General features: G+C 43.5%; 2 protein-coding genes and 1 pseudogene across 2 annotated transcripts; 1 reads left to right on the forward strand and 2 right to left on the reverse strand.

Annotated features, from left to right (window-relative positions):
* The first annotated feature begins 4,385 nt into the window (after nucleotides 1-4,385).
* Nucleotides 4,386-5,081, forward strand: LOC115318230 (annotated as a pseudogene).
* A 16,219-nt stretch (nucleotides 5,082-21,300) lies between these two features.
* Nucleotides 21,301-67,336, reverse strand: LOC8024054 (plasminogen). Its single transcript, XM_042290141.1, has 9 exons — nucleotides 67,281-67,336; nucleotides 38,186-38,700; nucleotides 32,495-32,793; nucleotides 32,143-32,269; nucleotides 27,079-27,188; nucleotides 26,143-26,258; nucleotides 24,476-24,726; nucleotides 23,932-24,095; nucleotides 21,301-21,788 (listed from the first exon to the last, which is right to left on the reverse strand). Exons 1-9 carry the CDS (start codon nucleotides 67,334-67,336, stop codon nucleotides 21,621-21,623), a joined length of 1,806 nt encoding a protein of 601 aa, XP_042146075.1. The 3' UTR covers nucleotides 21,301-21,620.
* A 1,047-nt stretch (nucleotides 67,337-68,383) lies between these two features.
* Nucleotides 68,384-88,447, reverse strand: LOC121045821 (carboxypeptidase M). The gene is made up of 9 exons (XM_040499146.2): nucleotides 88,246-88,447; nucleotides 85,711-85,808; nucleotides 84,620-84,792; nucleotides 81,751-81,938; nucleotides 75,051-75,203; nucleotides 74,135-74,287; nucleotides 71,789-71,931; nucleotides 68,761-69,326; nucleotides 68,384-68,540 (listed from the first exon to the last, which is right to left on the reverse strand). The coding sequence occupies exons 1-9, from the start codon at nucleotides 88,445-88,447 to the stop codon at nucleotides 68,384-68,386; spliced, it is 1,833 nt and encodes a 610-aa protein (XP_040355080.1).
* Between the last annotated feature and the right edge of the window lie 55,732 nt (nucleotides 88,448-144,179).

Genomic DNA, 144,179 nt, shown 5'->3' on the forward strand with positions numbered 1-144,179 from the left:
AGCGCGGAACATCGATGCAAGATGATATGCGCCACGAGATCCTTCAGGGCGGGATCGTCCGACTCTTCCAGCACACTCAAGGTTTCCGAGAACGTGCTTCGAGCGAATCGTTTTCTGATCCTGCTTACGCTTCACCTGGGCCCCTTTGCAGGTGAGCACCTGTTTGCGTTTTGGCCGCTTGAAGGTCAAGTGAGACATGGAGTTCTTGAACTGTCAATATGCGGTGCTTTCAGGGCGTTTCTTTTTAAGAAGTCTATAATGTTTCGATATGGGATGTTTCGGGACCATAGATTTGGTGCAGACGTTTTGTTATACGATCGTTTTAACAGCCGGTTGTTTCAGTTCGCGGTTAGTTTGATGGATATATGGGATTCCCTCGCATTTAAAATCAAAGAAAATTTTCTTGTTCGACTAAAATGTTTTGTAATAATAAAATTTGATTAAATATCGTAGATTTCTTTTTCTTTTGACTAGGCTCCTTGTGCATTTTGCCCCGTAAGGAGATCCAAGTTGTGACCCTCCTGTTGCTTTCTCCATTGCTTTGGTTGCAAGAGGTTGCACTATTCTTGATTTTCGCTTAGTATGGGAGTGCTATGATTTGACGTGTCGAGACAGTCTTAGCACCCAAAAGAAATCTGCATTGACATGGAATACAAAAAAAAAAAATGGAAACGCCAAATTATTGTTCCCCCCCCCTCTCCCCCCCCCCCCCCCCCCCCCCCAAAAAAAAAAGCGTACCGAACTATTTGTTTGTACCAAAACGCATGCGTATTAAAGCGCTTTGTGTCTGAAGGCTCGCGTATCGGAACGTCCGATTTTCCTTTTTAAGCGGTTTGAGCCTCGACGAGTTTTGGAATACAGAAGAACAATAGTACAATGTAGACGTGATGGAGCATGCATGTGCAACTAGCCCTTCGGAAGAATGTGGCGCGGTAGATAGATATTTAAAGAGAGAGCAAAGACTCATAAGAAAAGGTTGTCGCAGCCACTTACCTGAGATGCAAAAGAAAAACAGAAATACCTGCACAGGAAGAGAGAAACGTTGTTCACGTTCCTGTTTCTACGCAAGCCTATTGGAAATATGTTAATTCAGGTTCTTCCTGAATTGGCAAAAAAATTAGCTACCTAAACCTTGAAGTGTTTCATCTCTCACGAAGAATCGGATATCTCACTTTCCTTCCCCTGGCGTAAATGCTAATTGTAAACGTGTACCCTATAGGCCTGTAGGTCTCAAGATTGAAGAGCGCTAATAGTAAGAAAAATCGAATATTTTAGGTCTCGTTCCGGTCGTGCGTCATCCCGCTCGCTTGCGTTGCTGGTGGACACTAAACTGGCACAACCACATTGATCAATGAAAACTTGTAAATGAACACAACAAGAGCACACAAATATGAAAACACGACATGTTTCTTGTATGACGATATTAATCCCCGGAAAAAAACAAAACAAAACAAAAAAACAAGTGGGACAAAAAACAAAAACAAAAAGACACACGCACAAATCTCGAAACATAGCTATGGGTGACTGGTGCGCGACTGTCAAAATCCGCCTGGTCGTGGTACGAACTATAGGACCGCTCCATTTCAAGTGAAGCGTTTCACCAACTGAGCTAACCAGGAGTTAGACGTCAGTATAGTAAACGGGTCTTATTAGCTGCCACCAGCCTAACACTAACAAGAGTGAACGGCAGGCACGTAGCCAGGGCGGGGGGGGGGGGGGGGGGGGGATAAGCCGGCCCTTCCCCCCACCCCCCTGAGATCTTACAATTAGCTGCGACCTTCTCTCCACCCTCCCCCTCATACAGCATTTTGTCATGGCCGGGCACCCCCGAAACAAAATCCTGTCTACGTGCCTGGTGAACGGCCTAATTTTTAAGGTTATGATGATAATGCAGTTAATGCAAAAATGACAGCGAGCTGGACAAGGATAACGATAATAATTCCTGGAAAAGGAGAACAAAGGGGACAAAGGACAAGCGCAAATCTACAAATACAGCTAGGTGAGGTGCGCGACTGAAAAAATCTGCCTGGTTTTGGTATCAAACCAGGAACCTCGCCATTTCGCTACGTCTGTCCTTTGTCCCCTTCGTTACTTTCTCCATAGATTATTACCGTTATTCTTGTCCAGCTTGTTTGCACCTTTGCATTAATTGCATTATTATTGTGTTTCTTGTGTCAGTTTCAATTTTTGTATCGCTTTTTAGAGCACGGGATCAGACGCTGACGATAGCCCGCACAGGCTCATGGCTCGTGCGTAGTTGCGTCTTGCCCTGTTATGATCGGGTTCGATGAAATAATTTTTTTTTTTGTAAACGCCTCTAGGCGGTGCACCCTTTGACGTTGACATCCCAGCGAACTTCAGGTTTATAGAAAGAGCAAACATAATTCCCTCGTAGCACCACTGCTTCAAGCGCCAATAAAAAGTTTAACCACCAATTCTGGTGAACGCCCAAAGAACAAGGAAGCGCGAGATCTATTCAAAATTTTAGAGTATTCTTGTAAACCAACTTGCCCGAGGCCCTAGCTCGCTAAATCTTCAACTTTGCTTTTCATGTAGCCTTTACGCTTTCTAGCACTGGTCACATAGGCAAGCTTGGCAGGCTTTCAAAGACGGAGCGAATGGAAATCTCTTGGGACGTAAGCAGCTGTTCATGTTTGTAAACAGTAAAATGATCTATAGACGCTTTACAGACGGCAAGGGCAGATTACAGACGCCGTTACCGACCTTCTCTTGTCTTATCCAGATGCCGAGCAGGTGAAACGAGCGTTGACGAGCGTCCACAAAGGCCGATGCTGGAGAGAAGGACGGAGTATAGAATCTAAAATGGCAATAACCTGCCCTGCTGTGGTCACGATGAAGTGAGGTAAACATAAGAAGAGGAAACAAAAATTGAAGATCGCGGTTATGGCGGCGCCTATGCACAGCTGCTGCAAATCGTCTATAGAGTGACAAATATAAACAACCACCGACAAACCTCAGACACGTAAAGCGTGCACACGATGGTACCTTTGGCCGGCTTGTAGTTGCACGGTGCTCGGGGAGTAAGCATGAGTGATTACAAGTCTGCCAAACATACCTTCGCGTGCATGCATGGACGTGTTTGAGGCCTGTCGGTGTCGGTTGTTTCTGTTTGCAGCTCAATACTCTGTTCACCCTTAAGCTGAGACTGCAGCTGAAGCTACAAGCGCGAGCTAGTCCACGCTCTTGGCTTTGAGACATGAATTTTTAGCGCGAGTGCTTGTTCTGCGGAAGGACACTTCAAAGCAGCTACCTCCAGCTCTCGTGCTTGTGGCATTGATTAAGTTTCAACTTAAGAGTGAACGGAGTTTCGTGAGACTCGGGCATTACCGCGTCTGTTTATGCCAGCATAACATGGCCACGTCTTGCTGACGCGCTTGCGCCCCTTGGCCGAGAGAAACATGCCTATATTATTGACAGACAGTTGATTAGTGTCTTGATTTTCTCGCAGGGAGATTTCCAAGGATCATGCATGTCCACGAGACGAGAACCCAAGCCTGTCTGAAGCACAATGGCGAAGTGGGCTCTGTTACGTGATTGGTTTGATGGCGCCAATAAAATCAGGGGTTTCTTTTTAGAAAGAGACACAAGCACACCTCTGTTTTAGCACAGAAAGTATAGATTTTGAAGAGTGATCTCCTTCTTAAAGAAAGGAGATCACTCTTTCGGAGTTTGATATCTTGAAGGGGTCTTGTGCCTGAACTTAAGAAAGTTGTTTAGCTAGAAAAGTTGATACGTGTGCTTGCAAAGTATTTCTTTCTGAGACGATTTCCTGCAACGGAATGCCTCCTTTATCCATCTTGACTGAGAAACAGACTGACAATTCGTTTCCTTTTGTTTCCTTGATTTTTGTTACGAGACGTCCAAGTGCACACAAGTTGAGAGACGGTTTGACATACAAATATCTAGGCTACTTGAAGCTGGCTATCCGAACACGCTCCTGATATGAATATGCGAAAGAATCTGCTAGAATTTGAAGCGCAGTCCGGGAAACGTACAACAAACAAAAAAGAAGGCCGGAAGCCCCATAGTGGTAGTACCGTACCTTCATGGCATTACCCACAGGCTAAAGTGGGCACGGCAACCGTCCGAGCGACAAGTTATCTAACATGCCCCTTCTTTACGTGATACAACAGATGATGCTGCTGTGCACCGCATGTCCCATTCCTGCGTTGGGGGCGGCAACCATCGTTCCAAGACTTGCAAGGCCAAACCAAGCGCAAACGTTGCTACCGCACGTCAGCATCGGCGTATTGCACGGACATCAAGCAGCAACCATGACTCAAGGCCAGAAGGGTACAAGAGCACGGCCCGAAGCAGCTTTCGTCAGTGGGCACGGCAACCGTCCGAGCGACAAGTTATCTAACATGCCCCTTCTTTTCGTGATACAACAGATGATGCTGCTGTGCACCGCATGTCCCATTCCTGCGTTGGGGGCGGCAACCATCGTTCCAAGACTTGCAAGGCCAAACCAAGCGCAAACGTTGCTACCGCACGTCAGCATCGGCGTATTGCACGGACATCAAGCAGCAACCATGACTCAAGGCCAGAAGGGTACAAGAGCACGGCCCGAAGCAGCTTTCGTCAGTGGGCACGGCAACCGTCCGAGCGACAAGTTATCTAACATGCCCCTTCTTTTCGTGATACAACAGGTTAGTGAAGGCGATTGCATGTGTTTCAAATCTGACAACCGATGTATTATTGTTCTGACGTGCCCACGAGTGTTTTTCGCCTGTGCCTTGCAGTGTCGGGATAATTTATTCTTGCTTCTTTCTGGGGACGTCGAGCTAAATCCGGGCCCGGATACAACACTAGAAAAAATGATTAAACCAAGTTCTTGAAAATCAAAAGCAAATGAGTAGTGAAATTAAAGAAGTGAAGGAAAACCAGGTTACGTCCCAACAAAGACAGGACGAAATGGCTGCAAAGATTACCCGCCTTGAAACGGCTCTAGACGCCCTCCAGAAGAGCAATCGAGATATTGTTCAGCTACGGGGAACAGTTCAAAAGTTAGAAGAACTAGTTCACATACAACAGACTAAAATAACAGATCTTGAAGATAGGGCTAGAAGAAACAACCTAATAGTGTTTGGTATTCCCGAAACTCGCAGCGAAACAGATGATGACTTGAAAACTAAGGTAATTAGTGACGTTTTTGAACAACAGCTAGGCGTGACTGTGAACACGGTCGAGCGAATTCATAGGCTTGGGAAAAAAAATGAAGGTAAATGTCGCCCTGTCATCATGAAACTGTATGATTACAATGAAAAAGTTTAAGTACTCCAGAATTGCAAGAAACTGAAAGGGTTAAAGATATCGGTGTCCAATGATTATTCGCATGCTACTTTACACAAGAGACGGAATCTTTGGCAAAGTGCAAGTGAAGAAAGGTCCCGAAGATTACGTGTGAGGCTTGTACACGATAAGATGCAGATCGGTGACGAGACGTTTATTTGGAATGATGCTGTTGGCTGTCGCGAAAAAGTCACGGATTCCCGGGGTTCACGGTCGGAAAATAAATGACGATCAAAAATTGAGAAGGAAGAATGCCTCCGGCTTATTAATTTGAACGCGAGAAGCCTTGTTAATAAAGTGGACGAATTGGAGCACCTACTTTTAGTACATAACCCTCATATTGTTGTTGTTACTGAAACTTGGCTGCACGACCAGATAAGTGATTCCGAGCTTCTTCCGCCATCCTACAAAATAATCAGGAAAGACAGAGGATCCCGTGGAGGTGGAGTTTCTATTATCTATAAGAATAACATAGCCTGCATCTTGATGGCCGACTGCGCTGATACTGAAAGCTTGTGGTGCAAAATGACGTTTTGTGGACATACCTATGTGATTGGTGGAGTATATAGAGCTCCTGATTCCCCAACTACGTTTCTGGAGGCTATTCATGATTACCTACAACAAAATGTGACCGATCACTCCAAGATGATAATTGCTGGTGATTTTAACCTACCCGGAGTTAAATGGGATGACTTAGAACCAGGACCAACTGAAACCAACAATGGCGAACTTTTATTGGACATCGCTTTTTGTAACGATCTTGTGCAAGTGGTTCAAGAACCCACTAGAATAACTGGGTCATCTAGTTCTATACTTGACTTAATTTTTGTCTCTGAACAATTAACAAATTATGAAGTAAGCGTTGAAGACGGACTGTCAGATCACAAGATGGTATTGCTATCCTGCAAAGTCGCAACAACGTGCAGAACCGCAAAGTACTTAACCACGCAAGTGTATAACTTTAACAGAGCCGATGACGTCAGTATTCTTGACCATTTAGAATTACAGCTTTCTTCTCTAGAGGGTGTGGAAGACTTAAATGAACTATGGAATCAATTTAAAAGCGTAGTTTTCTTCTGTTTGGATAGATTCGTTCCAAAAAGGGTTAAGCGCGTGGCAAGACAAAACCCGTGGGTTACCCGAGAAATAATTCAACTCAAACGTAAGATAGCCCGCAGCCGCAAGAAAAAAACTCGTAATACCACACTTATTCAAGAACTATCGCGTACCCTGAAATGTAAACTAAAGGACGCAAAGGAAAAGTATTTTTCAGAATCCATGCTTCAATTTATGAGGACATCACCACAAAAATTTTGGCGTCATCTCGCGCCGTCACGGGTGGGTGTGGAATATGTCACCGATAATGACCGTATCATTACTGATCCCGCCAGAATGGCAAACGTGTTTAATAATTTTTTTCACTCTGTTTTTGTAGATAGGGAAAACACACATAAAAGCGTTGAAGAGATAAGAAGCGCGCGGTTCTCGGCTATGCCAGATCTGATTATCTCTGAGCAGGGTATTTTTGCCTTACTACTAGAGATCGACACAAAAAAATCACCGGGACCAGACGAAATTCCCAACGCATTCTTAAAGCGTTACGCGGAGTGGGTGTCCAAGTACCTATTCGTTATTTTCAGTAAAAGTTTAGAGCGCCATCAGGTACCTTCGGACTGGCTGACAGCGAGAGTCGTACCAGTGCACAAATCGGGAGATAAGCATTCAGTTAAAAATTATAGGCCAATATCGCTGACGCGTGCTTGTTGTAAGATACTTGAGCATATTGTGTCTAAGCAGCTGTATAGGTTTCTTGAAGATTCAAACATATTTTTTTCTAACCAACATGGGTTTCGAAAGTCACTCTCGACTGTAACACAGCTTGCTGAAACTGTACACGACTTTGCCAAAGCTGTTAATAATAGAGGGCAAATTGATGCGATATGTTTGGATCTATCAAAGGCCTTTGATCGGGTGCCTCATTTTGAACTTATTCATAAATTACAAAACCTGGGGGTAAATGAAAACATTGTTTTGTGGATTAAAGCCTACCTCACAAATCGAATACAGTATGTGCAAGTAAACAAAAAAGAATTCAGCTATTGTAAGTGCACCCTCCGGCGTTCCCCAGGGGTCTGTATTGGGGCCCGTATTATTTTTGTGTTATATAAACGACATTACGGAAAAAGTAGGGCCTAATGTTACTGTTCGGTTGTTCGCAGATGACTGCTTGTTGTATACAAATGTTTCTTGTCACCATGATCAGGTACAGTTAAATTACTCTTTACAGCAAGTACAAGAATGGTGTAAGCAATGGAGAATGAAAATTAATCGTGACAAGACAGTCTTTTCTGTGATAACTAACAAAAAGAAAAACGTTCTTCCATTTGTGTACGAATTTGATAACCAACCTTTGACTAAAGTTTCTCAATTTAAATATCTGGGCGTTACAATATCGTCTGATCTAAGCTGGAACGCACATATTGACAGCATCTGCTCCACAGCCAAAAAAAAGCTCTGGTTCCTTAAGCGCAACCTTAAGTACGCTCCACCTGAAACAAAATTAACTGCATACAAAACGTTAATACGGCCAACTTTAGAATACGCTTGTGTTATCTGGGATCCTTTTAGAAGTTACCAAATAAGCAAATTAGAAAGGGTGCAAAGAATGTCTGCTAGGTTTGTACTGTCGAAGTATCGAAGAACCGAATCAGTAAATGAAATGCTTAAACAGTTAAGTCTTCCCCTCCTTTCTGATCGCCGGAAAATAGCTCGTTTAAAATTCCTATTCCTGTTGAGAAATCAAATGTTTAACCTTAATACAAGTAACTATATAACGCCCCGTGTATCTAGGCATCTAAGAAGTACTCATCCATGTCAAATAAATTTAGAGAAACCAAATAATGATACATATAAGTATTCTTTCTTTCCAAGAACTATATCGGAGTGGAATAACCTCCCCGAAGAAATAGTATTAAGTGATACCCTAGCTTCTTTTGAAACATGCATTTCTAAATTGTATAATCAATACTAACGAACCTTTCCCTCTGGCACTGGATAATTTAGATTATATGTTCTTGATACTTAAATGGATTGGGACTTCCGTGACTCCATTTATTATCTGCTCATGTGTTCTTGTTTTTTTTTTTTATCAGCCTTTGTTCGATGTTGTTTTTGCGCGCTCAGCAGCGTACGCTTTTGTAAGTTTTAGCACTGAGAAGATATTATACGTAAAAATGTTTTTGTTGTGTATTCAGTGTGGTTTACCAAAATAGTGTACTCTTGTCTTTCGTGAGTTGTAGTGTTCAAAAATGTGCCTTCATATGTACTACTTAGTGTTCTATTTTGTATATCGGTTACACTCCTGTAACAGCCCCTACGGGCTAACAGTATAAATAAATAAAAAAATAAAAAATAAAAAAAAGAAGATAGCGAGCCGGCAAGGACTACGTGTTAACACATCCATCGAGCCAGTACATCCATCAAGCCATTACATCCATCGATGAATGTAATGGCACGGTGGATGTACTAGAGCGCAGGATGCGTTGACATTTGTATGGATGTAGTTGCTCGATGGATGTAGTTACCCGTTGGATGTTGCTCGATGGACGTAGTTGTTCGATAAATGTAATTGCCCGTCCTTCCTGTTACGACGCCTAGCGTGCCATTACATCCATCGTGGCAGTACATGCATAGAAGCCAAGATGGCCGCCATTGGGCTTTTTGCGTTATTCACATACTTATGCGGAGGCACGGTGGAGTGCAAGTTTGTCTGCTTCTTTTGCAGGGGTTGTGGTGGTGCGGTGGTTCTGGTTGCGTCAGAACGCCGTGCTCTGACTGGTTCTGGATGACGGATAGTTGGTAGACCTCAAGGCAGCTTGCTTTGAGGTGTACCAATTATCCTTCAATCAGAGCAATCAAAGCTCGGTGTTTTTCTGACGTCACCGCAACGCCCGCAAAATAAGCAGACAACTTGCTCTCCGCATTGGTTTGGGAGCCACAGGAAACAAACCATAACCCCCAGGATGTTACTGTATCGCAATCAATTCTATAAGACATTCAGATATTTTTTTTTTTCTCAAGCGATATAAAAGGTGTGATTCTGTGTACCGTCGTAATTCTATAATACTGTTAATACTTAGTGGATTTTGAGGGTGAAAAAAGCAGTAACAAAAATTTGATCAGTGCGGGAAAAACAAACAACGAGACGACGATGCGTGTTCGACTTTGGAGACGTCGAGGGCCGCAGAAAGTGCATGACGCACAGAGGGTCCTTTTACTCGGTTTAGTACATTCAATTTAGCGCATAACTCTTCAACATGATGTGAACCATCATACAGCATAGTTAAACGAAGAAATAAACTTGCGTGAATGATGGACGTCATGGCACGTTTTTGGACGAAGCTGCACGATGGATGTGATGACACGATGAATGTAACGGTACGATGGATGTAATGACACGCTTTTGGACGAAGTTGCTCGATGGATGTAACAGCATGTTGGATGTAACGACACGTTGGATGAACTGGCCAAAAATGGATGTAATGGCACGATGGATGTGCTGTCACTATGGATGTACGGGCATGATGGATGTAATGACACTAAATTGGACGTACTTTCTCAATAGATGTAATGGCACGATGGATGTGTTGGCCCCAAGCCGCCGGCAAGGGGTACACGTCGTGTGTTCCGCGCCGAACAAGGCTTCTTCCATGTGTGAAAAAATCAACAAGGCACAAAACACACATGAAAAACAATGTGACGTAGCACACAAGACCAAGTACACCCAATGTCAAAAAGAGGTTATATATAAGATTCCCATGACATGTGGGAAATGCTATATAGGCCAAACAGGAAGCTGTATAAACGACAGAGCGTACATCCGAATGTTAAGCAAAACTACACGAAGTTGACCATTGTGGGGGAAAAAAAAAACAACTCGCGCGTGAATTGTTAGAGGCCCTAGCCATCAAGGACAACGGGGAGAACTGTGTCAGTGCCCCTTCAGTTGCACTCCACCACAAGGAGGAAGCGTTCCTACGGGGAGCCATGGTGTCCGGGCAAGGATAAAATAAAGAAGAATGCGCAACCGCCTCATCAACAAAAAAGCAAAAATTAAAAAGCTGCCTAAAGAAAAAGAAAACAAAATTATGATTTACGCGATAAAAATAAAAATAAAATATTAATTACTCGCAAAGAGAAAAAGAAAAAGAGGAGCACTAAACAGTTGCTAGTCCAGCAGTGTGAATGGTGTTTTGTGTGTTTGGTGTAATCCTCGTTCAGCTCGCCCATCGAGAGCAATAAACCAACTAGCTCAGCTCAAGCCCGTGTCAGTGGCTTATTGTTTTATTGCGCTAGGATGTTTGTTATACGAGAAAACGTCGTAAGAGTGCAGGCGAGCTGGTGAATATTAACCATGTTGGATCAACCTGAGACTGGGACAAAAAATAGACAGGGCGACGTGTGAAACTGAGTTTGAGACGTCGTACTGTCTATTTTCTGTCTCTTCTACGTTTTGATGTTTCTTCTCTACCCCAGTCTCAGGTTAATCCAACATGGTTAACATTGGTATACGAAAACACCCTGGCACGTCCATGTCAGGGTGTTTAGGATAATTTGAAATACATTTTACGTTTTCTTAATTTTTTGTTGTACATGCAAAAGCAAAAAAAAAAAAAAAAAAATAGGTCCAGATAAAGAAATCACCATTCTTTTATTTACGACGTCTTCGTTGATGTAAAACTTTTTTTTTCTGCTACCATTTATCTCTTTTATGGTGTCGAAGAGATTGCGGAGGAAAGAAGCCCAGGAAGTCTTGACGTATCCGATGAGTAGTTATTTATTAAAGTACCATCCTTGTCTTTTTCTTCAAACCAACTACTCATGAAGTTAATTGTGAATCTTTATTGAACTTATTGCTGCAAAGTCGACTCTACCACGTCTTGTACGTATTATATTTTTTACCATAGCACTTTATGCGTATTCATGCTCTTCCAAAATTCTAGTAGTGTCGCGATGAATAAAAAGCTACGAATTTCCCACCCCGCATGAGGCGCTTCTAGTTGTGATGCCCTACCCCATTTTTGCCGTCTGCATTCCAACTTCTACATTTCTGGAAGTGCTTTCCATTTTGACCGGGTTTACGTTCCTTCTCAGGCCGATGTCCGGGTCTAACTTCGGTTGTTGGCTCCCCGTCTGCAAAGAAAAATTGGCAATCAAGGCTATTAATCATACAAGCCCCCCCCCCCCCCCCCCCAAACATTCCATCAAGTTGCAGCGCATTACCAACTCGAAAGCTAGCCGTTAGGATTAGTAGGATAATTGCAACCTCACGGAGGCAGTTATAAAAAAAAAACGCTTATTTTTTCTTAAGAATAATATAAAATGAAAAATGCCCAAATGGTTCTTCCTTTAAATTGTTTTCTATGTTTGTGAAAAATAGGTGAATGCATACGATAGCTAGGCGAACGAGTGTCCAGGTAACAACATTGTCATATAAAGGTCCCATGAAAAAGGTATACCCACTCATATATATAATGAAACGATATGAAATATGCATAGATGAAACTGCAGCTGAATGAGGGTGCCCTAAATAAATGGCGTAAATGATCAACTTAGTCATCAGGTAAGCCCACTTAAATTCATACGCTCTTCAATTTGCATCTTATGGGACAAACGATCCATCATGTGCATTTCGGATACTTCTGCATAGGAGCATATTTTTTTCAGTAGTGTACACAATAATTTCTAAAAAACAAATGGTGTGTCTTGAAAACAAAATTTTAAAATTTCCGTATTGTTCCAATTTCTACAGGCTTGAATGCGTATAAGGAAAAATTATAGTAACGTCTAAATTACTTGTTGATATAAAAATAACATCAGTACACACGCACGTGCATCCCATGCAATTTTTTTAACTTCCAGTTTTTGCAATAATAATGTAAAGGTTCCTATCATCCATTATATTTAAACAGAAAGAAAAGCAATCTAGATTAAAAAAAATCTATTTGACGGAGCCTTCTTTGGCCCCAGACTCGCCGGAGACGGAGTCAACTTCATCGATTTTGCCAGCCTCTGTCGACGTCGCAGTCGACTGTTCACCACCAGTGTGCCGAGCCTTCCTGGGACCATCATCCTGTAAGAGATGCGCGTAGAAAAAAATTGCAGTCTCAACGAGAGTGCAGAGGCTGTTCCACTGATCTAGACGCCTGCAAGCAGTATAGAAACCACAGGTTGAACCGATTTCAATGAACCACGCGTGAACGGACAGAGTTCACCCAAATGCTCTATCGCCTGTTCTCTGCATTCGCCCAAGCCAATTAGGATTCTATCTTACATTGCCAGGTCTATTATTCCCCCACGGTTTCTAGGTGACAGAAGCCCCATGAAAACGTACCCCCCCCCCCCCCCCCCCCCTTTTCATAGGACGCCGACGTAAATCCGTAGCCGTGCTATGGACATAGCAGCTTTCGACCATAGCTGATAGTAATCGATGTATCTCGTCTACCTAGCCGCATACATGTGAGAAGGAAGTACAACTATTTGACACTAATGGGATCAAATTAAGCACAACGCTTCATTTGACACCTCGGTGGTTGGTGGTGCGGCTGGACTTCGTGTCAATTTTGGGGGCATTGGGCGAGGGTTGTCTTCGCACCAACTTACAGTCGGAGCTCGCGATATCTACATTCACTGACAGCTTCAGAAACGCAGCGAGGGGCGTGGCGCAACCCGAGTATCTTATTATTTCTTCACAGCCAATGGAACGCGACGTTATCCACCAGGACGCCGAAGAACGAATCACGCAAAAAAAGAAGCGCGAAACGTAGTAACTCCACTCGCGGCGTTTATGAAGTTGTCACCGTTGTGCACTTCGTGCACCTGCACACCCGGAGTCATCACTGGACGTGCCCTAATTCAAAACAGCAGTTGACTCACATTGAAGCTCTTCCCCTCTTGATCACTCTCCTCTTCAGAATCTTCGTCGATAAAGCTAAGCCCTAAAAAAAATTTGCAAAAAAAACGGCTCGTTAAACGACAACCTTGCCATGCTTCGACTGCTGACAGATAACTGTGTGTGTGTGTGTGTGTGTGCGCGCGCGCGCGTGCGTGCTTGTGCGCGTGTGTGTGTGTGTGTTTTGTGTGTTTGTGTGATTGTGTGTGTGTTTGTCCACGCTATAGGGAGACCTAAAATCACTCAGATACCCGATTGCAAAGTGACATGGACGGAGCTCCTTGAGACCTCGCTTTATATAGGTTTCTGATGCGTGCAGTACAATCATGTGTAATTAGGCTTGTGGAATGAATATTTTTAATTAGACTTGTGGAATAAATATTCCACCGAGATGAAACTGCCGTTGGTCGCTAGCTATTGTTTATGTTTACGTCTCCAGGGAAAGAAAATCAAGCTAAGTTGCTGCAGTTTAAAACATTCAAACACATACCACCGAGAATACCGTGTACAGGGAGGCACCGGAGTTGCAGTTTTCTATAGAAAAGCTAGCCAACAACGTACTACAGAATATAGACCTCCAGCTCAGATTGGTACCCGGGTTATGTTGGTCGTATGGCAAAGTAAAGGCTAAACCAGTACTTCCTTTTTATAGTTGCCATTCAAAGCAAGTAAAGGCAGGGTTGGTTCGAAACATGATTCACAACGCGGTTCAAAAGTTTTGTTGGCACTCCATTATGACGTCGATCTAAGTTGTGTTTTCCCGGCTAAATGTTGCAAAGTATCATCAAGAATGTATTTCCAAGCAGCTTTCGTACATTGTTGCAAAAGATAAACACATTAGGAAAATGCCCGAGCACAAAAAGTTTGTAGTCGTACCGTGCTTCCACAAGATTTCACACAATTTAAAATCAGTCGGTGATAAGTTTGGTTTACGCATGGCGTTTAGCACGGATAGCAGTTTGAAACGGTTAACTCCGTTCGCTTCCGCCCAGAAAGGTTGTTTAAAAAAACCCAGGGAAAAGTGTGCTACATGTGTTGCCGGTATGGTCTAAAAGATCCCTTTTGATTGTGGTTCGTGCTATATAGGTCAAACGAAACGTTGTCTTAATGATAGACTAAGCGAACATAAACGATCAATGTGTCAAAAACAAGGATCCTTATTCCGAAGTATCGAAGCACATTCGGGAATGTAAGAATTGCGTGCCATTATGGAACTCGACAACCACAATTGTAGCAGAAAGAAACGACCACAAGGGCCTGCTGAAAGAGTCAATCGCGATAGCGAAGCATGGGAATGCAGTGAACAAGCCCTCTTTGTCTTTAGATGCGGAATGGAAGCGATTTCTAAATCTCTAATGGTATCGTTAACACTACTTCCCCCTTTTTGTGTGTGTGTGTAGTCTTATAGCTGACTCCCTTAGTGAAAGGTCCAATGCAAACTGTAATTTCCATGCGTTTTTTTTGTTGCTTTTTTTGTGAATGATGTGTTGTTTTTGGTGCTGTCAGTTGTTTGTTGGTTTGACCCCATTGTTAGTGGTCTGGTGTCGTTTCTTTTGTGGAGAGAGGTGGTGTCGTGTATTTTGTGGAGAGAGGTGGTGTGAAGGAGGGTTCCCTTTCCTTTTTTTTTCAACCCTATATAAAGGGTCCTGGGCTCAATAAAGGTTTAGCCGTGTTTGAAAAGTTCTCCTTGTCTTTCTTGTCGTCTGTCAATACCTTAGTCTCGGGTTTTTCACTAAAATGTTTGGTATACACCCGCTCACTTGCGCCCTTACGTTCTGCTCATCAACACCTTCGTTTTGCGCATGCGGAGCGCAAGTTCGCCTGCTTCTTGCGCAGGGGTTTCGGTGACGTCAGAACACCGAGCTCTGGTTGGCTCCGATTAAGAAAATAATCAGTAGACCTCAATGCAGCTAGCATTGAGCTCTACCCACTATCCTTCGAACCAGAGCCAACCAAATTTGCTCGGCGTTCCGTCGTCACTGTAACCCCTGCGCAGGAAGCAGACGAGCTTGCGCTCCGCCTACGCCCAGAATTACGCAGAAGGAGGTTTTGCTGTCTATATAATGTGATGATCCGTGCTGGTTTTGGGGAAAATGCGTGCCGCCACCAGCAAACCGGCTCCCACGGGGTCCACCGACCACGTGGGAGCTCGAGGCTGCGGATATCTGTTCCCGGTTATCAAAATCACAACTCTATAGGAAACACTACACATAAACTACGTAACAAAAAATACAACACCACGACAAAGTTACATACATACAAAAACGAAATACGAATAGCTCTAAAGGCCCGTCCGTTCACACTCTTGCGACCGAGTACGACCGGGAGAGACCAGACCGGTTTTTAAGCCTTTTGCGACTTCTTAGGACCGGATGCGTTGCAGCGGAGCTGGTCCCAAGAGATCGCAAGAGGCTTAAAAACAGGTCTGGTCTCTCTCGGTCTTACTCGGTCGCAAGAGTGTGAACGAGCCTTAACTCCGCGGCCGCCCGAGAGTTCCTGGCTTTTGTGCTTATCAGGTGCGCAAGAGTCCAGAAAGAGAAAGAGAGACATATTGGGGAGGGGATTCATCTCGCGCAGACCCAGCAACATTGAGGTACTTTACCGCCATGGGTCCAAAAGCGCCGAAGTGCTAGTGTTTGGATGCTACGGAGGTTAGTAACGACGAGGCGCCACTGGGGAAGGATTTGACCAAATGTTGACCTAGTTGACCAATTGAATCCGCCCATTTAGTGACGCCGATCTCTAGCAACCGACGGGCAACACGGAGCACCCTGCTAGCGTTATGCGCCTGGCCGCCATTGATGATAGCAGACCACACGACTTAATGTACCGCCTTTTTTTTTTAGGTTTATTTTTTGTTAAAATGGGCGGGTGTTTGTGCCGTGGGATGCTCAATTTACGGCCGCCAACGTTTCCATTTGTTTAAAAGTCTGAAAAAAAAATACTCAAAATACAGTGTTGATTAATATCAAGCGCGTCAAATGGACGCCCATATGTATGGCAGGCTTCCGTCGTTGTGAAGTAGAAATGTTTGCATAGATTTTGAACTTTTTTATAAACAAATGAGATTTTGTCACAATTATGGTCGTATGCGTACAAGTTTCTGTATAATCCTCTGTAGCTTCGATCTCGTGACACATGCTTCTGAAATTTTGCTTAGACTAAAGAGTAACATGCTATGGACATGATTGTAATAAGCCCCAGGAATCACAAAGTGACGCACCTATCTTCGTATATATATCATAAAATTGCGGGTTGGTCGAATGAATAGCACCAACAGAGAACAGGTTGAGCACGAAAGTCATGCATGCTCCTGATTTATAACATTGCTTTAGAACCAGAGGCGTTGAAACTATTAAGGAGATTGGGGGGGGGGGTCTTAATGGTGCATCTCCCCCCCCCCCCCCCCCCCTAGGGGGTGGGGGACACTGTTTTGAAGAAGAAACTTGCTAACACTTGGCAAGTTTCGCCCTTTTGTCGGATCCTTCTAATGCATCAGCAATACTTTCATACGTCCATTGTAGGTAGGTGCCTACCGTCTAAAACTCACGCTCTTTTTATTTATGTGAGCCCCTGGGCACGACCCTGTTGTTTAAACTTATAATTGCTACAAATATTGTACATTGCGGTCTGTCTTGAATTTAATGCACCAGACTTGGAAATTATATAGAAGATGGTGCCAAAGTGGTGAAGGTATTTCCAAGAATGACATTAAAAACCTGAGAGACCAAGAAGATATTTGGACATCGCCGTTTAATTCCTAATGATGACCACCACCTGCAGTGAGGTCAGCTCGCCGGACGGTCATGGAATCAAAAGAAAGCTAAAAATACGTTTCTGCAGGGCCGCAGGCTTTGATTTCATGACAGAGAAAACAGCTAATGGGTAGTTAAAAAAATGCAACTGATTACATCGTCCAGTAAACAAATGGCAGCACCACGAAATACTTAACCTTTCGCGAACTGTGGGTGCTATAGGATCACGATCCTTGATGCGATACAAAGCTGCCAGTGGTGAGGATTCCAGGTATACCATGCCAGAGAAACGCCTAACTTGGCCCAATTTTGGCAATCCTAGGGTTCTAACTTGGACCTAGCACGGTTTTGCTCGAAAACGATTATTAGTACCAAAGTGCTCTTCTTCGGCTTTTCGATGGTTCGCCACATAATTTTCAAAGTGCCAGACACTTCGTCCGAAGATGCCACGTATCCACCGAACAACCAGGAGTGAAGCCCAACTCTGGCACACGTACGTTTAACGATTTAGGCGCAAAAAGGCCAGATGACTGCCAAACTACTAGGCAGTGAAGATTAACTTTCGCACGTGTTTGGCGATTTAGCCACAAATATGCCAGATGACAGGCGAACTACCGGGCAGTGAAGCTTAAGCTTTGGCACTTGCTTGGCGATTTAGGCACAAAGGTGCCGGATGACAGCCCGACTACCAGGCAGTGAAGCTTAATTTTAGCACTTGTTTGCTGATTCAGGGCCATGATATACCCAGTCTCAGGTCAAAGAAGGCCAAGTTTGACTGTACCCGGCTTTTTTGGGCTCTTCAAACCCTAAATTCCAATACAAGAAAAAACAAATGTGTGACCAAAAGAAGCCAATTACCTGGAATGGTATTTTACGAAAGCGTACTTACGAGCCAAGAGGACGAGGGCAGCTAAAATGGCTGTTTGATTGCAGCCCGTTGGCGGTGGCTCATTCGCGGCTCGAGCGCCTCTACCCATTGCCCCAAGACGACCCGCGGTTGCAAAGCGCGCTAGTTGTTGAGTCAACGTGCACTTGACGGTAGTGGCGACCGACCTGTCAATCGGACTTCTTCGAGTCTCGTCCCTCTGACGGATCAAGAAAACAATGACGCAGCTCTCGAAATGATCCAACTGCGACTCAGGGGCCAAAGCCAGGAACGTACGTCGGGGAGGGGAAAGGGGTGGGAGTGCAGGTAGATACAGCCGAGTAAAGGTTATCTGATTGGAGGTATAAGTCGAGGCAAACGAATTTCGAACTAAGACGAGTGAAGATAGGCACGCCCAGCGCTTTTTTTAAGTTGTCAGTGTCCGTAGCAGCATTACAAATAAAAGGACTAACCTAAAGGTTTTGAATGTTAGGTGGAGTTTAACTGTTTATATTAAAACTACACTCTAAAAAAAAGTCTGTGCGTCTACTTTCACGCACAACACTCGGAGAACCAATCAGCGCAACTTACGGAGACAGCTCAGCGAATGACAACGCCGAAACATCTGTTTAGACCAAAAAACGCAGACTAAGTTGTGACATTAAGCAATGCAAGCGTGACGTTTTGCATTGCTTAATGTCACAACTCAGACTGCGTTTTTTTGGTCTAAACATATGTTTCGGCATCGTCATTCGCTGAGTTGCCTCCGTAAGTTGCGCCGATTGGCTCTCCGAGGGTTGTGCGTGAAAGTAGACGCACATACTTTTTTTAGGGTGTACTGGCTAGGATGCGCAAGCCACTGTCGGTTCGTCAGCTAAATCCGCTAAATTTAGCAGAGAAATTGACATTACTTCATGTATACATAATTTAGTTCGCCCGCTAAATTTAGCGAAACACTTTACCTCACGTGACCTCACGTCACGCAACGAAAAAAAAAATTAGCTGATTTCAGCGGGAAAATGAGTAAACAATGGGTTCTTCTTCACTCCCCGAAACAACTGTTTGATGTCTTTTAAACGAACTTACCGGACCCTTCATAGAATACTACACTCCGTGCATAAAGGACTTTGGGAAATAAAACTCTGTAAACTTTTGTTTTCTTTACTTTGTCAATTTTTTTTTTTTTTTGCTTACCTGCCAGGCTGCCCTAGTATTTGGGACTGCATTGGAAGCGGCGCCACCCAGCGGAGAAGATGTGAAAAAGAAGGGCGAGGAGGTACTTACTGCCTGTTCAAGTGTGCAGGGAGAACTGTCGTGGCTTGGCGACCAAAATGTGAAGCAGAGAATGGGGATTAAGTGCATGGAGTTGGAGCAGCCAGGTTGTGACCGGACAAATACCCTATACTCAGGTCAAATTTGTTGGTTTGAGGAGTTCGAGGTGTACTGCCCAGGCAGGGGTGGATTTAAAGCGGGGAGTAACATTGGTTATGTTTTTTCTTTTTCTTTAATTATAAATTTTTCTTTAATGGCAAATATTCTTTTAACAAAACAGATTTGGGCAACAGTTCGTCCGTGACGTCATGTATAGGTTTGTGATGTCAGATCTCCGCCCAGCCTGACCCATATAACCGCCCCCGAAAACCAGGTGGAATGCAAGCGGTATTATTGCGGTGGTTGCCATTTCTATTACGCGGAACGCAGGGGTCAACATTTTAAAAATATTTAAAACTCTACGGAGAGTTTTTTTTTTTTTTTTGTGACCCATAACATTTTGATCTGTTGCATATGGATATACGCACAAAGGTGTCCTCTTTTTTCTGTAGATATTTTTCGTGCAAAAAGTTCCCGAATCGAGTTAACAGAAGAAGAAAAAGCGAGATCTGAGATGTTTTTCATGAAGTCAAAATAACACATAACAGCGACTCATAAAAAGAGCTATGTAGACTCGTTTCACATTACTCAGATTGTTCACATTTTATTTCTAACGTTGGGAGTACAACTTTTGGTTAAGACACGGGGTCAATTATGGTGGCACCGAGGTACTTTTCTGGTTTTCAGTGATGTAAATATGAATCAATATTTTTGAAGATTGGTCTCCTAAAATTTTAATGTCATGATATGCTACTTTACTGTTCTCACTTTTGCGACTGCTTTCTCATGCGTTGTGCTCGGCACATGGCATCTATACATTAGAACATGTTTAACGAATTTATCGTAAAGTACGGCTAAAAAAAGGAAAAAATATTTTTTAGAAAAAAATAGGGTTGAAACTTGGTTTTCTGGCTCTTTTTTTATTATTAAAGATTGTAAAAACCGAATTTTACAAAAAAAAAGACACTGCAATTAATGGTTTATGGATTGAGCTAGAGCTTGAGTTCTAGCAGTACCATACTAAGAAGCCACCTGGACTTCTTCTACGTTACATCCTTTAAGCATCTTCTTCGGTATTTTGGAGAATACTTAATAACTCTACTAGTTACATGTTAAATTACGAATGGCCTATTGGTCTGTATATTGTCGTGGTCGAGGTCAACAAAGAGCATACATTTTAATTTGGCCATCTTCTTCAGACAGATACTCGATATTTATAATTTAATTTAGAGTTAGGCGTTTTCGACGCAATGTAATGTATTACGGATGTTGCTTTTCAAAGTAACGATGCTAATAAAGATATACTATTTTCCTGAAATATCGCCGTGACATTTCTGTATGCTACGTAGTGCGTAAAATAATATCCATATACTTGAACAAACCTGAACTGACTTAGGGTATATGATAGAAAAGAAACAGCACAATCTCTAACCCAATTCTTTTATTTAGTTATATTGCTTTGTAAATATTATAAAAACGTATCTGGCATAAAATGCTCTGGAAAGTTGGCATCGCACGCTCTTGAAACATAAAAATATACTTTTGATAAATATATTAGGTTTGTGAGCAAGCATGACGCTGGCTTCTCACAAACCAAACCGTTCACCATTCACCGGCTGCTGCTGAAGTGTAGGGAAAACTTAGGCGAACTCAAGGATATTAGTGGTTTATATTATTCACTTCTATAAAGTTACTCTTATTGTGACAGGTATTTTATGCAAAGCATGAAAATATTCACTCGACATACATGTCTGATATATTGACTTCCTGGGCTTTTGGAGATAGTCCAATACATAGTTATGCCGAACATTATTTTATATCTTGGTTGAATCGCGTTCATTAAAATAATTTTGGAACTAATCCTTGTGCCAGGACAACCTTAAAGGATAGCTTTGAAAAATTACGATATTCAGGTAATATATAGCTTTAAATATTGCACCAGAAATTATTTCTGGATTGACACTGTGACCCTGAAAAAATCGGGCAGAAGTTTTCGGGATGCATACAGATCTTTTAATTTTCTGACGACGTCACTCGCCCTGTTAATTTGATCCTCCCGCTTACTTCAACCCAGATCGAGTATTGTACTTGTGCATAGCATTCCTCCAGATGTGTGTTGCAGCAGTTTTCAACGCATCCAAGCTAGTCTCATCGTCGTCCTGCATCACACATGTCAACTGTCATTCACGAGGTCGAAGCAAGTCGCTTATCGAAACCAGCCCCGAATCAGTTCCTCTGGTAGTGTGCTCTTGTCAAGAGTGTTCGACATCGTGGAACGCTGACTTGATGGAAGATTCCGGCCGAACCCTGTGAGGGGCGAGTCCCTTTTGCGTAAGGCGCACTTCGAGGAAGTGCATCAGTGTGGTCATGCCGTGAAGTTAACGTGGTTCCGTATCCAGTCCATGTACGATGGAGTCCTTGTGTACACTCCCGGGAAGTTGGGGCTGGCACACGAGTGGCCGAACGAGACGATGCCCACTAGCGTCCATCGCTTCTTCTCGTCCAGGTACATGAGTGGTCCGCCAGAATCACCCTGCGCGCGCATCGAAATCGAAGCTGTTACCTCCAGAGGACAAAATCGTTTATTCTGCATGTATTCACCGGCAACCTAACAAACGAAGGCCCTGTATTTATATCTTCATGTTTCCTGATTGGTTCTTTGGCATTTTTATTGGCCGATTCCTCAAACTCGGTGACTGCTGAGTGAATATGCGGAGAGCAAGTCGTCTGCTTCTTGCGCAGGAGTTGCGCAAGAAGCTCTGATTTGCTCCGACTGGAAAGATACCGGGTAGACCTCAATGCTACCTGCCTTCTACCAGCTCTACCCACTATCCTTCCAATCGGAGCCAATCAGAGCTCAGCGTTCTGACGTCACCGCAAGCCCCGGTGCAAGAGGCAGACGAACTTGCGCTCCGCATAGCCTTCCTTATTCGTTTGTTGTGAGGAAGGGGCGCTTCCTTCTCTCCAGTTCACAGATTATTCACGCATAAGACGTGATAGGTAAATAAAGGAAACATTGGAATTGTTCCATGAGCGCGAGGACTAGTCCAGGCCTCTGCAAGGAGGCGCGTCTTTATAAGATGGTTTTAGCCTTAGAAAAATAGAAATTATGAGTATGAATTAAACTTTACGCTCAAAGTTGAATAAAATACTGCCGTCTCCAACAAGACGGGCACCCGCAAGAGCACAAGAAAACCTTTGGTATTATCATCGATAAAAGTAAGACTCACAAAAGAGCGTCACAAGAACTTGGTAACGGGTAAAAGGAAAATAAATAAAGGCTTATGATTGACGTAAAAAAATAACGAATAAAAATGAAGGAAAGTATGCTGTCGAGACCAGTTTTAACGAAGTCGGTTGTAACAAAATAGCGGCTACAGCGAAGCGATTACCATTTAACGTTATTGTTTACACATTTTCAATGGATTTGTGTCTGTTTTTAGCGAAGGAATTTGAGCGGCTCCCGCGGATATAGTGAAGAGAAATATTGTGATAATATAAAGAAAATAATAAAATTCGAAAAGTTTTTCAAATCTCAGACCGCCGCACTTTGCTGTCGCGGCCGAGCGGCCACCCAGATCGGGCCGCAGGAGAGGCTGCAAAGGCTGCCGGCAGCCTCTGCATTGTCGTCTGCTCGGCGGCGCTTTCCCGCGTCGCACGCGGGGAAACCGTCGTGGCATACCGACAGGGGCGTTCGGAGCGCTAGAACGCTAGCGACAACGTACTGGCGGAGATGACGGAGAGAGCCTAGCTGTAAAAGAGGGAGAAACTCCAACCGTTGAGAGCATTCGCCATTTAGTGCAGACGCCTCCTGGGAAGATTGGGGCAAGTACGCCTGCGTTTGGTTCTCGCGTGGCCAGTTTGGCGAGGAAACTGGGCGTATAGAGGCGGCCACATTTGCAGGAGGTGAACGCTTTTGAGTTTTGACTCCTTGCATGCTGCAGCTCGGTTTGCAAAAGCGGCCCACAAACCACGTGATTTGGATAGAGCAGTTCTCCCCCCTTAAATCTAGTCTTTCTATACCTACGAAAGACGAGCTTGAGAGCGAACTCGGTGCCGTGCGCGCTTATTGTTTGCTTAGTGTTCCGTGTCGGCGACGCTGGTCGGTGTGGTCGCTCTTGCGCGAAAGTATAGCTTCGCTCAAGCACCGATTTGGACAATCATCGACATTCAACGATGGAGAGTCCGGGCACCGCCGGCATCTCGACGAGGAAGACGAAGGTAATCTCCGCGAAACAAAAACATGCCATCCTTGACGAAGTGCTCATGAACCTAAAGAATGCCGTCCACCACCGGCGTCCTCCGCGGCGGCCGTCGCAGGTGTCGACACGGGCAGTATCGTAGCTCGCATGATTTTTTCTTGATAGGAGCTTCTCGCAGTTGACAAGCAGCGGCTCCGATTTCGCAGAAAGCGAGTGCAGCGAATCCTCGACCGATTTCTCCAGGCAGGTAAACATGTGCCGGCGACAACACGATTTTTTTTTTTTTTTACTTTTATGATTTTAGATATAACGTAGAAGCAGATATAGCGAAGAGATTTCAAATACCCGTTGACTTCGTTGTAACCAGTCTTGACAGTAATCAATCCTGGTTGTTTTCCCAAATAATATTCCCAGAAGGAAAAGTGTCATAAGAAGTTGCCAAGCTCGAGAATCCAAAGTAAACACTAGGTTCACCTGGCACGCGTCGACGCCACCCTCCCTGCGTCCCGCGCAGAGTTGGGCTGGTACAATGCCCTTGTCGATGTGCTGAGAATGAAGCGGGTCAAACACTTTCTTGCATTCCGCGTTGGACCAAATCGGGAGCTCCACTTCGCGGAGCTCTTTGCTGCTAGGTCCCCCTGCAAAGAAGTATCAGCATTCAATTTACTCCACGTAAGTTCGGAATACAGCATCAAAGACCTCAAATCGAAACTAAAGAAATTTGGCCATATATACGCCAAACGTTATGGTATCCCTAGTCATGCTAAAGAGATCAGTGGGTGGAAATGTCTGTTCTTGCTATATAATTATAAGCAAAAAGTTATAACGACGATTTTTATCGCCATATAATCTCCTGTGAAAAATATATGAGCGGACTTTTTTGGACGCCGCCTGGATTCTAAAAAAAATCCTCAATGTGACAATCGATGTGACATTCAATTTTCAGCATTTGTGTAGTATAGTCAGAAGCTTCGTTTCCTCACAAGCAGCATTGCGAAGAAAACGACTAAGGGATTACCGAATTTGGTCGATCCCCATCCGATGACGTGTGCCACCTTCTCGGCGAGCTGTCTGCTGGCGTAAGAGGGCGTGGGCAGGCAGATGGGCATAAAGGGTCGCAGCAGGTCCCTATCGAAGCGCACCGCCGCGATGTCGTAGTAATGCGAGTAGCTGCTGTACTTCTCGTGGATCACGATCTTCTCTACGATACGCTCCAGGGTCCTTCCGGGCCGGGGCGAGAAAAACACCACCCGGTAGTTCTGGGCCCGCCTGCACATGGAAAGAACACAGGTTATCACGTGGCTGCCTGTCTGGAGTAAGCAAACTGTGCTTGCAATCAAAGTGTATAAAACTAGGCAGTCCGCAAGTAAAAATGTCGATCTATGTGCACGTATGAGGGTGAATAAAGATACGAATCTCTGTTCGAATGTTTTTTTGAAAGTCAGGACCACTCTATGCAGATTCGTGCTCGTCTCTCTAGTGCCATGGAACCGCAGCTTTTCATCATCAAAGTTGAACTAATAAAGCTATCTGATTGATTGATTGATTGATTGATTGACTGATTGATCGATCGATTGAAGTACACAAGAGAATACTGAGTGACACAAGTATAAGTCACGTCAGGGTGCTTCTATGACGTAAAATACTAGCCTATGGTCTTTTATAGTTAAAAGAAAATTGAAAATGCATTAAGCTGCAGGGTATTATTCCTGGGTGGTATTTAGCTAGAACTGAATACAATTACTGAACGGTACCCAGTTTTAAGCAGACATAATTGCTTTACCAAAGCTGAAAGCTGGGCTAATTGGTGTAGGCTAAACATAATGTACGTAATACAACGCAGAACGACAAAGACAAGTAACAACCAAGACGGGACAGGCGCTGCGCCTGTTCCGTCTTGGTTGTTCTTTCCTTCTTGTCTTTGTCGTTCTACGCTGTTTTACCTACATTATGTTTAGCCGCAGTTCCTTTACTGTTAACCAGCTGAAAGAGTTTGCCCTAAGGACAAACCTTCAATTTGAATTATAATTTTTCATCTAAGGACTGGAAGGTCTGAGATGAACTAATTATGATAACAGCTCGGGATACCTACGGTACCCCGCCTACGAATGCTAAGGATGAAGAGCATCGTAGCATTCCTATTCAAAAATCTAATTTGTATGAGAAAGTTCTGTGTCCAATAAACACATATTAATTATACAAGATATATAAGAACACATAAAAACATATAAGAGCCATAGAAGAACTATATAAGAACTATATAAGACATATAAATCATATAGAAACAATATAAGAAAGTCGTGAGAAGTCTCTTATAAGTTTCTTATATTGTTCTTATATAACTTATATAGATCTTATATAGTCCTTATATAGTCCTTATATGGCTCTTATATGTTGTTATATATCTTGTATGATTCATATGTGTTTATTGGGCACAAGAAATCTATCATACAAATGGCTTTTTCACTAGGGATACTCTTCCACAAAGTACACCACAGTTCCCCGGAGCTAAAAAGAGATGATATTAAATGTCTACATCTAGTGAAATAAATAAGGCGACGTAATTAACAGACAAAACCGAGCTGTTGATTCGTGGTGGGAAAGAGACGTGGTATGGTTGAGGGGGAGAATGAAAAAGCACTAAGTTTTCATATCGAGTTTTGGCTGATTACAAGTAATACTTACTCGGGAACTGGACTGAAACAATGTGCGGCTGTGAGCATATAGCGCGAAGAGATGATACTGCCGCCACACAAAAACTTGTACGTCACCTCATCCGGGTTCAGTACTTCGAGTTTGGCCTGAAGAAAAGAAATAGAGTATCTTAGTCATCAAAATTTTTCATAGTGAAATATGTAGCTGCAATTTTGCTTAGCTTCTTTGCGTCAAAGAAGTTACAAGGTTTTATCAAAAACGTTTGCTTCAAAAACTCAAAATAAAAGAAAAGAAAAGTATTATAACACACGGTCAAATGTAAAAAAGAATTAAATCATAAATAAGTTGAAACTACATCAACGCAAGCAAATTTATGATTTCTTAAAAGCCTGCATAGTGAATGTGTTTTCTGCTGAGAATTGCAAAAACTGGTGCGTACGAGAAAAGAGACTTAGAAAACAAACGGGCTAATGGCGCAGGAAGGGGACAGACAAATACAGCCTTTTAAGGAGTGAAAACACCTGCCACTGGAACGTTGGTGCTCCAGCAAGATAACATAAACCGTGATTATTGTTTCTCGGGAGCGTCGCATAAACAGTATTTCTACTGACCTCAGGTTAATACGCGAAGTTTTATTTAACCAGAGACTATACTTAACAGTAATTGAGCAAATCCATATTCTTGAATATTGCTACAAACTCTCGCAACGATGAAGAAGATGTCTGAATAAAAGCTGCAAACTAAATTTTAGTTTATATTATTTCCAAGTGCTGCGGTACTGAGTTGGGTTAGATAACAGTGATATACACGCAAAACTAATACATGACATTGCCACGCTTGAATTTCAACAAGATCAAACCCTCTCGAGGCTACTTTTTTAAAATCCTATATGTTCATTTCTTCATATATCTTGACAATTTGTATTTACCAGCACGGTAACTTAATTAAAAGTATATATAAATGTACCATCCAGGGCCAACTCCTGTGCGTCGTCACATTGCCTCCGACGATGAAGGGCACAGTCTGGTAATCACTCTTGGTATCTTCCGCAAATGCCAGGCTCCGAACACCGCACACTGCAATGGTTAATCATAATTGAAACCTTGGTTAAAAAGCTAAAATCAATTAAGTTTTGTTAACTTAAGAGCAAGGTATGTCCTACTCACGACAACGCAATACAAATTAATATAGTGTTCACCCAAGCTACCTTTCGTAAGACCGGAAAAACCCCTAATAATCAATGTACAGCGCGGAAATACCTATATGAAATTTCTTCCTGGTTGCTAATGGCATAAACGTCACGCTGTTGCAATTCGTAGGCACTCAAATGGAGTAGACAATTGCTTTTATAATAAATGAAAATATGGTACATGTGCTTTAGGAATAGAAAATACAAAAGAGCAAACAATAATTTATATTCCGCTTTGTAATTTTGATGCAAAACAAAAACAAAACAGCTAACCTAGTCTAATTCAGGTCAAGGTGTCCGCCATCTGATGAATGCCTATATATTGACGTGTAAGTTTGTCACGCGACGCCGTTTTTGTGCCCAACCTACACAGCAAGAGTGTAACAAGCCTACTGACCCTATGAGCTTGGCACAAAGACGCGGACTTTTTTGACACAAAACAGGGTCTGCCTGGCAGAATATATTAAACATCCTAATTAGCATAAAAGGCATGATTAACTGAGCCTGTTATTGCCCTGTGACCGACCGAGCATATGTCGCTTGCGTGCATGGTGAATTCATTGCAGTTTGTCTACGCGTCACTATATACCTCAACATATACAGCTTCAGAGAGGTTCTTTTTTGTTAAGAGTACATAGATTTATAAGCAAACCTACGCGGCATTAGGCTTCTCAGTCCTAAATCAGAATAAATCGAGCGTTTCTTAGACAGTACGGAAATATAATTGTTAGGTGGTTGATAAGTAATTCTGAGATGAACTTTGGGTTTTGTAACCTATTTAGAATAAGTGAGTAGGTTGTATTCACACAACCGAAAATATATATTTATACATCTGTGTCCTGGATGCTTTCAACACGTTGAAAGTGATTAATAGTCTATGTTGAAACGACAGGTGCAGTTTCGCGTTTTCTTAATTGTATGTTTTGTTACCTAATTTGTGTCAAAACGCCTCGATAATGCTTTCAGTATGCTAGTCATTATTAAAACAGTTTTATGTGTTTTTTTTAGGTGTTAACCTCTACACCGTACGATAATGCACCTTGAGTTATGAAGCTACGTCAATACATGAGAGAACATTTTCAAACTCGTCCGTATGCAAAATGTTTCGAAGTTATCGCATGTTGAACATGATTGTAAACCTAAAACTGGGGCAGAAAAAATATCTTTTCTGCCCCAGTCTCAGGTTTACAATCATGTTCAACTTACACCAGCTCGCCTGCACTCTGACTATTTTTTCGTTATTGCATGTCTACTCGCTAATGACGGAAGCATCGTTCAATATTTGTGTGCTGCCTCTGCTTTAGCACTGGTGCATATTTATTCATGGAACAGGACAAAGTGTGAATTGCGACCAGTTCCCGTGTCATGAAGAAAGTGATTGCCCTCTACGAACGCAAAATCACTTGCAAGTAACTCAAATCGACGTCCTTTCTTACGAAATGCTTCTTCTGTTCTAAAATCTGCTCGAGCGGGTTTCTTCATTTTAAACTTTGAAAATCCGGGTACGTTTAGACTGGTGGTTTTATTTCGTGATGAGCGGCGAATTGGTTTGTACTTCGAATTTTCGATCACAATTATTTTAGTTTTAGGTTCACGTGTACAGGACCGTTTGGTGGTGTGGTAGTTTTTGGTATCTCTCAAATTTCGGGAGGAATAGCACTAGTTCTTCGGTACGGAGCACAGAATGCCAAAGCACGTATTTCGCGTTTCGTTATGTTCTCTAAGACACGTACGTTGCGTGCCTGAAGCATGTGGTCAGGAATGCTGCCACGGGCGGCTAGAAGTCGAGACAGGTTGCGTAAGTGCAAAAGGGAATGTTCTGCTCAGCTTTTTTTTTTCGCCTTTCCGGATGCGAATCAGCTGCGACGTAGAATGGCTGCACTCCAAACCATTCCGTACTTTCGATAAATTAGAAAGGTGGAGCAAATTAGGAATTAATTCGGAGCTACCAAAGACGTAGGAAAATACGTTGCTGAGAGTATAAATATTGGCGGACAAACCGCCCTATCAGAAACATATAATTGGAACCAATATGCTGAATCAAGAAAAAAGAACAGCTGGACTCTTAGAAGAAAAAAAAAACGGCGGAACTGTACCTCTGATAACGATAGGGCAGTTACAAGATTCGACCATTCTCTTCACGAAACAAATTATCAGTCCTGTGTTATTCTACAGTACAGTCACAACGGTAGCTGCGAAAAGTCTCGGCGAATAGACCTTTTGCTAGATTACCCGAACTCAAGGAGCGTGGCTTGAGTGTAGTTACATGCGCTGCGCATACTGCCTTCTGCTGCAGTAACTGTTCTAGAGTAAAACTTGAAAACAAATGGCGCTTTGCACGCGCGCTCATCGACGCCTTAATATGGTTGTTTACTTCGAATATTTAATACAGATAAGGTGAACGCCTGGAACGCGTGTGCCTACGTTCCCAGCACCCTTTTTGATGCTTGGGTAATTTAGCAAAAGGTCTATTCGTTGGGTCTCGGCGTCGCGTTCAAAACAAAATATAAATGTGATGAGTATCGGACCACAGAGAAAACGCAAGCACATAACGTGAAGATTTTGTGAAAACTCTGTATGCCATTTGGTGCGCACTGGCCGGCGTTCGGAACGCGCTGCATTCCACACGCGCTCTCCGCTCGTGAGGGTCGACGCCGCCACATAGCTTCCCCCTCCAGAGAAGGAGACGCTCCTCTCCGCTCGATTCCAAACGCTTTTTATTAATTTTTTTCCGGAGTGCGTGAAAGCATGTTTCCCGACACAAGTTCTTACCAATGACAATGTTACGGCGGCATCCTTTTATCGCTATTTTTTTTTTTCTATTTTTCCAGGCAGCGCGAGCAGTGGGCATCGGGTACACAAAACCAGCAAGTTTAATGTGGCTTCTGTGGCTTAGCTGAGTGGTGATTCCTTCGCTTCACACGCATCGGACCCAGGTTCGGTTCCCGCGGGTGGCGGTGGCGGCGGCGGCGGGCAATATTTTCTTTTTAGATTTTGAAACATCGATGAAAGACGCCCTACATCGCCAAATGCAACATCAATAACTGCAACTACAACATCAACAACGAACGTCATTTCCAGTGGTTGGAAGAGACCCCCAAAGCCATTGCTGTAAACGTCTGCAAGCTGACGTTTTCTAGAGAACACAAAGACAGCTTGTCATGACTAGCAACAGAAGGATCCCAGCAAATGGCGAAGCTTAAAATTGCAATTAGACACAAAAGAAAAATGCAATGTGCACAAGAACAGTGAGCAAGCGAAATGTCATGCTCGTTAACCGGGGCCCATTATATTTTTGTTGTTGTCTGTAATTGTATTTTGAGCTTTTTTTTTTTTTTCTAAATCCGCTGGGATTTTTTTGTTATTCGCCGTGATTGGCTATGACGTGTTCCGCAGTTAAGTAAACTCACATATATACATTCTTTTCCCAGCGAGGGTTGCAGTTCCGGCACGAGATGACGTCAAACTCCGGTGACCACCATGCTCGTGGTAGAAGTAACTTCTATGGTCCCTGACATGCTAAGAGACGCAGGGCGTGGTTATTATGTTGGCACTTCTTGCTTTGTAAATTGTTTTTCTACCTTATTATTGGCTAATGCCTCAATCTCACTTGGCTTCGGAGTGATGATAAGCTGCCTGAGACTTGCCGCCGCCTCATGTTTCTTAAGCTCTCAGTGACCGAAATTGTTGTGTTTTCAAATAAAGAAAAAGCATAATAAATTGCAGCGCACTTAACTGCAAAAATCACTCGCGGAAAAAAAAAAAGAGGAGAGCGACGGTTTCTGCTATGGAGACCACTTTTACTGTTACGTCGGTGTTCCACGCGAGCGAACGAGGGGCCCTCAGCCCCAGTGATGCGTCCACTTCTTGTCAGAAAGCTCGTTAGGATTTCTTGGCTGTTTGAGTTCGGACAAACAGTACTTTTGCGGCCTGATTCGTGCCATACTGTTGACATCTTTTTATGCGGGAACCAAACGCTATAACGTAATGCCAAATATTTTACCTGGCCAATGAGAACTTCTTTTTTTTTTTTTTTGACTAAACGGCTAAAGGAAAGAAAGCAACCCTACCTTTTATCGTTAGATTTTGCGAGCAATTTTGGAGGATTTTAGTGTTTTAATTTTGTGTCCTTAGAAGCAAACTTATCTCGCCGACAAGAAAGCCCTTCAAGCTAAAACATTTCACCTACAGTTAACCGATTATTTCGGTTACAGTTCGCTCACTTAACAACAACCGTGAGCTTTAGCCACAATGCATCCCATCGTGATCTTTGGAGACTATCCTGATGTCGCCGGCACACCCTTCTTAGCGAATTCAGTATAATCGCCCTGGTCAATAGGCATGTTACTGAAAATTTACACGTTCAAACCCACACCAAGGCAAGCCATGTTCCATACTGGACTGCAAGCAGCATGACGCGAATACCCCCTTCCTAGCGTTATGTTACATACAAATCATAAATACCTGACACTCAAATGAAATAGGTACTCAATGTTTTTGTTGTAAATATGATCCCGCAGAAACGCCATATCGAATAATTGGTTCTGTGAGCAATGTCACGTATATTAATTCTTATTATGTTTATATTAGTCTAATTTTAAGTTATCATATAAATTAAAACAAGGTTGAAACCACGCGCTACGTCACGTGAAAAGCTTGCCCAGCGAGCAAGCAACAGAAACCACTTTGCATACGATCAATCCAACATAAAGTACCCGGGTGATAAGGGCATATTTCTGTGCACTATGAAAATACCTGCCTAGTGGTAAGCATGCTTACATTCGGGTTCCATAACTCTCCGGGGACTAAGGCTATTCACCCATTCGATAGAATGTACTTACGTGGCTGCAATGCCCTCAGGTTGTTAGGGTCCCCATCTTCAGGACCAACATCTATGGGTACCGGTCCGGAGACATCCCCTACTGGCGGTTGAACTGGCCGCGTAGGTTGAGGCGGGTTGGGCTGCGGCTGCGGCTGAGGCGGCTGCTGCGGCTGGGGTTGAGGTTGAGCATTCGGATAATCCTCAGGGGGTGGCGGGGGCCGATTTGGCCGAGGTCTTTGGCGGGGTCTTCCTTCTTCTTGAGAAGGTAGGCCATCGTCGGGAGGATATCCGTCCTGCGGGAAGCGGTCCTTAGGTGGCGGACCCCCAGGCCTGTCTGGACGCGGCCTTTCGAATCCAGAATGGGGGTCTACCTCTTCGGGGTAGGGTCGGTTTGGCCTTTGTGGCCCCCCGTCGTAATCGTCGTAGTCGCCTCCCCACCTGTCCCCGCCTCCACCTCCGTGCCCACCTCGGGGTCCCCCTCCGTGTCCCCCTCCGTGTCCACCTCCGTGTCCCCCTCCACGCCCTCCGCCCCGTCCCCCTCCGTGGCCTCCACCACGACCCCTCCCCCTCCCACGACCTCCTTTTCTATGCTTGCCGCCACCACCTCCACCCCTCTTGGCATGCCCTGGAGGAACGCCACCATGGCCGGGAGGGATGAACCCGCCGTCATCTTGAAGAAACGGAGGGTCCCGAGGAAATCCTGCAAAGACGGGCACACACGGCTCGTTGAAGAGGATATTTCTACCACGTCATCCTCAGTGCGTCTTGATTTTGACTTATAGCCGTGAAAGCGTTGTCTGATTTTATACCCTCACCCGGGAGCCAAGGTGGTCCCCTGGGCGGTCCTGAAAGGATATGTGCAGATCTTTGAGCATACTCCTTCATGAATTCCGTAATATTTTCCCTAATGACAGGTGTAAGTATAAGGTTGTATCTGATATCCTAAAGGCTTAAGCTTTAAATTAGAAGGTGCCGCAAGCGCCTGACCTTATGCCCTTACCCGGGTGCCACGGTGGTCGCCCAGGCCCAGGGGGCCCTGAAAGGATACGAGCAGAGCTTTGAGCACCCTCGATCGTAAATTCCATAATATTTTCTTTAAGAACAAAATGAATATAAGGTGTGCGTCTGAAATTCAGATTTTATGATTTTATGGTACCGTGAGCTACTGACTTTATGCCCTTACCCGGGTGCCATGGCGGTCCCCTAGGCGGCCCTGAAAGGATATGTGCAGATCTTGAGCATACTTTTTTTTTAAACACTGCGTAATATATTTAATAAAAGGAAATGTTATGAGGTGTGCATCTGATATGATAGCCTCACACCTCATATATTATGAATCGGCAGGTCGAACGAACGCATACCCTTTCTCTTAATTTGATTACAGGACGGCATCCTCTTGCAATTCACCCTTTCGATATATGCAGTACGCAAATCTTACACTTCAAACATGGTAAAGAAATAGTCGTTAGTCGTTTATACAGCGGGAGTTTAGTCTGCCAGAACATTGCGACAATTGTTATCCACTGTAATTGGGCCAGTGCAGTACGACTGTTAGCCTGAGGTCTTTAACGTGCATCATGCAGTAGTGATACACGACCGCACGCCGGTGCGATGCTCATCCAGATGGAAACAGGCAGGGGTGGGGATTCAACCCAGGATCCCTGGATTCTGCAGCGCGAGCTTTCGCTCCACGAACACCGAGCTAGTGTGCGCTAGCCCACCCGCCACCGGCCCCCCTCAAACTTGTTTATGCGGCATTACTGATGTCGTTTATAAACTTTTTAGGACGAATAAAATTAACATATTGCCTTTATTTTGATATCGCGTCATGCATTCTCACTCCATGAAGTGTTCGAAAAGCCACGAAATTTGGAACCTCACCGGGCGGCCACGGTGGTCTTCGAGGTGGTCCTGTAAGGACACGTGCAGATGTTTTAGTTCCTTTTTGTATGTGAACGTTAATTGTGAAGTGTTATATGTGCACGTCAGTGGTCAAAACTAGGGTTACGAGACGCAGAACGGGGTTATAAAATAGCGTCAGAGAGTACTTATCTTTTTTAAGCTGGAACATACGCATGAGATTTTCTGGCATGCTGAGGCGATTCTGATAGCAAAAAGTTATCCACGGTTGTTCAAGAACTTTGTATTTCGTGATCAAGCGACGTATACATCAAACGAGTGCAGTCGTTTTTTTTAATGTCTTGCGCCTTTTTTCGTGTATTCTTTTTAAAGGAACAATGAAGGCGATTTTAATTATTTTTTTTTAAATGGTGTTTTTAGGCTTCTTGGGAACCTGGCATACTGCCCAATTTTTGATAGGCATTTGTGACGCATATTTCTGTTCCTACGAAAGAACTGAAGAAACCGAAACTGAACTATCTGCGTTTCTTGTTTTTGGGCCTCCGAAAACGGAGGTGACGTATGGAGTGACGTCACATGTGAATTGTCGGTACCGGCAGCATTTAGTGCGTCGAGACTGGTTACCGCGGTGGGCTATAGCAGCGCGGTGGCGCGGTCGTTTCGTCGGACCAACATGGACGGCAATGCCGCTCTCGCGAGCGAATTCGGGCTCCCGTTCAGTTACCTGACACCAACAGAACGGGAGATGCTCCTAAGGACACGGAACTCTGGATGCCTCTTTACGAGGACGCCCTAGAATTGCCGCCGACCCAGAGTGATTCGCCTCACACCTACGCCCAGACTCCGGCTAACCTGAAGGTTCTGTTCAAAGTCTCCTGATCGAAAACGTAGCGAACAAATTCTGACGCCATCGCCGAGACCTCTGCGCAAGACAACGCTGTTCAACCAGAGACTTCGCAATGCTTCATCGCTTGGGAGTAGGTAAAAATTAGCGTCGCCCGAACGATCACGGGTCTTCAGTCGACCGTTTGAAGATCCTTCAACTGCGCACAAATTTGGCATGACTACCGCTTTGCAGAATCCCTCGAGTGCCGTGTTCCTAAAGTAAACATGGCACCGACATCTGAAACCAGAACCAAAAAAACTCCCGCGTGCTTCGCGCTGTGTTCTTCATTTTGTATATTTTGTTTTCCCATAGTTGCTCGTTGCCCGTTTCGCGTGCAGTGTAGCAAAGAGAAAAATAAATATGGTGTTTTGTTTACGGTTTAGTTATCATTTTCGGTTCGATTTATAGTTTTCATGGTTATTCAAGTGGAATTAGAACAGTGTTCATAAAAACCACGAACCAAAGCGTGACCGAGGGCACGTTTCTCGTTTCGACCAATCGCTGACACGTCTCTTGTGACGTCACGCTTCCAGGCCCCGCAGGGTCACGTGACCTCCGCTTCTGCTGGTTTCTCCCGCAATGCTCGGGGCGTCGCCTCGATCGATCCCGGTACGATTATTACCGCGACTGTTTAATTGATTTGCGCGGCACACAAGCGCCGGTTTCGGCTGAAATTTGGGCATCGTGGCCTGAGGCGTGCCGGGAACCCAGTTCAATCGCCAAAAAAATGTCCGAAATTGCCTTCATTGTCCCTTTAAGATTTATCTATCTTTTTTTTTTTTTTAAAGGTCGACCAAGTCGATTTCCTCACCACGGTGCCGTGGTCGTCTTCTGGGCCGTCCTGAAAGGACATGTGACGGGGGTTGATTGTTTGTGTTTTGTTTAATAACATCTTAATAATTAGGTTAGTGAAGTTAGTTGTCGTTAATCAACATGTTCATTGTATAGATGTTATATATTTAATGCGTAATATTGATGGCAAATCAAGTTACCGTCTGCAATAATGGCACACCTTCGTAGGGTTTTTTCGCAGTCCACACGCATGGTATTATGAATGGTACAATTGAGATACCCGGACCTTCCGCCTGGCTTCTTGTTTACAAATTAGTATTTGCTAGAATGCATTCATGCCTAAAATAGTTCAAGTTAGCATCCTCACCGGGAGGCCCCGGAGGTCTCCATGGCGGCCCTGTAAGGACATATACAGGGCAGTTTAGAGGATATTTTCTAAACTCAAGCACTTAGTACTAACTTGGGTGTTGGGAGGTGATAAAAAAATCATCAGGATTGAATCGACGAAGAAAAGAAGTGTTTGTTATCTGCCAATGTTGCGTCGTTCTGCGACTTAACCACCCCCGATTCTGTATCCCATTCCCCTTGAAGACAGGACATCAGGCAGTGAGGGGGTATGTTATGGAGCTGCTAGGGAGCCTAATGTTTATATTGTTTGTCACACTACAAAAGATATCCAAGCGTCCTTGCATCGCAAATATTTGATACCGCGGTCTAACATGTTTCTCTCTACATGATGTCTCAGCCTGACTAAAGCAAAGTTTTTTTTTTCTTTCTAATTTTAGACGGGTACCTTGCGAAGGCGTTTGAAATATTGAAATAGTACTGCAGCGCTGTTGAACCTCTTAATATGAGGTCCTACCGCGGCTTGTTATCGCTTATCAGTTGAGAGCGACTAAGTAGATGTCCTCACCGGGATGCCACGGAGGTCTCCTGGGTAATCCTGCAAGGACATGCACAATAACGTTGAGAGAATATAAAGGGATAATAAACTGCTTATTTTCTTTACACTACTCAAGGTATACAAAGAGGTGGATGCTGGAAGGGTTGGGAGACTGTAATTCAGAAAGGAAAGAAATGTTTTCTATTAATTTGGCTCGTAAATATCTGCTATCAACAAAGGAAGATTGAGGCAGCTGGGGGAGATTTATGCAGTCGTTGAAGTGTACCAGTTCTTAGCTGCCGATAAGTGGCCCGTTGTAAGTTTCTACAAATGTTTTATTATAAACTATGGTTTTAAGTTTTTATAACAATAATTGGAGGCATTGATGTTCTAGCTTCGTGCGATAGCGGCACGTACTTAGTAATATATAACGTTCGTCGTAGTTTTCTGGCCCCGGTGGAGACAGTTGCATGACTGCATTTTTCCGCGAAAAAGGGAAGCAATCTAAATAATATAACGGTCTCATTGATTATCCTTCTTTCAATACGTTTGCACTGAAATTTTGTTGAATAAAGTTTACGACTTTTTATATTCTTTCGTGAGAAGGGGCGCGCACGTAATTCTTTTTTATGTCTTTGTTCTTAGTGAGGCCGCAACTTGACTCCTCTTCGGGTAGCAACATATTAATGTTTAGTGAATTTGTTCCCTAGCACTAGTGAAACACATACAGATGTAGTTTCACTTGCACCATAAAAACATTGAAGTTCGTCATCTTAACAGAGGAGTTAGCCGTTTGGTAGGCGAAGCTGGAACGCAGGGAAATTGTGAAGCACTGCTACTATTTACCTAGTAGTGAGCAGCGAAGCCATCGTCAGTTAAAATGTTATGCTACAGATAACTGTAAGTGTCGTGTGAGTATGCTCAAAGATCTCACGACTATATTCATGAAGCTCAGTAAGGGTTGCAGACGCTACTGATGTTAAAAAAGGCTGAAGTCAAATGTACTGAAACCGCTAATATTGTTTGTCCTTCCGGAGCACTTCGCGCGCCAACATTATATTGTTCTTTTATTTATTTTTAATTTGACATGAAAAGTGTTCAATTTAAAGAATATTGCCCATGAGTAAAGCCAATTAAATTTTGTTTATGAACAAGGAATCTGGTCAGCCTCAAGAAAGCAGTTGGCATTTTGGCAAGGAGATTGACTCATTCACGACATTAATTATGAAAAAAAAATCTAGAGGTAGATGAACAAGTTCCTCATATTTGAAGCCTGAGTTACCTCACTTATAGGCAAGTTATTTGTACATCAAATTTAGTTTCATATTGATATAATCAGCTATTGCGTCGAAGAAAGAAACAAATGAACGAGGACCAAAGCAGAAAGCACAAGAGAACCAAACCACGGACACTACATGGCACCAGACGTCAAACAGCAGAACACTACGACCCCAAGCGATGTCTTTCCACATGAAGCAGCTGAAGCGTAACCGTGCCAACGACGAGCAGTGCCCTAATAGCCCAGCGTGGACAGGCGAACCAATCAGAGCGCTTGACGAACGCTGAAGCAGCGACAGCAGGGAATGCGACAGCGGTAGAAGCGATGATCCCAGCGGAGCTTCAAAAAACAAAACCACGTACTTTCCTCCTTAACAGAAGCGTCCTGCTGGATTGGGGAATCCGGGACGGCTTCGTTCTCTAAATTTTCATCCTGAACCGGTAAAGGTTTGTGAGACCTTGGAGGTCTAAGGGTTTCTGGACTAAGTCCTGTGAACGATGGCACGACCAAAGGAGCTTTTGTGGTGGTTGTGGCAGGCGGAGGCCCTTCGCCGTTCAGTACTTGCTGTTCCGGGCTGGTCTCGATTCCAGGGACCAGGGGAAGTCCTGGAGGACGTAGTTTAGCTGCTTCAGCTTGCAGCGACGCAATAGCCAGTTTTCTCAGGTGTTCTGGAGACACAGCGGGAACCACACCGACCTTGTCGACCCACTCGCCAAGAGGTGGACCTTGCTGACCAATCTGGTGTGTTCGAAGATGTCCCTCTTGTTGGCCATATCTTTGTACCCACTGTCCCGAACCGTCTTGGTACCATTGCTCTTGGAAACTGCCGCTACTCGTCTGGTACTGAGACCACACGCTCTCGAGAAAGCCTCTTTTCCTACGAACGTTGGTCTCGGGGGTTAGTGTGCGTTGAGTTGTTAGGAGTGGGACATGCCACTCACTGTGCTTGCGCGGTTCTGTAGAGGGTGGAAGCTCGCCCAGGGCTTCGCTGGGGGGAAGGGACTGTGCAGTCAGCGTTGGCGATGGCGCTGAGGGTAACGTGTGCGTCTTAGAAGACTGGGATGCTTGCAGTGCATGTTGCGCTGAAATGGTTAGCAAGAAGATGTTTTTTTATGCCATCAATGATAATTGGTAGACAGTGGCTTTCACATACGTTTGATCAATCGATTGGACAACTTGATTTGTGATGTGGTGGGGTCGGTAGTACCGAGACTGGTTGAATAATTAGCCAATAAAATGAAAGACTGAATTCTTTCTGGGCAGAGTACCCTGAAATCCTGTACAATAAATCAAGTTCTGCAATACGGACAAGCTCACTTGGCAACAGAAAGCTAGCACAAATTATGCAAATCATTCACCGTATTTACTCTAGTAATAGCCGCACTGTTTATGAAGAAAACCTGAAGGTTTGTTTTTCCTCGGAGCACGCAGATCGGCAATCACTGCGACCGACAGCATGATTCCAGCTGTTTACAGGTCAAAGACAACCTCTTCGCGCGAAGATCCCATCTGTGAAGATTGCATTTGTTTGGAGAATCGTGTTTTCGATCTGCTGATTCGCTATGCTATTTATGCGCAACGCAATGATTGGCTGCAAACGTTTTTTTGCGGGAAAGTAGACGCAAGGGCTTTGTTCATAAACAGTGCGGCTATTACTCGAGTAAATACGGTATATAAAATTAGGCATCGTGAGGCTGAAATTTAATATTTTCTCGATATAAAATTGCAAAGTTTTGTGCATTGACGCTTTTTATTTTTAAAAAATGAATAATTTAGTCTTTGACATAGTTTACCAATTTTCAGTTGAATCAGTTCTGTTGTGCTGATGGAGAGGGAAGGGGAAAGCTTTCTTTGCGACCAGCGGACCTCAACATAAGTTTTCTTTCGCATGAGCATCTGATCTTGACTGGGAAATAAAGTGAGGATAACGATTACCTTTCGTGAACATCTTTATGTATATTTAAGCTAACTAAAATGCCAGATTGGTGAACGTTCTGTAAATAGTTGCGTTTCACTTACCTGAATATGTTTCATTGGTTGCAGCTACTTGGTACGTTGAGTGAAGCGTTGCGATTACAAAAATAATTATAAATATGTCTTGAGAAAACAACATGACTTCCTGGAAACGAATGTGAATGCACAAACATTGATAAAAAGTAAAATGATAGGAGAGACTAACAAGTTGCACTACTGCGTAAATGTCTTTTGATTGTGTCATTTGCATGTCCAAGTTTTACCTCTAATTAAAGCTCTGAATTGATTAATATATATTCTCATATATTAAAATAATTCTATTTATGCCCAATCCGAGTGTTTAAGGTTTGTCACGTACAAAATAAGTTATTAAGGGAACCATTAGTTAAAACCATACCAGGCTACCAGTATTTATAGGCTGACATTGACACGCCAACTGTTATTTTTCAAGGTGGACTCAATAAATGGTTTATGTTCAATAAAGCAACCAATAAATTGTTTGCGCGGTTTTCTAGAAAGTATATAATATTTGTTTGCTCACTCTAGCGTCATTTAGACAAACGAGGTGTGAATGACATAAATAGGTGCCCCAAATTTAGCAATCTGAGAGAGCGGGTGATTCGAGGTTTTAAAATTAACAAGTAAAAATATATAGTCAAACTGTGATTTGCAAAGCTGTGACGAATAATGATATTTTATATATAATCCGCTCCTTGCCTCGGCATTGACGAAGTTGTGACGTCTTGCATTTTGATGTAGGCACACCTTGAATGGTTATACTAATGACTAAGTTATTTTCTCCACGTAATTGTGACATTGGATACAGGTAAAATATCAGTTCGTGCAACTTTATTTCTGAGCGACCTAATGTTTTGCGGAAATACAAATATACTTCAGAACGCTAGTATTTAATCTTAATTGAATATTAGATTACGTCACCTAGCAGTAATAAATCGAAAAATGCGAAGGAAACTGGCCAAATAAGTTGGAATTGCCGTAATTTTACAAATATTAGTGCAAATTAAATTTATACAGTGAATGTTTTTTTTATTAGAAGTTTCTAGCAAAAATAAGTATTTTTCTAAAAGTTTAGAAGGATGCCACCTTTTTATTCGACGTGTTATTGTCGTACACAAATGTATCGCCTTCTGTGCTGTCCCACATTGACCAACCGTTTTTACGAACACTCAGAGATGCACAAGGACTGTAAATAAGGGTAATTTGTAGTCTAGATTCTAGGTAGGCGAACATCTTTATACAGCTTCGCACTTTGCAAATAATTCTTTTGTTTGTCTGTGTACTCCTAACTACATCAGTTGTCAAAGAACCCAGGATTTTTGTCCAGAAACATGAGGACTGGCAGACATTCGGGGAGTTGTCCGTCGGCGCATCTTTTCAAAATACACGACTTCATACAGACAAGGCGACAACAGTGGCGCAACAAGGATACAACCGGTTTTTGTGCAGCTTCTACGTGGCTCGCATCGAAGGAGGTGCAATCAAAACAACACAGAAAGGCGTCTATACGGCGCTGAGAAGAACCTCCGTAGACGTCGACCATCTCAAGAACATTAAGACCATTTGAACAATCTTTCCTACAGGTCTGAAGGGTCCCAAGTACTACAAATGGTCCACGTCACTACGCGTCATTAGCGCGTCTGGTACTTCTTTGTTGTGACATTGATTTCAAGTGTATCCTGAAGGTGGTGAACTCTCTGCTGTGGCCGTATATGGGTTGTGGAAAGTCCAGTAGAAATTGAGAAACTGCGTGACAGAAAGCAAAGAAATTTTCTCCGGTCCAGAGTGTCAGGTTAACGCGTTAGCAGAAACTTTCTTCAGTCTATAGTTCATTCATGTTCACTAGCAACACGAGTACTATGTATCAGAGGCAAGAATAACTTCTAGTGTTCTAGTGTTCATGTGAATTGTGTAGAATACAAAGTATGTTAAAATAGGCAACTCTATTGATGTTGAAATTATAAAAAATTGACCTGAAAATAAATTAGGACTCCGCGATTTTTTCACATTTATTAGAACACAGTGCACACCAGCCCAAAATGTCAAGGCTTAAACAACTCCTGCATAGTCTGTTTCGCACTCGCGTTTATATGTTAAGTTAATAACTAACAAATATGGCAGATATCAAGGGAATTATCCATATAATGAACGAATAATAGCTTATTTGTTTTGCTACTTCATTATTGATGCCTTAGTGCCAGCCAAGATAAAAATATGTACATTTATATTTGTATTGCTTAACTAACTGTTACTAGGCCCTGTTTGGCGTCATCAGATACACATGTTGAGACGTGAGGCTCGTTTTGAAACTGTCACTCAGTCATAACTACAGTTATTCCACATAAAACCAATTTCGACGCCGACAAAATTATCAATTCTAGTTTGACTGTTTTGGGATATTTCAATTTACCAAGGTAGTCGTGGTATTTCAAACGTTGACTGTGGGATCATTTAATGTGAATGAAGATAAATTGTGTTCCAACTGTTGGATATTATTTAATATAAATGGGGGAAGACATACATTGTTTTTGACCCAGCAAATTTCGCAGCCGAGTGACAAAGAGTAAACAGTATACAAGATCTTTGCCAGCTAAAATTTCGTTTTGGACTTTCTCTTTGCATATAGTTCATTGAACTTTCTCATTGTTGTTTTGTTTACCCACCCGTTTAACCTATCGTCAGAGTAAGTACCTAAAATGACCATTGATTGTTTAAATATCTGCTTATGGTTATTGTTTAGAGAATTTAACCAAACCTCGAACTGCCATTTTCATTAGATTAAACGGCAAACAAATTAGAACGCCATCATATACTGTTAACAAAAATAATAAAAGATAGAACTAACTTGTAAGATGCTGATCCAATATAAAACTAAAATGGTGGTAATGCAATTTGATACATTCACTTGTCACTGTCATGTACGCCTTTTTATATAAAATAGTTATTATTATATTTCATACCAAAATCATAAAAAGGTCCTAAACCTCAGTTTTCATAGCGTTACGCCTATAATGTATCATTATTAAAAATAAGTACACACGTTTGATTGTATTAGAATGCGGAAGATAGTTTTGCAAGAGCGCCTGTCATTACTTTTTGAAAGATGTTACGACACCATAAATGAATATAAAACAAGAAGGAAGAATAGTGATGCATGTAATGGACATGTTATAAAAATGTATTCTTCCATGAGTTACACACCCTGCACCCCAAGTTCGTGATCTAATTGTGGTGATCTTGTTGCGTGTAATAATTAGTCAAAATTTTAAAGCTTCCAATATACAAACACTTCGCGGTGTACTTTATTTTATTTTTCAGTGAAGTTGATAGCCCTTTATGGCCATCGATAATTAATGAAAAAAAATACATATATTGCAAATTTATACAAAAATATTATCCGTTTTTTCAACCAATGCTGCATATGTGACAACTATTTTTATATCGTTCTTAAATAAAAATATATAAAAATATATTTATAATATACGCGCGTTGAACGTAGAAACGACTTTAAACAATTATTCATAGGAGTGCGTCTCATTTCTGAAGGGTACCTATATAAATTGTGTACACGAAAGTTTAATCAAATAACAAACTATAAAAAAATTATGACACCACGAACTTAGTGTGCTGCTCCAAACAACTGATAGCTACGCAGTTTTCATAATTTATATAGTTTATTGAACTATTCTATTAATATCATTCAAGGCCTTTTGCGTAGTTTTCCTAAGTTGCGGAGGCACCTTCCTTCAGATAATGTACCCTTTTAAAACCCCTTGTAAAGCTCAGAACATACAAATGCAAAAAGAAAAATTTACGGGCATGTTTTAGTCAAACTCTACAGCGATAAGAGAAGACGCGAGAGCTTCTTGTATACATTGACCCTCCCAGGTTTAGACGAAGAGCTAACTGTTCGGCTTTCTTGTTAAGCAAATATAACCAAATAATCAATTACCTTCAGTTGATTATCTAATTGGTTAAGCGGTTTGATGTGGTAGTTAATATGCTTGTTCAAGCATTGCAAAATTACAAATTTTACGTTATATACTGTCAGAAGTAAAGGCAAAAGCAAAATACACGCATCACAAATCAGGGAACATCATTGCTGGAATTTGTATGATTTCAGATGCCGTGTATGGGCTGAGGGGAGAAGTCGACGAGAGGACAGAATGAAATGTATTCACCTTTTTATTGGCGCTAGTTTGTCATAAACTGCATAATAAAATCAAGTAACTGACAAGTGTGAGATATACGTTGTTTATCGAGAAATTCGTTTGAATCAACTACGAGATGATGGACTCGAAGAAAGCAGCGTGGTAATTTACTGATCTGTGATCATTGTTACCGTAGGCGATAGCAACGTAGAAAACGGAACATAAATGCAAATAGGAAGGACTATGATTTAGCATGTGGCTGAGCAGTAAGTACACATAGTACAGTTTTTCGATACGTTTATCTATATTCTTTGAGTACAGGTGGTCTGTGAGGACTTGAAGATATAAAAAAAAGTGAACGACTCAGAATAAGTTTTACAGACAAGGTTGGTGTCGATTGAAAATAATTTACATTTCAGGGAGTGTTCTTCGTTATTCCAACAAATAATATTATACACTCGATGTTGATGCCCGTGACAATTTCATAAATTGTCAAATTTTGTTTGTAAGAAATGAGTTCAAAATTAATGCATTAACAACTTAAATTGCAGGAGAATTGATTATTCTCTCAGCTCTAATATTTTTAAAAGTTTTTGTGACATGCTAATTATTATGAAATCTATACCACGTAAGATGCAACTCCGAAAAGTAATACGGAAGTATTGATAATTCGTTAGGCAAACGCACATTACCAATAATACGTGATTACTGCGTATGCACTGAACAATTGAGACAATGTTAAGATAATGGCTTAGATTAGTTTCGCCAAAAACCTACATAAAGTTACTCTTTAAAAGTTTATTTGTTTGCATTTTTTGCTTGCCATTTTCAGAGCCTATCCGAAAGGGCGCGTAATGTATCATTCGTAGTAGACACCAACCCAATGCAGGACGATCGCTAACCTGGTATTTTTAAGCTTGTGTCACGCTGTAATGATACATGAACGCACACCAGTACGATGCTCATCTAGATCGAAACATATTCATGTAAGTACTAAGCGCCATATTTGAGTAACAGTGTCGCAGTAAATTAGAAGAACCAAGCATAAATTCCACTTTACAGCTCGCATATCGATACATGTAATGAATCAAACGAATTCCAGTCACTCAGTTGTAAACCTAGAAGAAAAGTAATACCGAAGGTTGCACACCAAAACTTAAAAGCACACCTTAAATAAATCAAAAGAAATTCGATATTTTTCTTTCTAAAAAAAAGAAACAACGTTTCTGATACTTAGATTTTTACCGGTACAATACATTCCTCAGACATCCTCGGCGAGCTTTTTTTTTTTCTTCCGAAAGCCAGTTTCTCCACAAAAAGATAGGGGCGTATTAAGGGTCGATTAAGAAAGGCCGCTGGGCGAGCGTCATTTGCGGTTGACCAATCATGTTCAAAACGAGACTTCTGGGGGATTTTCCTCCATCTCTACGACGTGCGTCGAAAGCTTGGTTGGCTGCCTTGTTTATACGGTGGTTTACCGGAGACAATTATGTAGCTCTGATACAATACGCGAAAAACCTCAACCACCATGTCTTAAATGGAAACATTTGAAACGTATATAACTAAAACACACATGTTTAATGAGGCGAACTTGTACCCTCAACTAAATAAAGGAGTTATAAGGGCGAAAGGGCGACTGGACACAGGGCGTACAGTACGTCTTTCATTTCATTTAAGGCACATGTTAGTGTTATTAAACATCTATATGTTTGTCATATAGGCACATGTTCGCGTTATTAATAATCTATATGTGCCCTATATTTATGAAATATTTATATTCGGGACAACATAGCGCTGGAAACAGCGGCTAACGGTAAAGCACATGTAATAAGGTACCTCATATTAAAATTATTGTTTTACAATTTGCTTTTGAGCTACCGAGAAAAAGTTTGTATCTTGCTGACATGAAAACGTTCTGGATCAGTATAACTCGTTTGCGTGTCTTGCCTTCGCTTGTAGATGAAAAAAAAAGAATAACTATTCGTATCATCCATCGTATATTCCCCGTGGCGTACATGCGCAACCGTGAGTGCCTCGCACGCTCTGGTATGTCTTACGTGCCCCGCGGACGTCATTTGAGAGTATGGAATTGAAGAGACGGTTGTCAAAACTTGGTGATCAAGGCCGCTGGCACCTTGCCAAGGTTCGCTCCAGCTGACTGCGTTTAGTAAACTTATCACACTGTACATTAATCTACAGTGCAAGAGAAAACTTGTCTTTTTGCCCGTTTTAGCCTGAACCGAGTAACTCTAAAACCGGATAGTAACTTTTGTTATATTTGTGCGATCACCAGGAACGTGCCATAGAACAATATGTCTAACCGGCGATTGGATTGTAGAGATAACAGTCGTCACAGACGCAGACGTTCGTTCTAAAAAAAAAGTGCGACTTCATGTAGCTGTTAAAGGGTGCTCTAAAGGTTATTATTTTTTACTTTAATTTGGCCATATTGCTCGAAGTCAAACTAATCGAAATTCAAACCTAAACGCATGAAAGGCGATATAAAACCACAATTACATTCATTTTTGACGAGCGGCAGCATAATCAATTTGAGCTCATTTTATTAAGCTGGAATAGCCATTTTATATATGTAGCCTACAAGAACCTGACTTTAGCAGGTTGAAATCTGCGAAGACATTGCCTAGAGAAGCTAACAGCACAGCAGAAAAGTTAATGAAAGTGCGTGTTTGTCTCGAGCAGAATAAACCCAACTCGTTAGTTTCCTTGCGTGGGAATGTTTTATCTCAAATTTTGATTGCGGTGTTATTGAGAGAGTATTGTGGTCTGTAACACCGCAACGGAATAAGAAAGACAGAAAACACCTACTATTTCCCCGAAATTGCGTCCTAAAATTTTTCGAACCGACTGGTTTAAAGTAATATTGTACGCGCATTTATCGGGTCATTTCGGTATATACAGAAAATAAAATCCCTAATCATAATACAGAGATCAATGTCAGAAGGGTCAGGTGGACACGAGATATGAAGAATATACGTATATTCCTTTTTTTCCTTAAATTATTCGTCCAGTCACAAAAAAATACCGCGCCAGTAATACATTCTGGTCCAAGTGTTGATTACCACCATTGAATTAATATTCGCATTCATGTACCGTTATCCCGCGGATCATCTCTAAACAGGTCAGGGCACCGCAATGTTTCGGCCGAAACCCTACGCAAAAATAACGTTGACCCGCTTCCGGCAAGTGCCCCTCGAACCATCTCAAGAGCACTCTCAGAAGTATCTAAATCGAAATGTGAAGTCGTCCATCGACTGACAAGTTAAATTTCAGAGATGATCGAGCACCTTTCTTTCAGTTCTAAAAGCACGGTCCGTATACTCACCTGTTTTTTGCACCGTTGCGTCCAATCAGGCTCACGAATAAAATTATACTACCGACGAAGCGGCGCGATCATCCTCGGTCGGAATCGCGTAAGTGCCTCTCCTGGCCAGCGGGGAGGGACACCCCGAGATTGAGGAAAAAGACGAAGCGGCTCCTTTTCTCCTCGCCGTTCGCGACGTCATAACCGGTTGGGCCCGGCCCGAAGAGCAGGATGCCCGCGACGCAACCTTGGAAAGAATCGCCCTTCTTAAGTCGAACACGTGCTATCTGATGGCCCTCGGGTCACCAAACGGTCGCGCTGGTCCCCGTGTTGGTAAACATGGCCCATCTCAACTAGCTCGATGCTTAACCAATCACGAACAGCGGACATGCGCGTCCGCGTCCAAAGAGGCCATAGAATAATCCTCCCAAGCGGCAGCGCCAAAAGATAAGGATTCTTTTGTGTGTTTTAATAAAGTGCGTGTCAGTCTGTTTCGGGCGGAACTAGGCGGCTGAGAAAAAAAAAATGTGGACCTTGCAAAATGATTTTTTTTTAATTAACAGCTGAAAAATAATAAAAAGAACTGGATATGGAACTTTATGCAAAGCATAGGTAAGACAAAATGAACAAAATATTTTATGATCTTTTTAAGAAAAAGCAACCAGTCATGTTGACCATTTTGAAGAAAAATAAGTTTAAGCAAAGGCGAACATTGCACACGAATGCATGAACAAACTCTATGATAGATGCTAATGATCTTGTGCACTGCTTAGACCGCACAAAAATTTCCGTTCATATACGGTTCGAGATCGTTTGCTAACGCGCTATCAACATGGCCCTTCATTCATCTAGCAGAACGAAAAAAACGCTCGTTACGAATTGTGCATAAATATGGTGTGCTCTTGAGCACACTATAGTTGTTTAATCTTACTTAAGACCGGCATGCAGTTTTGTCTTCCCTTTACTTGTCACAGCTTGGCGTAACTACGCTTCTCTAATCTCGCCATCAGTGCATCTTTTCTTTGTTTCTTAAGGTCTAATCACATATAGGAAGGTGCAATACACACGCGCTTGATAAAATTGTTTCACAGCATTCAAGTGTGACAGTTGCTTGTACTGAAAAGAGAGTAGAAATTACTTATCTGTCTTCCTGTTCCATCAAATTTTCCTACGTTCTTTTTAAGGTGTCAAAAAACCTAAAATTTCTTAAATACTGTTATTCTACTTGAATTACATGATTGGTAAATGACACGTTTTCACAAATGATAAATATATTAATAAGAAACCGCTAGAGGTTGTCCCGTGTATCTAATACAAATGTTGCGCAACGACTATTTTTTTCACTCGAACAATATGCTCCACGTTCGGTACGGGAAAGTTACAATGTATTTAACCTGACTCTCAGCCAATCAAACGGCATAAAATGTTCGTCGCATTCTAAGAATTCCTGAAATAATCCTTGTGTTTAGCTGGCATTTGTATGAGGACACAGTATAGAAAGAGAGGCCCCACAGCTGTTGTTCCTCATAACAAGTACCTATTTCGATCGAATCAATCGAAATTTGCATTTTTTTTTTATTTATGATCTTTGGGTATTTTTTGTAAAGCAAAGGGTCCAGATCCTTCTATCAGGTTTGTTCGTGGTGAGCGCAACGACGTGTAATGCTGTCACGTAACTGGAGATATTCCCAGAAGGTTAATTAGGAAAGACATCCCTTCATACGAGGATTTGTCTTACGTAACTCCTGTTTCCCAACGGAACTGCACCTACGTAGCTGTTTAATTGACGTTACGGTTTCGTGCGTCGGCAATTTTCATAATGTACTGATATTTTCATTCGGGCTTCTTGTTTTCTTTGCATTTCTTTGTCGTGTTCATTTCCGTATTTTGGAATGGTATACGGCATCATGTATACACTCTAAAAAAGTCTGGTCGTGAAAAAACTCTTGGGGGTTCTTCGGCTTGTCCATATTTTACACTGTAACAAAGTTTTTTTTTTAAGCACCCCCTAATTTTTTTTTTTTTTTTTTTTAACTTTAAAGGGGTTCTTTTAAGCTCCTTTTTTGATGCGAAATAGTTCTTTCTCACTCAGTTGCCTTTCTAGTGCGCGAGGGGGCGATAGTTCTTGATTCGAAACCGTTCGTCACGATCTAAAAGAGTTCTTGCGGCGTCAAAACACCTTTCAAAAACGGATTTTTTTTCTTTTTTTTAGAGTTTAGACTACATTTACGTTGGTTGCACACTGAAGCCAGCTATAAATCCGATATTCGGGTGTTATTGACTTTTCTATTTTAAAAAATTTAATTTACATATATATATATATATATATATATATATATACATATATAGAACGCTAGCAGAATCTCAAATGTACATTTTCATCAAATATATATATATATATATATTTGCTGAAAATGTACATTTGAGATTCTGCTAGCGTTCTTAACGGTCTTATTTCCTGATGTTCTGGTTTTATGCCATGCTACACTTTTAAAGTTTGCTAGTCCTGCTTAGATGTATTAATTAACTTGCAACGCAAAAGAACAATTTCAATTAGAAGTAATAACTATTGTTGCCGAAGGAGTGTAAAGCCAATTAATATGTCATAGTTTATCAAAGAGCTTGAATCAACACGAGCGAATTAAATATAATGATGAGTGGTGTATGTCGCTCTAGAGGTGATTTTAGATTTTTATGTCCAGAGAAATAGTTCTCACAAAGTGTTCTCGCGGCCCATGATGATGACAATGGACCCGTAAACTTCGATTTTCATACTGGGGAAGACGGATAAACCTACTCGGGCCTAACCTTTAAGTTCAGAATCCCATATGCATCAAGCATGCATATAATGCACTCACGCGACCACTATTTTGCTTTGCCCAGCGTTCTCGAAAATCTACATATTACCGCGAAGTAAAAGTAGCTTTCGGGTAAACTGAAGAGCTGTGTTACTTGAGCTCGAGAACGGATTTGGTCAATTTTTTCTTCCAATAATTTTTTTAAATAATCTTTCAGGAATATTTTCCAACTGTAACGTGCTCCATTTTCAGAGCCTGAAGCTACCTCAAATATCCAGAACGTAGCTATATTTTAAATGCGCAGAAAACAAGTGCAGAGCTAGGAAAACTCAACGAATGACACTATAGACTAGGATACTTTGCTCATAAACCAGAACATCCGGCATGTTCACAAGAGACAACAATGAAAATATTTTTTTTAAATACTGATTGTCATTTTTATTAGGCACAGAGCAATTTCCTGCACGGTGTCGCAACCAGACGTTCCGATCGTATTGTTCCGCACTGATAAAGTCATTCCGGGAGATTTTCCAAGTCAAGCTAAGCACTCCATAGAACGTGTTTCCAGGCTAACCCTTGGAAATAGATTCATAGAACTCTCTTCTGATCGCTTTCGCTCCGGTGTCTCCGGGGAGATCCTGTCCGAGACACAATTTCTCGGGACCGCGTGCACGTGTCGAGGGTTTCAAACTCGCTTATCAGCATCGCCTGTTTAGAACTACACTGCGTCGGGGGTTTAAAGTATGTGGTTCACTCAGGTGCTTGTTTTTTTTTTGTTTTTTTTTCTTTTGGTACAATTGTGAATGAATAAAATAAAGTCAGCTTATACGTTTGCGCTTATCTACAGATATTTAAGGCGCCTACGAAACCGTGCTATGAACATATTTTGATAATTCGATCTGAGGATATTTATTTAGGCGTAGCAACCGTGGACCCTAGACAAGTTTCATTGTTTCCGCAACAAGAAAACATGCATTTAGCATCATAAAACGTTTGAACTTTTTCTGTAGGTCACGCTGGAACAGTAACATAGAACCTACTATGCGGGTCATTAGAATTAAAAAAGAAGAAATAATCGCAGGCGTTCTCTCGAATGCGCTTATTACAAAAACAGCGTCCCATGGAGTCAGGAACACGCAGACACATATAATCTGCCGCAATTAATACTCAATATAACATTTAATGGCACTAATTTGATTTGTTGATTCTTCTGGAATTGGCTAGAATTTGAAAATCATATTGTCACTGCTAGCCTTTTCTGTAAACATTTTCAACTTTATGTGATTAGTTTTCTCGTTAACCCAATACTCAAAATGAAAACTTCCGGTGGTGCCGACAAGCGCCGCTATACGTTATCAAGATAAACATTTTCAAACTGCGCTACGTGTACTTTTTTCTCGCCAGGTTCACTGTTTCTGGTTATACTTTCACGTACTCCCATCAAGATTCAAGAGTTCAAAACCTTTCTGCCCACTTAAAGGGATTGTCCGGTCGAAACCGGAAGTACTTTCGTTCTTGCGCTCGTTACGTCGAGGGAGCTTTCATATAGACACACGCCATTTTTATTTTGATATATGATCTCCCGTTACTAATTAAACCTTTCATGAGCCTATGTACGAAACTGCACCCCGAATTTCGCCAGTGTCACAGGCTGACATCCGTAGGTGCTGCGTGACGTCACAAAACGCAAAGGTTTGTCGGATGTTCGGGATAACAAGCGTTGGTCGATGGATGTCTTGTATTTTGTTTCGAATTATATCCTAGGCAGTACCCTACTGAAATACGGTTCTTTTAATGCAGTTCCCAAGCACGTGAAAAAAAAGTCACGCCTTTTAGCAGGATATTACTCGCAGACAGACATAAGCTTCGAGCAAACGTATGCCGTTTCGCGCAAACACAACTGCAACGGACGCCGATCGAACTAGGGGCGCTTACAAAGCAAAGGATGCAGATTTCGCCTCTGAAGCGGCACCTAGGTACACGAAGCGGCATCTGGGTACACATTTCGGCGGATCCACTGGATCGGTAATGAGGCTGCGGGTCATTCCCTCAGAGGCGAGGCGATGTCCGCGGGTCGAAGGCAAACGGCGAGCCGTTCAAATGCATCTCGTCACTTGACTTGGACGAGCTTGGTGTATCATAGTCACGCTCCGTTTTCACACGCGGGTCAAACAGATATCGGGCTGCACGCGTGTTAAATACAACTTCTGGTATCATTTCGAGATGGCCAAGCTGTTGGTTTCGGTTTCGCTGCATATTCCGGTCTGTTCGATTCGGCCAGGAAGTTCTGAACTATAGTCGGTTACAAGTCAAGAAGGTAGCCGCAAATGCCCCTCAAAGAAAATCTTTGCATTTCGACGATAGGTTCGCGGCATCATAATGATTTTGCGTCGGGAGTCACTGGCGGCAGCGCGCGGTCGGTATACCGGTCACCTCGAAGACGGAAGGCCTGACGATAGCGTCTTGGCCAAGACAGTTATCGACCGTAACTTTTGCGTCAAGTTGAAGCGAGAATCGGCAAAAAATGCCGATTTTCGGCGTTTTTCGCAGGCCCGTTAGTGGGCGTCCACAGATACCAGCGGACAAAGCATGCAGTATTATGCTCAGCTACGGGGACATGCGAGTGCCAACGCACTAAATCCCAGACCTCTGCATCGCATCGGAGTCGTCAATATGCATCCAAGAGCAACTGATGGCGGGGACTATCAAGAGGGCAATACCTTTCCCGTGTCTGTAAGTAAGAATATCAACACTATGGATCTCCACATAGCATCAAAAAGAAACAATTTACGTGAGCCAATATTTCAACACTCACCACAGGGAGCCAAACCTACGCGAGCAGGTGCCTAAAACGCTTTCAGAATATCATAGTCAAGCAAATTCCTACCCTCGGTTATGACAATTTGCTATATTACCCAAGCATCAAGGAGATTGGTGTTCCACGCGCCACACGCGCACGATTCCCCGTACAAAACATTCGAAGTAAATAACCAAAATAAAGCGTTCACGACCGTGCGTGCAAGATGCCATTTGTTTTAGGTATTTGCTTTAGAAAAGTTACTACTGCTGACGCCAGCACGTGCGGCGCGTGGAACACCAATCCCTGCATTCTCTTTGATGCTTGGGTAATGTAGCAATAGGTCTATTCCGCGTACACCGCGGATACGTTATTATCATAAATGAGAAGTAATGCAACCAACCTCCGTATCGGCGTTATTATTAAACATCGCAGACATTTTAGCCAGAGCTGCGAGAAATGGCACCGCGAGCAGAGACGGACGAGGAGTGTCGTCTGCTATCGCTGTCTGCTCTTGTCGTCTGCTTCTGCACGGACGCTGAACTGAGTCCGGAGCCGGTGCAAGCTTTTGAGGAACTCGGTCTGAACTCGTTCAGAACTGGGATGAATCGAACGCGCCAGTGCAGCGGTCGTGCAACTTCCGATTGAATCGAATGCACCAGTTCCTGCACTGCTGAACTAGTTCAGCCAGTTCAGGCGAATCGAACAGACCTAAATTGACTGATCCGATTTGGGCGAGGAGTGGGTGGACGTAGTTTAATATCGTTGGCACAGCATCACACCTCAGCTTACAAGCCTTCTGTCCGCTTAGAGCTCAACTCGTAGCTTTCTTCTGTGAGATGATCGCTGCATAAGCGGGGTCTCGATCTTGACGGGAACCCAGTCCCTACGGACGACGACGATCCACCTTGCTCGTCACTGCACGTCTCGCGGAAAAGTGTGGAACATCATGTCTTGGCTCGCATGTGCTGCCCGGTGGCTGTGGCACCCAACCGCGCAACAAAAATCTCACCCAACCACAAAAAAAGTCGAGCACAACAACAAAAACGAAGCACGCTGAGGCGTTCACTCGTAGGCAAACGACGAGACAAAAATGCTCGCTTTGTGTTTTGTGACGTCAGAGCTGCAATGTTGCCAACGAAAGCAGCGTTTACGCTAGAATGCGATTGGAGCAGTATAAATTCAATTACTCACGCAGAGGGGCAAATAAAATTCAGATATTGCACGTACGATGCGTTTCGAGGCAATAACAGTGATATTCAATTGTTTTCTCGAATACAAAATTTGACCGGACAAAACTTGGTCACTTTGATTGGCGTTGTTGATCGTCAAAATAAAATAACTCACCTGCCTACACTTCAACCTATTTGCCTGAGGGTATTCGTGCATTTTCTTGAACGCTAAAATGAAAAACAAAAAGAATCGTTCTTAAAAACAATGGCCTGTATTATATAGCTGGTATTAGCGCCGAGATGTTTCGGAGCTGCCCTCTTATGGTCTCCGTTCGTAACATCACGACCGGGATTTACCTCCTCGTGATTGGCAGGATTTGCCTCGCTATGAACCGGCAATTGAACAGACATTATCAGTACACGGAAAGCTATGATTTGGCCAATCGCGAATGGCGACCACAGCGGCGCTTGTGGTCGCGTGCGTTGCTAACACGATGCACAAGCATACACCGTATGTATGCTGCTTGTTTATGCACACTCTAAAGTTACTTACAGCTTAAGCTTCTTGCTTTGTGATTGGCTCTTAGGCGTTCATATCGGCTGATACCGCGCTCTAATTGACTGAGGTGCGATAATAAGACTCTCGGTATTCGCCAGGTCCTGCAGTTTTTAAGCTCCCGAATATATAAACTCTAAAAAATCCCGTGTGTCTACTTTTCCGCACAACACTCGGACAGCCAATCACCGCAACTTGCGGAGGCAGCTCAGCGAATGGCGATGCTAAAACATGTGTTTAGTCCAAAAACGCAGTCTGAGTTGTGACATTAAGCAATGCAAGCGTTGCGTTTCGCATTGCTTAATGTCACAACTCGGACTGCGTTATTTGGTCTAAACATATGTTTCAGCATTGCCACTCCCTGAGCCGCCTCCGTAAGTTGCGCTGATTGGCTGTCCGAGTGTTGTGCGGAAAAGAAGACGCACGGGCGTTTTTTAGACTGTAGGTGTTTATACTTTGTCTCATCCTACAATGGACTAAATGTCAAAGCCACGGTCCGCCAGGTCCAATCACGTTCGACGCTAAACTACGACATGCTTATTAACACTGATTAGTGGTGGACAAATAATGCTCCGAATCAAAAAGCGCTGCATCATGTTTATGTCTTCTAAAGTGCAAAGAGCTCGTATGGCGTGACTTTTTTTTGCAATGTAAAATTGATGAGTCGCTTAGTCCCATTCGATTCGAACCACTGTCCGCCCATTCCCGTCAGTGATCCGAGACACGGGCACCGATAGGCGCATCGAAGCGCAATACCATGCAATTTCTAAGTGACCCGTGATTGGATCTTGCAGTCCGTAGCTTTTGCCTTTAGTCCATCGTAGGATGAGACGAAGTATAGTATACGAGCGTCAAGCAGCGTCCCTGGCTCAAGCCGCCAGGAAGAGTTCACAATGAGGGGAATTCTAGATTAGAACTCCTCTGCGACTGCCTTTTCATGAGCTGAAAAGAGACTAAAAATAGCAGGGAGAGTTTTGTCTTTCTCATCCCCACACTATAGTTCGAAATCTTATCATTTCGTGCTACTCTAAATTTGTGGAAACTGTCGAAGACCGCGACAGTGGCGTAGCGAGGAAGTTTTTTCGAGGGGAGGGGGGCTGAGATGGCTGGGGTACTCATGACTTGGGGTGCGGAGAGGGAGAGGGGGGGGTCAATAGGCTGGATATCGGAGCAAGGGGGGGGGGGGGGGGCTGAAGCCCCATAACTCTCCCCCCTGGCTACTCCACTTGACCACGAGGTGCAACGTTAGAGTTCAAACGTGGAACGTGATATTGCCACCAATTTTGATTTTCTTTTTGAAAGAAAATGATTAGCTTTAACGAACAAAACGTGAGGGCGCAAGTGAGCGGGCGTAAGTTCGTCGTTGTAGAATTACCCGAGACTGCGTTGACGACAGGCAAACGACAGGAAGAAAGAAAGGGGTCTCAAAATCAGTTTCGTTTTGTCATTATCTTCGTGAAAAAATCTCTTATTGAACGCGTTTCGGTGGTACAGCATCAAAGTGTGTTTATGGAAGCAAAACAAAATTGTGTGGGCATTGGGCATATTTAGTCACGTGACGTCCCGTCACGTTAAACCACGGTTTGACCCTCAACGGCCACCAAACCGATTGTGCTGGGCCCTGCCATGAGCTATGCACGGACGGAATAACGGACACCTTTCTGGGTGTAGCGTCGTTCGTCATAATTTATAAGACATTCTACGCTTCAAATATTTTGAAGAATCGGGGGATAAGGTCATATGAAGTAAATATTACCTTTAAGAGTAACGCTTTAAGTACAGTCGGCCTGGAATGAAACGCGAACAGTGGGTGCATGGTTTTCGCTAGATGCTGCACCACCTGAACCAGATGGGAGCTGCAAGAAGATGGCTCCTCCTTCGATGTGTTAGACTCTTGCTCAGTGCATCCAAAGCTTCGGTGTTGCGTCTCTAGGTGACTCAGCGTGGGTCGAAAACCATGCGCTCCTTGTTCGCGTTTCATCCCGTGCCGACTGTACAATCAGCTTATATCCCTACTGAAAAAAATAGTATAACTTTTTACTATCTGGATAATGGAACTAAATATCTAACTGGATTTCTTGCTGGAAATTTGAAATCAGATTGCAGACAAAGTATTAATTTTTGAAAACCTGAAATCCAGTTACAATGCAGATAGATTTCCAGTTTCGTAATCCAGTGAGCGGAAAGTTACACTTAGGGCGGTGTCGCGAACTTTTGTCGAACCGGATTTTTAGGTCGAACTTTCGGGGTTCGACTGGGTCGAACCGGGTCGACGAACCTTCGAACTTTTCACCAGATTCGACCGGTTCGACTTTGCGGACAGTGTGGCCAGACCTTGATAGACGCATGTCTAGAATGGAAAGCGCCGAATAAACAAGGACCAAGAAGGGGACAGAGACGAAGCGGTTTGGAGAATTATTTTTTATGCAAAGGTTTATTTTATTTTATGAACAGTTGGAATTAAAAGAAACCACTTCTAATCACTAAAGACGATAATAACTTAATTTTTTTTGTACTGCATTAACTGAAATAACCAATCAGCGGTGCCCTTAATTCATCCCTTATCCATTACCATCCAATCCGAAGCCAACTGGCCAGCCTGTCGCGCATGCGCACACGAGTCGAACCTCAACACAAGGTTCGTCAAATTTCGAACCTTGTCGAGTTCGACAAGGTTCGAAAAAGTCGAACCTTGTCGAACTCGAACCTCGGCCGGTTCGCGACAGCCCTAGTTATACCGGATTTTTAGGTAGGTATAGCCCGTTAAATAGGTAGGTTGCGTAAATTAAAGCGCCGAAAATGCTTCGCGTTCAAGCAGGGATCAAAGGTTATGTGTCGCCTTCTCCTATTTCCTCCTCCCATAGGCAAAGACGTGGTACGTCATGTAGTTAGTGCATACGTGGCGAAGAGATGACGCGCTCTTAAAAACACGTCGCGACAGCTAGACCACGTGACTCGCTCCCGCTTCTGGGCTGTCATTGGCTGGCAACTAATTACAAAACCGACAGCCTTCTCAGCTTCTCTTTTCTTTCTATATAATCACAACCAAGTGAAAGCGTGGTGAAACCAGAACTGATGCCTTCGGAATTTATATAAAGGTGAGTTTTCACTTTTTATAAGCGAGTGGCGTTCTACCATACGACCCCGAGACTTTTGATTCCTAGGCTTTACTATCTAACTTTAGTGGGCTGGTTTGTTTCAAAACGTGAATTCAATTTCTCCATTAAATTTAGCAGTGAAATTGACGTCTAGTTGACGTCACGTCACGTCACCTAACGTCTCGCGTAGTCATGTCACTTGACATCAATTCACCCGCTAAATTTAGCAGAAAACTTATATGCAATATGTTCATGTTCCATACCCCGAAACAACTCTAGAGTATCTTCCAAACGCGTTTAGACCATAGGCACTGTATTCCACGCATTATAGGACTTTGGAGAGATTGTCAATGTCAAGTTTTATTAATTAAGTCACGCTAGAGAAGCGCAATAGGTAGTTCTGATGTTTAGGCAAAGTGAATTTTGTCTGCCATGAAATGAGGTGACTTGGTTCTGCGCTGTGTTCGCGTACTTTAACTAGTAGCAGTGCGACGGTTTGGTTGGGATCTTTAAGGCCTGTTCACACATGCAGCGGAGCGCTACAAGCATAGCGATGACCTCGCGCTAAGCGCGTGCTGATGGGAGCGTTCATCAGCTTTGTATCGCACCGTCAAAACTGTTGCTCGTGGCAGACGATAAGTAGCTGACGGCACGTGAGGAGCGCTACATCAGCGCTTCGCTGCATGTGAGAACCGGCCTTTAAAGGGATACTGCAACGAAATTCTAGCGCCCATTTTGTTGTCTAAATGTCAACCACATTCTGGCCACACCACGGAGACACCAAGTATTTTGCTCAAAAAGACACCAAAACTTTATTTAAAAAGAATAAACCGAAAGTCGTTACGTCACTACGCACTAAAAAGCCGTGCCGCTCCGCGGAAGTTCGGCGGTAACCTGCCTGCGCGCGAGCCCTGTCGAACCGGATCTCCCTTTTCACCCTGCTTACTCAACTAAAATACTTTACGAAGAGAATACGAAACACTCTCCTCACTTGCATTATACATAACGACGGCAGCGCCATAAACCACCCCTGGTGGAGTGGTTTACTTGGCGACGCCCCTCTTCCCCACCCGCCTCCTCTCGCCGCCAGAGCACGTGATAAGGCGACTCCTTGGAATGCGGTGCGGTTGACTGGGCCGGGGATGCGAATACGGCACCGCTGCCGGCCGTCACACGTGTTTCCGCCGATCTTCGTAGTCGTCTTTTTTTATGTATTCTCGGGGAGTGTCCTGTATCCCCCAGTAAAGTATTAGTTCAACTTTTGCGGGGAGCGGGAAGGGGTAACTATGCTCCGTTAACCCGTAAGTGAAACTGCAGTGAAAGCGCGAGCTAGCCCGCGCTCCTGGCTTTGAGGCATGCATTTCTAGCGCGAGCGCTCGTTCTGCGAAAGAACGCTTCAAAGCATCGACCGCGATCACTTGTGCTTGTGGCATGGGCAGCAACTCCGGTCGAAAACAAAACCAAAATAAATGAGTGGTATCACTTTAGTGGCACAAAATATGATCGCACCCAAAATATTCCGTCAAAGTGAACTCGCGAACTCCACTAAAACCGATTTTAAAGATGCTACCGGCTGCTCTTTAGCGGGCGGTAAGCGGGTTAGCTTTCAGTCGAGGAACACTGCCACTGCAACCTTGTGACTTTACGTCGCGGCCGTACGGCTGATAATGATTGTTGCCATCCCTCCAGTAGAGTGTTTCGGTTTTGCAGTAGACGCCCGGAACCAAACTTTGAGCCGTGATATCTATAAAACTACACCAATATTGAAAAGAAAAAAAAAACAAAAAAACTTGTAATTCAAGAACACTGCCTTAGCTGAAAACAGTCGTAAACCCAAATTCAGAAATAGTGACTGGACTTTCCCTTTAAAGAGATACTTCAAAGAAATTTGAAATATTCCCGTCGTGTTCAGTTAATAGGCTGAATATGATCCACAATATCCGTGAATGTCAATATCACGTTTGTATTTAGAGCCTGATGGCTGTATTTTCCGTTATAAAGGGCCCACTTTGACAAGCGCTCGGACAGCAGCCAGTGGAGAGCACGTGGCATCCGCCGGAATCGTGACGTAGATTGTCTGGGCACGAGCAGAGCTGCGACGAGGCTAACGTCGAGAGGATGTCCTATCCGTTCCAGCCACCGAAGCGGCTGAAGCACGCCAGCGATCGGGCCACCACAACTAACCCGAAAGCTGCTTTGCACGTATTTTGAGTGATGGGTTAACCTCTATAATGATGTAGAGGGAGAATAGCGACATCTGGGACACACAAAAAAGATTCTCGGGGAGAGGGGAGTTCTTCCTCCCCCTCTTCTCTCGTGGCGGCCGGAAGCAAGAGAGTTATTCGTCACTACCTGTTACGGTTCATAGACTGGCATTACAAACGAGGCGTTAGCGACATCCATAAGGTGCTATTTGCTAATCGTTTAATTAAAATTCCGTTTCCTGTCGTTTTCAATAAGAGATTGGTGTGTTTGATGTGATACTGGCTCCACTGAACACGAATAGACTAGGAAGTAAGCGCCGAAATTTCGTTGTAGTATCCTTTTAAGGGTGAACGGAGAATAAAAACGGCTAGGTTCAAACTCGTTGACGACGCCAAGTGGCGAAACTCACAACCACGCCAGCCCTCAAGCAGCTTTGCCCGTACTGGACAAATTCACGTCATGTCTGTGGCGTCAATTGGTTTAGTTGTCGTGATAGATCGCACTCTCTGATGGCTGATCTTCGAGCGCTCGCAGGAATCGGTTCTTTAGAACCAAAAATGTAGTCATTCGTTCAAAATACAAGCGTGCGATTGTCACTAGCACATTGAGTGGATCACGTTTAACTTATTTCTGAACGGGAGAGGTATATTTTAAATTTTGATTCAGTGTCCCTTTAAGATGAATCACGCTACAGTGATTACACGAGGACGCGTCAGCATCTTCAGTATAAGCACGCAGCGGTGCCCAGTATTTATAATGAGAGTACGACATGAGTAAATTGTATAAGACAGGTTTGTCTTTTAACTGCCACCTTATGCATTTGAGTCAGCATGGGCTATACAGCTCGCATGAACAGTATGTCCTCACACCAGCTGCTGTCGCACCTTGATTTTTAAAAACAGCTTTAGGTAAACACGCAAAAAAAAATTCCTTTAGTACTCTAAACGCTTTGAACTTACCTTTTTTTTTTTCCTTCCCATCGACATAAAGGAGAAATAGATGAAAAAAATGCTTTTCTGAAAGCACCTCTATGTGAAACTGATAATAACATCGTACTTCATAGGAATTAAGTATATTTTCTTTTAAAATTGTGTTTTCAAGTGACATGGCACAGACCACGACTGTTACATTGCGCTACAAAGGCGCGCAGTATTGTTTGTTTTAATAATTAGTGTATCACTGATATTTTAAAAGCCAAACGCTGACCTCTTGGCAAGAAACCAGACCCTCATGTTCATTTGTTCTTCGAGGGGCACAAATTTCATCCACAACACGAGCAGGAGGTCAGTCACGGTAGAACACAAAGATACCGTAGTAGTTCCTTCCGTTGCCCGTACTTCTCCATAGTCTTACGTACCACGTAACATAGTCACCACGAAGAAACGCCTTGCGCTCGGATTTACATTTTTACAACGCGCACACACACGCGCACACAGACACACAAATATTTCCGCAATCCCGAACACACAAAGTTGCGCATGGGCAGGAAGGGCATTCACAACCAGAGCTTATCCGATGCGCCTGTGGTTGTCCTCTAGTCGATGAATGTGACAAGCCCCACTTGCACAACCCTCTCTTTCTAGGCCTTTCCTATAAATATAAAGCAGGGGCGCCGTACCAACATCAGTGGAAAGCAGTTGGGGAATTCTCAAGTAGCATGCGCCATACGCGCGCGCGCGCAAACACAAACACACACACACACGGGGGTGAGCAGCCTGGTGATGTAGTTCCACTGCACAAATTGTCCAGCTGGTTGGATAGCAGCACTGCCACACCTCACAAAAACGGCGATCATGTGTCTACGCCACTCTTTGCCGTCGTTTGGTAGCTCCATGCTTGCAGTGATGTTTGCCTTTTCTTAATTAAACATTTTCCCGTTTCGCCGCACTTGTTTTTTAGCACAGCTTTTATGAGCTGGCTTACCGATTGATTTGACCCGCGATAGGGGTTTAAAACGACAAAAAAATGAGGGTAGGTGTCAACGCGAGGAAAAGTGCGGAGTGACAGTGAGCATATCTTCATGCGCGTTCATGATATCAACGAAACTCAGGAATTCTTGTTTCTGTTTTCTCGGTTTACCAATGCCGGGTTGTTGTCCAAGCTAGTGGTAGTAGCAGCGACCGGAGTGTCCGTCTCTCCGTAGAAAAGCGAAGATGCTACAAGATTGTAGTAATTATTATTTACGCCAGGGATGCAGCACACTGTGTCAGTAAATTACATCTCTAGACTTTGTACAACGTTCGTGTTATGACTTCAGTTTTTCTTTATACTTCATTGGCCATCGTCATCGTTCCTGATGTTTTCTTAATATCGGGATCCGCTGCAGGTTGTCTCACTTATTTCCCAGCCTAAACACAAATTTGCCATTCCGTCGAGAAGCCCGCGAATGAACAGAATCAGCAGGCGGCATAGGTGTTGTACCTACAGATGGCGCTGACAGTTGATCACTTCTTCGTAGGGTTTCGATTTCGTAGGTTTCCACGTGCATATCCGGCCGAGAAACGTGTCCTGCGTGTGCATTCGGGGGCTTGGCTTGGCCTCTTTGTCCCGGAGAGTGAATGACAACATGTTCGACCTGAAGCTGTTCATGCTGTGCGAGAGATGGCGCCGCCTGAAGCTTTCGGCTGGTCAGTCGCCTGCCCGCTGGCTCTGGTCCGCTGGCTGATCCATGGAATTCCATGTCAACATGACGCTGAGTCTGCCCTTCATCCTGTACTTCCTTCGACTTTTCTTTCTCGTGCGAATATGCCTGCAGGGATTGAATGAGCCCCTGGAAGTTCTCAACTAACTTGTCGAGCTCGGACTTGCTCTGCGTGCTTTCTTGGGTTGGAGTTGGCGGGCTTGTTGAATCAAGTCGTAATTCTCCGCTGGTGTCACGGCGTTCTGAGCTGGTGCTAGGTGGTAGGGTCTCCAAAACTTTGTCCTTAGCAGTAGGAGGATGGGTGACACTAGTGAAAATGCTCTCTGGGATGAACTGGTAGCGCGCCGATCTCGACGTCGGATGATGGAGGCTCAGTTGGGACGCGACATGATGGATATTAGGGTGCACAGTAGTGCCATTTAACCAACTCAACGTTGGCGCGTCTGAGGGAGTCTCAATGCTGTGGTAGCTTGTAGGCTCCAAAGAGCTGTATTTGGGATGAGTCGAAGGAGGTGTGATCGAGAAGTCTTCAGTGGAAAAGGGAAAAGCTGTCACAGTCTGGGGACCATTTAGCCCTTCCTGGAGTTTTTGAGGTTTTTGGAGGTTCTGGGAGGTCGCACGATAGCGGGGCATTTCCTCCATAAAGTGGTTAGGATTAGCAGTGGCCTTTGTATTTTGATGCAGGTTACCCGCATAACTCGAAACTGTAAACATAGGAATATTCTGCTGTTCGCGCGAGGACCCTGTGGAGCTCTCTTGGGATGTTATCGTTTTTAAAAGACTGTAGTAATGATTATTGGGCGGGGTGCTTTGTTGCTCGCGGCTGCCAGTAAATGTGACAGGAATTTCTAAAGGTGCAGGGGGTAAATGTTCTTTCCTTTGATTACTTTTTGTATTTTCTGGATTGTTTTCAGTCGTAATATGAAGTGGGGGCCGCGGCGCATTTGTGTAAAAGAGGGCGGCTGTTTTGTGATGTCTCGAACTCTTTTCTAACGAAGCCATTGTCGGCGTAGTTCTGTCATAATGTTTATAAGGATCAAAGCTGTTGCTTGTTTGGCCTGGAGAGCTGAGAGCAGCTGAAGATCCGAGAACATGCCCAAGAGATACATCCTGCACTGTTACATCCTTAAAGCCAAGATCAGTACTAAAGGTTTCGGGCGCAATAGGTGCTTGTGGACGGCCAGTGATTGTAACAGCATACTCGGACCTTGTTGGCTGACCAGATGTCTTGGGCTCGCTGGTAACGAGGCGAGTATTAGGAAACTCGGACGAGGTATCTAAATACATTGCTGTTCCTGTAGTGTCGTGAGGGCGGAAAGACGTGTGTGTGAGGCTGACGTCTTCTGTGTACCTCGTGGTTGTGTCTGTTGATTTATATGAGCTGGGATCACGGATATTTCCAGTGGTTAGATGGGTTTGCGTTGTTTGGGGACCCTCCGGAGCGCTGTGCACATTCGTTGAGTGTTCAGGAACGTTTGTAAATTGTGGAGGTGGATTTGAAAGGGGACCTTTAGACGTGTATTGTGTAGTCAAGGGTGTCGGTGCGTCTGAGAAGCGAATGTTACCAAAGTGTTCTGTCGAAGGTTTTGTTTGGCTGAGGTCGTCGTCGTCAGTGTATTCGGAAGTTGACTGTGTTGGCTTGTCAGACAAGCGAGCACTATTTGTATACCTAATATACGGATCTGTTTGCGCGCTTGGTGACTGTGTCGGCCTGTTAGAAAAGCGAGCGCTATTAGTGTATCTAATGTTCGGATCTGTCTGTGTGTTTGGCGATAGTGTCGGCCTGCCAGAAATGTGAGCACTATTTGTATATCTAATATTTGGATCCGTTTTTGTATTTGGTGACTGTGTCGGCCTGTCAGAAGAATGAGCACCATTAGTATACCTATTCAGATCTGTCTGTGTATTTGGTGACTGCGTCGGCCTCTCAGAAAAGCGAGCACCATTAGTATACCTAATATTCGGATCTGGCTGCGTATTTAGTGACGGTGTCGGCCTCTCAGAAAAACGAGCACCATTAGTATATCTAGTTTTCGAATCTGCCTCTGTATCTGTTGGTTGTATAGGCCTGTCAGAGAAGCGAGCGTTATTTGTATATCTAGTATTCGGATCTGACTGTGTGCTTGGTACGCTCTCACCATTAGTGTATCTAAAAGGTGAATGAACCGGTGTGTTAGATTGTAGATTAATGCTCGTAAACTGGGAATACGGGGACGTTTCTGTTAGCCGACCGTTTGTTACATCGCTGGTAGTCGAATACCCTGCTGCTTCTCCGGAAGCAGTCTTTTTTCTTTCGTGCGTCCTAACATCTTGAGTGGTAAAAAACGACGTAGTCGTGTAGTCTCTTGGTAGCGCAGACGATACTGATGATGTATGACGTGACGGCGTACTGGTAGTTGTCCTGCCGCGGTCTAGTGCGTAGGTCGTTGTCTTTCCATCAGAAATTACATCGTAAAGGGTTGAATGCGGATTGGTATTTCTAACTCTCTCTCGACTTGTGTATTTCTGAGTATGGCCAGTCGTTGTTCGTCCCGTGGGTACGCCTGAATCACTCGAGGTCTCTATTGATGACGTTTCTACTCGCAGTCGGCCTCCCTGGTGTGGTGCTGTTGTCGTCGAGTGTCTCTCCTCTGACACTGAAGGAATATTAAGAGGAATTGCCGTATATTTATCATTTTCATCTGGGTCTTGCGTATAATGTTGTCTGGATGCATCGTTCGTCTTTTCTAAGGGAGTGCTTTGCTCTCTTATGCTAGGGGGCGGGAGTTCTTGGCTGGCTTCAGGACGTTGGCGTGCGGGGGTTACAGTCCTTGTTCTGGGCTCATAGATAGTATAATACAAGGTGGTTCGATCGTCGTGATTGGCTTGCTGCTTTGTTGGTCGTGTAGGTGCCGAGGAAGTTGGCCTAAATGTTGGGATAAAACTAGGTTCAGTATCTGCAAGAACTTTACCTGACTTTTCGGGGCTACCTAGATAGCGTTCTGTTTTTCCTGTCTCATCACTGGGTGTGTTTGAAATAGCCTCGGGTACGTCGCTTTCTGTTTTAGGCTGATTGGCATTAGTTGGAACATCTGAGAACGTGTTTTGCGTTATTATCTGAGCTGGAGTCGAGGAAAAATCCGTGCTTGCCTGCTTGTTTGATCCTGTGGTTCTATCCGTCTCGACAAAGCCAGTTGTTTCCAAAGGTGTGCGTTCCGGCGATACTGGGGGAACTCGGGTATGTGTTAGCGTATATGTTGGTATAGGCAATGAAAACGTCGGGGGTACATATGGGTGTTGAGTAGTTTTTGGCGGCGAATGTGTTTGTGGGTTGGTGTATTGAGGTGTTATCGATTCATTCAAGGCCACATTTCCGGAGAACTCGCCTGACTGAGAGAAACCTTTGTTTACGTTATCTGTCTCTTGTTCACTGTTAGTGGACGTTTTTTGATTCTCTGTAGTGAGTGATGAACTATGTCCCTGTGAATTTGGCGTCTGACCTGTCGCTTCTAATGTGTAAAATTGGGGTGTCTGTGGTTTATGTAGTACTGTTACTGGTTGCTGTGGTGTAGCAGTAGTCCTGTGGTGGTTCGTTTGCCTATGCAGCGCTGAGGGATTTGTGGAGGGGGTTTTTGCGCCAGGTGTGGGGTGTGAAATGGTTATGTCATCTGGTGTGCTATAGACTAGGGTTTCTGCGTTAGGGCTTTCCGAACCCTCTCCCGCGTCTGTCGTCACTCCCGGAGACGTACTTTGATCCCTCGTTCGACCAATGGAAGTTGCACGATTTTCGTTCGACATTTGTTTCCTGACCTTCTCCAGCATGACTGTCCCATGAATCTTGAACATTTCGTCCGGCCGGTGGATTGGCGGGTCGTCCCTGTATATCTTCGTTGCCCCCGGTACATTATGTATTGGAGTAAGTGTTAATCCCCCTTGCTCCATGGACGAACGAAACGCTCCGCTGTTTGTGAAGCCTGACGTTGCTCGAGAGAATGTTGGCGTGAAGGCTGCTATTTTGGGCCTCGGCAGTTGTTCCTTGGCTCTGTGTATTGTGGCTCCACGTCTAGGAGCTGCAGTTGTGCCGTGTGTCGCTGTGGCTGGAGATGACCCAAATGGTTGTATCGGTCGGTAAGTTATTGTGCCCGGATATTGGGTCGTAGTCCTCGCCGAAGTCTGTACTGGAATCGTAGTTTTCTTCTCATGATGTTGTTCTTTCTCAGTGAAGGGTGCCGTGCCGTAATCTGACTCTGTGGCTATTGACTTTGTATATGCTGGAGTAAGGGATTTAGGAGAATATCTAGGCGTACTGTGTACAAGTGGCGTCCGCGGATGGTACGTCGCTGTGGGTGACTCGTGCTCGGCGGTAGTTGCTGGATCTTGATTAGTTTGGTCTTGGGGACTTGCAAACGCCGGTGAGCTTCCCCTTATTTCGTGCATAAGGCCTACTGCGTCGGTTTTCGCTGACTGTGATGGACCATATGAGATCGGCGCTGTATATGGGTTGGGTGCAACGGTGACTTGCGTGTCTTGCTTGATATTTTGAAACAGTGGCGTGCTGTGTTGCAGTCCTGTAGTTTCTGGAGCAGCGGACTCGTGTCTGGATATTTTCGTCGTATACGGGAGGGTGCCTTTCCTGTTGCCGTGCGTAGTTTTGTAACTGGGAACGGATGGTCTCGTTCTTTCGCGACTAAACGTCGTATCTGAAGGAGGGTCCGAGGGAGTATTGGTTTCTGCGTTTCCTCTTACCTCTGGTAAAGTAGGTAGTGTACCTGTGAATGCAGGGGATCCAGGCCTAGCTCCATTATGCGTTATAAAGAACCTGGTGTGGGTTGTTTGAGGGCGATTCGACCGCGTCCTTTCAAATACGAGCGTTGGAGATTCTGTAGTATGGGTTGTTCCTTGAGGCGACGCCTGAGCTGTGCTCTTTCTATTTATTTCTTCTTGAAGTCTCCCTGCTGTTACTTGCGCTGGGGCGGGAGTCTTGTGTACAATGACATGCTGGGGATACGGTGACGCTACTGTTCTCAAGGAGGGTTCTTGTGATCCTGTGGCAGTTACCTTTGGTGTCCCTTGATGCTGCCTTGTACGAGACACGGTGCGTGGGTTTGGTTCCTGTGTGTTAGCAGTCAGGGTTACTTCTCCCGTCGTCTGCAATGTGCTGAATGAAGCAAAGGGGTCTCGCTGCTGTATGGTTGTTCCTTGTCTAATTTTTGTTAATTCTATGGGGTATGATGACGTATAATACTGCTTAGGTAAAGTAACACTGTGGCCTTGACTCTGTGTCACTGATGGCTTATGAGTCTTCTCTAAATGCGTTATTGGTTTTTCATCTGCCGTTACCGTGACTATTTTTGTCAACAGTGTGGAACCAGGCACTGTCTTGGTTGTTTCCGTTTTGTCCGGAGGTGTCCAAAGGGGAGTCTTATAGCCTAGCGTTGCTGTAGAAGCCGATTTTGGAAGAACTGATTCCTGTTGCTTTGCGCGAGTCGCGAGGAATATTTCTGTCGGAGACGCACCCCTCCTAGTCGTCGGCAAGGCCGCAGCTGAAGAGACCGTGCGTTGTGTGCTCTGAGCTCCCTGATGTGCGATTGAACCTTTCAAGACTGTGGTGTTATATTCCTCTGTCACTTCCCGCGAATTTGCCGTTGTAATTCTGGGACGGGGTCTGGTTTGGTAACGCCTGGTTGAATGGGTAGGTGATGCGTTCAGGAATCCTATATCCTCGGTATCTATGGTTTCGCTTGTAGTAATGGTCATCTTCACCCTATAGGCTGGTTTCTTCGTGGTGGGTGACGTCACTGTTGTAGCGGCAAGTAACAGCTTGGGTTTCGTTGTGATTTCGGATATGTTTATAGTGGGCCTAGGAGTCTGCGTTTCGCCATCATCGGTAACATAAATAGCGCCGGTTCTGAGTGTCGTTTCTGTTGGGCGTGCCGTTGTCCAGCGAGTTCGACCGGTACCGAAAACAGTGCGTTCCGTCTGAAGTGTCGGGTACAAAATTCCGTCCTGAAACGAGAATTTTTCCTCGGTTTCTAAACTGGGTGTCCTCCTATTAGGCGACTCCTGGTTCGAGCTTTCTGTCTTAGCGTCGTCACGCGTGACATCGGTAGCAGATGCAGTGGACTGCCTTGGGCGGAAGGTTTTTGCATGGCCTCCGCGCGCTGCATCCTGAGATTCGAGTGGCGTATTCTTCGACGACTGTGTTGCTGGCGTGGTAATATCGTACGTAGGAGCATATGTGTTATTTACGGGATATTCGAGTTGAGTGTCCTCAAATAGCTCGGGTTCGTCCGTTAGCGATGTTCGGCGCTGCAACGCGGTTGCGGTTCCAGGTTGCTGAGAAGCCGCCGTAAACATTCGTCTTTCTGGCAGGTCTTGAAAGCCCGATAGGTCGTACGGCGCTCCAGAGAATCCGTTGTTTTGTTGGAATATCTTTGGATCTCTGGTCGTAAGCTTGCGAATCGCTTCGTAAAGAGCTTGGTAGTAGCCTGCGACGGACTGGGACGAATCTTTTTCTTTGACGCTCTGGGAACCAGGTAACTTGTAAGAAGACAAGCGCTCGAAACCGTTGGCGTTGTCCGGTGACAGATAGTTCGAATTATCCGTCGTGTCCTCGTCGATGTTTGGCTTGATGTAGTTGGAGTAACTGCCGACCGTTTTCTGTAACTGGCTGTCGTCAAGAGCTGGGTAGTAGGATCGAGACTTGCGAATAAGTGTCATGTTCACTATGGTCGTTTGACCTTCCACGACTTCCATCGGAACTTCGAGGTCATTGTGTTCTGGGGACGAGGCCTGGAACAAATTAAATATGCAGATCCTTAAAGAGACCCTAACGAGGCAGAAATGCATGCCAATATTTTTATTGAAACACGACCCACAGGGGCTAAGAGTCAGGGAATGCTATTTGCGACTTGAAATACAAATGGCTTTTGTTTTACCAATAAAAAAAAAACGTTTGAGATCTAACAGCCAAGTGCTTCTCCCACGTTGTTTTTCTCAGTCATGTACAATGGCGACATCCAACTAAAACTATTTAAGGAAGCAACACGCCCTCAGTGGCACGTCTTAGCTAATAAAGAATAGCTAGAAGTGGGCGAACAGGGGTTAGAATCGAATAGTACTGTGCCATTTATAGCATTCACAGGTTTGTAAAAATCGACGACATACAACTTTGCTTTTCACTCTTGAAGCTAAGAATGACGCTTCGCATTTCGGTTCGAACCGCTATTTGCCCACCCCTAAAATATATAGTTTATGAAATGTTCCTTTATGACCACTGAAACACCAAAACGCGTTGATTTAATAAAACGTTGAAGACATATGTATGTCGATTATTCCTTGGGACTCCCAAAGTTTCTTCCACCAAAAGGCTAAATTTTACTTTTTGGTATCGATATGACTTCCTTCGACTCTATTAGAAAATGCGCGTCTCTGCCGCGAAAATATATTTGAGAGTTGCATAGACAAGGTATTATTCGTGCAAAATAATTTTTTTCCTAATGTAAGGACATTTTTAACAGCTGGTAATACGTAAATCAACCAATTTTTAAACTGAGTTCTTGAAAAAACAAACTATTCATAATCAAGCCATATAGTGCAACGTTGTCATACTGTAGTTATCATGCTATAGGAAGAACAATATAGCTTGGTAGACAATATGTTCCTTATAAACGGATGAATACGAGATGGACTGGTTTTCCTATGGTGGCTTCAGTGGATGCAATTAATTAGATGACTTGGATTTAATTGGAGGCAATTAAACATACGTTTCCCGACAAGGCAGACTTTACAAGTGTTGTGAGTTGCGAAAACTTCTGCTTGTAATAAAAGCCGACAAATGTACGCCGTTTCAAAATAATAAAAACCGAAAACGCCAAACCCTTGCTGTATTTTTAATGTCATATTTTGACGCTGTGCTGTTTTGACGCTGTGCTGTTTTGACGCCGTGCTGTTTTGGCACATGCTCTTCTGTCTCTGTGCCGTTTTGACGCTGTGCTGTTTTGTCGCGTGCCATTTTGACGCGTGCTGTTTTGTCGTCGTGCTGTTTTGACTCTGTGCTGTTTTGACGCGTGCTGTTTAGACCGTGCTGTTTTGTCGCGTGCTGTTTTGTCGTGTGCTGTTCTGTCATGGTGCCATGCTCGGGCTCGGGGTGCCGGTATTCAGTGGCCGGCTCTCGAAAGATAAAGGTGTGTTTTTCGTATCTGCCTCGTTGGTCCTTCCTGCGGGTGAGCAGTACGCACCAAATCCTACAAGGCGTATACTTTTAGTATCCTTGTTTATAGAAGTGTAATACTCCTTTCTTTTTTTCATAGCAACCGGAGACATGGGGCGATAAAAAACGGACGAAACAACCAGAAGTTTCAAAACTTGTTATTGTTTTGTCCGTTTTTTTTTTTTTTTATTGTTCCGTGTTACCGGTTACTATGGAAGTTCTTCACCAGCTCGCCTGTGTCTTTACCCTTTCTTCGATTATTTCTTTTCATTACTAAAAACCTAATGGAATGACTAGATACGACCAATTTTTTCCGGCATTTTCCGCTGTCCTATTGATCTTCTGCTGCGCATGCACAAGCTGAACTTCCCATGGAAGCTCGTTCGTACGCCCGCCGCTTAGCGCGTGGGATATTGCCATAAAACGTTAACAGTGGCAAGAGGATGGAGCGTCCAAACAACGCCTTGTCTTCCTCAGGACGCCCCACACCGCGATGTATACTCCTGCTCACCATAACAGTGCACCTCCGTGATGTAGTCATGCTTACCATAAGAGTATACCTCCGTGATGTACTTATGTGTACCATAAAAGTGTACCCCCGCAATGTACCTATGCTTACCATTAGTGTACCTCCACGATTTACTTATGCTTACCATAGAGTGCACCTCTGTAATGTACATATGCTTACTATAAGATTACCTCCGTAATGTACTCATGCTTACCATTAGTGTGCACTTCCATGATGTTCTCATGTTTACCATAAACGTGCACCTCCATGATATACTCCTGATTACTATAACAGTGTACCTCTGTCACGTGCTTATGCTTATCATAACATTACCTCCGTGATGTACTCATGCTTACCATCAGACTGTATTTCCGTGGCGAACTCAAACTTACCATAAGAGTGTACCTCCATTATGTACTCATGTCTACCACAAGAGTGTACTTCCGTGATGTACCTTTGCTTACCTAAAGACTGCCTTCGTGTTGTATTCATGCTCGCCATAAAACTGTACCTACGTGATGTGCTCATGCTTACCATGAGAGTGTACCTTCCCGGCAGCAGAATCCTCCAGTACTCTCCTCGATCACTGGTTCGGAACGGCATGTAGCGCCCCTTGATCATGAGGCGTGCGTTCTTCACCGGGTATCCCGCGTCATCCAGAATAATACCCCGAACACCTTAAAGCAAAAGGCAAACATAAATAAAAGGATGCGCTACGTCCATGACAACGCTAAAAAACTGTTCAAGAATGCTTTCAGTTGATGCCGCCTCTTTTTTTTTTCTTTTTTTCTACTGAGCTTTTCTTTTTCATAAAGACAGCAATAAGCGATGAAATCTCAAGGTGCAACTGACGTCCGGAAGGGGAGTTGCTTTGCCTCTTCTGACCCCTCGGCGACTCATATGAATCGTGGAGAACACAGGAAAAATAGCACGAATTTCTTTCCAGACACCAACCGTATCTCGCGAATACGCCGCTGCGTGAGGAGGGCATGCGAATGCTCAGAACTCTTCTTGAAAAATGTACATTCTTTGCGGAGAGCAAGTCGTCCGCTGCTTCCGGAGGAGTTTTGGTGACGTCAGACTGATGCCGAGCTCTGATCGGCTTTGATTGAAAGGATAGTGGGTAGACCTGAATGCTAGATGTCTCGAGGTCTTCCCACTACTCTGTTCGATCGGCCAGTAAGAGCTCGGCGTTCTGACATCCTCGCAACCCCTGCGCAAGAAGCAGACGAACTTGCGCTCCACATGCCGCGAATTCCGTATATCAGCAGGGCGTATTAAATATCGCAGTCGCTTCGTAACACTAGAATATGCCACTCGGGCATGAACCTACGGTTTGCACCCTGCGTAGGTTAAATTCTTTCCGATCGGCCAAAACAAAACCAACTTTCAGAGGGGTTACGTGCCATATATTTCTCCCGGCCTCATATTCATTGTCACGAAAGTAAGCATGCACAATCGCCGTCCTAATCTTCGTAACACATACTAACAGCCGCCATCCCCTGTAGGGCGCGCTGGCTTTTTCTTTTTTTTTTTCTTCCTTTTTTTACTAATTTACACGGTTGCAGCAAGTGTTGGACTGAATGAAACATTTCACTTTTCTACCTTTTTACAGTCTTGAGCCTTCGTCCCGTCAGAACCATACATGCAACTGCCTTTTATTAAACTCTTACCGCCACGCTAAGGTTTGTGTATTTCTGTACGTATAATTTGTCACGAAAATATCTATAAACTGCAAAAAAGTTGCCTAAAGCATTTGTAGGTTTTATAACCACCTGTTTGGTAGTAGACGTCTAGAAGATCGCCGGCCACATAATGAAAATGTGCTGTTGCACGCTGAGACATTTTAGAGCTTTGTGTTTTCTGTTCGTTTCTTTTTACTTCTAAAAAAGAGATGTACGAACAGTGCACTAGGCATACTTTTAGCTTTCTTTATGAACAAACTCCTTTATAGATATGAAGGCTCAAAAACTTATCGCAACATTGGGAGGTGGCAGAAAGGAAAAGAATCTGAAGTTCAGTGGGAGAAGGAGATTTCAGAAATTATTATTTTTGAAATCTCTCGAATTTTTATTCTTTCGTTCTTCTTTGTTACCCACTCCCTCCCGCGTCCACATTTGATAATTGTAATTCCGCTGCGTGCAGGTTTAGAAAACGGCAAGTTTGTCGGCTTCAATGGACACCTGGTGTCTCCGCTGCAAATTAGAAATTTTGCCAGAGCGGTATTACTGCAAGCCAAGAGTGTTCAACGTGCATCGCGCAGTAGTAACACACAGGCTCACGCCGGTGCGATGCTCATCTGGATTGAAACAGGCAAGTGTAGACATGGCCTCCTATATGCTGACAAAGCTTGGCAGATCGCCCCGAGAAGCGGCCGCCGAAATGGAAAAGGTGGAGCGGCAGACAACGGATGAGAGGAGAGCCACGTGACTGGCGCCGCGCTGCGGCGGGACGCCGAAACACACTTCTCCCGAGCGAACAAGTGGGCTTTGGGTCCTCGCCGCTGCAAAAGTTGCGCGCTGACGTCCAGGTCCCCCGGAAATTCCTCTTTGATGCTCTGTGCTACCAGATCCTCGCGCTCCAAATCTGCGACCGGGCACTCTATTGCTCCGTCGTCGTCGTCGAACTGCCAGGCTTTGTGAGTATAGAGGAGGGTATGGTGGGTTTTGCAGCGCGAGATTTTGTGCCACGTGCTCCGATGCTGTGGTGCTTTAACATATTCGGCCGACGATACTCCCGTTTCTATTCCTGAAGAGCCTCGACCGCGTACGTGTCCGCGTACATGAGAATAGCCATGCGGCTTGCGTTGAGAACAAAATCTAGTGTTCTAGTTTTTCAGAGTACTACAAGTTAGACAGGTTTGAGAATGTTTTCTCCTACCTCTATGTGATTCTTCGAGTAGCCTCAAGAGGGACTTGACATTGTCAAGCCAGAATCTGCGGAGCTGATAAGCCAAAGGGTACTTGCAGCATGACAGTTCTAGCGTGACTTCCATGCATCCGCCCTGAATATAAGTATAATCCGGCATGCTGCCTGAAAGAAAAGAGATGCAAGCCGTTGTAGCTTATAATATAAGGGATACCTACTGAAAACTCTTATATGTATAAGAAGTTTCTTCGTCCGATAAACGCTTATGATCAAATAAGATCATATGAGGGCATGTAAGAACCTTGTAAGGCCATATAAGAACAATATAAGATTATATACGAGAAGATAGGGACCTTCTTATCAGTTTCTTAGAACTTATATACTTTTTTTGTTCCTATGTGTTCTTATATGATCTTATTTGATCAGAGACATTTATTGAACCAAGAAATTTCTCACACAAATAAAGCTTCGCTAAAAATAGTAGTTATGGAAACAAAAACAAAAAACTTCAGTAGTGCAGATGTTACATACGCGCCAGACTCCTTCGAACCAAATAGATTTCTGGTTCCTTCCTCGCAAACATTTCAGATTCTGGAAAAATGTAGGTAGCCCGAGGCTGATTTTTTAACCATCGAAGTAAATAGCCAAGTAACTGTCCTATCTGCCATCAGTTTAACACCATAGCTTTACAAGCGTCCATCTGCACGAAAATAAATCCTATAGCTATACGTATATCTCGTTATGGTTACTTGAATTCAGCAGCGATCTTTAAAGCGTCGTAAAATTCTTAATGCCAGCAATAAAAGTTCACCTGGACACAGTAATAATTTTACTCAGGTATTTACTCATGTATTATTGCGCCCCCAAGGTTGGTAATAAACATAAGGTATGCTAAGTAAAATAATAAAAAAGTGTTGAAAAAACTTACCTTTGAACGGGTACCATTTCGCTCCGTTGACGATGCCATCCTGATATTGCTGTCTCTCACATGAGAATCTTCTCATCGTTGGGTGGTTCAAGGAATACGTCCTTGACAAGTGTTGGAAGACGTCATCATCCGGCGTCTTCGATGCTGATGTCCCTGCGCCCAACACTCTGTGACTTTACTCATGCGAGGAAACACTGTCGCTTCAACTCACGCAGGAATAGCTGGTGCACGAAATGTTACTGTGCACTAATGGAATATATGTTAGTAACGATCAATGGTGGTGCTTTGCTCCTGAACATGTTTTGCTTACATCAGAGAAATCTGTATTTGATCTCAGCTTTAAAGCTTATTGTAGCAGGAGTTTCTTAAAAGCTGAGCTTTATAAATACGCAACATAATGGTACAAGCCCCCTATAAAAAAGAAAAAAAACCAAGATTTCAATAATTCGGACCAAGAGTTTGCATTTCAGGACCCAATATTAGATTATTTGGTGCGTACTGAGAAAGCAGACAGAAGGCGACTATACTTCGTCTCATCCTACGATGGACTAAAGGCAAAAGCTACGGACTGCCAGATCTAATCACGAGTCACTTAGAAATTGCATGGTATTGCGCTTCGATGCGCCTATCGGTGCCCGCGTCTCGGATCACTGACGGGAATGGGCGGACAGTGGTTCGAATCGAATGGGACTAAGCGACTCATCAATTTTACATTGCAAAAAAGCCACGCCATACGAGCTCTTTGCACTTTCGAAGACATAAACATGATGCAGCGCTTTTTGATTCGGAGCATTATTTGTCCATCACTAATCAGTGTTAAGCATGTCGTAGTTTAGCGTCGAACGTAATTGGACCTGGCGGACCGTGGCTTTGGACTTTAGTCTATTGTAGGATGAGACAAAGTAAAGTGTTGTTTTGGACCTTTATATAAATTAAGCTAATTCTATCTCAGTTACACTTAAAATAATAAAAACTTGCATGAGCACTACCATTCTGAAACCTGTCCATGTCGAGCCACCGACAGGCTTGCCGATTTAATTTCAGGTGGTTGGCGATGAGCTGCAACGGGACGCACCTTTCGTTACTAGCAAAGTGGAAATTCTGGCCAGTTGGTTCATGTTCAGAATATAAAGCGCTAAAAACGACAGTACAAAGAGGAGAGTGAGGAAGACGAGACGCCTCGTCTTGTTTACTCTCCTCTTTGTCCTGTCGTTTTTGGCGCTTTATATTCTGAATTTCGTTATTACATATCAATAAAGCGAATAGGGTCCCCAGTACATAGGACTTGAGGACTAACGTAGAAGTTTGGGCTAGTTGGTATTTTATGACTAAAAATTAAGAATAGCGCAAAAACACGGACAAGAAGGAGAAAGTAAATGAATAAGGCGCTGACTTACAACTGAAGTTTATTCGTCATATCATCGAGTATAAATACTGCAATGTCAAAACAAACAAACCAAGAGAAAATACATGACATGGACGCTACGTGCTCCTTAACGCCTCAATGACCGCCTGCGAGAGTAAAAGTACAAACTTTTTAAGGTTATGTCAGGTCACCTTGACCGTCGTTGCCGAGACTTTCGTTGCACTCCCGTCTTCGACAAATGTGAGGTGATTAGAAAGAACAAAGATAAACTCACTCGAGAAATTATTGAAGCGCGGGAAATTGGGAGATTCGGGGATAACTGTGTCAGGAGTCCATCACTATCTCTGTCTGATAAAGAATGTTGGCTCTTAGACACAGACTAACAGCGCGTGACGGTGGCTTAAGGATCAGGTGGCGCCCATGTCATGCATTTGCTCTTGGTTGGTTTATTTTGACGTTGCATTTATACTCGATGTTAGCACGAATAAACTGCAGTTGTAAGTCAGCGCCTTGTTCGTTTGCCTCCTCGTTCTTGTCCGTGTCTTTGAGCTGTTTTCAATTTTTCGCCTGAGGACGCCAATACCCATGCAACTTTGAACAAACTGCGAAAGTTATCTGCAGCTAAATTAGGAATTTTACTATGCCCCACGTCACAATTTCCAAAGAATTTTTTTCGAAATTCAATTTTGTTTTAGGGACACTTGAGCAAGACGTTATGGGGTACAGCTACGACACATGTAACATTAACGAAACAGTCAAATATTATAATGCGAATTCTGTAAAATTGCAAAATTATGTTTAATATTACAGTTATGAATTAGCATTTATCCTATTGCAATAATTTCTTAATACCTCGTTCTTATGATAAAGAACGTAAACCTACGGGTAGCTTAAATTGAAACTACATGCATTGCTGAGTGATGCTGGAATGTTCATCCACTCGATTGCAATACCGAAACGCGCGAAACAAATATAGTATAGGATGGGGTTTAAAGATGGCGCCACCAGTTCGTTTGCCGCTAAGTCGAGACCTCTCCGACAAACTGAAATAGGCCGGCGCAAAGCTTCTCCGAAAGCAGATTGGATTCTTTAATTCCTGAACAGTGAACATTAAGTAACATAAATATATATTGGCTCCTTGACATGCAAATGTACACTAAAAACATTTCCGGGGGATTTTAAAAAATGCAACCAACATTGCCATGCCAGGCCTGACTATCTTTTTTAGTTTACTTCGAAATTATACACAGAATGAAAGCTACATGCGCAAGCTAACCTAGTATGTTATATTGTTTCAAATTTTTCTGTGGGTATGAAATTTCTAAGTCGTCCCCTCAGTCCTTAGCAATAAACATTCTATTATATGGTCAATAAATATAAAGTCCTCTCGCGATCGACGCGATATAACGCAGTCTATTCGCATTAAGGTATACAAAAGCATCTATCGAGTCTAAGGCAGCTTATGCGAAGCATTTGCTCCAACAACAAAATCGGCTGTATATATTATAAATGAGTGTCCACAGTCTACCTTTAACGTCAAGATTAAATACGAAAACTAAAAGGTACGAGTAAGCACTGTCAGAAAAACAGCATTCATTTCACAAGAGCCTGGTTATAAAAGCAGTTCAAAATACTATAGCCACCGACGGCAGGAAAACAGGCACAGTTTAACATTTAGTGGCATGATAGCCTTCGATGTACGTTGAATAAGTGAATAAGGAGTATTTGTACCGATAAATCAAACGATTTGTGCTTCGGGAGTCTGCACTTCATCAATCTCGCCGAGACCGATACACCTAAGTCGCTATAACAGCTCTTGCCAAGTTTTTTATGTGAGTACCTGCAATTTTTTGCATCGATTTTTTTTTTTATCTGAAAAGACAGCGTCCGCTATTAGGACTGTGACCAGAATTACAACAAAATATATCCGAGCACAGTGCTCTGCCCAGTTAGCACGAGCGAGACATTGGCGCTCTATGGCTCTGAACCCCTAACCTGTACTGCATTACTAATGTCCGGCAAGCGTACTTTATCGCAGGCCGATCATTTTTGTTTATGGTGTTTGGAACGGGTCTCCGACCGGTGTCTTTACCGCGCCCTCACGTGTGCTCCCTTGATTACCGCTTGATGATGTCATGGAAGTGGCATGCTGTTGCCTGCCAAGATCCTGGCGGTGGTACAACAGTGCAGGTAGATTCCGAGAGACGCCTGTTCTGCTGCAGGTCTCTCCAGCTCGACAGTCCACGGAAGCTTCTGCAGTCAGAAGCTGAGACGCAGCGATGACAGCGACACTCGCAATCATTCGTACTTTTTGAGGGAAGTTTTACAACCAACCGCCAGGATCGTGACATCCGACAACATCAAGACACGCCGGCTCCTGTGACATCATTTGTTGTCACTTTGGGACCGCTTTTCGATCAGTCTTGTGCCTATTTTAAGTATTTTACTGAAGATACTGTATTTCAAATACTTTTGATAGTTATTTTTTATCTTGCAAATTCATTTGAACGAAAGTATTTGCTACTTTATCTTAATTGCATTTCTCAGTATATTCTACTCATAATCTCAAATTAAAAAAAAAAAGAAAAACTTTTCGCGGAAATCCACCATTTTAGAAATAGCTGGCGCTACCTTTGAGAAAACGAAGTTCGAGAATTCCAGAAATAAAATAATGCGCGGATTAAAAAAAAGAAAAGGAAGAAACGTCTCAGAACGAACTTGGGGAGGAAAAGATAAGCCACATTAAAAACAAAAGAGACTTTGGGGGAGCCCGATCTATTAGCGGCGAGATGTTTTGGTGGCGCCCTCTTATGGTTCCCCCTTGTGACGTCATTACCTTGCGAACAACAAGTTCGATGGTGTTTGTAAATAGCATGGTGGAAGCCTGAAATCATTGCGCTCTCAAAGGAACACTGCCAACACCGTCGAAATTAAAGTTCTTTCATTCCTCTTATTTCCGTCGATGGTATACCCTTTCCGACGTCATAGTCAGCTTTTGGGCCAATCGTGGAACGCCGACCACAGCGACGCTTTCGGTCGCGCACGTCGCCAATACTTCGTATCCAGACGCAGCCGATGCCACAAGCGCAAGCATGTGGCCCTGTACAGGGATTGTACTGCGCGAGCGCGCCTACTTGGCTGGGACTCTGAAACACCGGAGCTCGCTCTTGTAGCTTCTGCTATTTTCACACTTAAACGGAGTATAGGTGAGTGTCGCTCACTACTACGCATTCGCTGGCGGCCATAGCTGTGTACGCGACTGCTGAGCGCGTGTTGGTGGCAAGCTTCCACAGGTCCTTTGGAACGTGCATTTCGCACCATCAAGATTGCCGGTCTTGGCAGACTACTAATGTGAGCTCGTTCTGAGTATGCGCTCTAAATACTGCCTTGAACTATGGCATCCGCAGGAAATCGAACTATAGGAGGCGCTTTATGGAGCTTGTTGTCCCCACAGCCCGGTGTTTACGAGCACAACATAACAAAGAAATTGAACCTCGCTTAGCACGGCCTGGGCACGAGTGCTTCGCTCTGACCATAGCCTTCTCTATACTGACAAAACCTGACAGATCGTCACGATACGCGGCCGCCGAAAGTGAAAAGGTAGAGCGGCAGACAAGAGTAATGTATCGGGCGCCCCGCTGCGGCGAGAAACAGAAACACATTTGTCCCGAGCGATGGAATGTCCGCTCGTGCTTCTCGCGTTCCTCGGGCTACCGCTTCTTTTCTCGTCGGGTTTGAAAACCATGTTTCGGGTCCTCGTCGCTGCAAAAACTGTGCGCTGAATACCGCACTCCCCAAGAAATGCTCTGTACTACCAGATCCTCGTGCTCCAAATCTGCGACCGGGCACTCTATGGCTCCGTCATCGAACTGCCAGGCTTTGTGAGCATAGAGGAGGCTATGCCCTGATAACACTGTACCCTGATCAATGGCACGAGGAGAGGCCTTCGAATCATCATCTTCTATTTCTCGGATCAAAAACAAACAATAAAATACGGCTTGTTGCCCCTACAGCTAAAGCGTACCGCTAGAGGCGTGACTGTTCGATCTCCTCCCCAATAGAGCCAGCAGGATATTGCTTACTTGGTCGAAGGTCTGCTCGAGCTTCATTGAGAACGTGTTCACGTATTTCTATACGAAAACCTCTTAAACTGGTGAGTTCCTGAAATGTCTTTTTACTAGATTACTAATCAGCACACCCTTTGCAAAGTTGAGCGATTGCAAACGTGAAGGGGCAGCGGCCTAACATACAACAGAGATAAAACCAGAAGTACAGATGCATGCTCACAACACCAACAAAAAGCAAATAGAGCGAAGTGAAGAAAGACCACAAAAAAACGCAGTGTTTTTTGCTTTTTTTTTTTACCCCGCTACGGCAGGAATGTCAGTTTCTTTCTTTAGAAAGGTGGTCAATTAGGACAAAGATCTTTAACGATGTTTGTTCATTTCCCTTTGTCGGTCTGGTCAAAGCCTCCTATGGCCTTATCCTCATAGGCTACGGTCTGGCACTTTTGGGAATACCGTGGGGGCAGCAGTGATAGTCCCGCCCTTTCATGAAGACAGAGATTATAACAGTGAGGCAGGAAACAAGATAGGAAAATGCAAATAAATAGCTCTCCCAAAGTTGTAGACGTTACTCAACGCGCTACTTTGTATAAAAAGAATGGACAATTACGAAAAAGATAGAAATGTTTCTTCGTGTCCCCTTGTGCCTTTCTTTTTAAAGTTCAGTGATTACCGAATGCAGCGTTTGAGTAACTTACTCGCGTATTTGTTTAACGTGAACTCCGAAGATATACCGACTTCGGCGCTTAGTAAAACATCTCTTGCAAGGTGCGCATAACAGAACCACCACAAAATGGGATTATCTCTCTTTCTTTTTTTGTGACATTCACTTGTTTGATACTAATAATTGTACTAGAACTGCATGGGAGAGTATTGCGATTTTGTTTTCTTTGTATCTGTTTGCTTGTAAATATAGCATTCTGGGGTCAATGAGAAGATATTACGCAACGAAGAAGTTTCTTCAAAAGTAATCAAATTAGACTAAAAAGTACCTGTACTCTATTCGAAATATTTTTCAGAGAAAGTAACTTGAGTAATACTTTAGATACTTTTTGATGCTGGTAATTAGTACCCTATCTTAAATACGTTTGTGGGGTATCCTGCTTAACTCTGCCTTGGATGCATGAGCGGTTTGGGACGCTGCACACCATTCGAAGACGCGATCCGGGCACCGCAGTTTTGTTGGACTTCGTGTAAGCGTGTGAAAACAACCGACAACGTTTGGCTCTCGCGCGCACTGTGTCTCGGAAGAGGTCGTGCTTCAGCATACCTTGGCCGTATGCCGCGTCGTAAGGATAGCGAACGAGCATCGCCCCTCCGTGCAAGTTTCCGGAGAGCACAAACGGAATGCTGTCTATCCATTTGCGAACCGCCTGCGTCTCCGGCTCCAGGTAGTGGTTGTCCTGCAGGCTCAAGTCAGGAAAGTTGCGGTTCAAGTCCACTCCGGCGCTGTTGTACCTACGTTAGAAATCAAAACTACGTTGGGCATTCATGTGGTTTATGAAGGGTGTAGTACTTTTTCGTTATCTCTTCATTTAGTATACCGTAATTCATTATTTATAGTGCCTATTCCATTCTCAGATATTGACGGTTGTTCAAAATGCCTCGCCTGCTTGTTCAGCACCGCTGAATATTTTATTTGTTAGAGCATGTCAGTTAGGTTTCAAAAGCAAAACTAGCATCGCGCAACGATGAGTCTTAACATGGCCATACATTTTGAGACGTGCTCCTTCTCTTCTCTTGGTGTACATTTTCGTATATCCTTAGTCTCCAGTTGCTTCAAAATGTTTAGTATGCACCAGCTCACTTGCTCTCTTACGTTATGTTCGTTGATAGTCTAAACATATTGATTTGATTAAAATTGCAATACAGTTCTTACGAAGAAGCTTGGGTTGTTGGTACTTTAAAAAACGAATCGGTAAAAAGCGTTAGGAAGCGGACAACAACTATACACGAAGAAAATTGTATTGATAAAAACACTTTTTATTAAATCCAGAATACTTACTGGCAGGATTCAGGGTGCTATTAAAACATAAAGGTTCTTTTTGTAAACGTAACATCGTTGAAGGTGCCATATATTATCTAAAACCCAACAAATGCAACAAACATATCTACTAATTTTACAATGGGATCAACCTATCCAACAGTGGGTCAATATTAACGAAAAATTGGTTATAAAACTTTTGAACGACATTATTTGTGTTTTCTCAATGTCTCAAACTATCGGACATGATCCCATGGTAGATATTATTCCTGGCAGATCTTACTTCTAATCAGACTTTATTTCTCAATAAAACGTTTGTTTTGCGTAGTAGGAGGCAACAGCGTAAAAGGACGAGAACACAACAGGGAGGCACACAACGAATATAAACAAAAAAGGCTGATTTACAACTCTGGAACTGTCGTTTTTTACTCCTTCGCCACGACGAATATACCAGAGATGTAAGTAACCGTTCATTGTCGTTCTTGTTTGTGTGTCTCCTTGTCGTGCCCGACTATGAATTACCAACTCGCCCAAGCATCCATCGTAACAAGCTTTATTTGGCGTTATTCTCTGCCCCCCCCCCCCTCACAATACGCATAAAGCCCTTAGCGAAAACTAGGACGTTTGAAATATACTACATTCTAATTTGAGTGTATTTGAAGTACAGTTCATAATTGAAGTACATAAAAAATAGACCGAATATATACACTTCTTTTTTTTTTTTACTTTGCTCTAAAATATATTTTTGAAAGTCTTTTAAAATACTTTTATTTAAACTACATTGGAAGTTCTCTTTACGCATTCTGAAATATCTAAATACTAAATTAGTAGGCACAAAATACCTTTCACATGGATTTCTTAAAATATTAATTTATTTCATGCAAAATATGTTCCAACCCTAATAAAAATGCAGCGATCAAAAATATGTGCGGAATACTTTTAAAATATCTGGAAATCGTAAATACTGTTGCGTTATACTCTAAGTATCTTTTGACTGCAATACTTTGGTAGTTTGAATTAAACTACCAAAGTATTCAAAAGCTTGCCTATCAGAGGTTCACTTCAAGCAGATGTGGAGGACACTGAAGTGCCTAAATGCAACATCTGATTAGTTTGTCAATTGAGTGGTGCAGCGTCGCACTAATAAATCAGCCCAGTTTATGTTATTGTTTCCTTTTTTCTACCAAGAACACACCTGATGAGTTCCTTGCACGCCAGTCACAAACGGGGTTCGGGAACTACAACCACAAGACTTGCTGATGCTAAAAAGCTTCAGCAAGTGCTATGAGCAGATATGTTTGGCGTGGTTGTGTTAGCACAATGTTAGTTCACTGAATGTGTATACTCACCATTGTACGTGATGTGAGTAGCGACTTTAATATAGTGACATTAATGATCATATTACATTTTCAACTAGTAAAGAAAAGTAGCTATTTTAAAGGGAAGAAACTGCCTTGACTCGCTTCGTCCTGAGTGGTGCTGTGCAGAGAAGCAATAACATTTCTTCTAGGAGCCGTTTTTGTGGATATTGTTTTATCAACTGCGCCAAATTATTATTTGTTGCACCAATGGTCTTTAGAAGAAATATCGTCCGCGAACTTCAAAACACTGTTTCCCCTTTGACAAACTCCCGAGGAAAAGATCGAATACTTGGAATCTTAATAAGTGCAGAGGTGGTCACCGACCAAAAGATTATCTTAGATATGTAGGCTATGTAAGGCTCTAGAACAGTCAACGGGTCTTTGATTCAGGTGTTCAGTGCGTCATTGTGTTTGTGTTTGTGTTCGTTTATAATGTGTAGTTGTGGGATGTATTTAGTATAGTAAACTAACGAAATCCAAAATATAAAAACAAATTGTGTAGCCGGTTTTTAATACACAAATGGCATCTTGAGGGGAAGGAATTATATTTCTGGTATATCTAAACTTTTTTCTGATTAATATTTGTGATATATTTTGAATACCTTACGCGCGTATTTCGAATGTGGACAAAATAATACAGAATGAATACCAAATTAATATTCATATTCAATGTATTTCAACTTCGTTTCAAGTACGACCTCTTTTTGCTACGGGAGTGTATAGCAGTATTTAGGTCTCTACGTGCTATTTGTAAAAGCAGACGTTCTGGCAATATTGGTCAGATATGAGCGTACCTTCCCCGCAGTCCCACGCACTGTCCTTCTCTGGAGATGGACATGCCGTCTGGGTTCATGCTGGGCATGATATGGATATTGGTGTTATCCAGGAGCCAGTTGATCCTAGGGTCCGTGTCGTAGCCGTTGATGAGGTGGGCTATCAAGTGCAGCATGAGCTCTTTGCCGACCATCTTGAAGAGTACGAATGGGCAAGAATCCAGAGGTCAACGCAATATTGTTTGAATGGCTTATGGAAGCTCGAGAACCTTGCACGCTGACTTGTATTAACCGTTCTAAGTTAGTGGTGAAGACTGCTGTATAAAAGAGTACGCTATTTTGGGCAGCTGATCGCTTCTGCAGAAACATGCACAAAGCCAAGGCTGGAATTACCCTTTGCAAAAATTGCACGTGAATTATCCTTCGCAGAAACTACACGTGAATTACCCTTTGCATTGATTACGCGCGAACTTGTGTCATCTTTCCAATTTATTTTAATTAGAATAGTGATTCTGCAATTCATGAACTTGCTTCATAAACTGGTGCAAGTTTTCCCTGGCCTGACAGGACTACGAGCACGCGAAGGAATTTCCTGTTCCTGCTTGTTGCAACACAGAACTAAAACAACAACCTTTCCTTCGCCTATAATTTTCTCTTCTTCAGCATATATATATTTTTTAACTTGGTTTCACATTTTCCAAATCTGTTTTACTGTCCTCAGATTCCTCCATGCCTGATTTCTCGTGTTAAATTTTTTGTCACTAGATCATATATTATGTTCAACATACCACCATTCCTGATGGCTTGTTTCAGTCATCTCTCCTTGATTTCTTTTTTTTTTATGAAACCTATTACCTTGATTACATTTTTTTAAAGATGGTTATGTCACCCTGCGGCTCATACAAAAAGCTTAAACCATAAACAAAGGTGTAATATTGTAAAGATAAATCTATTTGTTATTTATATAATTTCAGATTGTATTAGTGCCCGCTGCAGTAGTTAATGGTTCCATAATAAATACTTAATGTCGGAGACGTTACATGCGTAGTGCTAATAAAAAATGCCCGTTGCGGTAACACAAATGCAGAAAGATAAGCGTAAAAACAGCTTACCTCGTTACCGTGCATGTTTGCTACGTACTTCATAGAAGGCTTCATGAGCTTGTTATTGCTTGATTGTGAAGACAGCAGTATTACCCACAAGTCACGACCTGTCCGTTCAAGATAAAAAAAAATAATAATCAAAAGCATTACACAAAACAACCACTTGCACCTTCAATCTCTTTAAAGCGTGCGGCTCTATAATCAGCATTTTAACTGCTTCAATGCATTTATTTAACTTAGTTGGTTATCAAAATAGGATTATTGTTATGACAAAATTCTATATATGTTTCAGCCAAATAGACTTTTGAGTTGCTAATTCGGCGTGTGAAGCTTGTCCAAGGCATGATTAAGGTAAGCACCACGTAGTAACAGTACACTATAAGCACTATACGTTGGTGACAGGACGCCGCAAATGTATCGTAGAACAATCCGGGTGTTTATATCTGTCCTTCGTATGGATCTCACAATTTCTGTAGTCTGAAAAAAATTTAAATTAAAATTTTCCAGAATTTTGTTTTGTTTTGCTCCGCTGTTTGCCCAGAATTGTTTTTGTTGTTTCGTTTTTTTTTTTTATTTTGCTGTGAATATTTACTTTTACGTTCGACACCGAAAAATGAAGGCGTATAAATACTGTAGCTTGAAAACCACTATGCAACAAAAAACGGTTTATAAACCTGCTGTTTTTCTTTTTTTATTTCTTGGAATGAAGGTTTAAACATACATGCGAGAAACCATATAAAAATTAAAAATAAACAAAAATTGAAACATGGAAAAATAAAGTTCTATGATATTTAAAGGAAACAAAATACACGGGTATTTGTGGTACAAAAATTGGGAATATGCTTTTAGCAAGGCTGCATATACGAGGCGCGATGAAAAGGTTCTAGAGATGAGGCGCGCAGCTGTCGAAGGCAGGGGCCTGCGTGCCCACAGGGCGTCCTTCCGCGTATTTTTGGAGCTGCGCTACACAAGTTTTTGTAACCACGTGCACAATCAAATCTGCAATTTCAGCAAACTTTGTAAGCCACATCCAAGAACGGGCATCAATTCTGTGTCAAACTCGGCAAGTCTGGAACCGTGACCTTTGAAATGATTTGACAGGCTTATGGCAAAAAAGGAGTGAGTCGTGCGAGGTGTTTTGAGTGGCACTCGCGTTTCAAGAATGGCAGACCATCACTGGAGGACCAAGAAAGGTCGTAAAAGGTCGCCATACCTCTATTTGTCTGCCGTTAAAGTTCTGCCAATCTTGAAGTGGGACTGCCACTTGAAATACCTTGCACGACTCACTTCTTTATTGCTAGAATTCTGCATTTTCGCACATCATGTTTCGGTCTTGATGCTGTGGCACTGAACGCTTCTGAAAGAAAAATATAGTTGAACGTCTGCTACGACGTCTTCAAGGGTGTTTTCAAAAAAAAAAAAAATAGGTTCCCTTTTGGCACCCGCCTCGAAAAGAAAAAAAAAATAATAACGAAACGCTTTTTAAAGTGTTAGCCATCGCTACGGTCTCCATCTGCGTTCCGTCCTCTAGTTGAAACATGGTTTCGCGTTTCAACCAGCGAAAGTGCTAAGGCGAGCAGGTTAACAAAGATCACAATCTTAACACTGAGACTAGGAAGAATAAAATAGCCTAACTGAGACAGTGTGTTGTGTTGTTTGTTATTCATTCCTCATAGTTTCAGGGTTTACATTATGACGTGGTTAGAAATTTTGTAACCTATCAAGCCCCGTAATACACGAGTCTCTTATACCCAAATATACGTACACATAAAGGCAATAAACGAAAATTATTTGTTGTTAATTTTCCAGCAAAATGTATACGCCAGAGTCACGCGTGTTGCATCACTTGGCATCAAAGCGGGGTACGGGGGAATCCCAGACTGCTTTTACACATGTTTCTCAAAATCCCTAGACATACAAACACACTACGCATTATGGTCACCGATAGTTTAAGAAATGAAGGGCGTAAAGAGACCCGAGCACCTTATAATTCCTCCAAAGCCAATGACATTGCGCCATTAGTTTTGTGAAGACGCCAAAAAAACTAATCACAAGAAAAAAAAAAAGTCAACATAGTAGGCCGCGTTCTGCGTTCCTTAAGCCGTCAATGACCATAGTTCGGTCTCGTAACAGGGGGATCTTAGGATATTTTCTGGAGCGTGTTTTGGAGTGGATGATGATGATAATAACTTTATTTTAAAGCAGACAGGAACGCCACGCCCCCACTCCAAGGTGCCGTTTACGTGACTGCAAGAGCTATTACAACTAAGCTACGGGTCTTGATATGTGGCTATAGCAACAATAGCCAAGGTTGTCGCGCTTTGTGAACAATACTTTTTCTAGTATTCGACGGAGAAACAGAAAATGGCAGTAGGCTGACTATCGGTAGATGTCGGTTGGTCATTGGAGAATTATTCTTCACGCCCTGAAGTTTAAAAAAGATTAAGTCGATACTTTTTTCCCCTCAGCTATTACATACGGATGTTGTATTTTGCTTACTGTAGGTTTACGCAGCACGTTACGGAACGAAAGAAAGAAACTCGCCCTGTCCAGATTTCCCGAGGGAGTATAGCGTAGCTAGGTCCGGCCGATGTCTCGTGGCATTGATGAGGACCGCCGTCATGGTGTCGTAGTCGTGGTACTTGAAGGCCACCCCGAACGCGTCCCGGTATCCCTTCACATGCAGGACACACAGCGCTAGGGCCACGGCCCCGCACAGCGCCAGACTACCACCGAGGCACGCCATGACTCGGCAAGAAGGCGCAGCCCACGACGTCGGTGGGAGCCTACGTCCGCTCAAGACTCCTTATCCAGGGAACATCGCTGCATAGACCTGGCGAACAGTTGGATCCTTTCCTGCATAATCACACACACAAAAAAAAAAAACAAAAAAAAGCATTTGGATTAAGTGGGTGGAAAGAGAAATTCATATCTCGCTGTTTTATATATACTACTTGCGTCTAGAAGCGCGAGATAAAGTGGTGCCACGGAGATGAAACCTCTTGATTTTTGTGTCTGAACGGCGCCAACGAGGTCATCTGTACTATATGCTCCTTTTCACCTTGCGATGGACCGTGGAGGACACTGAGAGCCATCCCGGCCAATCCAACGTTCTAGACGTATCACGCGAGCAGTCATGGGCGGTGTCATGTGACACGTTTACAGCGTTAAACTGGCTGTGATCACTTGTGTAGTGTACGTTGCGGTCTATCGTAGGATAAAACACAGTATGGCGACATGTGCTCGGGCCTGCCGTGCGAAGCAAGCAACGGTTGGAAAGCGAGATGGCTGAGGGATATATGAAGATATAATCACGCATTCCTGCGTTTGCCTTCATATCTCTCCGAGACAGGTAGTAGTGCTGTTTGGAGGGAACACTAAATTTTTCCTCGATCTTCTTTGCACCGAGGAGTCCCAGATAGATCACTGAAGATATCGGATTATCAGGATTATACGAGAGTTGCGCGTTCAGTAGCGTGCGTACTCTCCAGCGTGCCGCCTGAAGACGTGCATAGTAAAAGGCGACATCCATGAGCCTCTCGAAAACAAATGGTTAGGTAGGGGAGAAATGGAGGAATGCCGAAGAAAATAGAGCAAACAAGTTACAGCCAAAGAAGAGCGGTGAGACGAAATTCCCAAGAATACACCAGCTCGTTTATTCGACATGCTTAAACAATTTCAATCACTTCACGTTTCTCATAAAGCTATGCAGAACTACGTGACCTACTACGGCCTCTTGCAACGCAAGCAATGCAGAATAATATCGGTCTCTATACTTCCAGACAGAAATCGCTTCATTACGCCACTCAGAGTATAAACGCGCTATCTCTCTGAGGCCATGGAAAGAGAGTAGAACTCGTTAAGTTTGTATTTTCACGATGGCCGCCGACAAAAACAAAGCGTCGCTCAATGCACAATGCACCTCGGCAAATTGGGCCATAGCGGAGATTTGTTCTTTTTTCATGAGGTGTTTGTGTTTAGTTCCTGTGTAGTGTAAACGAAAACCCCTTTTTTTTTCTTTGTTTACCCTCGTCCTCAGTCACGTAATTTGCATATCCGCAACTCTTTTTTTCTTTTTTTGCCATGTAACGATTTACCGCCAACCCCTTGGGCTAGTCATTAGCCCACTGAGGCGACCTCTGCTTTCGCAGCTAATTTTTTCTTAGCCTGCCCTTCCGACAGGAAAACGACAACAACAACAAAATATGGGATTCGCTCACGCACACGCACGATATATGAACTTAAATGAAGCCACGCACTTCCATAGGCCATGATTTCATGAATCTGTGAACACAAGTCGCATGAGACTTTTTATTCAGTACGCGCACAAACACAGCGTAGCCGCTGCGAATGTTGTTGCTTTCGTGCCACGCGAAATTCGTCGCAAGCAATTGCGCTGTGGCTTTCAATTCGTTCCAGCGGTTGCTTCCAGCGAGCAATCCGTCCTTAGACACTCTCACGACTGAACCCCCCCCCCCCCCCCCCCCCCGCCTTTTAGCTTATATGTTTCGGCCGTAAACGCCAGTAGCACATCAACAACCTAAGTGCCGGCCTTTCCGCTCAGCGGTCCTGTTGACCTTATAAACACGTCCCTTCCCCTTCGGATCCTTTCGCCTCGGCTTCGCGCAGCAGTCGTGTCACGTTTCCGGGAGAGGGGTCGCGCCGATTCGGAAAGCCGCCGTTTAATCTCCTTATCCTCGTTTCAGCAAAAAAAAAAAGAACAGCGCGCAGCGAGAGAGCAATGCGACCGCCGGCACGGGTGCACTGCAGCGTCACGCATCATACCTCTCCGTGGGGAGCATCGCGGCGAAGATCTCGTTCGCTTCGGTCTTAAGTTAAAGGGCGGGCGTGTCAAGGAACAATGCGCGTGCACTCCGAGAACGTCCTTATACTCGAGTCGTGGCGGAGAAAAACGTCCTTGCCGCACTTGCTGCGCTGAGCGACGCCCAGTCTGGGACTTAATAAAAGAGGCTGGTTTATCAACACGAAAGTTCTGGTTCGAGCAATCGCCGTCTCTCTGCCTTTTCCCCTGCCGGGAGCAACTCATACGGTATGCGGGTCCACCATCCGCCGGCGGAATTCGCCGACTCAACGCGCGAAACCCGCGAAAGTTGCGTGTGCGCGCGAGGTGACGCGTCTTTCCTAGCTCAAGTCTTCGCCCCGGCAGATCCTGGAAGACAGAGCACCCTTGTAAGCTCTTTCACCGACACGCTTCTTTAGCCGGTGACAGCTGGCGTGGCGAGTCCCCTGCGGCTCATTGTCCCTCCGCAAGCAACCAATGAAATTGCAAGAACTCAATAGAGAGAGACTATGAACCTTTCCAGGCGCTCATCAGCAAGGCGAAAAGTGCTGAGTCACTTCTTCATAGACGTATATGCACAGTGTCTGGTGTTCCGCAGAATAGAGGTACTGCGCACGCTCGACACACGTTCCACGGCCGTCACCCAAAGATGCCAGCGCAAAGAAATCAATTATTGGAACAGCATGTAGACACTCATAGCTTAAAAAAAAAATGTGCTTAACGATTCTTCGTGATTTGTTCTTCAGCGTTCGTATCGGTTACCGCCACAATCCCAATGGCCGAGGAGAAATATGATATTAATGCGAAGTTGCAGGCGAGCTTGACAGAATAAACGATAATAATTCCTGCAGAAAGGGGAACAAGAGGGACAAGGGACAAACAGAAATCTCCAAACACAGCTTCGTAACTGGTGCGCGCTGAAAAAATCAGCCTGGTCCTGGTATCGAACCAGAAACCTATCAATTTCCAGTGAAGCGCTCTACCAACTGAGTTAACCAGGAGTTAGACGTCGGTAGAGCAAAAGGATTTGCAAAGCTGCCACCAGTTTAACACCAAGAAGGGTGAACGGTCTGCATCTTTAAGGTTATGATATGAATGCAAAGGTACAGGCGTTCACCCTTGTTGGTGTTAGACTGGTGGCAGCTGATAAAACCCGTTTTCTCTTCTGACGTCTAAGTCCTGGTTAGCTCAGTTGGTAGAGCGCTCCACTGGAATTGTAGAAGTCCCTGGTTCGATATCAGGACCAGGTGGATTTTTTCAGCGCGCACCAGTTACCTAGCTGTATTTTGGAGATTTGTATTTGTTCTTTGTCCCTCTTGTTCCCCTTTTTCGGGGATTATTATCGATATATATGAAGAAGCCACGGACACGCCACGTCCCGCGTCTCTTAAGCTGGCGCTAACTATGCGCCGAGAAAGTGAGGGAGAGGAGGAGGCGGGAGCGCGAGGGCAAGTCAGAACGCCGCGAGCTTTGGTTGGAAGGATTAGAGGATACACCTAAAGCTAGCTGCCGTCGTCTCCACTGCAGTCGTCAAACCCGTTCCAGTACGAAAGCCAAACGCCGGACATCGGCGTTCCGTATTCTTCTAACACATTCGACATGTGCAGTGACGGCGAAGGCTGCTAGCTTCAGGTCTACCCACTAATCGTACCAACCAGAGCTCGGCGCTCTCGCCCCCTCCTCTCCCTCACTTTCTCGCCGCATGGACTCATTGTCGTCGTCGGCAAGCACCATGCCCCGTTTCTGTTGTGCGCATGTGTGTGTGTCTGGAAAATTATTATTCGAAAGTGAGCGAACGAGGGAGGCTGCAAACGCATCTCTTCGGATCTTCAAGGCTCATTAATCTGCGTGGCGGCCGTGAGCGTGGCTTAGCTCGGTCGTCGCTTATGCGTGATCGCCCACTGTGCGTTTAACCTGGTTACGTTCTGCTAGCGTGGGATCTTCGTGAGAAGTGCCCGTCAGGAGGATAATCAAAGGATTTTTATCTCGTGGGCTACGGAAGACCTCAGACAGGTGAACGGTTAATACGGTTGAGTGTTTACGCCCATTCTCACTTCAAGCCTCCCACTACGCTTTGTCTGCCCTTTGCGTTTGATTTTTTAGATTCTGAAAAATCTAGGGCTGAAACGCGGTTATCTTTGGGTGCCGATACGCGCTGAAATATTTCTCTCACTTATGGTTTGGGCGGGCACACGTAGTAATGACGCTCAATATACAGGATGTTTAAATTAAATTCTTACATATATATATATATATATAGAGAGAGAGAGAGAGAGTGAGAGATAAAGCTGTGCGCGTTAGACGAGTGCCGTTTTTACTCTATTTATTAGGCTCCGCGGACGTTAGATGACGGAATAATCGTCATTGTAAGTTTGGTAATAAACCAAAATTCGTTAAGTAAAATTTTTTTTGTTTTGTTTTAGGGGTCATACTGTAGTTGGAGTAGTGACAACAATTCCTATTAGTGGCCAGACCAATGTTTTTCATTTAAAAATGTAATAGTACGAAATGAGCGTGTTTGTAACAATATCCACCAGGATGTCATTGTTTTCCGTCCCCTTCTTTGTGTTACCTTTCTTATGGTGGATGTAACAGTTTTTTTTTTGTTTTTTTTTTAGATGTGAATGGTAATGGGTCTATTTGCAGGTTTTTTAGTCTGATTTAAAAACTGCGTGACCGAGCCCTGCCCACAATGATGCTTAGGAGAGTGACGCGTTGTCGTCTAAATTATGTCGTCAATATCGAGCAGCGTGCACTTGGTCGGTGCCCCGACCACACAAGTAACGACGTGACTAGAACGACTACGGCTAAATTCCAAATCTTAGAGCAAATTAAGTGACCTGCCTCCTACATCACCGGGTAATACCACGTGACATCGCGAGTAAACGATCCGTGGCTCGATTTCGGAACTGCCGGGATAAGCCGCGATAATCACCTGGACACTACGCGGATTAGCTCCGTCTTGGCCTACGGCAAAAATAAAAAATGGCAGCGATAGTGGAAAATAGCAGATGCGCTCCCGATCAAAGAGAAAGCACGCGAAGACGCGATATTATTAACCGCTTCGAAGTTTCTCTTTTCAATTAAGACGCGGCATTTCAAGAGGTGGCTCCACCAGCTCCTCTTGCTCACCTTCCTTTTGGGCTGAATATTGAGATGAAAATTACTTATTATTATCAGCTAGACATACGAAATTTGTTTTTATTAATCAGCGCGATCGCTGTAAGTCTAGTCCAGGTGCCTTAAACACATACGTTCGACGCATCGTAATTTGCACCAATTACGTTTTGCGGAAATTGCTTCCACACGGTGTATCACTAAAGCGCAGGGGGCTTTCGCAACAGCGATATGTTATTTATGCTCGCGTTGACCCCAATATGATTACAAAATCACAGGCAGGACTTCCAAACCGCTATATTTCTTGGGGAGGGGGGTGGGGTGTTGACTGGCCAGTTACATGAAATCTTTGAAGCCTTCACTGATTTACAAGCGTTATCCTCTCATTACACACACCCTAAAAAAGGAAACTTCCGCATCATTTATTGCGTTCGAACATTTTCAGCCTTTATAGTAATAGTTCTCTCCAACGCGAGGACCAGAATGCAGAGAAGCTCCTGTTTACGCTCGCGCTCTGATAATAACAATAGGTATACCTTCCTGGGGAAGGTGCACCGTCTAGATATGGTGCGCAGTCGATTCCTGCGTTAAAAACAACAAATCGCAATAACCACACATGAATGGCTGCACTTCATTCTTTGTCATTTCGAACGTGTTCCACCAAAGCCAGCCGAGCAAACGAGTTTTGACGGCTGTCGGCGCAGGAAGCAGACAACGAGCAGGCGGCGAACAGATCACGTGACGTATTTAGTCGATTTGACCCGTCATTACCCCCCAATCGAGGAGGGTAGCGTGGGTAATTACTCGGGTGTAGACAAGCCGCTTCTGGAACGCAAGCTCTGACGTCATCGAGTAAGTGCGAGTAAGTTTTGAAACATTACGGTACGAAACATTTAGCCCGAAGTCGGATCGAGTAAATTTTGGAACACAGCCCTAGAGTCACACTTTTAAGAGTGACTCTGGGCAGGGCTAGCGGCGCTCTTTTTGCGCGCAATTTTTAAATAGGGCTAGTAAGCGATCAAATTTATTAACCGATGTCTAAAACGATATTGCATCTTCGCAAATACTTTTATTGTTCTGATTTTTAACAGCAATTGCCTTCAATACTACAATTGCAACATGACCCCTAAACCAGCAATTAAAAAGCTACTTAACCCATTTTTGTTAGTTAGCAAACTTATCATGACAATTATCCCCTCATCTATCATGTCCGACGAACCTGATAAATATATGGTGAAGACGGCACTTGTCTAGCTCTCATGTCCTTTAAAAAAAATAATCTGTTCAAATTAAAGCAAACATCCATTATACGATCCTCAGATCGCTTAGCTGTGTACATGGTAAGACACACGAAAAGATTTTACGCCATTAAGAATGCAAAAGCGGTGTTCCAGAGGCTTACACTCATGAATAAACCCTTTCACCATTTTTATTTTTAGTAATAACCTTTCATAATCGGAAATGTGTGGCTTCTGCATGGAACACCCTAAGTGTGTGAAAATGGGTGTTGCGGTTTCTGTGCGTGTGAGCCCTAGTGGGGGTTCTTTCAGCCACCGTATCGAATAAAGATTGCCTGCCCTGCTCCAACGTATTTTACTTGGAGATAAATTCACTTAGAACTGCGACATATTAGGCTTTATGTGAAATATTGACGAGAATTACGGAAGCTCTCAGCTGCTAGGGTATACGTCACACACAGCTGAAGGTGGTGATGCAGTCAACAGGTAGCGTGTGTGCTTCTGTGGGTCTTTATTCATTGTTGCTTCAAAGCTTGTTGCTCGCACGAAATATTTCTATACTCGGCGACAACTTTTCTTGGCAATGCAGTGGAAGGTACAGGCCCGCGTTCTCTCTCCCATTTTGAGTGTACGCAGGCTGTCCTCCTCTCCCCGGAAATGGGGGAGGAGGAGAGCCTGCGTACACTCAAAATGGGAGAGGGGACGCGGGCCTGTACCTTCCACTGCATTGCCAAGAAAAGTTGTCGCGGAGTATAGGGAAAAATCGCCGGCAACTTATATTTAGTTGGCCAGGCTCCTAATAATGTCGGGGGAACATCATTGGGATGTTATCCCTAGAACAAGCTGATGTACATTATTAAGGTGTCAACTTTTTTTAGTATGAACCTTTTTTAGCCAAAGCTTCAAGTTACGGTGGCATTGCAATGGCCCCAGCACCTTTTTAACTGCTGCTGGGGAATGAAATTCTGAGAAAATGAAGGACATCGCGAGCATAATGAATGAACTCCAACAACTAATCTGAGTTTCTCTTTGGCATGTTCTGAAATCAACTCACGTGCGCACTATTTAAATACGCCTCCTGCCAAGAAAAACAATTCTTTTTTTTTCTTTTTATTCTTTTTTTTTTTTTTTTTTGCATTTAGGCGCAACGAATTTCACTGAATAATCAGGTCGGCGCCGTGGCTGTTTCCAAGGTTATGTCGTTTAGACCATCACTTTTCTCGGGGGGCTAATGGTTCGTAGATTACGGATATCAGTCGTGCGTGACAGCTCAGTCATTGATTCTAAAGGGCAGCGTGAATAACTGGTAGTTTCGCTGCGCATAAAACAGCGAATATTGCCGCTTGCCTGTCGTAGATGGCGGCACACGCGGATATCACGTAGAGGCACGGGATTCGAACCGCGTCCTTTTTTTATTACTGGCCGATTGACCAAGCAGGCATAAATAAATGTGTAGAAACCCTTGACAAGCCTAGTATTATAATATCACGCCGGCATGCATTGTAGGCTCCAGGCAACTTTACCCGTTGATCACCTTCCGCGAATCTTACAAATGCCTACAAAACGCAGGACAGCGTTTCGGGAAACAACAAGCGGGAACGTGCGCAATCAGATAACCGCAGAGTAAGAACCACCGATAAATCGGTCTATCGAAAAAAAAACAATGATAAGTACAGGAATCTAACGTTGCCACCGACTTCGAGAAGCCTCGCACTCTGAACTAATTGTGGGTGGCAGCAATCGGCGCTCCGTGAAAGAGCTTACGCAAACGGCATTGTCACAAAAGCTCCCTCCCTCCAAGGACTCGTGGCTAACGAAACTGCATCGCCTTGGGTCTTCCCTCCTGAATGCAGCATCGGTCTCCATCATCCGGAATGGTTCTTTGTCTCACGTCTGCTTCAACCTTATCGCGAGCCGCGACGAATTTCTCCGGGACCGCAGAACCGATCAGACCACCCCGGATTTCGTCACGTCCGAATGATTTCACGCGCGCGCGTTCGTGCCCGCTCGATACTTCTACGAGCCAATCAAGCATTTAGAAAATGCTACGTCACGTTTTTGTGTCGGTCTGCGTTTCACAGTCAGTCAATAAGCCGCCGGAAAGAGGCCACTGAGGACGCTTGTCTTTTGTGTGTGTGTGTGTGTGTGTGTGTGTGTGTGTGTGTGTGTGTGTGTGTGTGTGTGTGTGTGTGTGTGTCAGTGTGGCACGTAGACATTTTGCGTAGTCCGGATGAAGGTGAAACGGAGTTAGTAATTGGGGTCACTGCTTTTTCTTCTGCTCGTGTTCCTCTTCTAATTGGTGCACGGTTATTTCGCCTCCGCTTTCCCGACCATACTGAGAACAAATAAAGTATAGCATCCTGTATGGCAAGAGAAGATTCACACCTCCTCAGCTGTGGCTTGGCTTTTTATATTTTCTCTCTCCTTGTTTGTCTGATACGTTGTAAAGATTTCTCGTACTCGTTGCTTTTTTTTTTTTTTTTTGCACTTACGACGCTGTGTGTAAGAAGGGCTAGCATGGTAAAGGGGGGGGGGGGGGGGGGGGCGGTTTAGATTTTGCCTTTGGCATCAGCATCTTGGGAACCCTACTACAAGTAACGTCATGTTTGCCGAACGTGACGTCAGTACGGAATGGATGTGAAGGTTGAGGCAGCTTACACATATCCATGTTTGAGCAGTGTCCAGACGTTAGAAATACAACCACTGTTGAAATCCAACCTATTGTTGATTATCCTTTTGCTCGTTCTAAACTTAGACGTGTGGATACTCTAAACTCTAGATTAATACGCAAACTGTCGCCGCTATAAGGTTAACACATTTCGGATGACATGCCCACCTCTTATCTTTCTCTTTGATAGCGCACGTATCGAGTCTCGCTATATTTAGAAGAGTGTGAACACGGAACCGCTCGTTCTAGATACGCTTTGGACACTCGCTAAATTTGATCACAGTGCGAAGACGAATCTGAGCAAGGCTTCGGGACGTGGTTTTTCACTCTGAGTCTGAAGCTTGATACCCTTAGACCGTTCAAACAACACCCTCCCAGAATTTTGTTTTTTTTATCGGTTACGCCACTTGTTTTTGATATCATATTTCTCCTGTCTGCAAACATTATAGATCAGGGGTCTGAAAAAGGTGGCCCGCGATTCTCTGGGGTGCGAGCTGGGAGAAACTGGCTGCGGACCTTTTTTCTCATGCTCTCGCTTAGCATGAGCATCTGCCAAAGATAAAGTTATGAGCTCAGAATTCTCGCCATCAAAAAATATCTTATGAAAATACAAGTACTTATCAGACTGTCGCTGTAAACATTGTCCTAAAAGCAAGCACTGTTTTATGAAGTTATTATTTCTTGTTCGAGACATGTTGAATTTGATTAGTTCCCAAGTGAATTAGCAGTGGATGCAGGCATGTACTTGGTGTCTTGTTCTATATAAAATTATGCCATTCACGGTGGCGGTGCGATGTCTTTTAAAGTCTTGTGATCGCATCAGGTAAGGGCCTAGAGAAGTATTTTAAACAAATAAAACTTAAAGATGTCGGAAGCCAAGAGCACAGGGTCCGTCTTTACAAAATCCCCCCTCCCCCCCCCCCCCCTCCCTCACGTTGGCAATCAACCATTTGGGGGTGGGATATCTGGCCCCCTCTCAAATGAGTTTGAAACCCCTGTCCTAGATTATAGCTGATCTGTAAAGTGTCTATGTTAACCTGTTCTTATTTAATTTTAAATGTATTTTAGCTATGCCCAAAGCCTACCCTGTGTTTTATAGCTCTCGCATCAATCAGTGTAACCAGTTACATTTCCAACAAAGAATATCGTGTCTTTTATCTTAAAAATAGGCCTGACATGAACTTTAATAGAGAAGTGGTTAATCGTGATTTTTAATGACAACCAAACACGCAAGTCTGGAAGCTTTTTTTATCCTGCCGGTAACTGCATATGTCTTCTCTTATTATACTTCCATGAGGTACTGATAGTATTTTGATATAAGTAATATGTTTCTGAAATATGTCGACCCTCGGCCAAATACGGCACACGAGTCAAATTATTACCTCTACAACAAGTGCCACTATACTTATAGCTTGCTTTTAGCAAAACGTATATGTGTGTAATTCAGGGCTCCACAAAGTACAACATAGTGCGTATATTGAATTTTGGTAGGTTTAAGCACGACCATTTTTCGGGTCATTAATTTTCCAAACGCGCCATATCTAAGAGTGCCCTCAGCCAGAATGTATTTCAATTGCAAACGCCCTGCGGAGGTTGCCAACCTTGTGTAGGTGCGTTTGACTCACACATCGAGTGTGCTTTCCAAGGTAGCGAGCTGAGCTTATTACACGCTTAACACACGCACGCTCTGACAGATCGGATACACGCAGACGAAGACGAACTCGAATGCAACGTGCGCATGTCGGACGCCGGTCAGCCGAAGAGCAGACGCTCCTCCGTCTCTGCCTCTGTGTAAGTGGCCGCCAACTATGCAGCTGAAGGTAACAATATAAGTTGCGCTAGATGAACTCTAGGTAGGAAGGAAAACAATCAGATGGAAGCGCCGTATGAAGAGATTGATTCTCCGGCGTCTGTTCTAGAAAGGAGTTTCTCTGGTAGAGCCAACGCACAATGTGTATACTCCTTTCATCCCTAAGCGGACCCATCGACCGCCTTCCTTTGATCACCCTACCCCACTCTCTGCGCGTGTGTATGGACGGGAGCGTGATTTCTCTGGCGAAAGATAGACGTATGGTTGGTCATATAGAAGCACGTAACTTGCACCGGGCATGAACGAGGTATAGAGAGCAAGTTTTCTCCGCGTTTTGGGGGGAGGAAGTTTTTCCTGCAGAGCCTGCGTGACTTTTTCGGAGTGCTGGAAGCTACCTTGCGCGAGATGTGGGTGAAACTCGAAGCGTAAAAAGAAGAAAAGAGAAACAAGAAATGAGGCACTTCTTCGCCTGCCCATAGACTCGTCTCGCCGCGTTGTGTCCGCTGGTCGTGACTAAGGTCGTCGCTCTTTGCTCGCTTTCCTTTTTGTGACCCGCTCGCGTTCGGGTCCGGACGTTTCTCTTTCGGGGTGACGACCGAACCGGGTGTATCTCTGAAAGCGATCAAGGTTACGTGGTCGTGTGCCGCATCGCCGTTCGTACGTTGAATTTTGAATCTAAACAAAAGTTAAATTTTGTGATTTCTTATATTTTTTTAGATTGATGTTTAATATTACCTTAAGTGTCTGCCTACTTAAGTTACTAAATGATGTCTTTTGAGTCCGTATAGTGTATATCTCGGAAGACATATTAGAGAGTTTTAGTAGATGGTTCCGATACCCGCCGCAGCCAAGGAGGCTGCGGCGGGGTATCGGCTATACCGTTATCGGAGTCATCAGAACGATCTACTAAAACTTTCTATTAGTTAATGCCCCGGTTCCCTTCGGAAACCTTAATTCAAAACGATTTGGAATATTTTATTTTTCGGCGCTTCAAAAGAAGAAACAGTCAAGGAAACAAAATGTTTGGTATGTTAAAATACGGCATTTATTATATTAGTATACAAGTCCTCCAAACTAGCTCTCTCCTCCTTCACGTACTCGTTCCAGTCTCAGGGTGAGCATGCGCTCTTGAATGTAACTCTTGCTCTTATCAAGGCGTCCCAAATTCCGCAGCCTCTTCTGTATGTACTAGTGCGGCAACTAAATAATAAAAAAAAATGGTATGGTTTTAGTGTTTTTAAACGTATAAAGTTTTTTTTTTTAGTCATTTCAACTCGCCATTTTAAGTTCCTAAAATATTATGTACCTGTCACTGGAAAAAAAAAATATTCTATAGCACACGGCTATAAAATTCAGCGAGTTCTTCAGCGATGAATGATGAGTTCTACGATGACGAAATACCGTTGGCTGTTTCAGCCAAGGGTATTTCGTGCACATTAATGATCCCCAGGTGATCGAAATTTCAGATTTAATTCCCAGTCTTCCAAGTTCGTTGTACTGCCCTCTAGTGATGAGCGGCTTAACACCTCTAACAGCAGGAGGCTTACTAAATCTTTGCATAATCAATTTCGTCCGCGAAGGCTTCATGGCTTTCTCATCCCCCCCCCCCCCCTTTTTTTTTTTTTTTTTTTTTTTTTTGATTTTGAGGTACCGTCTTAAACTCTTGTATATATAAAAAAACGCTATTCGGCTTGGCTACTTTGTAACCCCAATCGCCTTTATCACAACTGATACCTCGCACATAAAATCGCGCGTATTGCGCCATTTTATGCTTCGTCGCGCTCGTCATAATCACGTGTTTCTGTGTTTTGTTTGCTTCTATCTCAACCTGCGGTTTGCTTAACGGCAGCATGTTTGAGTTACTCGCGAGTCAAAATAGGTCGCATCGATGGCTTCCAACGCAACGATGCGTCGCCTGCTCAGCCTTCAAGTAGAACCAAGCGTTAGAAGGAGGAAGCTTACGCTCGAGCACGGGTGAGCGAAAAGCACCGATTGTCACCACCAGGAGCAGAGTGCGATTAACCGCGGGTCATCTCACGTCGGCTCGCATTGTTTTCGCGCCCTAAACTTTTTTGTCTTCCCTCGGCGTCGTGTTGGGAAGCTATAACACGGGGTACTTGTGTAACGTGGGCAACAATGGAAGGATTTTGTAAACCTCGCGCCATACGAGCCTCTAAAACAATCGATCCCGCCACGTCGCAACGAACAGGGGCGCATCAATTGTTTCCCTTTAGAAAAAAAAAAAAAAAAAAAAAAAGAAGTAAAGGATGAACTGCAAGTTGTTTGTACACCTTCTCCTGGACCCATAAGGCCCGGAACGCGATTCCTATTAATATTAGCGGTGTTCTTGTTTGTTTTGTTTACGAGTCTCAATGTCGTATAGCCTCCGCACAGTATGGCCATTTCAGCGTATACGGTCATCTATAGCTTAAAAGCTTAAAAGTGCGAATCATCTTAGTATCGCTCCGGAACCAATAATATTGCTGCATTAACACGTAACAATGTTCAAGAGCGAATCACGACGCAAGAAGCGTGTACGTAATAAACCACACATCCGTTTCTTAAGTTGTCACTTACTGTGTCCGTAAACACGAGAATCCTCAGATTACATGGAAATATGCCACGATTTGTAAACTTCCAAGCTTCGTATTATTCGAAATTACTGTTACTACTTTGATACCGACAGAGTGGCTGTTAAGGAGGCCGGGGGGGGGGGGGGGGTGCTTTGAATTGCTCTGGGAACTTTTTTGATCAGATTCACTTTTTATTGTTTTTTCTTCTTCTATTCTCTCGCGTATCCCGGAGCGCTTACGTATAAACTCGCAACCAAGCGACCACGAACACGTTCGAGGATAGATGAGGGCAAGGTCCCCAGACGCCAACTTTCCTTCGACGCTTTTGTTTTTTCTTCGCTTACCTTCCTTCGCTTATATCAGACTGCCGAAACACTCTCAATAGCTGCTCGAGTTACCTGCAATGGGGTCAATGCCAACGGCGCACTTTCCCCTAAAACGCAACGGCGCTTAGAAATCACCCGAAGCAAAGGGGAAAACAAGAAAAAAGAAGGCTTAGGATATCGTATAAAGGATCGGGACCAAACGCTGAGCATGATCCCGAATCGCTCTTGCCGAATACACGGCTCATGTATCCTCTGTGAGGAACCTGAAGAGGGGGAAAAAAAAGTAAATTCAGCTTTGTGCTTTTATGAAGACTACTATTATTCCGTTCCATAACGGGTCACTGGTCCCAACTCTACATTGATAAAGATCAAGAAGGGCGATAGATGGTATCTCCGTCCTCGTGCGTAGGTGCCCTTCCAACAAAAACAAATGACGGAAAGATAAGAAAAAAGGGCAGCATCGAGGTTTCGATGTGCCCAAAACGCCACAAGATGCGAAAACCGCCGCAGGCGATCAAAGTTCACCTGCGGCGGTGAACTTTGATCACCGCCGCAGTGAGTTCGGGTACTCCGTGGACCATCGTAAGCTATAAAGCCGTCCTTTTAATGGGACCGGTTGAATTACCACGCAGACGTCGACAGATTCTAGACGGGGGAGGACTGCGGCACCATAAGCAGCGGTAGACGCCCTGAGGAGCTTCTACATGAGACACGCAGGGGGCGGGGGGGGGGGGGGGGGGGGAATAAAAAAAAAAAGTCGTCTCACGACAGGGAGATGAAGCGAAACGGGGCATGATTATAAATGGGAGTGCAACAGACCGCGTTTCGGTTCTCAGGATTCCAGTCTCAATGGCCTGAAGCCCACGGCTATCGGCGATGAAAGGGAGGACGAAGTACCGTCCCCCAGTTGATGAGTTTATCGTTCAGATGGTAATTTAGATCGTAACAACTGAAATAATCACCGCCTTGTTTGTGTAACTTACTCTGCGTGCCTACCGGGACACTCTTAGCGCGTCGCTTTCTCTACTCATTAATATTCGGGCTCCTAAATGTTTTCTATTTACACATGTAACTATCTTATTCAATTCAAGTATATTCATGGAAGTCTTAGACACCACAATACAGTTGTATACCTTGTCATTCCTTTTTCGTCCACTCGTTTGTCTTTAAAAAAAAAAAGTATGGCTATGAGAAAGCAGGCTCACCCGCATCCGGATCTTTCAAAATGTTCGATGAAAAATACTTTGACCCTACGGAACCCCAGAACCTCGTTCGCCTGAGTTTGGTACCTTTTTACCTACTATTTATAGCACACTCTAATAATCTTTTTACAAGCACTCGGCATATTTTTCTTTTTAGCGTAAGCTCTGTTTTAATGTTACTTTTGTATAACATTCTCTCTTGCGTCTTTCCTTTTTTCTATTCTTTTTTTTTTTTTTTTTTTTTTTTGTGGAACAATGTATCTGTTTTGTTGAGTTTCCGTTTTGTTTCACGTAACACTGTTTACGTCCTCTTCTCCTTTGTGGAATGTCCAAGTAGACTTCATAATATAATAAATCAAAAATAAAACACTGAAGACATCGACAATTTGGTATCCTCTCAACATAGTGAAAAACAGAGATCACCTTTAACACCTACTTCAAACACCTTTAAACATTTTTGTCTGTTTTCTTCAATTTTTTGGGTTCTCGACGTTTACCTTAAGCATTGTGTTCACAACGCTTAAACCATCGTGCTTCTTCACTCAAGATAGGAAGAGGCAACAAATCTGCAAGAAACAGCTCGACAAATTCCCCTATACTTCCCTTGCGGCAGCATGAACAGCCGCCAGTGCAAACAAGAAAAACATTGCAAAAATTATCGCGCCACTAACTCGTACGCAAGCCGCTTCCCAAATTCAGCTGAACGCGGCAGCCATAGAGCTTAGCCTTTTTTTTTTTCTTCTTTTTTTTGGGGGGAGGGGGTTTTTGACTGTAACATCGAGTGACAAGAGCTCTTTTAAAACCCTGCGGTCGCTTAAAAACTCATGGAGCATGAAGCCATCAAGCAGGATGAAAAAAAGTTATTTAAAAGAAAAGTAAATAAATAAGATATATTTCATTTAAATGAAATGTGTTTTATGTAAATCAGATTCGTATAATTTAAACCACTTTAGCCAGAAAATAGTGATTTTTTAAGGCTGACAATCACTGCAAAACCATCATTTCTTTTCTCTGTCTCTCTCTCTCTCTGCTTGAACATTCTTTGCTTTCATTCCCAACTTTCTTGGACTTCAAAGCTTCGGCGCAAGCATTAAACTTATAATTTTAACTGATCAACAACAAACATCGCAATGTTCCCCGGACATATTTTAGATGACAGTCATAAAATGCCAATACGCAGTAATTAAACTTTTCGACCTGTATAGTTTTCATTCCACGCCTCACAATTATTGTTCAAGTGAATCGTTCATTTCTGCCTTTCTCGACAAAATATCGTAATGCTCCCGAGGACTGTATTTGCCTGGGTATCATTAAACGCAAATCAATTAGAATTTCGAGATTTCCCCGAAAACTTTTTATTCCAAGGAATGTCCCCAGAAAGTTGGTCATGAAATACAAAGTAAGTGCCCATGGAAAGCATAACATAATAGACAAACAGTAAATAAATATATTTTTGGGATTGCTCTCACAAACAGTATAAAATTTAAATCATCGCAGTCACATCGGTGCCCTTTATATAGCAATCTGAATCGTCTTTATTTATATTCTCCACCCTGCCATCAACCTATAAATAAACTCGTCAGAATAACACGCAATGCTTTGCGTTGTTGCTTCGTACAAAGCTCAGAACGGCGGCCAATTGTGGTAAGAGTTAATATCCAGCCTCGACTCCTTGCGAGGCAGAAAGTTTGTCCCGATCACGGCCACATTAGATAACGCCTTATTATGTTGCTGCCATTGGCCGGCGCGCGTTCGCGTTGCACGCACTTGACTCTGGTTACGAGGTCGGTCGGAGGGGGAGACACCTATTTTTAGGCGGCACGTCTCTGTATACGCGTGCCTTTGCGTCTCTGGAACAACTGGTGGCGCCCCCCTCATTGGGAACGCGATGGAGGTCAGCGACCCTTAGCACAATCAGGAGTACACCGTGTTATGCCGTTCGCGGCCTCCTGATTCGGCGGCCTTGAAAGCTCTCGGGGGCAATGAGAAGACGTGTTATACCAGCGTCACGGCGCCTTGTCTGGGTGCTGGTGGTATAACTTGTCTGGGAACATTTCGTGAGAGACAAGTTGTTGCGCACGTACTACCGTTACGGAGCCCTTTTTCTAATCGGTACGCGGAGTTAGTCGCGGTAAAAGGAACACTATAAACACCAGCCCGTACTGCTGTTAAGATAAACCTTGTCTTGTTTTGCCTTTTTAATTTTTGTTTTGATTAGGCTGCACAGTACTGGGCCTTAGAAAAGTCACGAAAGTATTTATCTTAATTGGTTCCTTACGCAATGTGTACGAGTTATAATTAATCTCTTTATTTGTTTTGTGTGTGGAGCTATTAATTTGTCGGTAAGCAATAAGACTCCGAATGTGATTTCCAAAGGTTACAGTGGTGTTATGTCATAAACTATCTTAAAATAATTTTCTTTAATCTAATGTTATTGTTTTTGTTTTCTTGTTTGTCACAACGTCGACACCAGTTCGTCTTTAATGCTCGTCATACCTGTATATTTAAATAACACATCTCTTATCATAAACTTAAGTACTGAAAAGTGACGTTTTTTAGATAATCTATTATTCTCAACATATTGAAGTATCATTCTCTAGGCGTTTCTTTGTTTTACTATCAATTTGTATTACTTTTTTTTTTAAATATTAGTAGCGTCGTTCTCTTGGAATGGTGCTTCCGCGTCTTGGTTTAGCTAAAATTCATCCTATAAAATTTTCTTACTTTTTTTTTGACAGAACAAATCCGAACAAATACGTTAATGATTAATGATTCTTTATTTATATACTTTTGCAAAAAAATCATCCTATAAAATTTTCTTACTTTTTTTTTTTTGACAGAACAAATCCGAACAAATACGTTAATGATTAATGATTCTTTATTTATATGCTTTTGCATATACATTCATTAAGCTCGAAGCATTAAAGAGAAACAAAAAACGACACTGGGAAATATTCAGAACCACCACCATGTCTTGAGTCAAATTATGATTACACCTTTTGCTCGCCTAAATAACTACATGTTTATTGATACGTTTACCTTTTTGTTGCAAGATCCTCGATTGCCAGGTGTCCAAGGACTGTGTGTCTACCGTCGCTTAAATTAAGCAAACTATCTTTATTGATACACTAACCTCCGACTATCGTGGACTCGCGACGTAAAGTAAATTACAGTAAATTCTTAGAGTAAATTACTCCAAGAACAAGAATTCGTTCTTGAGAGGTTCTTCGACGCCCAAAGAACTTTTTCAGCTCGTGAAGTACGGCTTTAGTTCAAGCACTATCGCCCCTGGCGCACTAGAAACGCAGCTGGGCCATGAAGAACTATTTCGCAGAAAAAAATGAGCTCAAAACAACCCCTTACATTGTTTTTCACGAAGAACCCTTTGAGGGAGTGCTTAAAGGGATGGTGAACCGAACATTTCAGTGTCTATAATAAGCGGCGCACTATCTTTTCATGAGTGAACAGCCGCCGGAGTGCGCGAGCACACGAAACGAAATTGATGTCATCATATCCCCCATTCAAGCTTATTAAGCGTGAATGGGGGATATGATGACGTCAATTTCGTTACGTGTGCTCGCGCACACCGGCGGCTGCTGACTCATGGAAAGATAGTGCGCCGCCTATTATAGACACTGAAATGTTCGGTTCACCATCCCTTTAAAGTAACTTTTTTTAGAAAACAAAACATGGGCAAATCGGAGAGCCCCTAAAAGTTCCTTCCCGAGCAATTTTTCTTTTAGTGTGTTTATTTAGTTAACTTAAAGTTCACACTATGGTGCCTGGAAACTCGTCTCCCACTGGTGTGTTTACCGCGTTCAAAAAAAGTGGTTTCCCGATTTCCGCCTCATGACGTCATAGACGTGTCACGCTGTCGCCGACCGCGATCCTGGAGGTATTACAGCAGCGGTGGTGTTTGTGTGTCAGACGCCTGTCCTCTGGAGGTCGCTCTCCAGCTTGACAGTCCACGGGAACTTCGGCAGCCAGGAGTTAGGACGCCGCGACGACAGCGACACTCGCGTTTGCTCGCACTTTATGCCGGAACTTATGCGGTCAACCATCAGGATCTTTGGCATCTCACAGCATGACACTCCGGCTTTTGTGACGTCATTTCCTGCCACCTTGGGACCGCTTTGGATGCATGGGCGGAATGGGACGCTAAACGTACCAGGCACCGTGTAGTTACCATACCGGGAGTTCGGCAAAGTTCGAACCCCAGGGACTTCCCGAGTATATATCTATGCATTATGCTCTTGCCCTGGCAAATGTTCTGACTATAGTCTTGCCAAAAGTCCACTTAATTCCCAGCGACATACATATCTTACTGCACGGAAGCGCATCTCGTGGGCGTACATAGTGGAAGAAAATGAGCTCGATGATCCAAGGTGCCATCTAATTTATGCCGGCAACCACCGTCGGATTAAGGCGCGAACAAAGGCAAGGTCAATTAACTTAAACTTTGGATTGCAAAGTATAGGCAATCGACTCATCTATACTTGCATCCGGCTTGAAAATAACTTCGTGTTGTATACGAATCTTTTGGCAGGGTATAGCAAAATCGTCTAAACTTTTTTTTCTTTATTTTTGTCTCTTTACATCCTGCCGAACAGTCTCATTAAAGCAACGTACTGGAGAACCGTTAAATTGGTGGAGCGCGTTTTGTTTTTATTCCCTCGGTGGGCATGCTCTATCCTTGATAAGGTGTGTCTTGAAACAGAGCTCGAAACAAAACATGAATATCTGATTCAGTGATAAAAAAATAAAAAAAAAACGTTTAACAGATAAACAAAAAAAAAAAAACCTCATAAAAAAAGTTTTTTTTTTTTTTTTTTAATCTTACTAAGACCGTTCGTTGGGAAACGTTGGCCGAGATCCAGTGGGTATGGTAGTATATCTCGACCATCTGCTACAACCGCTTTGAATGCATACTTCCCATATTACCATACCGACGCGAAGACGTCGTTCCTTTTCGCATGGAGATTATGCGCGTGAGAACACACACGCACACCCAAAAATATATATATGTATATACATGAATAAATAATAAAAAAGAAACTAATCCAATATATGCTTCTATTTGCTTTTTTTTTTTTTTTGGCTCACTGACGCGCGCACACCACCGTCAACCGCCGTGGGCGTATACACGGTGACCTGTCGGTGCCTTTGGTTTCATCGACGAGTCTGACACCTGGCCGAGTCTACTGTGGCGGTTCGCATTTACGCAAGGAAGACCGCTGATCTCTGCGAAAAAGTCTCTGACGACGTGCGAACGAAAAAGGCACTCTTTACGCACTTTTTTTTTTCTTTGAGTGTTTTTTACCTTATTTATTGCCTGTTTGACGTTACCCATCGTGCCCTGTAAGCGCCGTGAACTTCACTGAATCCTTCTGAGGCCCTGTCTTCTTGCGTGACGCGTTCAAACTGGATATAGGTCGACGGTTTCTTTACCTTCGCAATGCCGTATACCCGCGCGCGCGAGCACCCGAACCACAAACGGCACGCAGGAGCTCGCACATTTCTTCGGGTTCGGTATACCCCGTGCTTTAGGGCCGATTTCTTGTTATTTCACCGCCCATGCAACTCGCGGTTCACCGGCATCGCTGCAGCTCGCTGCCCATTTGAGGTTAATGGCTCGATATGGCGGCAATGGAGGCTTGTATAGCCGCCCATTCGTGTCGTTCGAAAGATATTCAATCCCGATTTATCATAAAGATGCCAGCTTCGGTAAAGCGGACCTACTTCGGCGCGTGTATATCGCGTTGTCCGTGCCTGATTTGTTTTACTAATTCTGGTGCCGGTTCAGCGTTGAGCCTCATAAGTTGGGCCAGCTATACGCGGGGAGAAGCTTCGTGTGTTCTGAACGCTGCCATAACGACAGAGTTGCGGTTATTACGTTGTACACTTTTTTTTTTTATTTCGAGGTCAGGTTAATGTTTAAGGAAAGCCGACATTCGTCATTACGTCGTGCTTGCATGTGCCTTATTTTCACGACCGCCGCTAGCGCGTAGATAGCACAACCGTGAGTAGATGTAGCACACCTACCGTTGAAAGGAGGTCAGTTCGAATGAATTCACTGTCGCTTCTAATAGTTCGGTGCTTATGAACCAGCATACTTAGAATGCTTTTGTCGACGACGTAAGGAAAGTAACTACTCAAGAAACGTGCCGTTTTTTTGTTTTTTTTTTTTTGTGTGTATTTAGAACTCACCAGCCCTCAAAATCGGATTCGACTTGTGCCTATTTTTATCCCATAGTCTTATCATAATGTTTGCTTGTTTTTTTTTAACTATTCCTACAAACTATTCCACGTTGGCCCAACCAATGATAAAAAAGAAACGCTCATGAGTTGGACTGTAAAATAAAGCCTGTAAAAATTATAGCTGTATCTTTTTCGGTAAAAACTGGCAGTTGTTCCCACAGTTGAAATACTTGCTTCAAATTCCAGAAGACTTACTCAATGTAAAAAGTGTTCCGTGATATAAACTCACCCTTTCTATGGAGAAGTCAAATATTTCTCTCGGTGGAAAAAACACTGCTAACCTGTATTGCTTCAAAATTTGATTATAACAGGCATGAAGACTAATTCAAAAGGGCATCGTTCCGGCCTAATGAGTGAACAACACAAATCGCAGCAAGGTTTCTGTAGTGAATTGAGTTGATTTGACTACACTTGATTGAAAACGCCTGAATGATAGATGCTTTGTGCGCTCCGCCATAAAGAGTAGCTACTTCCTTAAATGCTTCGCGTTAAATGAGCACGAGCTATCAATTTAAGGGTCAGAAGATCAACTCTTTATTCAGCGGGAATAGCGAAAGGCTTGACCTCGCTTCTGATAATCAGTGTTGTGAGCCGCTTATTAGGCATTTTAGAAAGAGCGATCACTTTTTCCGTAATGTTAGACAAATGCAATATCTTTAATCAGGTTTTATTTTTATTTTTTTTTATTTTCACTGATTTGAAGGGCGCTGTATTTCCGACGAAATCACTCACCTACTTCGCTTCTAGACTTTCCCTTCGGCATATACATTGCAGTTCTTTGTCTACACTTATTTCGCTACACTTTGAGATGTAAAATGTAGTCTAATGTGGATGTAATTAAGGTCGTCATTAAAACATGCTACTTTTGTGGTTTCTGTACCGCCACCTGAAAGAAAAATTGGACACGCCTTTCAGAAATCGTTACATAGAACTCTGCACGAGAAGGACAACGCCTCTCGTACATGGTTCAGTGGCGTCGGTTTTAAGTGCGAACTCATAAATAACCGAAAACCACTTTTTTTTTTTCAGACATTATTGTATTCACAAAATGATAGTTCTTAGGATTTCGCCCTAGCTGTTGTCAATTATCGGGTGGCGTGCTAAATTTGTTCGTTGTTAGCACTGTAAAGTGGACGAAAGTAATTGACTTCTCGATTATCTGATCTTTAAAGTAGATACAATTGCCTTAATATCTTGTTTTGATAGACTAAAAATTTGAATATTTGCTTTCCACTGTGCGTGTCTTTCCGTACACTACTCAAAATAAAGCAAAGTTTTTTTTTGTTTTTTTGTTTTCTGCAATAACATAAAACGATTTTGCTTAAACTCTCTTGAGCACTGTACACGCATTCTTGTGACAGAAACCATGTAAGCTACAGTAAACGCTGTCATGATTCGGAAACTGCTACACTTTCAATCTCACTAGAGTTCCCTAAATTGGCTAGCCGGATTTAAATTACGCGGGCCCTGCAAAACAACTTAAGCGAACGTGACATTTGCGTTAATTTCGTTATACGCTTTTTAGCCCCTGGCAAGTGTGCAAATAGCCGACAATAGCGGTGTCTTCAGGGCTCGTGTAGCTGTTTCATACTACCTCCACAAAAAAAAAAAAAAAAAAAAAAAACGACCTTGCACGACGGCGTAGTGACCTCGACTGAACCACTTTCTGTGCGAGTCTCCTGGCCCCTATTTGGCCGACTGAGTTTTCTTTGGACAGGACTGCACTTCCGCACCCCGTCATGAACACAAGTGCGACCATGAGCCCGTAGCACGTGCCAGAAGCTATCACGGCCAAGTAATGTTGCGAAAGGCTGTTCCATACTCTTTAGCGCGCACATCATGTCGTGGACGAACGGACGAAACAAACAAGTTGGGAAATGAAGCAGGTGGCGCGCTTCAGTGGAGTAGTTTCGTTGAAAAAAAAAATTGTCGCTAGTTCACCATTGAATTTCGGGCCAAAGTCCTAAAATGAGCAGCGTTGTCGCTTTATCGTTGCGCGGGAAACCGTTGACAGGGGAGATTCAATGCCTAAATACAGTTTTCTCGTGGAATGTCACATTGACATCTGAAGAGAAGGTCGCCTAAGCGTTCGAAGCATACAATGGCGCAACAATCGACGCTTAACTATCTTTTTATGTTTATTTAGTCTTGACAACTTCAATGAGAAGTAGCAAACCATGCCCTGACGTAACGCACCTTCCGTTTTTTTTGTGTTTTTTTTTGTTTTCTTTGCGGGCATGAAAACAGACCCCTATGTTTGATAAAGATAAACTTCGCATACATTAATTTTGTTTAAGAGACTGCAGGACAGCTGACTTACACGTACATTTGTGTTTGAAACCACAATGCAAAGGTTTTCTAGAGGCGTTGAAAACTAAACACTGATTTTAAAGAGATTACTGTTATAGTTATCAATTAGGAAAGCGTATAGTATTTACATGCGCCCCAATATATCACCGCAAAGCAATGAGCGAATTGCCAATAAAACCTATATTTCTCCATTACCTTTGAATTCAGCTTCTCAACTTTAATCGACCGAGCATCGAATAACGCTTTTGCAATAATGAACGCTTTGTTAAATGAACAGATGCTAGAGCTGTACAACCCAGACGAGGACTAAAAGTGTCAAGCCTAGAAACAATTTTATGTTTTCAGATCCCGTTTTATTTTAATCCGTTAGCATTAACACGCTCGTTTTCACGAAAACCCGCCGGTGTCAGTCCGTGCGTCCGTTTGTCAGCGCCATGTATGACGTCACGAGGAGGGTGGGGTGGAGAGGAGGTATCGTGTCGGCGGCGGGGAGGAAGGAAGAGGGTTACGCGTGCTGACGTCAGCGCATCGGACCAATACGAGCCCCGCACAGCTGCCGCGGAACCAGAGACGAGCAGGCATCGCGCCGCTTTGGAATGCGGCCCAGCTTAGTTGCCGCACCGGCGATGGATGTGGTTCTTTCGACGAATGATACAGCTGACCGTACCTAATAGTGACGACAGAAGAAAGGCGTGGTCACGTTTTATTTATTTGTTTTAATTACGAGTCATTTAATAATTCAGCAGCGCATGCAAGTCTAATTTGCTTATGGCTGGCTCAGGCATCGTCGAGAAATCTCCGACAGCAATGTTTATTATGGCAATAAAATGATAACATAAATACTAAGCGTTAAATATTACTGGGCAAATTTATTAGGAGCTGTTCGAAAACTCCTCGCAAAAAAAATCCTCGCAAAAATAAATTGGTTAACCACCTTGTTATAATAACGGACAACATCTACAATCTTGTTAAGTTAAGAACAAGCGCAACAAAAATTGTGTTTCTGTTATGTGCCGTCACAAATTGTTCTACGACGTTCTGTCCTCTAGGCTATCAACCATCTCTCCGATGGTTCTACCAAGCGCACAACATGTACAAATCATTAAGATGAAGGGTGCGACTACCAGAGAATAAAACGGATTTGTGAATTCCGAACAATGTACAAACATCACACCAGCAACATTACGTCTGAGAACGACTCTCCGTTAAGTGGTTATGTGTTTCGGAGATCTACAGTGGTTGATTTCCTCCGAGGGCGTTCTGAAAGAGTCTTTTTACGTATACTGTTGGTTCGCTTTAAGATCTGAGACATGAGCAATAAAACCCGCGGTGGTGAATCTTTAAACATGGGTATCTGTTGCCTATTTCCTTTAACCTCGGGTCTCGGGCTTGTAACTGCATAAACGAGGGTTCACTGTCTAAGGGACCCCTTTGCAGGGCAAACGAGAGTGACTGCGTTCCGGCTCAATAAAACATGACTGACTAACCGAGACGAACGTTGAAGACGCCAACGCTTCCGCCTTCCGTCGTTAAATTCTGCCTACAGAATGCTACAGAGCGCCGAGAAACGTCCGCCCCAGGTCTCCGAGTTCATCCCAGGTCTCCGCGCTTTGTCTTCTTGCCGTTCGGTCTTCGTTCCGCATAAGCCGTGACACAATAACGCGGTCTGTTATTTACCTTCGATCGACCCAGCAATATTTCCGGGGTTCTGGTGAGCGCGATAGTGGATTCCTCGCCTAACAATCCTTCGGCGCCATCATTCGGAGATTCCTGAGCATTTCCGGGGGGAAGGGGGGGGGGGGGGGGGGGGGAAGGGGCACGGGGTCGAATTATTAAGCCCGTAGTTAATTGGAGCTTCACCCCGAGGGAAAGTAAAATGTATCCGGTGCTGCCTGTTTTCTTTAGAGCAGACGAGATACCGTAGTATCAGGTTCTCATTTGTTTTACGATGGTCATCAAGATGCTCGTATACAAATCTCAAAAGTGAGAGCCCTCTTTTTTCTTTAGAGATGTGAGTTTTTTTTGTTTTTTGTATTTTTAAAACACACAGACAGCCAATTACGGTGAACGAATGTTGTATCCCAGCGAATGACAAATTCTAAAATGCAATTTGACAAAAAAAGAGCTAAAAAGTGTGATGGGCACGCAGGACCAATCAGCGTGACGCTTCACTTCCTTGTGCATGCGCACATAGCATTTTTCCATTCTATACCTTGATTCACCTTAAGTCCAAATGCAGCAGACGCTACCAACTAATGGGACCAATCAGACAGCGCCAAACCAATCATAAACAAGTGAACCAATCATGAACAGAAAATACCTAATGACTTGCGCTTTTGACACTGTTCGATTTATCCATTACCTCGTAGCGTCGGTAGCTTCTGAGCTTGAGCTGAAACGAAGTATAATCACACTGCGAGCTTTGTCGTCTGCTGGGATCCTCCTGTTGCTCGCCGTGGTTATCTGCCTCCGTGTTCTGTTCAAAAATTCAACACACAGTCGTGTTTTATTTTTCTTTTCTTTTTTATAGTGCGCATTTTGTGATTAATAGATGCACTCTTCATGGACAAAGCCCGCACACCCGCCTTCCCGTGGAGCACGCAAGTAACCAGTCATCGTGATCGACAAGCCTTGGACTTACGGGACAGAGATGACGCCCTCAAGCGAAAACGACATCTGTGCGAATCGCACTCTTGCGGAGGATCTTTTTCTCAACCTCGATATTCACTGGGTTTTTTGCGTATAGAGTTTTTTTTCAAACTAGATCATTTCCTGTACGCGTGCTCTGCTGTAATGTAGACGTGCGGACCTCGTCCGTGAAGAAGGCGTTTATTACTGGAGTAAAGACGGTATACGATGGAAATGACCTCGCGTCTGGACACTACTCATTGGGATCAGTGAAGACAGACAAGCTTCGCAAAGTTACATTTTGCGATCTGTAACCGCAATGAAAGTAGCGCCCTATAATAAATATTTTATTCCGCAATCCTTCATAGGAATTTATTTCGTGAAGTCCTCGTGAAGGGTTCCCACACAAGACATTTCCTTGCCCGCCCCTTCCGGGAGGTTTGTGGATTTGTCTAAAAGGTGTATGGATTTATTATGACATACAACAAAACGTTTGAAGCATAAAGCTGCGGAGGGGTGAAGTGTTTCTGTGTGTGTGTGCGTGGGGGGTGGGGGGGGGGGGCAGGGGGGACACTAGTTTACTACTAAAAAAAATCTTAGGGCAATGGATGACTAAAGCTCGAAGCTTTCGACGGAAATTAAGAATATCTGCGCTTAGAGATCCTAATTCTAACTATTTTTTACGTGTTTCATAAATCCGAAAGTGCGCATTTAAAACATGCGATCAGATATGGCTCACATGCGCGAACAAAATATGATTTACTGAGTTTTTTTTTTATATTCGTAATTCTTCCAGTTTTAGGAAACGGTTGCCATTATTAACGCATCTATAGCTTTTTTTCATTAAACGTGAACAAACAACTGAGTAAAAAGTTTTAAGTCACCAACTTGTGAAGGCTTCTATGTTAAAGCTTCGGGTACAATCTTCTCGTGCGTTAAATAAACAAAAATATAATTTTTAGAGTTTTTTTTTATTTTTTATTTTAAAGTAGAAATTAAAGAAGGAGCGTTTTTCTCTGTCTTTTGTCAAGAATATCTAGCTATTGCCGTTTACTAGGAAGAACAATGCCTGTTGAGTAGAAAAAAGCTGTACTTAACTCCAGGACCTACGCTCGCTGAAGGCAATTAGAAATCCTCCGCTCGTGATATGTCCCACCCTAACAAAGCAAGACCTTCACAGTAGTGTCTCGGCATCAACCATGAGTGGCATGTTACAGAGACGTCAAAGAAGGTCTTTTGAAACTATTACCGTACGTTCGCCTCGACCTAGTTAGCATAGGTGATCAGGCACCGCCCTAATAAGCATTTAGACCCAAGTCCGTTAGTTTATCCTGCCATGACCTCCGCTTTTACGATAAGTCTTGTTTATTTTTCTTTTTTTATACGTCGCTATTGTGCATTTATTGATCTAGAGTAAATTACGCCAAACGCAAACATGTTACCACACAGCCATGGAATGCAAATATGGGCTCAGATATTTGGAGACGGCTGTTGTGCGACAAGGCAGAAAACGAAGTCAAATTAATTGCCTCATCCATTATTACTCGAGGTCTGATATTAGTGGAATATCCTAAGTGAAACCGTAACGTTGGTATCGACACGTGACCCTCTATTAGATCATTTTCCTCGTAACCCGTGTCGGGACTTGGGTCATATGTTCAATTTGGATACACGTGATAGTTTACACACCCTAACAATTCCTTCCAACATAAAAATAGTTCAGATTACACGCTAATATTAAAATATCGCAAAAAAAGCTCTGATATTAATTAAGATGTATTAAACTGTAGTTCTTCACATTAGCTTTGATTGCTCTGGCAGTTGAACAACTTAACAATAAGTTAGGTTTTTGGTGGACCTTAATTCCATGACCCCTTGTTTCCATTGTAATATGCAAATCTCTCGTTCTTTGTAGTCCAGGCTCCTCAAAGCGACTGTTGTGGTCGGAAAATGTTGTTCTAAAAAATTAGGGACTTTGATATCAACCGTAATCCTGTCTGTTGCTTCTTTTCGGCTTAAAAAGATAAACGTCTTGCGGGAGAACGAAGCCGACGTTCGTGCAACTGTATGTCTGTTTCCTGCCATGAAATCCCGCTGTGCCGCTCATTCTTTCTCTTGCTAAGCGCGTGGGCTGGACTGATAGCTCGAGGTCGCGGCAGCTGATCGGGAGTGGAAAGCTGCGATGCCGACCTTTCCATGGCACGAATTCTTGGCTCAGATCCAGCCAACTCTAAATTTCATCCAGGTTCAATAAAGTAGATAAGAAAGCTCTTCCATGACATTCCACGTCCGTTGTATCATAGGTTGATCTTCAGTATATTTATTTGCTGTGCTTATTTATAAATATAAGCTCCAGATTTTCCGGAGTTTATTTATAAAAAACATAAGAGGATGTTTTCCGGTGATAATTCATATATTATAAATTGAGGTATTCGGCGCTTTGTTTAGTACAGACATGCACACAAAAAAACTGTCATTACCGGGGAAAAAAATAATCGACAGACACAAAACAACTGCTAAAAAAACTGAGTTTAGATTTCATTTACAATTTTTATGCACCCTTATAAATTATAATATACGCAATACACCGGTGAATATATAATTTTATGGCAACTTTTGAAACAAAAACCTACAAAACAATGTGTGCAAGCGCGTAACTCACTGTGATCTACCAATTATTTTTTTCTTGAGAGACTGATATAAAGTATATTTATTGTTCAAGAATGATGTCCCGCCCTTCAATGTGGCCTTTTATACAGTATCTCAGTAAGTTGTATTTTGTACGTAGTTACAAAGTTCTGTCATTTTTCTGTGTTTATATTTTGGGCAGAGACCTATACCTCTTTTTATAAAGATCATAGTGATTAGAATAATTTGAGCATTATTATTATGGGTAACTGGAGTATTATAATACATATTTAGTAATGGAAAAGACATAAACTGTAGGATCGCCACTATCGCCTACTCGAATTTTTGTATTTAAACTACCAGTACTGAGTAATAAGCATTACATTCTTTAAATTTTCAAAACTAGAGTTACTGTGTGATATTCAAAATTCTATGGATCTAGACGTCATTTTAGACATGCACAAATTGTGTCAATTTTGCAGAATGTTTGAATGTCGCAATGTTCTGAAAATGACAGATTACGTTCATATTCTTTTCGACTTCGTTTCCATAAATCTTCTATTATTACGAAGACGTATTTCGCTAAGCGTTGCTTTAGGCAGCCGCCTTTTTGTACAAACTTTCTTCGAAGAGAGTAAAACGTTTGTGAATGCATAGACGTCTACATGACTCACAAAAAAAAAAAAGCTTTTTGTAATATTTTGACGAAAGAACCAGAATTTGCAGCTCTCTATATAACTCGACATGTTATAAAAGACAATATGGATCTATTAAAATCATTCAAATATGAATGTATGTCCTGTCGGTTTTGCTCTCGCTCTTACTATTACTTCCTGCTTTTCTTCAGGCTCCTAAGATCACAAAAGTAGACACCAAAAATAACTAATAAAAGAAATAAAACGTCAAAGGAAAAACATGAATAGGACATCGAAATATGTGCCGTCCGTGTTCTCTCCTTCCCTGTGTAATTATTTTGTAAGTTTCTGCTCTGTATCAACGCACTCGCCTCAAAAAGTAAGACATGGAACATTTCTTACAAGTGTCGCGTAGATTCGCGCAATAACTTTGCTGCTGCGCGGAACCCAAACCTTCCGCCGATGTCACCATCTCATCCTTCGCCTCCTCCTCAGTTGCCATCACCGACCATCTCCCCTAAACTTCAAAGACTTTCGCCTGCCAGAAAAAATGAACTACCAACACGAAGAATAAAAAAATATCACTCACCCGTCCTCGACTGTCATCCGATCCGACCAGAAAATGCCCGCGCAACGCGATCACTGTGTGCCACCCTCCCGACGACACCCGCCGAGGAGACAGACCGACCGACGAGGCTCCCGCGACTCAACTGGTCATTGCAGCCAGCCGAGAATCACCCCGCAAGCGGAATCCAGCGTGCGCGAAGCTGTTCGCCGGGATCCCCTCCGTGCGTAGAGCTCTATCTGGATCGGCATCTCTGTGTGTAGCCGCCACCGCCGCCGCCGCTGGTGCTGCTGGCTGCGCTGCCCTTGTTGCAAAACCCCTTACACCGACGAGGGGCCTGGAAAGGGTTTTCCTCTGCGAGAGCGTGGGACAGCTCTTCTGCGATGGCAGCTAGCGAGCTACTCCTTGTGCCCTGGTCAGGTCGGCGCGTGGCCCAGGAGGGTAGGGAGAGGAATACCGTCGTAGCTCTACTTTTACGTTCGTATAGGCGAGAAAGTGATCCCAAACTCGTTGAGAAAAAAAGAAAGATGGGAAACAAATGGCCGATTTCTTGCTGTGCTTCGCGAATAATAATAATAATAATAATAATAATAATAATAATAAGTTTATCTCGACATGCGTATGTCTTGGAGGCTGCGGCAAAAGAAGACGCGAAGTCCTCTGACGTTGCCACCAGCCCCCATTACAGTACTCGGCGCGTACCTCTAAGGATACCGAAAAAAAAAAAAAAAGAACATCAATTACCTAATTCACATCAAAATAAGTCCACGGATGAAAACATTTGAAGAGTCAAAAAGTTGAGTAAAAAAGAACAAACACTGTTACATATAATATAATTGATCATATTTGCACATTTGAACTAACGGCACAAGTGGCAGGTACATATTATTCGATTGAAAGGAAATACAATTTGATCATCTTCCTAAACATCTGAAGATTGCTACAGTTGTGTACCGTTTGAACTATATTTGCGTAATTATTTAGTAAGTCAGCAATTTGATAATGAATTTTTGGAGTACCATAGATTGTTCTAACGTTTTGTTTGCTGTAAAAGGTGTGTCTAAGAGTGTAATCGGCCGGCTCATGAAGGTAGGCGTTGAAGAAAGAGGTCTCATCCCGCTTTATCTCGTCAAATACAATGGTCGCTAATTTAATCGAAAAAACATGTCTGATGGGTAATAGCTTGTATTTGTCGACTGTGGGCGATGTATGCTGAATATAACCTAAATTATCTATGAACCTAACGGCCTTCTTTTGTAAAAGAAAAACTTTTTAAATGTTTGTTTTCGTCGTGGTTCCCCAAACTAAAAGACAATACTGTAGGCGGGAATACACAAGAGTGTAGTAAAGTTGCAGCTTAAGCCAGTTTGGTAACAAGTGTCTGATTTTATTCAGTATGCCAATTGAACGTGATATATCACATATAAGTTTATTTACATGGTTCGTCCAACTTAAAAACTCCTCAAACCAAACCCCAAGAAACTTGTGAGCCGAAGTGCTTTCTATCGTAGAGTTTAAAAATGTAATATTCAACTTACGCTTAACAGGTTTATTTCAGGACCTGAATATAACATATTTTGCCTTCGCTGTGTTCAACTCTAGTTGGTTAGACCACAACCACTGAAATAGCTCATTAAGCCAGCAACTTGCACACTGTTCAATTTTCATCGTGATTTGTCCCGGAAAAGGAAACGTTGGTGTCGTCCGCGTACAGGATAATATCGGGGGTTCGCGGTATATTAACCATGTTGTTTATATGTGCCAAAAATAACAAAGGTCCGAGGATGGAACCCTGAGGAGCGCCGTACTGTATCAGGGAAGTATGTGATTTAAAACCGTTTACAGATGTGAATTGTCTTCGAGCTGATAAGTAATTCTTGATAAGGTCGAGGGCTAATCCCCTTATACCATATCGTTGTAGTTTTCCAAAAAGAACATCATGCTTTATAAAGTCAAAAGCTTTCCGAAAATCTAGGAATATACCGAATGTGTAAAGTCGATTTTCTATGTTACTTATTATTTTGTTTTTTATGCATAGTAAAGCTGTTTCTGTAGATTTTCCTTTCTTAAACCCATACTGACAAGATGTTATAATATTATTGTAAAAAAATATTTAGAAAACTTAGTGTTTATTACCTTTTCTGCGATTTTTGAAAATAACAGAAGCACTGATATGGGCATCTAGTTCTTTAGGTTAGTTAATGCACCGTCTTTGTGTATAATACAAACTAGCGAATTTCATTTCATTAGGAAATATACCAGTTTCAAGAATTCTATTGCATATATGAGCTAGAGGAGAACAAATCCTGTCTTTTACTGCTTTGATGGGTGCTACCTTCAATTCATCATATCCAGAGGCGCTACTGCACTTCAACGAGACAATTATATTATTAATTTCTGTTTCATTGGTGGGAGTCAAAAATATAGAGTTAGCTAAGTTCATGGTTATGTACGTTTTATAGTTACTGTAGTCCATTAATGTGGGAACACTGCCACCTGCAGTCAAAAAATGCAAGTTGCACCTCTCGGCCGGTGACGCGTGAGAATATGTATGATCATCTATTGCGAGTTCATTTGGTATGTCATTAGGGACAGGGGATAGTACGTCTTTAACAGTCTTCCACACTTTTTCTGGGCTATATTTTTTAGACACAAATTTATTTGTATAATATCTGACTTTCGCGTTTTTTCAAATCTACAGCCAGTTTATTACGTTGCTTTTTGTATTCAGTCATGAACTGCCAGTCAAAGCCGAAGCCCTTCAAACTCTGCTGCCCACAGACTAAATTCATGAATGCTTGCGTTTTCCGCGTTAGATTTAGCGGATAAATGCGCCAAGCGATTTTTCCGCGGCGGGAAAAAATTCACTGATGAATTTAGCGGGAAATTTCTCCACTAACTTTAGTGGGAAAAATTTTTCAGCTAACTTTAGTGGGAAAAATTTTTCAGCTAACTTTAGTGGGAAAATTTTTCAAGCTAAATTCAACAAGAAGTTTGTGAGCTAAGCGGGGATATGTATCCGTTAGATTTAGCTGAAAATGCATTCGTTAAAAGTTGTGGGGAAATTTTCCCAGCTAAATTCAGCTGGAAATTCTGTCAGTTACATTTAACGCAAACTTTTCCCGGTTAAAGTTTTCGAAACTTTTCTCAGCTAAATTTTGTGGGCAAATGTTCCCAGCTAAATTTAGTTGGAAATTTGTCAGCTAAATTTAGCAGAAAAGTTTAACCTCTAAATTTAGCAAAAAAAAAATGTTCTGCTATTTTTTTTTTTTTTTGAGCGGGGCACTGCGACCTTACACGAAACCTACTCGGAGGCCCGCCGCAAAACCTGGCCATTAGTGGCAATCGCCGTTAAAGCACCCCTCAAAGGTGATGATATGGCCGTGAGAGCCCTAAGATGGCTGAGTCATTCTGCTCGTTTACCAGGCTCGGTGAAGAGACAGTTAAAGTACGGGGTTGCGAGCTTGGAAAAGGTGGCAAAGAATGAGAGAAGTAATTATGCGACGGCGGTAATGAGTTGAATGAAAGAGAAAAAAATATGTATATATGAAAGGTGAGGAATGAAGAGAAGAATGAGAATGAGAGCTGTTATTTTCGGTTTCACGGCGAAACCTTGAGAAGACAGTAAGATGTCGTTTTAGACTCGGTCTGGCTTCCGTGCCAGTTACGACAGGGGGGACCTTGTGGAAGAAATCGGGCGCGACGGACAACGAAATGCTAATATGCATCCTTGTGGCCGTCGCCACTGTCACTAATTGTAGTCGTACTTCTTGTATCACGATTAGGGTCGCGGAAGACAAATGAATCTTCCAGAATCTTGAAAAAGTCTAAATTGCTTTGCTTTGTTGTTACGGGTAGTTAAAGTGCACTCTTTCTTAATGCCTATGGGCTTACCCATCTGCATCACAAACTGCTAAAGATTATGGTGAGTGAAGTTGTGTTTTCTACAAAGTACCCTGTGGTTTGTAGACATTGTGAAGAATGTGATTGCTGATGTTCTTCTGTAGTTAACCTCCAAGTCTGGGAAGTTTCTCGATATCTGGTATATAGTTAAAATGTGAGGGATCACTAAATTTAATTTAAAATAAACACACAAACACACACACCCTTAAGACTTTTGAAGTCGACACCTCATTGAGATTTTAGCTAATCTTCGGCTATCAGTTCTTTTGCTTCTTGCGGAAATGTAAGCTAAGTGTTCAATGCTTACCAGAAGGTTTCTTATCAGGTGCTTATCAGCTTCTACCACCTTTCTGTTTTTATTAGAAATTATAGGTAATCTTTTTTTCTTTTTTTCATGACTACGGCTGTTTTCAGTACGACGAACTAGCGATTGATATGAAATTCTGCGGTTATTTTCTCCGTTTCGTTTGTTACTACGACTGATATAAAGTATGGCATTAAAATGACTGAGTCCTCTGTAGTCTACTTGTTGCGACTGCCCTTCCTCACCTAATACAATGAGCCAATCAAAAACCATAGACTGTGAACCCTATCATCAGCAGCGTACTGTTCTTAAGTAATAGGTCGTTGAGTTGTAAATTACTATAATTATAGTGTCGCTTTTATACGTCTTCCATTTCCACGGTCCACCAAGTCAACAAAAGTAAATGTATCAGTCGCGACGCATTTACGAATGTTTCACGTCTATGGCAGCCGTCTCTAGGAAAACGCTCAACTCATATGTTCGGTAACGGCGTTCGACTTTCAATTTATAACTACTGGCTTTAAAATTCCGGAAGGTCAGCTTCCTATCAGAGTACGAGATGATCCAGTGGCTGTGATCTCTAGAGCAGGCTAAGCGTATGAGAAAACCCAAGACATATCGAGACAAAATGGGGTCACCTGCACTGAGACACCCCCAGGGCCATGACAATTTACTTTCTCATTGTCCAAGCGCAGATGACCCTTTCTTTGAGTCAGTGTTCTGTTCTTCATCATTTGCCGGTCTTTGATTTAATCTTTGCGTCCTCTTTGGGCTTCCGGGACAGAAGGAAAAATGGCTCGTTGGGCTTCCTCGACAGACGGTTTCCTGTACAGACAAAACAAAACGGTTCTTTGGGTTTCCAGGACAGACGCCTGGAACAAGATTGTCAGTCGAGCACAGCAGTGTGGCGAAGGCCTCTCAGTTCAAAAATATTTTTTTTTTCTCTAATGAGTCATGGTTATGCTAACCCAACATTTACTTAAAGGACAATAAAAAAAAAAAAGAAAAAAATCTGTATTCTATTTCGGGTTTCTTTTTTCGATGTCTCGGCAAAAAAGGAGGGTCGGAAAAAGAATTTTTTTTTTACGTTCATTGAGGTTGACACCAGAAAGCCCGAACAAAGTATCAAACCCACATAAAACACTCCTAATCAAACTAATTTAAACATTGCGGATAAATTAGGGACACTACAATAAATTAAGAAACGGAGGGCGTGGTGAGTTCCGAGACACTAATTATTGCATCATGATATTGCGGCATCTGCAGATAAGAACACAAAAGAACGAATCAAAAAGCGAAAAGGGTTATCATAATAGGCCACGTTCTGCAATTCTCGAGCTGTCCGTGACTCTATACGTGGAATTGTTTCGTCTATAGAACCCCTTGAAAGGGTTAGAATAGTAGACACGAAGCATTTCGCCTCGAATAACGAGACACACATATCAGTAATATCTTATTTGTCTCCATTTCGTAGTTCCCGGAAGTCTTAGCTACAGAGTTGATCCCAGACCAAGAACTTCTGCGTCCGCCTTGAACCAGTTTTTCCACGTGGGGAATTGTTTCTCGTTTGTTGAACCTAATAGGTACCTGATTGTCGGCCTCAAAATGCAGGGCGTGTGTTGTTCAAATACAATGTTTTTTTTTCCTTGCTTTTTTTTCTGTCTTGCTCGCGTGGCATCGATTCGCCCCTGCCGGGGGAGTGGCAGCTATAGGGAGTGATGCACGAAATGAATCTCCGCATGCGTTGCCGTAAGCACACCTCTCGTACGACCAGGGGTGACTTAGGAAGCTCATGGTAATATTTTAGAATGAGAGACAACGTGAGTAGATCGCAAAGCAAGAGTGGTTCTGAGCGCCATTTGGTTTTATAATCTGCTACCACAACGTTTTTGTTTTTCTTTTGTTTTGTTTTTTTATTCAAGGGCGCACGCGAATTCTACAGAAGTCAACTGAGTGGTGTGTATTGTTCTGGTCCGAAGTACACGCGATAGTTATATGAACGAACGAGAGAAGGAGAGGGGTTTGTCAATTTTACTTTTATTTTCAATATTTCAATCACCCCATATTCATGTTTTACACGGAAGGGTAGTGGTAGATAATACAGAAACGAATCCCAATTATAATGTGCAACTACTAGCTACCAAATAGAAAACTGAAGCACCTCTGAAAACTAATAATCGACCCCACTCCAGGGAATGTACTAGGGCACGTTTTTGTTTCTGAGTAGAATAAATTTGACTCACCTTACGTCTCACGCAAGATAAAGAGGGTAGTCAGATTTGAAATTGTTTTGAGTTCAGTGGTTATAAAGCTAATCGGTTATGTGAGAATTCTCATGATCATGATTTGAATCATCAGCACACATTTTATCATTATCCAGTGTATGAATTGGTTCCTAGAGGCTTCGTATTGTCGGATTACTAGTTCTTTTCCCACTCACGACTCGACATCACACCAAGTATAATTTCTCCTGTACGGGGGAACATACCCGACTACGACACTCGTACTGAACGCATCAACTTTTCAATTCTTAAAGTAGTCCCGAATATAAAGACGTTCGTAACAGGACATATCCCAAGTCGGATGTTTGTTGACCTGTCTCAAGGAAGTGTATTAGTCAAGTTAGTCCCCGTCTTGGAACGTTTTATGTAGTCGGCAGGCAACCCTGTCAAGTTGCTTTTTTTTTATTATGTGAGCTTCTTCACTCTCGTTTTATTTTTGTTTTGTTATTGATGCGGGTCGTGATCCCGCGCTCTAAACTGTTACACGACAGCAGAAGAGGTCTTAGGGTCAAACAGTTCAAGTTCAAGACCAACGCATTTTCAATAGAAACAGCCGATGTTCCCTTTCGATACCAAGCTTTGTCACAGCGTACGACGATCGCGGTTCGGCAGCGTCTCCTAGACACCACCATTTCCTATTCGATTACTTTCTACACGGCGACAAGGTCGAAGACCAGCGCCTGGATGACTCAAACGCATGGCTCCGCTCCAGCTTACAGCACTAAAAACCACCTTCACCCTTAATACATTTTTCAAACGCCTTGCCAGCTCTACCGAGCGCAGCCGGACAGCGTCGGATCCCGTTCCTACTTGAGCCACCCATATCATGCTCTCTTTGTCTCGCGCACCGGTCGACAAAGTAAGCGATCTATCGGAGCGTCGAGAACCAATGCCGCCGGGAGGGAGTGAGGCCCAGTTCGCCCGTGCGTGCGCCATCAGCGATGCATTAGATGCATCTGGAACGACGGGAGTGGCGTCGGCGACGACGAAGCTAACGGGATCGGGGTCTGTGGCTTGGCTCGTCCCGCGCACTCTTTGTCCCGAGGTCGCCGGAGACCTCGCCCCGACCGCGGACAAGTGGAGCGTTGGACGCGCTTTCGCCGCTCTCCTTTCCGCCGACGGCTTCATTATCCTCGTTTGGCGGACGAAGCTCGTCGGGTTTTGGACGGCGTCAATGAAATGCTATTCTCGCTCTCGTTCGTTCATGGTGTCGGCCTCGGACGCGGTCTCCTCGGCAGCCCTTTGGTTCTGGCTTCTCCGCGTAAGCCGGCAACGTGTTGCGGGTGTTGTGGCAATTATAGCTTCAATATTTATGGTCATGTGTTACAGAAAGGGTAGCCATGGTGGAGCCACGTTGTCTGTATGTGTGTGTGTGTTCGGGGGGGAGGGGGGGAGTGGAAAGGGGGACTGGGCAGGTGTTACGGTGTTGTATCAATATCCGCAATATTAATGCTTCTGCGTTGCATGAAGCGTATCCTGTCTGTACGTGTGTGTGTGTGTGCTTTTGTATATGTGTACGTATGTTTGTGTGTATATGTGCGTGTTTGTGTATGTTCGTGGGATTGTGTGGGGGGACGCGAAATGGGGCAGGGAATGAACGGCATATGTTACGTTGTTCCATCGATCGGTGTAATAAATATGCAAGGTGCGCCATCGACGACTGCTAATGTTTTTTTTGTTTTTTTTTAATACAAGAACCCTTGAAGTAAATAAATAATTACTTGGGAATAACGATAATCAGCTAACAAATTACCTCCAATTTACTACTTAACCTTTTTTTAATATTAGTCTTACCTGACACATTCTAGTTAAATGTTTGTTGCCCTCCGTCCAAACTCTGCATGCAATAGCGGGTGTTAGAAGTCAGAAAATATTATTCTTCTCCCCGCTGTTCAATGCTGAGTTTCAGCTGTCTGTTAGCCACCGACATCTTAAAGGGGCACTGACACCGCAAAGGTCGTATTTCTTCTCGTTGTCAAAACCGATGCAAGGTGTAGTAATAAACACGCAAAAAGAAAAAAAAAAAAAAAAAGAACGCAAGCGCACGAGCCTTTTTTATTTTTGGCGTTTTCCTCTCCCGCTTCTCACCTCCTCGCTTCTTTTTATTTATGACGAAATTGATTATGAAATTTAGAAGCTGTGTAAGCGATATTACTATAATATTTAAAAACAACATTCGCAAACATATTTTTTTTTTATGCAGTTGCGAACGCACTACGGCCCTTCTTTTTGAAATACCGAAAATCGGAGTCCGGAGTGATGTCGCCCCTACTGGTTTTTTATCCTACCTCTGAAAACATGGCGGCGCTCGACGCATGTAGCACCGAGGATGATCGGCGAGTCGGAGGATCGGACGAAGATCACTTTTTTAGGTGCCCGACGATCTCTCAGACTTCTAAAAGGAAATCGTCAAACGGTCAGCACAACTGAGTTTGGTGCTTGTCTACCGTAGTTTTGATTGTGACTCCGCCGAGGCAGCCTTTCACCCAGAACCGTCGCGACGTGGTCCCTCATGTCGCTCACAAAAGTCCACGGCGCGTTCTCTTCGACCTCACACCGTTTCAAAGAATTTAAGATCGCTGAAACAGCCCTAAAGGACTCCAAACCCGAAAGTGAAGCGTCGTCTGCTCACAGCGATAGGCGGCAGGCACGGAGCGGTTGATGGCGAGACGCCTGCGAACATGAAACGGAGGCGTGAGAGAAACTCGACTTGCAGGACGACTCAAACTTTGACGTCGCTGCACTGGCACGGATCGCAAGGGAACTTCAATTTCGGCTTTTGGAAATAGTTTTTTTTTTTTTTTTTTTACTTCAGAAATACTGAGTTCCTAAGTTTCCAATTTGGAGCGTAATGCCCAGGCATCGTTTTCCATCGTTTCAGATAATATAAGAAAATTATGATTTTGATTTGTCAGTGCCCTTTTAATAAACGTTGGGCGTGCCGAGTCCCGATCACCTTATTATTATTCCTCCGCTGCCAATGAAAATACGGAATCAATCGATAAGAACGTTGAAGAACAAATCATAAAGCAAGAAGCGTCAACATAATTAACCACCACACCGCGTGTTTCTTAAGCTGCCAGCGAGTACACGGCGAGCAAGTGTCCTAAAATGCAGCTTTGGCGGATCGGAACCCAGAAACGGGAACGCCAATCAAAGGGCAACACAGCTAGCGCGTATAGACATAGGCTCCTATACACTGTCAAAGCCTGGGAGATCGCCACGAGAAGTGGCCGCCGAAATGGAACAGGTGGAGCAACAGACAACGGATGAGAGGAGAACCAGGTGACTGGCGCCCCGCTGAGGCGAGGCGCCAAAACACATTTCTCCCAAGCGAACGAGTGTGTTTCGGGTCCTCGCCGCTGCAAAAACTGTGCGCTGACGTCCAGGTTCCCCGAGAAATGGCTCTTTGATACTCCGTGCTACCAGATCCTCGTGCTCCAAATCTGCGACCGGGCACTCAATGGCTTTGTCGTCCACCTGCCAGGCTTCTTTGAGTACAAAGGAGGCTATGGTATAGAGAACGCGCGACGGCGAGGCGGTCAAGCTCGCGCCATCGTTGGTTGAGGTCCGAGGGGAAACAAACGCACTTGAGAGTATATTTGGGGAGTAAACAAACGCGCGGGGTGCGGAAGGAGCGCAGACGAACTTAGACGCTCTGTGTACGAGGAGACGCCTTAGGCCAGGGTCACACTGCTTACACACACCGGACAAAAGACAGTCTGCGAACACGAGTCACTGGAATATCCGTGGCTCGAGTGCCGCGTGCCAAGTTTCTCCTTGAACTCCCTGCCATGCGGCATTTGAAGCACGGATCTCGCAGTGACTCGCGTTCGATATGTTTACGGACAGTCGTTTGTATAATGTATGAGCAGCGTGACCCTGGCTCTAGGAAACGTGCGGGACGCTGTCCGACCTGATCGCCATAACTGGCCGCCCACGCCCTGACGTCCCTCCTGCGGGCGAGGCTTCCGTAGCTCTTTTGTGTCGTTTCGGTACCTCATAGTCATTAGACAGCTTAAGGTGCAACCCTACCGTGCATGACGTTTTCATGCTTTTTTGACGGCTTATGACTTTCTTTCTATGTATCTTACATTTATAAAGTTAATGTCAAATTAAAGAGCTGTTTTTCAACGATACTTTAATGTCTCGATATTACGATTATTTTTACTGGTTAGTTAATTATTTAGCTTTTAATAGACCACAGTCTCTAATATTGAAAAATTTATTTCTCGAGTTATAACGTCCCATTGTCCACGATATTTTACGTGAGCGTTCGGTTGGATGTCATAAAGTAAAAAAGTAAGCAACGAACTGTACAGATAATGTATATTTTAAAATAAAAAATAAAGATTAAAATTGTATTCTTTTACAGCGCTGTAAAAACGGAATCACGTCAACTAATCGAAATAACGAGACATTAAATTATGAAGCATCCTTCGATATTACAATTTCCAGAACTTTCATATTGATATATTAGACGTTAATAATGTTATAAGACTTGAAACTTTTCCCATTCAGTTACGGCAAATTGTAGTTTCTTATTATAAAATACAGATGGCGACCCGTGTTCAAGAAGAGCTTGATATGCATTTTTCGTCGTGTGCCGCTTGGAACGCCACGGGAAAGACAAAAAAAGCGCCAGATGTCAGGGTGTCAGATGCCTGGATGCTCGCAGTGAGCGAGCCAGAGATGTGAGAACAACAAGCGCGAGACTGCGGGTGCACCACAGCTCCTTTTCGCGCGTTCTACTGTGCGTCGGTTCACATGCCAATCGCGATCCAAATGAAATGGGCGCCATGAAATGCATTCTGCCATTTTAGATTCCGCCACGTATGCGAAAACATTTTAATGTTTTTGTCACTTGCAAAAATCATTTTCGCAATCAAACTATGCTTGTCGGAATGGTTCGACTATATTTTGTTTCAAAAACCACCTCGGTGGCTCTTAAGTAGCAATGATATTAAAACAAAACACAAAACATCAAATCATCTCGGTGTCTCTGAGCTAACGCGCTGGTGAATCTATATTTGTCGGATTTAAATATCGGCCGAGGTGCCCACAATCCGACGGAGGCCAATCTGAGATTTCGGTTGCACGTCAAAAGATCTCCAGTTAGTCAAAATAAGCCCGCGTTTTTTTGTTTTTTGTTTTTTTTTTAGGGCGTGTTAAGTAATTTTTGTTGGTTTGGCTTGTGAGATACTTAGTTCAGAGCGCAGCAAACGTTGCGGGCTGATGAAGCCACTGAAGCATCGCCAAGAGTACGAGGTTAAGCTGCTCGTTCTCTTTCCCTATAGGGAGTATTCACCGGCGGCCATAGCTGTGTGCGCGAATGCTGAGCGCGTGCTGATGTCGAGCTTCCACAGTTTCTTTGCAACGTGCATTCCGCACCATCAAGAGTGCCGGTCTTAGCAGCCTATTGATGTGAGCTCGTTCTGAGCATGCGCTCTAAATAGCACCCACAAATATGGCGTCCAGTGAATGCTCCCTATGCGGTCGGGATAAACTAGAGCCACTAAATAAGCTACGCTTCATACACATCTTGGTGCTTAAAATGATGGTTGTCAGTTATCTGAAGCTTTATCTGAAATCACAGGAAACGCTTTTCCGTCCTCCACGAATGTTTAAACAGTTCGAGAAAAAGCAAAGCAATATTACGTGAGCTACCTGACACCGAATGCTGAGGAAGTCGCACTTTTGAATCATGACGATCAGCCGTTGCGTTTGATTTGCTACTAACCAATAAGATGGCGGCGCCCACAACAATATCGGGAGAACAAGTGCCGATACTCTAAGCGTAGCTCATTTGGTTTACCTCACAGGCTAAAGTTAAAGCCCCTCCATCCTGGGAAAAGTTGCGCCATTCATTGTTGTGGAAATGCTCGAGGAACGTGCCGCGCGCCACTTCTGGGAAATTCATGGCGTCTGAAATCTAGCTCAGTGCTGCGCTGTGCCCCCGTGATCTTCCCAAGAGCTCAACGTTGCACGTGCCTCGTGCATCGACAAAGCTTCCGCTTCTTTTGAAACATGGAGGGGCTTTAGCTAAACCAAGTGCGGTGGGGAATCGTTGACCGAGTGTGTTGTGGCACCGCAGACCAGAGCACGTGAAGAAATGCTCGAGTGCGAGCTCCTTTCAGGGCACGGAGCTCACGCTGCAAAACCTGTAGAGACTAAATCCCCTCGATGCCGTTTGCGCTGGTCTTTCATGTAACCTCAAACGTGCCAGTGCACGAGGCCCGTCTCTCGAGCCGCCCTTGGAGGCAAATGGCGGCGCAGCACTAAAATGACTGGCCCTTGAAAGAGAATGGCGGTGGAGCACCACTCGTAGCACGTGTCTTGCGCGTTTCCACAACAATGGTTGGCGGTACTTGTAAAAAACGCTTTTACCAAGGTGCTTTGGCAGGGACAATGGGTTCAGTCGCCCATCTGCATCCTACCGTCATGCGATCGTGTACCACATCTACTGCGTAATGCACGTTAAAGACACCGAGCTGACAGTTGTACAGCACTTTTTATAATCTTCAACGGGTAACAATGTTGCCCTACGAAACACCTGCGCTGTAAAAAACTAACGACTAATTCTGAATGCCCCGTTACATTGCACTTTAATGTGTTTCGCGTGTTCGCGTTTTTTTTTCTACATCTTTGATTATGCGGTTCTTACTTATGAAACATACTATAGTTGTCGGACTACTAAAAAATATTATATAACTAAGAAAATGGCACGTGAACGCAAGAGACAAAAAAAAAAATAACAACGACAACAACAACAAAAACCTACACATAGGCGCACTTAATAAAAATAATTGAAATAATAGAATTGATTATAATTGTCTTTTGAAAGGTTTGAGTGCACCAAAAAGGCTATTGGGGGGGGGGGGGGGGGGGATGTGGTGTATTAAACGGGAAAGGGGGTTTAATGGCTATGCGAAATGTTATTCTCCAGGCAGGAAAAAGACTCGCATAGCCAAAGGGGAGTGGGAGGGAAAGATGTGGATTGAGATGGGTTGAATAAAATATTTTAGCAGTTACTAGGGGAAAGCGCCAATCAAATCATTTGTAGGTTAGAGGGAGGGGGGGGGGGGGGCAAAGCGTTGCTAACACACGGCTAAAACATGGTTCAAAATAAACGTTCGATAAAACGCGCAACTGCCAACAGTAGCTCAATCGCTCCCAACATTCGGTCAATTGCACAAGTACAGCTCGTCGCCGCTCCGCGGCGACGAGCTGAACCTGTATAACATGTCGCGCCGCCGCCAAGCGGCGGCGAGACTTGTGTTTTACAGCCGCAGTTCCGCAGTTCTGCCACAACACAGTTATGTTCACTGGAGTTTTGCATCATTGTCATGTCGCAAACGTTTTACGAGATCTTTACCGGTTTCCGAATTGCGCGCGGGAGTTAGAGGCTGTCTGAAATCTCAGTCACATGCGCAAACTCGAGCACCGCACGGAATATGACCCGCGCCCGTTACTTGCTACCAGTAGGAAATAGCAGTTCCTTTGTTGTGGACACCTGTGCCCCTGTCGCCCTTACCGAAGCTAGTAATGTTTTCCGTGCTTTCTCGTATTCCGAGCAGTGCCATAGTATGTGATCGATGTCTTCAACGTCCCCGCACGCAGTGCAGTCAGCACTGCTTCTCTGAGACGTCCTTCCAAAGCGATGCAATGTCTTCCTCGTGAACGCGCTATTAGTTCGGAGACGATGCAAAAGCGTTGCGTCTTTCCGCGTCAGTTTAGAGGTTGGGATTGGTACAGGACCTTCTCCATTGACTGTTCCGGGATCGGGGTGTCTTTTCCTGAGATCGCGTGCGATGAGAGGGCGCGCCTCGTGGAAGCATCGCAGGTTGTGCGTGGTAGTCGAGATGCTGTGTGCCCTTGTTGCCAGGGTATCTGCACGTTCATTTCCAAGCATTCCGCTGTGGCATGGCACCCACTGAAATACCAGTCTCCAACCGTTGTCCCCTAGCTTTGTTGCTATATGTGCAGCCTCCTGGGCGATCAAGGGAGCGTGCTCGGGGTTGGCTATAAAAGCAAGCTCGATGCATTGGATGGTGCGCTTGTTTACTGGAAGTGTAGTTCAGGGCAGTATGCTCGCACATTTATGTTCCGTTTCGCTCACACGATAAAATCAAATACTCTACTGGTAATGTATTTAGTGAAACAAAGCTACCTTCTGCATATGTGCAAGGCCCTCAGTTTTCGCGTGATTACACGGACGCTTGTTTATCATTATTGTTTTCGTTTCCCACTGCGATTCATTTCGTGCTTTTTTGTGTGCTACATGCATTAGATACCAAGGTAACCCAGGAGCATTCTATTTCGCGGATTGTAAAATAAAACTATGCAACTTGACACGGGTGCCACAATCAATGCAAAATATTTTATAAGCTTCACATGTGGCCGCTGGCCTGAGTAAACATTGTTGTTTGTCAAAAACAATTGCGATTGTATAAAATCACGTGGGAAAAACTCGTTCTAAGCACACGACCGTTAGCATGCAGTGAATACTCATAATCGGCGCCGAGATGATTGGTAGCTGTCAGCGGGTGGAGTTTTTCTATCAACACAGAGTTAGAATGTTTCCTTCTTTCTGTTGTAAGCAAACAGGAGACAGCTTACACCAAATCTTAGGGTAATAAAGTACTATGAACATTCAAACATTACTGCCTGAGCAGTATATGCGTGGAAACTTTAGCTTTTGATGCACGCTTAACTTTCGATACGCTCAACACTAGCGTAAAATGTAGCGCTGTTTCAGTCTTAATCAGCGTACGATGTGCGTGCTTACACTGCATTTTATGCAATGTCATACTCTACTCGTTATCATCTTTTTTTTTTATGCACACAACTACTTGCGCGCATAAGTCACCAAATTAAGACTGGTACAGGATGTCAAAAAAAATTAGTTTTTTTACCGCAAAAATTAGCTATGCATCGTTTAACGCTCATTCTTTACCCAAAGGCAGCACTAGGTCACAACCAGATGCCAAAGTTTTATCCCAAACGGACACCTTATTCAAAAGTTATGTGATTTTCTGAACATTTCAATAGGAAAATGGAGCCCGTTTTTGCCCGTTTTCGGTTTCTGGTGCCATAGAGCCCCATGCATTCGAAAACTACGTCGGCCGTTATTTTCCCATTGAACTTTTCAGAAAATCACATATAACTTTTGAATAAGGTGTCCGATCGGGCTAAAACCTTGACATCTGGTTGTGACCTCTAGCGCTACCTTTGGCCGGAGAATGAGCGTTTGGCAACGCCTAGTTTAGTCTTGCGGTAAAAAAAAAAAAAATCCTCTATTTCTTTTTTTTTTGGTGACAGAGTGTACATTGCTTAAACTATGTGCAAAAGCTATCCACATACCCAGAATCTTTGCCTGGCCAGTCATGCATTTATCACTGGATTTGTATTAAAATTAATTATTATAATTTATTGCTGTGAGTGAATTATTAACCTCGGCATTTTTTTTTTATTATTATGACTCCCGCACCAGTCCTGCTTTGGGTTTACCAAACTCAACATCTAAACCTGAGTGTCATTTTTTGTGTTTTCCAGCCTCGTGGTTTTGGTCAAACTAAACACCTAGCTACCTAAATGAGACAACTGACCGCCCAAAAAAATAGTTAATTTGTTTTGATATTTTAGGTAGTTAATTTCTCAAGCTAGAATTTCGGAAACCCATCTCTATCACGTCATCACGTTTTCCTGGAAATCCACGAAGAGCCAAGCACATGCACGACAAAAGGGCCGGCCCGTCTCGTTGCCGCCCGCAGAGCCGAGAAAGCAACGCTCGGTCACGGACTTTTAGAAGATTCGCGTTCATTCTTGCACCAGACTTAACTTTCGCCCTGGTTTCTTGTTCTCGAAAGTGCCAGTTCATCTTCGCTCCGAGCACGTGACGCTCGAACTTTCTTTGCCGACCTTTCGAGATAGTGACGCACTGTAGATAAGCAGCTGCCGGCGACATTGTCGAGTCAGTCTCGCTCTCGCTCTCTGTTACGCAGCCGAATCGCCGCCATGTTTCTGCTGCCGGCCTCGAAGCTCTTTCTTTACTTTTTTGTTTGGCACAAGTTCGCCGATAAAACCTTTATTTTTCAGGTCACTGCTCGTCCTCTCGTCACCTTCATTCGTGACAATATAAATCTGATCATATTGAAATATGTGTAATTGGCCTCTGAAATATCCAATAGCGGCGCACTAGCAATTTTATAGTTTTCAACGCGTCGGTGTTTTTGTTATGCATGTGTCTCCTCATTTGGCTCAGGACGATTTTCGCGTTTTTTTCTGCCCACATTTGCTGGAGACGTGAGCTCGGAGCGTAGGTAATTGGCCCCCTTGCACGAGAACTGGCGCAGCCGTGCGCGCTCCAAAGAAAGCTCGTGCAGAGAAGAACAAGCCAGGGACCAGGGATGTCAAATTCAGGACATAGAAATATACCCCACTGCATCGAAGCGCCACCACGCACAATTTCTAGCATTGATGTACAGGCCTGGAAGGCGATCCCACGGCCATCTACTGGTTCAGAATCACACTAACCAAGGGTGGGGTTGCACCTTAAGATAGTGTGTTTTATTATCCTTATACTTTTGTGCTCGTGATTCGTTCTTCGGTATTCTTAACGGCTATGATATCATCGGCAGCGGAGCCATAATAAGATACTCAGCGCCCGCCACACCCGGAAGTTTCTAAGCTGTCAGTAAGATAGAAAGAAGAGAGAAAATAAATGAAGGCTGTGGAGAAATTGAAATATATACATTATAGTATTCTGGTTTAAAATCTTGATTTCGTTTACTGACAATTTTAGGCGATGTATGAACTTCTTAAAAGTAGAAGCGTGTCCGTTTAGAAACTTCTTAAATCAGAATACTCCTAAGTTGGTCACCTGAAATAAAGTCAGACACTTACGTTCCATGAAAGCCATTATTACAGCGGGCTAGTACCCACCACACGCTTCGCATGCTGAATCATTGAGTCACCTGCGCAAGCGCAATCGCCCCACCCCCTCCTTCTAGCTCATCATACCACTATCAAACTCAGTCAGGTGTGTATCGGATGTGCGCAGGGTCCACGAGCATGACGGTTCCCTAGCTCGCTGACCCTGCGCGCGTCACATTTCTTTTTTTTTTTTTTTTTAATCTATTCGTGAGCTAGTTATTCGCTGGGATGCTTCTATTGTTTGCCATGATTTGACTCCCCCTTGTTTTGCAGAAAAGTGAACCTACGAACTGCTTAATATATGGCACCTACTGGGGGCTCGACCTGGGGGGGGGGGGGGGGGGGGCGAACGCTTTTTAAAATACCCGCCTGTCTCTTTTCCAACAAAGCATTCCGAAAAACCAGCCATATTGATCCACGAAAATGGCCCGGCAAATGACGATGCCTAAAACTATGTTTTTGCCTCGGATATCAAGTATGCTATGGAACACTGAGCTTGGCCCTTCACGCTCTCCCGATGTGATCAGTGTCACACCGCAAACCTCGTTTTTATATGGCGAGAGCAAGTCGTCTGCTTCTTGCTCAGGAGTTGCGGTGACGTCAAAACGACGCCGAGCTCTGATTGGCTTTGATGGAAAGGATAGTGGGTAGACTTCAATGCTAGGTGCGGCAAACGCGCTGAAGTTTGACGAGGGTACGACGCAAAGCGCCGCGCTTGCTGTATAGACCTTTTCCACAAGGGCGCCGCCATCTTGAAATGTCGTCACTTCCAGTATGGGCGAAAACATTGTTTTGCCGTCGCCACGCCAATAGAAGGCATTTAGGACATAAACCTCACCGTCACACATTCTCGTTTTGGCTCCCCTCTATTTTTTTGCTAGTTACATTTTGAAACATTTTATTATTTTGTCGTCGCCCATACTGGAAGTGACGACAATTCAAGATGGCGGCGCCCCTGTGGAAAATGTCTATAGCGTCGAGCTCGTTGTGAGACGCTGAAAAACGCGTTGACCTCGCCGTTCCTCGAAGGGAAAACAGTGAGGTACGTGCTTGTGAGAACGAAGCCAATTGAGATTTCGCCGTCAAGACCCCACGGTGCGCGAATACGGTGCCGATGCCCAGCGACTTATTGGTCGTGACGTGTTGCAGGGATCGCTGTGACTGCATACCGCGGATTCACTCAGGACTGTCCATTCCTAAGAAGGAAGGTTGGCGACCTGTGAACGAGATCCTGTTTGCATAATAATCTCGTGAAATTACAAGCAATCCTATACCTTAGCAAAAAAAAAAGCTTTTGGACAGATAAATATATAGTGCTACGTGAAGCAATAAAACTAATTAAAGATGTTTGTCGGATTTTTATTTCAATCATTACAATCCACGGAGGCAGCACATTGCACAATTCTCGATTTACACGCCAATAAAATGAACCAAAGGCTTCAATCGTCCACGTCTGCATGGTATTTTAAAATTCAAAGAAGGCTCGGTGACTCAGGTTATCGCTCAATGTTTAATTAACATATGCGGGGTGTTCGGTACAAGCTTTTTCGAGGCTCTTAGAATTCCTCGACCGCATAAGCGTGATTAGAATTCAGAAGGTCGTATCTTCGCGTGCTTTAATGTTTGACGACTGAAAAGCGAGTTCGACATTAAACCTGTGATCAAATATCCCGGCAACATTCAATGTTGCACTTTTGTACACGACATGTTGATTTGATGGGAAAGTTTCCAAACAGATTCCCGAAATTCTCCTCTTACGAAATAGAGGGTTGAAGATTAATGAATAACGTCTAGACTCAATCAATTATCTTGAGGACATCTCAGGCATATCTTTTAAAGGACTTGCTAAATGTTCACTTGGTCATACATTCAAGAAAATGGCGTCGTGGTAGTTACTTAGAACACAGGTTTCAGAAGTAACTAAAGTACTTTGAAAGCTGCTGTATACCTCGGACAGGTATTAGGGAGTTTTAGAATAACGTACGCAATTTTAGCGCACGCTAGCACTAAATTTAGCGCTTGTGTTAGCGCACGCGACGCAAGAGAGTTTTAGAATAGCGTTTCTCCGTCGCGACACAAAAGCCCAAGCATCTCGCGCTTGCGACGCCACCAAGACAAAGTAAAAATTTTTATTTCACACACAAAATGCTGTAACTTTAGAAAAAAAAACAGTTTCTTGGTCCACAGTAGCATTTTAGATTTGTTTAAACATGGGAATGTGACGCGAGCGGTTGACCGGTCGTGTCCGCTTGCGTCGCCTCGGCAAGAGAGGTCTCGTGTACTGACCTTCGCACATCGTATCTTCGCCGAGAAATGTTCGCGCGTAGCAAGCATCATGTTGCCGGTGATCGTTGCCAAACCGCGTACAATGTCGTCCCGTACTGAAAATCGCAGTCGCGAGGATGCCGCCGACGTCGCACTCACGCCGCCGCCAAAGCAGCCGCCGACATAATCCTGGAAGCCGCCATTTTTTTAACTCTACTCGTCTTGGCTCTAGCCAACTTTCCATCACGAATACTCCTTGGAGAAACGCAAAGACTTTTTGCGTACGCACGCTATTTCCGAGAAATAGCGCACGCTAAAATTGCGCATGCAAAGCGCAAAACCTGATTTGCGTTCGGAGCATGCGCAGTGGCGACGACGCTATTCTTTGCGTAGGCAAAGCTTTAGCGTGCGCTATTCTAAAACTCCCTACTTAGTGTGCTGTTCTGCCAATTACAGCACTCGCCTAAAATATTATGTCGGGGGCTAAATATAGATGTTTGTAAAGCTATTGGCAAATTTGGCTTGCATGGGTTTTGAGCATCTTTCAATGAGAATATCTTGAGTGGGAGCCGGACCTTTGTTGTTTATCTATTCGGTGACGAGAATCTTATAATTGTTTGAGCTTTTCTTTTATTTGATATTCTGAATTGTTTTTATTTTGTTTTCACACAAGTGCTTGCTTTGCCTAAAATTTATTTTTACTTTGCTTGTATTGCCGAACGTTGTTTACAAATTACATGAAAATACAGTATTGCCATTTTGTATCTTTTGCATGACATATCGAGCGAAGGAGTCTGTCTAGGTATGCTAGTGGAATCTAGTGTTAAACTTTCTCCTGGGCATAAATAATATGTTCGAAACTTTTTAATAGCAGTGTAAAGCCAGTCTGTACGCAGAATCGGACGCGAGTTACCGCGAGATCCGCGTCCTTTGAATGTCCCAAGGCAATGCGTTCGTGTTTGCCGCAGGCTGTCTTCTGTATGATATGTATGAGCAATGTGACCCCGGCTGAAAGGCCAACCTGCAACATATTTTTCATACCAGGGTGAAAATCCTGCTCACCGCCCTTCCCAATTCCACTTCTCCCACTCTTAACCTGACGGTGGGGAACTCCTTTTGTTGCTGCATCTTTTGGCTGAATGAGCCTGGGTAAAGCTCGAAACAGATGTACGACGAAACCGTCCGATCCGACGTCCGATCAGGCGATACGACGGTCGGAGGCGAGGGTTTTCAACGCCCTCCGGTGCTGCGAAAACCCTCGCCTCCAAGGTCATTCCGGCACTCCGCACGTCGGATCGGACGGTTTCGTCGTACATGTGTTTTGCGCTTAAGCGTCCAGCATAACCGGCACCAAGTTGCAGCAGCATAAAGAGTCCCCCGCCGCCAAGAAAGCAGTATGAGAGGAGGAAATGGGAGGGACGGCGAAGAGGATTTTCACAGTGGTTAAACAATATTTTGCAGGTCGACCTTTAAGGATTGGTGTGGATATCTTCGCAAAGGAACCACTCGTAAAATTGTTTTCATAAATAAATAAGCCCGCTGGCACCAGGTTGTCAAATTTCTCATGGGGATGTCTCTGCGTGGCAATGTTTTGTTTCAAAATTTTACCGTATACTATTGGTGTTATAAGGAGTGTGAAGTTTCACATTTGTTCATAGAGCAGAAAGAACGAAAGAGCAAAAGCTGAATTAACTTCTTTATATTTGTAGTTTTACTGAGGAAAGCAGTTGAGTTGGTATGTTAATCACAGTGAAATTGTAAGAAATCATGTTTGCAAACGTAATCTTTTAAACTGCTCCTTTTTTTTATTAATCACTGGCAAAACATTTTTGGGCATGTTTTATGACTTTGACTTTTAAAACGTTATTATGCGATATATATATACTACCAGAAAGCCCTTTAATCCGGAATCTGATTTATTACAAAAAAAAATGGCGTAAATGTCTTACTCGATACCATGGATATGCAGTCAAAGAGCATTTACAATTCTACAACACTTACCGCACAAAGAAAGAGAGAAAGAGAGAGAGAGAGAAAAAGAACAAAAAAAAAAAAAAGGTCTGCGCTCAAATACAGAAACATCGATCTTTTTTTTTTTTTTTTTTTTTAATAACGTGTTAAGCTGACCTAATGCCGTTCAAGTGAATATTTTAATGCTTATTATAATAAAAACATAATCTGAGTATATATAAAGATGTAAAATCTCGAGAAAATTCTGAAGATGGGCTTTGTGATACTCTGATAAAGATGAGATGGAGTAATTCACGAAAATCAAAAGGAATCAGTGCTTAAATTTTCCCTCCGTTTGAGGGAGATCTCTGCTGAAGAAGGGGGGGGGGGGGGGGGGGAGGGGGTTCATGGTGATTACCTAAAAGGAAAGTGTTGCAAGTTGGATGCCGTAAATTTCTACCGTGTTTAGTATTTGTCCTTCATTTTGTACAACACCCTCTCTAGTTTCTTTCTACGGCTATGTATTCTGATTCATCCAGTACTTGCCATCTCTGCTCCACCAAAACAAAAGTACGGGGGGGGGGGGGGGGGGTCTTCGACTCCCGCCAAACTTATTGGGGTGTGCAAGGCCCCCTGAGAACCCCCAGACTTTAAGCACTGAAATGAATGTCTAAATAAAGAAGCATTTAGCTGCCAATTTTTAGTAGTCAGATTGGGATTTTATTTTACGCACGGTCACCTGTATTTTGATCTAATGGAGAGCTCCACTATTTTATTTTAATGCACTGCGCATCTTCGACAATTGCTTTAGTAGTAATTGTATCTTACTTCCCTAATTTACTCTTTTAAGCACTTAAAAATTGTTTATATTCACGATCAGCTTTAGGGAGACCTAGCAGAAAATATGCTTTTATGCAGCTTGACAAATCTTTTTTAAGCAATTCACTAGGTAAAGATGTTTAAACAAACATTATTACTAATTATTAGCTTCTACATTTAGAGAGAGTCTTTGATTAATACGAGCTTCTAACTTCACAAATATTACCACAAAAAAAATGCTATTCTAAAAAGAACACCTAAGGGCTATATTCATCGCAGCTGCATTGCCAATGCCGAAAGACCTAGATCATGGGAAGACGCTGATGGTATATTCGTTTTCGTCGCAAGTCAAACTGAGAGCCAAACATTGCCATAAACGCTTTTTCTTTTTTTTTTTTTTTTTTTTTTTTGGGGGGGGGGGGGGGTGCAGGGCAGACATTGCTGAGGGTCGGGAAAGTAGGTTTTACCTGAAACATTCCCAAGATTCCTGGACAAACGCCCTTCAGCAAAAAACGCTGTAAAAACTTTAATTGAGCCAAACACTGCAGACATCCTTATTCTCCTTTGAAGAATTCTAGGCTGCAAGAGATTCATACTCATTCGTGCCAGGGGCGTGCAAATAGTGGTTGAGATGTAATAGCGCTGCGTCATTCATATACTATACACTCCAAGGGTGACCCACGACTTCTCTGCAGTGTTTGAGGAAGAGATAACGCTGGTCTATTCTATTCGAACCAGTATTTGCACACCCTAATTTACGTTTATTGAAACTTCAGAAACGTATACATTTTATTTCCTAGGCCCTTCATAATTTCTTTAGCATTGGGTCCTACGCACGATCTTAGCCTATATTAAATTCCTGCCCTCCATAATAAAGAATCCTAATATTAGCGAAGATTGCAATAGCGTCGAACGTATGTCACACATAAAACTTTTTTTTTTATTGTTTGTTTAAAAAATTTTATTCCTCAGGAAGAAAAGACGGAACGTTCCGATCTGTAACCCGTCGAAACTGTCTATCAAGTTGCACATGCTTACATTATGCTCAGTGTCATGATATATAGCTAACTAGAGGTTCAAATGTTTCTTCCATTTCTTCATTCATCAACCTCTCTCCGCACACTTAGTTTCATTTCCATAATGGTCTTTTACGGGTATTACATAAGGTGAGATTATTTATGTTCCAAGATAGAAAAATACAGACACCGTAAAAGAGGTGCATTCAAGACAAATAACTGACTGTTCAAATTAATTAAAATTTTCAATGATAAGTTTACACTAATTATCTATTCGAGTGCTCTACGGTCAACTAGAAGCGCTGCCGCTTACGTAATAGCGCACCATCGAAACATTCATTTTGCCATCACTTTGTGCAGTTCCCCGACAAGTGACCAAAGAAAAAAAAAAGAACACTCCACTTTGTCACCGCTGACACTGTTTGAGACACCGACACCGGGCGCAAGGCATTGAATCACATTAACGCGGCATAACACGTATCCCGGAACTAAAGCAAAATCGACGCAAACCACCGTGCTAGATATCCCACAACGGCAGACATCAGTCTTGTATCTCCGCACGGCAGGCAGCGCACAGAGGCGCGGCATTGGCCAGTCTAAGCGGAACAAGACCTCGTTCGTTGGCGCCACGCAAGGTACAATAGAGCAGCAAGCATGCATGGCGGACTTGCCGCGATGAGGCAAGCCTTCAACAGAGCGCAGAATGGCATAAGCCGCCGCGCCCGTTACCCCCGCCGCCGGTGTGGCGCTCTGCATCTTAAGGAGCTTTCGCAGCTGTCTCTGCTCGCTCACTGCAAGACGGAACCTTGCCCCTTGCGGCTTCCTCTTCGCATGCTGTCAAGGCACCAGTTCAAAGCTCGGACAGTGTTGCGTACAAGTGGCATTTCAATGATCTCCCAAACGTTCACAGATGGCTGGAGGCTGTTCGTTACTGAGTCGACGATCACTGTAGATAAAAACCGATATGGGACACATGTGAAGAGGACGAAGAAGTCTTTACAAATACAGGGGCCAGTTTTTGAAGCCCCTTTGCTAGAATGCTGACAAACATATCATCTTTGATGTTTGTTTTTCTAAAGCAGAGGCCTCCAACCAACACCTCCTAGATAACAAAGCCGTAGTGCTGATGGAGATGTCATAATCGGCGAAGGCCAACTCGGGTCACAGATTGGACACGACGATTGCGTCAACGTTCGGCTCAAACTTGACTCGAAGCCCAGCACCGACGCAGCCTTTGCTTCCAATCTGTGTCCAGCGTTGGCCTTCGCCGGTGACGCGAAACTTTCAGCACTATGGCCTTGTCTTCTAGGCTGTGTCGTTCCAACCCCCGGCCCGCGAGCCAGATCCGGCCCGCGAAGGCCTTCTCAGCGGCCCGTGGCTGGCCGCGCTCCTTGCAGTGACGCCCGGCCCACGGCCCGTTTCCAACAGGTCCGCTGCTACCGGAGGAAAAACAAGAGCGTGTAAAGAAACTGGTGCTGCCACGCGCACCAAACGCTTCGAATCCGTTCTGATTCTTATCCCGCACATATAGTTGGGTGTCGAATGTATTGCACATTGTCATTCATCACCGACGTCGCCATTATTAGTCCCCTTTGCGATCTCCCCAGTCAAAACTATCCCGTGTTGTCATCATCCGTCCTACCACTTACATTAGTATTTTGCTATGTGCTTATATGTGAAAACGTTCATAAGCGTTTCAGAATTTATTGGGGGGCTAGTTGGTTGAACATCTAGACGGTGGTTTTAAAAGCGCAAAGGACTAGGAAGAGAAGAGCGCTCTGTCCTGTCCCCTCCTTCTCTTCTTAGTCCTTTGCGCTTTTAAAACCACCGCCTAGACGTTCATAAGTGCTTTGATTTATGCACGGTGAGTTTTTTGGCCCCCGATTACTGTACGTCATAATCAGGTTAATATTGTATTATACACTATATTGAACTGGATTACTCTCAAATCTTGTTATTCATATGTAGGTATCATATTAAAACATTAGACTTTTTTTGTTAATGATCACTTTACCTTTTTATGTTTAAAGGCTCGTCTAAGTCTATTTTTTTTTACTTTTCTTTTCTCGTTTATATTTACTTGTTTATATTCTGGCCCTCGATGCTGAGACAGGTACATAATCTGTTCCCGTATTCATTTTGTCTCATTTTGGTTTCTCATTTGTGGTGCGTGGTTTACATTAGGGTCATTCACGACTGACCTTGTCCTGCTCACTTTGTGCTTCTGATTCGCACGCTTTGTTTT

Source organism: Ixodes scapularis, unplaced genomic scaffold, assembly GCF_016920785.2.
Source record: "Ixodes scapularis isolate PalLabHiFi unplaced genomic scaffold, ASM1692078v2 PGA_scaffold1__304_contigs__length_218370807, whole genome shotgun sequence".
NCBI classification, from domain to species: domain Eukaryota; kingdom Metazoa; phylum Arthropoda; class Arachnida; order Ixodida; family Ixodidae; genus Ixodes; species Ixodes scapularis.

Bases quoted from the DNA above. Each gene is read 5' to 3' on its own strand.
- LOC8024054 (XM_042290141.1), bottom strand. From the start codon at position 67,336: ATGGAGCTAGGCCTGGATCCCCTGCATTCACAGGTACACTACCTACTT. The intron at 32,270-32,494 runs GTAGACCCCCAT...CCTCAGCCGCAG, and splicing joins ACCGACCCTACCCCGAAGAG to CCGCAGCCCAACCCGCCTCA. The intron at 24,727-26,142 runs GTAAGTATTACT...TTCCATGTGCAG, and splicing joins TGTTTCAGTCCAGTTCCCGA to GCGGGCCCAGAACTACCGGG.
- LOC121045821 (XM_040499146.2), bottom strand. From the start codon at position 88,447: ATGGCGTGCCTCGGTGGTAGTCTGGCGCTGTGCGGGGCCGTGGCCCTA. The intron at 84,793-85,710 runs GTAAGCTGTTTT...GTACTCTTCAAG, and splicing joins CAAACATGCACGGTAACGAG to ATGGTCGGCAAAGAGCTCAT. The intron at 75,204-81,750 runs GTATGCTGAAGC...TGTTGGGCGCAG, and splicing joins CGACGCGGCATACGGCCAAG to GGACATCAGCATCGAAGACG.